General features: G+C 43.2%; 8 protein-coding genes across 22 annotated transcripts in view; 6 read left to right on the plus strand and 2 right to left on the minus strand.

The window, feature by feature from the left end:
• Nucleotides 1-727: 727 nt before the first annotated feature.
• mecp2 (methyl CpG binding protein 2) lies at nucleotides 728-14,238 on the minus strand. The gene is made up of 3 exons (XM_062541371.1): nucleotides 14,137-14,238; nucleotides 8,327-8,707; nucleotides 728-7,207 (listed from the first exon to the last, which is right to left on the minus strand). The coding sequence occupies exons 1-3, from the start codon at nucleotides 14,166-14,168 to the stop codon at nucleotides 5,875-5,877; spliced, it is 1,746 nt and encodes a 581-aa protein (XP_062397355.1). The 5' UTR covers nucleotides 14,169-14,238; the 3' UTR covers nucleotides 728-5,874.
• Nucleotides 14,239-14,802: 564 nt separating this feature from the next.
• Nucleotides 14,803-19,189, plus strand: LOC134086892 (uncharacterized). 2 transcript variants are annotated; one of them, XM_062540082.1, is made up of 9 exons: nucleotides 14,803-15,307; nucleotides 15,676-15,849; nucleotides 16,114-16,271; nucleotides 16,390-16,588; nucleotides 16,782-16,878; nucleotides 16,993-17,164; nucleotides 17,253-17,324; nucleotides 18,690-18,829; nucleotides 19,030-19,189. In XM_062540082.1, exons 1-9 carry the CDS (start codon nucleotides 15,060-15,062, stop codon nucleotides 19,093-19,095), a joined length of 1,326 nt encoding a protein of 441 aa, XP_062396066.1. In that variant the 5' UTR covers nucleotides 14,803-15,059; the 3' UTR covers nucleotides 19,096-19,189. The 2 variants fall into 2 exon arrangements, with proteins under 2 accessions (XP_062396066.1, XP_062396065.1); XM_062540081.1 differs by having other exon boundaries at nucleotides 14,808-15,307; nucleotides 17,253-17,393.
• A 1,030-nt stretch (nucleotides 19,190-20,219) lies between these two features.
• On the plus strand, nucleotides 20,220-52,656 carry fgd1 (FYVE, RhoGEF and PH domain containing 1). Its single transcript, XM_062541372.1, has 17 exons — nucleotides 20,220-21,650; nucleotides 37,953-38,171; nucleotides 38,643-38,829; nucleotides 39,080-39,785; nucleotides 40,189-40,427; nucleotides 40,907-41,063; nucleotides 43,017-43,155; nucleotides 43,626-43,684; nucleotides 44,177-44,323; nucleotides 44,629-44,721; nucleotides 45,996-46,075; nucleotides 46,372-46,402; nucleotides 46,524-46,625; nucleotides 46,708-46,836; nucleotides 47,015-47,173; nucleotides 47,435-47,581; nucleotides 47,953-52,656. Exons 1-17 carry the CDS (start codon nucleotides 21,491-21,493, stop codon nucleotides 48,220-48,222), a joined length of 3,024 nt encoding a protein of 1,007 aa, XP_062397356.1. The 5' UTR covers nucleotides 20,220-21,490; the 3' UTR covers nucleotides 48,223-52,656.
• A 446-nt stretch (nucleotides 52,657-53,102) lies between these two features.
• Nucleotides 53,103-72,899, plus strand: tfe3a (transcription factor binding to IGHM enhancer 3a). 7 transcript variants are annotated; one of them, XM_062541378.1, is made up of 12 exons: nucleotides 53,158-53,207; nucleotides 53,743-53,821; nucleotides 57,011-57,124; nucleotides 59,104-59,344; nucleotides 60,516-60,740; nucleotides 62,093-62,191; nucleotides 64,613-64,730; nucleotides 65,642-65,698; nucleotides 66,109-66,184; nucleotides 67,005-67,034; nucleotides 67,200-67,356; nucleotides 68,135-72,899. In XM_062541378.1, exons 2-12 carry the CDS (start codon nucleotides 53,808-53,810, stop codon nucleotides 68,645-68,647), a joined length of 1,644 nt encoding a protein of 547 aa, XP_062397362.1. In that variant the 5' UTR covers nucleotides 53,158-53,207; nucleotides 53,743-53,807; the 3' UTR covers nucleotides 68,648-72,899. The 7 variants fall into 7 exon arrangements, with proteins under 7 accessions (XP_062397357.1, XP_062397359.1, XP_062397358.1 ...); XM_062541373.1 differs by having other exon boundaries at nucleotides 53,103-53,821; XM_062541375.1 differs by having other exon boundaries at nucleotides 53,103-53,821; nucleotides 67,209-67,356.
• Nucleotides 72,900-78,671: 5,772 nt separating this feature from the next.
• zgc:113363 (uncharacterized protein LOC791449 homolog) lies at nucleotides 78,672-89,975 on the minus strand. Of its 3 annotated transcripts, none has more exons than XM_062541382.1 (5): nucleotides 89,792-89,975; nucleotides 88,529-88,684; nucleotides 87,641-87,763; nucleotides 86,997-87,263; nucleotides 78,672-79,391 (listed from the first exon to the last, which is right to left on the minus strand). In XM_062541382.1, the coding sequence occupies exons 2-5, from the start codon at nucleotides 88,647-88,649 to the stop codon at nucleotides 79,126-79,128; spliced, it is 777 nt and encodes a 258-aa protein (XP_062397366.1). In that variant the 5' UTR covers nucleotides 88,650-88,684; nucleotides 89,792-89,975; the 3' UTR covers nucleotides 78,672-79,125. The 3 variants fall into 3 exon arrangements, with proteins under 3 accessions (XP_062397366.1, XP_062397365.1, XP_062397367.1); XM_062541381.1 differs by having other exon boundaries at nucleotides 87,641-87,766; XM_062541383.1 differs by lacking the exon at nucleotides 87,641-87,763.
• Nucleotides 89,976-90,848: 873 nt separating this feature from the next.
• On the plus strand, nucleotides 90,849-103,593 carry cxxc1a (CXXC finger protein 1a). Its single transcript, XM_062541384.1, is given in 15 exon segments — nucleotides 90,849-91,052; nucleotides 91,243-91,355; nucleotides 91,671-91,771; nucleotides 91,905-92,044; nucleotides 92,147-92,302; nucleotides 92,568-92,717; nucleotides 92,901-93,017; nucleotides 93,503-93,690; nucleotides 95,619-95,826; nucleotides 96,717-96,824; nucleotides 97,395-97,444; nucleotides 97,840-97,936; nucleotides 98,512-98,664; nucleotides 103,060-103,212; nucleotides 103,310-103,593. Coding segments are annotated over 14 exon segments (1,731 nt in total). The 5' UTR covers nucleotides 90,849-91,049; the 3' UTR covers nucleotides 103,207-103,212; nucleotides 103,310-103,593.
• Nucleotides 103,594-104,862: 1,269 nt separating this feature from the next.
• On the plus strand, nucleotides 104,863-118,451 carry mbd1a (methyl-CpG binding domain protein 1a). 6 transcript variants are annotated; one of them, XM_062541385.1, is made up of 17 exons: nucleotides 104,863-104,984; nucleotides 108,847-108,909; nucleotides 109,045-109,616; nucleotides 109,977-110,114; nucleotides 110,228-110,336; nucleotides 110,889-111,373; nucleotides 111,813-111,880; nucleotides 112,045-112,091; nucleotides 112,476-112,526; nucleotides 113,093-113,128; nucleotides 113,362-113,409; nucleotides 113,852-114,019; nucleotides 114,223-114,504; nucleotides 114,757-114,837; nucleotides 115,509-115,565; nucleotides 116,052-116,195; nucleotides 116,445-118,451. In XM_062541385.1, the coding sequence occupies exons 3-17, from the start codon at nucleotides 109,384-109,386 to the stop codon at nucleotides 116,919-116,921; spliced, it is 2,424 nt and encodes an 807-aa protein (XP_062397369.1). In that variant the 5' UTR covers nucleotides 104,863-104,984; nucleotides 108,847-108,909; nucleotides 109,045-109,383; the 3' UTR covers nucleotides 116,922-118,451. The 6 variants fall into 6 exon arrangements, with proteins under 6 accessions (XP_062397369.1, XP_062397372.1, XP_062397373.1 ...); XM_062541388.1 differs by having other exon boundaries at nucleotides 114,223-114,495; XM_062541387.1 differs by lacking the exon at nucleotides 104,863-104,984 and adding an exon at nucleotides 106,667-106,709.
• An 18,192-nt stretch (nucleotides 118,452-136,643) lies between these two features.
• ccdc120a (coiled-coil domain containing 120a) overlaps nucleotides 136,644-142,486 on the plus strand; it is a 23,117-nt gene continuing 17,274 nt past the window's right edge. Inside the window, exon 1 of the mRNA XM_062541391.1 lies at nucleotides 136,644-136,860. The gene's annotated coding sequence lies outside the window, so the exon portion shown is untranslated. The remainder of the gene's footprint in view (nucleotides 136,861-142,486) is intronic.

Raw genomic sequence — 142,486 nt, forward strand, 5'->3', positions numbered from 1 at the left:
ACAGTCTGGATGACAGTCTTTGCTCAAAACCTGTGTCTAGAACATCCAGAATTGATTGTGCCTTGCCAGATGTGCGAAATGCCCATACCACTAATGCTGGGGTCTCATCATCTCTAACAATGTTGATATTGTCTTCTTGAAGGAAGTGGAGAAGCTGACTGCCGGGTGCCTGGCAATCTGTCTCCAGCTGAATGTCAACAAAACCAAGGACCTAATTGTGAACTTCAGATTGAGGCAAAAACAGCAGACTAACATCAGTCCTGATCAGAATTGGCTTCTAAAGTAGGCCTATATGAAATTGTATAAGATAAGATTGAATCAAAACTGTATAAGATTGAAGCAGGTCACAGGCAAATGGGTATTTTTTTGTTCATGTAATAAAGGCTTGTAGAGAAACAGTTCCTGACCAGCTGTCTAACGTAACACAATTAATGAAAACGGTTAGGCCCACAGATTAGAAAAAAAGACAAAATCCAGACAAATAGAGAAACACAATCAATGTGTTGACATGCTGGGCTGCCAAATGCAATGTAATTTTGTTAACAAGACAGAAAACCAATCAAAATAAGAGCAAAATAAGATACTTTGAGTAAAAGCCTACATTTACTTGGAAGTGGTTCAACTCAGTCCATAATTGACACTCATATGTTTCATGGTCAGATAAATATGTCAAGCTCAATCTTTATTTCGTATGTATATGTGAATGAAATAAACATTTTAGACCAGAGGCAGGTAAATGTTGTTTACTATTTTGTTTCAGTTACATACGGCAAACAAATAATACAGTAACACAGTACTATAAAAGTAGACACAAACTATACTTTTCACTTTCAGGAAGGCAAGGACTTAGCTTGGCAAATGGTGAGTAACCACTGACACCTACAATAGGATTGTTTTGTTAAAATAAATTTGTTGATATAGAACTTTTCATCCCTTTTACCTCTAAATTAAAAATACGAAAATAAAACAACAACTTTGGACAAAGGTAAAAAATACATACAAAAGGGTAATGGATGTCCTGCCACGCAACATACTTTATAAAGTGCAGATATTAAACTCATTGTCAGAATGGTCATGGCTGGAGAACTCATTTCTGTCATTCTCTCCTATTTTGAAGTCAAGAGTTGGAAGATACCATGTAAGCCAAGCTGTGGGCCAATTTCTTGATGGTTTTCTAAGATGGAGACATCTCACTACACCCAAATATTGTCCAGTGGCTTAAATATACAACCTTAAATGATTACCAAGTAGATGTCTTTTGTTTTGTGACACTGTCATTATTGCCCCAATACTTTCACCTTAATTATGCCATTGTGAAACAATAGTAGGCAAACATATGGTTGATCTCTACAAATCCCTAGAACACCCAAAGCATTGAAGACCAACAAGAGGCAAACACAGGACTCAGAATAAAAATACAACTACAGTATAAAGATAAGTTCTATTACTTAAACTTCAAGGCACAAGACTATGTTAAATCCACCATAAACCTCTCACTCCTGAACATCTGGAGTCAACAGCTTCAGGTTAATTTGTGTTCTACTTGATCCCAAATGGGCATTCCTTACATTAGTTTTGATGTCAAGTAGTTTACTTCAGTTAAGTTGGTTAGTCTCAATTAATCAGGCAATATAACATAAAATGTTTTTGCACTTTTCATACAACACATACCATACAACAGCCTATTAAATCTCAGCATGTATAAAGTAATGGGTAAATCAAAAACAGATCTACTCAGTACACTATTGCTTGGAAGGGGGAAATAATTGAATAATTTCATATCCCCAATATGAGTATATGATTTATATCTAAAAGAAAAACATGAAAATCGACAAACAAAAGCTTACTTATACCTAATCCTTGAAACAATCTACTGTGGTGGGCAGAGAAAAAAAAAAGAACTCAAATAGGACTGTTTTAATTTTTTTGTAATATTCCATCAAGTGTTGATCATAAATTGTATGTTTACCTTCAATACAAATGATCAAATTCATCTGTATAACTACACGTCAGCACACATGCTCATAGCCTTTTGTTTACAACTGCTGAATGTAAAAATTCCTACTTCTATAATAAGCTAAATACCAGTCCATTTTGGTGAGACCAGAGCTTTTGAATGGGGTATGGTTCCTCAATGAATTAGAACATCATAGGGCAAGCAATGTCCTATTTGCTAGTGGTACTCATGCATACAGATACATGTGCACATACATTATATATCATGTATTTGGAGTGAAGGGAAACACAATGACATTCCATAGATAGCATATCTCATGGCCAGAGGCTCATGAAACAGTCTCATGAGTGTGGTTCTTACTTGCTGCCCTGTGTATGACAAAGGGCCTCAAGCATACAAAAGTATCACAAGGAAAATAAAAGGATATCAGGTTATATAATTCACAAACCATTCACAAACAACCTGTTACTGACCAAAATTATATTTTTCAGTAGTTGGCAATGCAAGATCCCACATTTAAAAATGATCAATCAGTACACTACAGATTTTTTTGTCTTTATTGGGTTGAAAGATAAGTATTTTCATCGAAGGCCACTTCTAATCACATAAGTCAATCTCTTAAGCAAGGCACTACCCTTTCTGTTGCAGCCAGGCTGCCCACTGATTTCATATGGATGCAGCGTTTGTTGGTTTCCTAAAGTCAACAGTGCAGTTTGTAGACTTTTTTTCCGGAACTCATAACACTTGCAGTTCATGTCTGGAGGTTTTGCAAGGCTATGTTCTTTTGCTTTAATATTTTTTCATGACATACTTTCCCTAACTGAACGTCATGTTGCACAAATCTGACAGTATTGTTATTAGTCACCTTTGTGACTAACTTGTTGTTGTTTGCTTCATCGAGTGAAAACAAGTAGCTACCCACATCCTCCCCTGGCTTCCCCCTCCAGGTCAGTCAGTCGTACGAGACGACACCCAACACTTCAGTCAGGATGTCTGCCTCAGGTACTAAAATGTTGAATTCAGATGCGGAATACAAAAGTGAGACAAAAGCGTTCAAGTTCCCCTTCCCCTTTCAAAGTCATTTGCAATGGTGTGATACCATAAAATGTTCTCAGCTGTTTCTCAGATCTTTCTTACTTAGTTGTATTTTTTTTTTTTGCTACCACTACCATTTTGCCAGGTTGAAAATATGACGTAGCCCTTGTTTTATTAAGCATTGATGCTCAATTTTTCTCCATGTCCCGTCCCGCTTGTAGGGGTCGAGGAAGAGGGGAAAGCAAGTGGAGGATGAGGCAATCTATTTTGTTTTACCTTCCAAGCCTTTTTTCATTACAACAGTGAGATCTTATTAAAACAGAAGCAAAAAAAAAAAGGCAACATTTTCGTTTCGCCAAATTAAATTCTTAGTGATTGTCACTAGTCATAAGATCTACATGTGTAGATGTAGATGTAAATGTTTTGGTATGACACGAGTGAGAAAATTGTATATATTTTACATACAACCTAACACTTACGATAGAAAAGATCAAGAGACCTGTGTATTCACATGCGAGTGTGAAAAATGTTGCATCTGCAGCACTGAATCAGCACATCTTGTGCGGTTATAACAGGTCTGTTGTAACTTGTAAGGGGTTTTGGTGTTCAGTCTGTACTGAATGACTATGTATTTTCTATTTGATGGAGTGTGCATATAATCACTATGTCCAAAACAGAACAGTCAGTGTGATGTATTTAGGCCGAATTATCTTTAATATATAATATACTGTATATATACCTTGATGAATGTCTTCAGGCAACTGTGCATTTTCATTACTTCAAACAATTACACAACCAGTGTGCAATAACCCACGATAATATGGATTTTTAAAAAGAGGGAAAGGCTTTTAGAGACTGTAAGCCAGTCTATGAAAAAAAGGGTTGAGATGCTCTATGAGCCTTCTTACTACAATCAAATTTAAATCTTCATTTTGGACAGAAACAATTCTACAATAAGTTCATAGTAGTATGCTAGCCCAGTGCAAGATAGTCTGTGTTGCACCGTGCGGAACACATATTTTGGAATAACTGTTAACCTGTTTCCAAATTCCTCGGGTTTTGTTACAGTCTCAACCTCCGGACATGAAAGGGAAATCAGAGCAATGTCACGTTAGGTAAACCAACAGATTGTCTGCTTACGGTGGGGGAGGGCCTCAGCTCTGCTTGGTCTTGATAGAACCCATTTGTTTTTCACAACAAGTTGAACCAAGTTTAACCATCATAAAAATAAGGTGCATTTCTTCTGAAATGAAATCAGGTTTAATTTACATATGCTGTCTAGGGTTATGACGTTCTTCAATAAACAAACTCCCTTGGCTAAACAAATAGCTTCCTTGAACTGTATTCCTCTACTGATGTTCATTTTGTGGAAGAAATCATCTTCACAGCTTGAAATTCTGAGCAGGAATCAGTCAATCTCTCTCAATTTGAACCAGAGTTCAATGTTGATTTTCTGTCAAGGAACATCCCATGGTACCAGCGTACTGGATTAATAGTCATAAGCACTACATTGGCTTGAAAAAGTTAGGCAATCATTTAGGTATAAATTATTTGAAAATAGATACACATTCTACTCTATATTATGGTTGAAATGGACCTGGCATAAAGCCATTAGAGAAAGTCTTCACAAAGAGCCAACTATCTACCGAGTCTATCCCATCCCATACATTAATGACACAGCACTCTAATTTGTGACATGCTGGCAAAAGCTTTGGATAGAGCTTTGTTTACATCTTCTGAAGTTCCCACAACATTGTTCCATAATGCAAAGTGCTGCTGATTTTTTTTCTTTTTTTTTCAAACCAGGATGACTGATAATAGACCAAAAAAAAAAAGTGTGTCAGGGGGTTTATGGTTCAGGGTTAAATTTGTGGGCAAGCTCATGTTTAGCCTACTGCTCATTTCCAAGGGGGGTGGGGGGGGGGGGGAGGGTCCTAGACTGTGCTTCCAAACATTTTCTCTTGTTTGTGCTTTAGCCTCCTATGCATCAGACAATGAGGAAAACAAGAGAGAAAAGTACCATGCTCTTATGCCACCCTGAACATGACCATCTTCTGATACTTTAAAAAGAAAAGCCTCTCCTGTCCACTGCAAATGCACTCAAGTGAAGGAATGATACGGTTAGACCTTCATGGCGAAAACAGAAATACCTGCCAGCCATCAGATATCTCTAAACAGCACTTCAACTTAAGTTCTTATCCGTCATCTTTCAACCACCTCTCTCAGTTAAAACCTATAGGTGAGGATCAACATTTACTGTAATGTCTAGATAAAAAGCAGCTAGGCCTATAGCTCTCTAAGTAAAGTGGAACACCTACAGTTCACGTTTTACATACCCACTGACTGCAGTAAAACAAGAAAAAAGTGATTACAGTTGATTAAGCCAAGAGGGGCGTGTAGTATTAAAATATGGCCAGATACTGATGTGAACGCTTGTCATTACCTTGAAGCCTTGAGAAGAGCTTTGATAATGGTTTAGACGTGGGATGATACGTGACTGTACAAAAAAAAAACAACTACAAAAAAACCAACACAGGAGCCATTTCTTAAAAGTTGGAATTTCTAACCAGGAAGCAATGTTTTTTTTTTTTTTTGTTATATCAAACTGCTCAACCCACAGAGAGAACATGTCATATCAGCTGCCTTTTAGTTTAAGTATGTATACATTTTGTGTTTGTGTGGGTTGTGTGGGTTATGTGTGTGTATGTGTGTGTGTGTGTGTGTGTGTGTGTGTGTGTGTGTGTGCGTGTATTTTTTGTTTAGATTTTTGTTGCCATCCTGTTTGTTTCTTTTTTCTTTTTTTGAAAAACGAAATCGAAAAAGAAATCCTCCTTTCTCATCTGCCATCCACTCTTTCCCCAGACCCAGTGCTGCTCAGTCAGTCAGCTTACTCTCTCACTCACTGGTGTCCTGGATTCCACTGTCTCCTCCCTGCTCGGTCTGGGCACTGCGGAGGGGGGCACAATGTCTTTCAGCTCCCTCCCCTCCCCGGCTTCGCTGGCCTGGTGCTTGCCTTTTAGGTCGGACGTGACCACCTGCGTCGTTTTGGAGGCACAACTTCCCGTTCGGGTCTCCGCTTGACAGGTCATTACTTCCTGCCTCAGCCGCGTGGTCGTGCTCAGGTCCTGAGGCTCGCTCTCCAGGTAGGCCGGAGGGCCCCCTTGCGTGCTGTGGCCAAGGGACAGCTGGTGCGCCTGCGGAGAGAAGGAGGCGATCTGCGGCTCCAGTAGCGGGTCCTGTTGGTGCGGGTGTTGATGGTGGAGATGGTGATGCTTCAGCTGCTGGCCTCCGCGGTCTTTCTTTTTCAGGGTCAATTTGCCGCTGCCAGATCCGGAGCCAGACCCGGTGCCGCCGCCGCTGCTGCTCCCACTGGCTCCGTTACCGGTGTCCTGAGGGACGTCCTTGTGCTTCCTCCCCGGACTCTTGGGTAGTCGTCCGTGCTCTGTCTCCTCTCCTCCCTCTGCTGTTGCCGTCGCTGACGTCGGACCGATGCTCTTCTTCGTCACCCCGGTCCCGGTCCCGGTCCCGGTCCCGGTCCCGGTCCCGGTCCCGGTCCCGGTCCCAGCCCCAGTCCCAGCCCCAGCCCCAGCCCCAGCCCCTGTGCCAGTCTCTGAGGTGGCAGGGCCAGGGCTCTCGGCCCCCTCGATGGTTTCTCTCGTCTTGCGCTTCTTAATGGGCAGTGCCCGCTCCTGCACCGGCTTCATGGAAGACTCCTTCTGGGCTTTTTTCTTTGCCTCGGCCGAGAGGATGGCGGCCGCCGCGTACGACATGGCTGAGCTCGTCCCGCCCGCTGTCGCCGACGCAGGCTTGCGGCCGCGTTTTTTCGGCGCGCTCTGTGGCTCCGTTTCGGACTTGCGTTTCCGCCCCGGCCGCATTTTGGTGACGGCGACGAGCCCTGAGGTAGTGGCCGCCTCTGCTTTGGGTGCTCCAAAGGGCATCTTGACTAACAGTTTTCCAGGACTCTTTTCCACAACGCGCTTGACGGCCACCCCTTCTGTGACTTGTCGCAGCTTGCCGCTACCTTTGGGGCGACCCCGTCCCCTTCCCGATGGCTTCACCACCTTGGGTTTCTTTGGAGGCTTTTTTTCACGTCGGGAGGGGCTCCCTCGACCGGTGACAGTAAAGTCAAAGTCATTGGGGTCTGTGGTAGTATCCCCAACTTTTTGGAAGTACGCCATTAACTCCACTTTGGAACGGAATGCCTTACCCTCCGGGCTGAAAAAGAAATGAGACATCAATGGTACATCAGCGTGTTCCGAAACATTTTTATCCACAATCTTTCCATTCGGACACAAAATCATTTTATCACATCAATTGTTGTCACGCTTTTGGCGTTCAGAAAAACCTTCACACCCACAAGGAAAGCCACACAAAAACAAGAGCGTGTCAACAGGGCCCTGTCTAACAAATGCAGTGTATAAGCATGACAAATTGTCAAACTGATACACCATATAACTGATACCCCATACCCTCTAATATAACTTAACACGCAAGTGTGCCTAAATCGATCAACTATTTAGAAGATCCCACTATACAGACTATTGTACCTTCATTTTGCTCTTCTTGCATGCTCAGAATCATTGTTACCTCCGCCAAGGAGTTTTCATCGGGGTTTTGTTAGTCTGTCTGTATGTCTGTCTCTTTGTCTGTCTGTCTGTTAGCAAGATAACTCAAAGAGTTAAGGATGGATTTCGATGAAATTGTCAGGAATTGTCATTGGGTCTGAAATGACCCAAGGAAGAAATGATTACATTTTGGGAGTGATCTGGATCACCGTCTGGATCCAGGAGGCGCTTGACGAAGGTCTGCGCTCTCGGCATGCTTTTCTAGTATTCAGTATGCTGACAACATTTCGTTCATATAACGCCTTTAACTTCTACACAGTCTATTCCCCATCTCATAAGCGGAGAGATTGTAATAGTTGCTTATCAACTCCAATGAGGCAGCAGAGGCAAACGGGAGCTCCATCAGCGTGTGACACCTCCATCCTCTGATCATTCTGCTACGACATCACAGCTTACCAGTAAACACGTGTCAGGCTCACATTGCTCAGTGAGCTGGTAAACTAAATAGACCTCCCTGTAGTAATATCACATGAGGTGCAGATCCAAGCACAAATAATCCAATTCTTACCACTGTCAGAAAATACGGTTACAAAAAGACACACTGGTCCACAGAACACAGAACAAGCCCTTGACTATGCAACTCGATGTGTATGTGTGCCTAAGGCTAAGGCTAAGACTTCAGAGAGTGCAAATTGGTGGATTTCTTCAAAATAACAACACCTATTACACCATTCAGTGACAAAAGTTGCATTTCCACTGACTAACTCACTTGATTAGGTAGACGTCATACTTGCCGGCGGACCGGCCTGATTTGCGCTGTTTCAGTTTACGCGTCCAGCCCTGTGGTAGCGAGGGGTCGTCGTACAGTGGCCCGCGATCCCGGATGATGGACCGCCGTTGCTTCGCGGAGGGTTCCGGGACTTCGGAGCTGGCTCTGGCGGAAGGGTCCATTGGCTCCGATTTCCCAGGAAGCACCCCACCCGCTGACTCCTCTAACGGAGGAGGAGGAGGAGGCGGCGGCAGACCTGACACGGCGGTAGACTCCACCTTTTTCTCAACCTCATGGCGTTCCCTCCGGCCTTTCTTCACTTTCTGCGTCTGTGGTGATGTCTTTTCAGCAGAGCCCTCCTGATCCTCACTCTTCTCCTCACTGTCAAATGTGACACAAAGAGTTACAGACAGGTCAGCAAAGGCAGGAGCAGGACAGCAGAGGTGGAAAACTCCAGCTTCAGTGAGGAAAAGTCCAATCATGTATTGGTTCTACTCTTGCACTTAACACAGGTGATCTCATCAATTAGCTGCTCTACCTGGCTGAGGATGCCCATTAGAATCAGCTGGTTTAAGTGAATGGTTGGCTCAGAAATATGGTAGGACTTTTACATTTAATTAATATTTATTATATTTATTAAATGTATATTTATTATATTTTAATTAATTCTGAAGCTGGAGTTTTCCACCTCTGCAGGACAGTGGCCATATGAGTGAATCTCCATCAAGCAGGCCACGAGTTCCATTATTTGAGGAGCAAATAGGGATGGGTATTGATAAGTTTTTATCAATATCGATGGCATTATCGATTCTGCCTATCAATCCAATTCCTTATCAATTCTCTTATCGATTCCCAAAAAATTTACCCACATTTTTCATTGCATCGCCTTTAACGCCAAAAGGTCACCTTTTATCGCTCTCCTTTCATATAATGTGAATGATTTTTTAACAATAAGGCGTAGAAAAAGCTTGTCTTTATTTAAAACACAATAAGGAATATACATATTCTTTATAAAGAATTATAAACATGTATATATAGCCTACAGTGTATATATATAATATAATATTAAATTAAATTAAATTTAAATCTCTCACTCTGGCCTATAGGACACTGACTGGATCTGCTCCCAGCTACTTCAGTTCTTTAATCACGATGTACATTCCCAACCGCCCATTGCGATCTTCTGAGGAGCGTCTGTTATGTCGACCAACCATACATGCTAGGTCAAATTGTAGATCCTATTCTTCAGTGGTTCTGTGTTGGTGGAATGAGTTGCCCAGTGCTCTCCGTTCCAGCAACAGCTTTGGATCTTTTAAGAGGGGTCTTAAGGCATATTTATTTAATATGCACTTAGTCCTTTGAGTTTGTGATGTGTTATGGTTTGTATAATGTATTGTTTTGTTATAATTTGTCTATTGATAGAATTTGAAATTTATTTTGCTATTGTCCTTAAATTTAGCCATACCATGCTTTAGTTATTATTATTATATATAATTAACTGAGTGACTTATTTGATTGCTATTCTCATTTCACTGTTTTATTTCTCATTAGGTTAGTGCTTAAAATTATTGTTTTACTGATAATATTACTATTCTCCCTAGTTTGTAATTGTTCACTGTTAATTTAATTTGTATTGTTATTTATTTGTATGTCGCTTTGGACAAAGGCGTCTGCTAAATAACCATAACCATAGCCATAGCCATAGCCATAATATAATTCTTTATATATTCTAATCTATAGCCTACTACTGACATTTCTGATATTCATGACATTCATTACTATTCATATTACAACTCTGCCTCTTTAATTCAGCTGTCGGCTTGAAGCCTCAAATTGTAAACAAAGTAGCATAGTTGGCTAGCTTATTATAGTCTACTGGTTGGACTGTTCAGTTTCCCCACGTGTGTTTAAGTTGCAAGGTAGGCTAATACTTTGTCTCCTTGGGACAGGCCCTTTTGAGTCTTAGAGTTGGAAAACATTGAGATGATCAGTCAACTTGAATGCAAGAGTTTGAATCAAATTTGTGCAGTAGCCTACGCTATGATGCTAACCGAAATTAATTATAATGTCGCTAGTTGTCTTCTATGCGTCATTGCTTTCACGATTGTGAATGTGCATGTCGAGGGGCGGGTGTCGCACGAGAGAGGGAGAGGGAGAGAGAGCGGGTCAAGGGGGTTACTTATATACAGTTTGGCAAAGTTGCACGCATAGTCTACAATTAAAACTTGTGAAGGAAACGTATGCTTTCACCCGAGCAGCGTCAGGTGCACCTAGAATTATTTTCAGGCACACTCTTAAACATTTTGGGCGCATATGCACTCTGGAGCCCTGGACCGGGCAACGTTAGCACCCCTCCGTAGTCTGTCAAACACATGACACTCTTGGAGCTTAATCCCATGCTTCACGGACAAATGTTTTAACATATTGCTGGTATTACTACCCTTACACGATTTGACTTGTAGTATGAGTCGTCGCAGAGGGCGTGTAGTAACACAAAATTTCAGGAAAACCGGAAAAGGTCCGACGTCATGCAGGCTGAGGGAATCGTTAAGGGAATCGATAACAAAAAAGACGTACGATGTCGATGGAATTGATAAGTTAAACCCGGTTCCAAGACGGAACCGGTTATCGATGCCCAACCCTAGGAGCAAACATCCTAAAAAGTCTCACCTCGACTGAACTCGGGAGGTCAGTGACAGGCAGCTGAAGCAGCACATCTCAACTAATACTGACAATAAGTTTAAAAGACTTTGCGAGGTTCTCTCAAAGACTTAATAACTCATAACAAAGTAAGACACTGCCACTAACTGCTGAGGCCGTCAAATCTATGACTTGTTAGATGTATTCCTAATCTAGGTCTATACACTGCTTGTAATATGTTCTATCATCTGCCACTGTTACTGAGATTAGTGTAGTTTCAGTTCATGACATAGGCTATGTCCAGGTTTAGCATCATCTCACAGCACAAATACATTGCATCCAACCCATGTGTCACTATGATACTAAGACTACAGTCTAAAAACAGCATTACTATAATTACATTCAGCGAAATGTAATAAATATACACAATACCATTGGGTGCGCAGTGTCATATGTGGTGTCACGTGTCTTTTGAGTTGGTGTTCAACTTACGACTGGCCTTGTTCACCCCTAAGCATTCTCTGATCTCTCAGTGTGGTCAATCTGTGTTATTGCACTACATGAACCACCCAGTTCAAACAGACTAATGAAAAACATGGGATTAATAACAGTGTAAAAATATGTTTTTAGATAAATGTTCAGCCCAGACAATATTAGATGGCAATTAATATTCAGCACTTTATTGCAAAAAGCAGGATATCAACAATATCTTCACATCTTTTGTATTACTCAAATTAGCTGTGCTTGTCCACACACAAGCACTAATTTGCCCAGTGATGGTGATAGATCAATTCTCAGCAGTCTGTACAGACTCTTGTGTTACCATACTCCACCATATATCCTCATCTGAACTCTTAATTTGAAAATGATTGTTAGTTGTAGTCTTAATTTCAGTCAATTAAGATGTCATTTTTCGCAATTTCAATCTAATAGTTGTTTTATCAATGTCAGACAAATGTGAAAAAATGACCGTAAGCATTACCCAAAGCCACAGATTTTGTCCTAAAAGGTCTTGTTCTGTTCTGACCAATAATATTTAGGCTTAGTTAAATATCAGTGGAGTAGGTAAAGCAGAAAATATTAATATTAATATTAATATGCAAGTTAAGGACCAGAGGGCATAGATCTGAACAGACCTAATTCATGGGGTTGTGAGACAGTAAACAGTACGGAGTTCTGAGGAAAATGTAGGGGGTACGCCTATTAGGAAAATAATTTCAAACTGGCTGCTGCGCAGTAAGTCAAACAGACCAACCTGTGAAATCTGTGGTCTTAACACAGTAAAGGGTGTGTGCGACTAATTCTAGACAATCTTGACTGCACTTTTCACACTTATTTTTGCATTATTTTATTAGGATTAGATCATTGGATTAAGTACGCTTTATGACGTCTGTATGAATAACTATGTTAACGCACAGTTCTGAAGATGTCATTCATGCGCAACATTGCACAACACAAAAACAAATTGACAACTTCCTCTGTATAGCACCGTTCTAAAACACTTCCGCCAAGAGGAAGTAAACAGTCAATTCATGTATCCTGTCTTCTCCCTACTGCTACTAATACTGACTAGTAATATTTACTTGACTTGAGCTTTGCATTGTCATGCAACTTCTAAAGCAATTACCCATGCCTCACCACACCAATTGTAGCATTATAGATGTCATGTGTGCTTTCACACAAACAAAAACATTCAAAGCTGGTGGACATAACTGAATTAGGAATTGTTAGTTTACAAATGATTTTTATAAGATGGCAAATAGGAAGCACTTTAATGACAATATGTCCCAGCAACAGTTTTGTATACCTGAGGAATTATTCATGGTGATTTGGCAATCTTAAAAATGAGGTTAGAAAACATAGTTGGTCAGTATCGGCCAGTGCTAATATCATTCGTCTGTGCATACATTTTTTTTTGGGGGGGGGGGGGGGGTGCATATACTATGCATCGAAACCAAACCTGGCCCCATTATCTGCCTCTCTAACCCAGACCCACACTGAAGATGGAAAAAATGGTTCTAAATCGCTTTGCTGAACTTGAAGTTACTGGGAACACATAACGTTAAGGCTTGCAAGTCATCCACGCTAAAGATACATGGCTTTCAGAAACTGCGAGGTATAATGAGGTAGTGTCCTAACCAATAATTGTGTGAATCATATAACAAAACGACCTGGTAATTAAACAATTATTGTCTTAATTTACATCATTGATTAACGTCACTTACAACTGGAAGAGTGCATGGGATACGTAAACACGATGGACCCTTATCTCAGCGTTGCCCGTACGCACACAGAAAGATACAACCAGCATAAAGCAATTGGAGTCGACATTAAATAGACAAATGACCACAACTTCAAGTTCATGCGTAGATGTAGCCTCACTCTAATAAACTGATAAGCTTTGAAGCGTATAGTAGTATCATTACTTGGCAAGCTAGTTAGCTAATCGATGTATCTTAACTCAGCCAGGGCAAACGACAGCTAACGTTTAGTCACTTGGTACCAATCCCCTGACTAAAGGAAACCCAATGTACACTGGGGCTGGCATGGCCACACATTAGATCAGTTTGTCTTTTCGAGTATTAAGTTTAGACACTGTCAGCGAACAGCAGCTCAACTAGATAAAGGCGGTGCTAGCTAATAACATTACCTTGCCTGCAGCTAGCTCGCTAGCAAACTGGCTAGCAACTTCTGAACAAACATTTTAAAACAAGTTAGCAGCTTTAACCGACACATCAGCCATTAATTGTCAGTAGGATGTCAGTGGTGTATACACGGAGGGTAATGTTATGCATTCGAGGCTCTGAAGAGATGAACACATGCATTGTCATTAAAACTAATTAATGTTAGCTAGCTAGTTGATTTGAAAGAGTTCTAAGAAACGTCAGAAAATGACACGAACACACCTCCTCCTACTAACGTTAGTAGCTAGCTAATCGCTAACTGCAGTACAAAGTATAGCTATGATCATGCATGAGCAGGGAGAGCGGGGGAAATACAAGTGACGTATTCTCAACGCCTTTGCTAGCTAGCCAGCTAACTTGCTAGCTGGCTAACATTTTAACACCATACAATATTGAAACAACGAACACGCAACTACAAATTGAAACTACTGTCTTGCTATATTCTCTGCGATTTTGAAATGGTGAACATATGCAATTCACACTTACAGTCTCTCTTCTCCGCTCTCTGCGGCGGCCATTTTTATTTAAATAAATAATTTTCCAAAAAATCACGCAACATCTTTGTGGGTACCCCTCACCCTCTCCCACTCCCTCCACTCCATCACTTTCGCACGTATGATCTCGCGAGATTTAATTTAAGAAGAAGAAATGTAGAAGTTCCCGCGAGGTCTGCCTAGTAGCCTCTTAAAAACACAATGTTTTGATATGTGGCATTTCATGTTTGAAGTCAAAATAATTTAGTTTGGTTTAATTCTGTTTTAGATGCTTTCATAGATGCTCTCTATCTAAGGTGCTATCAGCGATTACACAAGACGTCACGTATGTTTATATTTAGATTTATTAAAAGTATTTTTTTTGGTCCTAAACAACATAGGCTTACATGATATATTTTAACCAACGACCAAATTAAATGAGGTAGCTATAAGTGTCTCTGGCTATACCTTCCCTTTGAGTATTCCCAGAGAAACTGAATACTTTTTGTTTGGGGGACAGGGTTAGGATTAGGATTAGGCCTATATTACATCGGCCCGATGTGCTGAAAATTCAGTTCTTCAAGGATGATTTGGAGCTTTAAATTGAGGAAGCCTACCAATAGGCTAACTAGCTATACATAATTATTCAATTAACCAATTGAGATAGAAATAGAACAGCATCACCCATGCCTCTCCCTAAAGCAATTGCATCGAACAAACTGGACGACTGTTTGAGCAACACTTAATTTAATTGGAGACGTAAACGCATGATGAACCGCAGATTTGAAGGCCTGTTTGCTCTGTCCTAGCAGAAAGCTAATGTTTTAGAATAGCTCATTGAGGCCTACCGATAGGCTAGTGTTGCAGTCTGTTTATTAAAGTTGACCCTGGCCTACTCGCAGGGCATAGGGCTATCATTGATATTTTTCTCTCACGATGTGGCATATTTGGTTGTTCAAAGTAGCAGTTTATTGTGGATATGTGGTTGCATCTGCGGAGACAGACAGAAGTATGGAGGAAAAGGGCCAACTTCAACTCCAGAGAATGCAACAGCTTGCAAGTCAACCACGATACGGTGAATGCTGGTCACGAGCCTTGGAGAGAATCCATACAAGATGTCGGGAATTTACGGATGAGACTCAAAGCCAAATAGCCTTGGCTTTCACGCATTGTCACCTTAGAAGGTCTGTTAGTTACTACATTAAGTTTCTCTGTGTTAGTTTTCATGCAGGGAATATATTTGCCAATGACCTTGTTTATGCCTCTGTTTGTATCTCGTGCCAAGGCCTACAGAGGACTTGACAGTAGCCTAATAGGCCCATAACCTATTTCAGCCTTTATAAAAATCAGAGCATTTCACTTAACCCATTCTAACCCTAATCCTAATTTGCTGGTTTGTGCTAAGAAAATATATTAATGACTGGTCAGGGCAGTTTACCAGCATTTGACTCTTTGGATGGGATTTGTCAATAACTATTAACTATTCCTTTGCCATGTTAAAATGACCAATTTAGAGGACTGCTGTGAGTAAATTTGAAATGTTATTTTGTAGATCAGACCGACCTTTTCCAGAATGTCCAGAGGGCAGTGAAATCCACTTCTGCACCCGTGACATGGATGCTGTTGCTTTCAATACGTACACTGAATTTTTCACTCATGCACATAGTATCTGCCACTACTTGCAAAGTGAGCGTTGGCAACATCGGGCTGAGAATACAATTCACAGGTAACTATGACCTCCATTTTATCACACTGAGAGGTTTACAATATCCAGAAGTACAACTTTTGATATTATGAGCCTCCTGTTGTGTAACAAATCGGTTCAAATCCTCTCATGTGACACAGAAAAACAGCAGATTGCAAGTTACCGTAACTGGCATCTTCTCAGTCATTTGTCATTTATTACTTTACTTTTAATAGGCTTGGGCAAGCAAGAAAGTGAAGTGAGAAAGATGAAGAAATTGCTCTGTACTGACTTGTCTTACTTTAGGCTGACTGAAAGCTCAGCAGGAGTGGCTGAAAGGTTGGTGTCCACACAACGCATGGCAGAGGACCTTATGAAGTCTCAGAATGCTGCCATCAAGTCCCAGGAGACTATCCTGCGCAACGGAGAAGATCTGAAGGCCACATTACTCAGCTCCACTCAAGGTAATCTGTTCAGGGGTCGAAGTAATGTACTTGTAAATGGTTACTAGTACTGATCTGTAATGCTTTCACAGTGATCATACAGCATACATCGCAATCCTTTCCATTCTTGGTTTTGTAGGAATGAGAAACATTTTTGAAGAGATGAGTTCTTCGGTGCGTGAACAGCAGGTGGCCTTTGCTGAAATCTTCAACCGAGTGGCCTTCCTGCAGAGCTTCATCATGTCTGAGTCGCACACTCTGAGTTGTGTGCTCTATAACAGTCTGGCGTTCATCGCTGCTTTCCTCCTCACATCTGCACAGCGCATTTCGAGAGCCAGGTGGAGCACAGTCTGCTTTCCAAGTTTGTCAACCAAACATCCCTAAGATTTATTGTAGACTTGAGAAGTGCCATCACAAATATGATCTAATCCAGTCTACTTACAGTTGTGTATGAGTGTATATTCATGATGATGGCTCTTTAAATTGACTGAATATAGGTTTTAATCTTTATAGTTTTGTTAACTGTCCTAGGTTTGTCCTTTTTGGACTGGTGGCTCTAAATGTATACCTAGAAAGATGGATATGTAAGACTGTACTTGATGGTGACAATCCTGGATACCAACAGATGGTGAGTGTTTTAAAAAGGTAAAAACTGCTGTTAATATATGATGTATGATATGATGTATGAATAACATGATTGTGTTATCTGATATAATTTCATGCTGTTTTCATTCCTTGGCAGGAGCAAATCAGCTATTTAGTCGCCATCCTTAGAAGAACCATGGTTCTCATTGGACTGCTGGTTCTGGTGTATGTTGCTGTGCGGTACCGTAATGTAAATAAAGAAAGCTTGGAGATATTGAATCAGCTGAAGGAAACCCATTCAAATCTCCAGCAGGCCTTACTTAAAGCGGGTAGGATACTTTCTTGGGTGTCTTCAGTGTACTCATCAGACATTGATGTCAAAATGAATAATTCTGTGTCTGTATTTGCGTTTTTTAGAGTGTCTTTCAGAAGCAGTAGGTGGGCAAAGGCATATTTGGAAAGACAACGTGGGCAGTCCAGTCCATTCATGTAAGAGCTCTTTTCAAAATACTGCATTGACCTTCATGGAGAGCCCGTCCTTGTCTGATTCCCATGAAGGTGAGTCATCTGTAAAACCTTTTTCGGTGTTTCTCAAAGTCAAGAGCACATCCTTTTTTTGTCTGTGTCTGTTAAACCTGTAGCCTACAAACTTTGCATTGGGCGAAGTTCACAGATAAATTAATAACAAAAGTCTATCAAAACACAACTAAATAGCCTACACATTGACATGCATTTATGATAAAATATGCACAATAACTTGATATAAATGCCTGAGCAAATCAAAAATGACATTAACAAAACACTTCAGAAATTGTATTTAGCCTACATTAACACTCACTGCTTCTTTTCATCTTCCATTACATTCTATATCTCTATTTTTAATCACACCGTCAGAGAATTTCTAAACATCCATATGCAAAGGATTGTGGGTTATTTCTTCACGCCGAGGATCCATCGATTCATCCTCCGAAATTCTCAGAACGAAGGACTCAGTACTTGATAGAATTTTAAAGCATCCTTTACTTTGGAACAGTGCTTGACGAGATTTGATGACGTAGCGTCCTTGAAAAAAAATTTACCCATCCTTGACTTTGAGAAACACCCTGTATCCGCTCATGGGTTGGTAGCCTGGAATAGCCCTCTGTAAGCTTCCGCTCAATTTTCATTTCCCTTCACCATTACGTCTGGGTTTGATCCCACTGAACTCATAGAATGCATTCCATCCGGACCAATCAGTGGACGGGGGGGATGGGGGGGAGGCGGGTGTTAATGATGACGTCGAGCATATGCATGTTGCAGTCGCTATACTGTAGCTGTCACGACCAAACGTTAGCGATTGGGTAAAATCAGGCCCAATCGTTTCAAATTTTCAGGCCTCCTGCCTGAAATCGATTCTGAATGGAGTAGGTCCAGGTGATCTGTACGGTATTAGTACGAGGGTTTGGTATGACCAGGCTAATGGGTTGGATGAAATGATCAAAATGTCACGCTAAAACATGGGTGATCACTAATGACTTCAGTAGTGTTTCAAATGTGGTGGTTTCCGGATCTAATGAAATACTGATGGTTTTGTGAGGAGAATGAGACAAGTGATACATATTTTCATTTATTCACTGCTTAACACAAGAATTTGCCTTGTGCAGTTCTACTTGGATGCATTGCATTGAATTGGTCATTGGAAACCTCCCAAGTTTAGAGGTCTAAATTGCATCCTGATGAAGGCACTGCACCTCTTGATCATTTTATCCGTTTTATCTATCTATCTATCTTTTACAGTTTTAACATTTTGCACAGCTGTACTCGGCTGTTGACGGTGGTCATTTCAGAACAGCCATTCCTCGTTTTGCTCCCTAGGCTGGCTGCATGAGAGTATTGATCAGCCAGGTGAGGCCTCTGCCTCCCTCGACTCCAGACGGAGGTCTAGGAGATCCTCTGGCTCACGCGTCAAACAATCGTCTGCTCTCGTCTATAGTGTGATGGTGGAGGACCAACAGGTAGGATTTCCCATAATTCATTGCCATGACTGCCATAACACCATATGCTCTCTGTGTAGACCTATACTGTATACAACATCCACTAGACTGCATGTCCTTTACATCTATCCATTTAGTTGGTTTCATCTTCAGAGCCAATGTGCTATGTATTCTAATGCATGTGTTTATTTGTATGTTTCTGTACCCTGTTTGCTTTTCAGCAAAGGTATAGTCTACGCAGTCGAAAGTCCCTCTCCACTTCTAATATGACCAAAGAAAATGACTGAGATTTGTGTAAAAAATGTTTTCTTTTATCAGTGTTCATTTTATACCTTGGACATTTTTTTTAAAGTCTGAATAAATACTCATTTTAACAATGAATGAAGTGAACTTTTCCAACTGACACCAGAATTCTCCTCGTGTAACAGCTCATGTTTAGGCAAAGGGAGAATCCTGACCTTTATCAGTACTGCCACCCTCTGGCCACCCTCTGGCAAAGTCGTACGCCCTCTAAAGGTTTCAACGGTGTTGGTCTCTGGCTGTTTTGCAGACGTAGTTGGTTGTCAGACATAAGTGGTTGTCACAAGGCCAAGTAGACTTCAGCTCCGGAAACAAGGTTGATGTACACGGCTGGTTTCTTGGCATATCATAGGTGTATTGTGTTGTGAAATTCTAGTAATATGTTGGCCTATACAGGCCCCTCGTTACTCCAGATATCAGGGCGATTGTTAAGTTTCCAAGAATTGTGCTCCCTGTTGTGACATTGTATGCAGCTGGTAAGCTCAGTGACTCAACCAGCTCACTCAGAGGAATACAAACATGAACAGGAAATCAGGAAATTCCGAAGCATGGAATATTTCTGGTAAACTTTAGTTATTGTCACCTCTTCACTGACATGTTTATATCGTACATTTATTATGCATGTCTTTATTTGTAAGCGTAAAGCTGCCGGTGCTCTGGTCATACTCTTTGATACAACTTTTTGAGGGCTGGTATTATGTGTCTTAATTGTCTTTACATATTTGTAGAGACACAGCAAACTGAAATACTTTTACTTGAGTCATTTATACAGCAAAGTACCCGGCATGCTTCCGGATGGCTTTGAGAAGGTCGATAAAATATTCCCAGTGTATACCAGAATGACTGTTATCCCTATTTGGGCTTCTGGAGCAATCTGGGTCAAAAGGGATGAGTCATGACCTTCTAAGTGCGCATAGTTCTTCCTACGTCTTGGTACATCCTTAGACATTTTAATGTAAAACGTGGAGTCTATGATATTTTATTAGAAGGCGCTCAATAATAGCTGGTCACGTTGGGCGAAAAAACTATTTGTTTTTATGAATAGGAAATAAGACATTTTTCTACGTTTTTCTTAGCATCAAGTTTCAAGCACAAACCCTTGGAAAAAAAACAAAATGAAAAACAGACTTTGGGAAGAAGAGAGATGGCGGAGGAGGGGGTTGAGACTTGGTTTCATATGTCGACGCACACGGGAGCAGGGAAAATGAGAGAGGGAAGGAGGAGGGGGATACGCTTGGAATTGCAGTTTGACGGCGTCGTCGAAAAGTTCCACACAAAGAATGGACCAGCAGCCGGTAGGGACTGGAGGACAAACTTTCATGGATTTGATGGAGGGCAGTTTCTTTCAAGGCAGTCGATATATGGAGCATTAAATGTGGACTTCTCTGGAGAGACACACGAGAAGGATTCATTTTTTTCCTCCATACGGATTTGGATCTAGCTTGAAGGAGCTGAGTGAGCACATTTTGGGGTAACATCTCGAGAGGAAATGGGGAGAAAAGTAAAAATAAGTGAGGAGTAGGCTAGACGGCTTCATCCTCGCTTTAATGAACTCGTCTATGTTCGAATATGCAAGGTTACTGAGTGGTTTTATTTTCACATAGCGTTGCATGGTTTAAAACGATGACATTATTTACCTACTGTTAGATGAATGAATTAAGGCACAATAATCAGAGAGCTGTCAGGGCTTTGTTTCGGCATGACAACTGTTGAGCGAGTGCAGGGTAACATTTCTGTTGGTGTAATTTGAGTATGAAACAGTTTAAATGTTGGTTCAAAGGGGTAGGCTACTTTGTAGCACTGGCGATGTAACTCTTAAGTGAAGTTAAGTCTTTTCGTTCCATTCGTTGGGAATCTACAACCCCTCCCCAGAATTTGTTTTAATTGTAGGCTACTATAGGCTACAGTGATAGGCCTATCGATAAAACATATGGCTAAGAACAGCTGTCTTTTGACCATTGAAACGGATCAGAGATGATGTGGCTATGATCCATTATAACTGGAGACTTAGACCGAACAATTGCTATATTTGACCTACATGTGACGTGAATCACCCTGTCTTTGATGGCGTTTTTTGTCGTTCGAGGAGATTCTGATCGTAATTACACTTTCACAGCACAGATTCGGTGCACACAAGCTGGACACTGCTTTTCGGTGCGAAGATTGTTTTTCAGTTTAGTTTGTAGTCCACAACTGGACAACGACGATATTCCAGCGGCCACTACCGGGACAGGCATCTTGACTGAGAGCCTGGTGGTCGACCAAGACCACTCTGCAGATTCATTTTTTTGCCGGATTTGATGCTGAACCTGGAATCTACCTTAATTCGCTTTTAAACGGAGAACGCCACATCCTGTGTTTTATGCCTGACTGTGACCAGGCATGCAGCTGAATCGACCAAAGAGCGCTCTAATCAGCTTCACTCCACCGCTGTTGCCCTCAGAGACACCACATTCCTTTTCCAGTCAGTTCAAAACAATGCGGTTTTCATACCACATCAGCAGCGGCTTGCCGAGTCCTCAGCCGGTCCTGCGAAGGATAGGTAAGTCGCACAGATGTTCATACTTTGCGTTCATCTGTCTGATGGCATGCGGCAATTCAAAGTGACATTGTGATCTGGATGTATTTGCGGTCACTCGAGCCACGGTTCTGCCACAACAAATGTGTTGTCTGTCCTTGTGAAGTCCGAGCATGCAGCATCTGGAAATAGCTCTCGAGTCGAATAGTGAGTTGCACCTGGTGTCTTATTTTACAAAATAAAGAAGTAGATAGACGCCTTCAGGCATCAAGGCTGAGATTTCGTGAAATAATGTATCCAAACTTTCAACTACACTGTATTGTCAAGAGCAGCTTAGGGAACTCGGGGTCATGGTTTCCTTATGGCATATAGTGACTTCTTCTGATTCATGACCATGCTTAATGTTTCAGGCTTCAAAGGGGCATAAAAGTTGCATTGAAACGGTCTTGAAGAAAATCTAGGATATAGGCTTTATTGGTGGGGGTTGTGCTGTAGGCTATAGCAAGCCCATGGAGAAAACCTACACATGATGGAAAAGTCATCTTGATGCTGATGAGGGCTGCACTCAGGCGATAAGCCAGTAACAAAGGCCCCAGCAGTGGTGTGGTATTGTGGCTGTTCCTTCTATGCTTCATGCTGACATTACACTGCCATGTTTGCCATTCAAGTGTGTGTGAGTGTGTATTCCCTTGTGTGTCAGTCAGTTTTTCCCCCCTGTTTGCTCAAGCACCATAGTGTGAAATCCAATTAAGGATTGCCGTGAGATGCATCTGCGCTGACCAGTGGATATGACGGTTTATGTGAATGGCAGTTAAGCCAATGGAAGCTGAAGATGGAACACTTGGAGCTCAAATGGAACACTTTAAGCTCATTACTATAGATAGAAATACCACAGGTGTACAATAAGAAGGTTGGTAAAATGCATTCAAGAGATGTGGTGCAAAAGCTGTGATGGAGCAATACAGTGGCATGGCAGTGGAATGGATCAGATCAGAGAAGGGAGATTGTAATGCTCAGTTGACATTGGTTTGCCACTTACTGGGGGCTTATGGAAAGGAAGATGTTTGGTATAGCTTAGTGACAAGCCTATCACTATGACTTTTTATGACCATTAAGGACAAGAGGATTACACTTTGTGTTTGTTCTCATAAGAACAGTAAAGCTGCCCCCCAAGACTTTGTATGATTTTTTTTTTGGATCAGTCCTCTTAACCACTAATCATGTAAAGTGATTTTAATCTTTTGTTTTTTAAAACATTTACACTATCAACTGCAATCTGAAGGGGGAGGGAGCGATTTAAGAGGGCAGATGGAGAGTTTAGCGTTTCTGTCAAAGTTCTAGGAGGCTTTTCTGTATCGTCCTGAATAGATCCCTTTCTCCTGCCTATATTTGCTCATACTTGCTCCTACATTAATGGCCACTTTTCTTTGCAGCTTAGTCTCGCATAAGTTTAACTAGACACCACAGTGACCAACATTTTCTGTGTTTTCAAAAGCTGGACTAAACAATGACCTATTTGACCACATGAATGTTATTCATGTTGTCTCCTTGTCAATTAACATTTACAATAGCAATACGAAAAGACTTCAAATGGGATGCTGGGAAAATGCTTTACACTTTCAAATCTAATGGACCAGTGGAATCTGCATCACGATTTAGTGTTGGACTCCCCATTCTTCAGAGAAACAGTCACTGTTGAATTGAAGTTATTTTCTATTAATAAACTAGAAAGTTTCCCTCTAGTAATTGGCCTGTCCTATAACATATAAGCCATAATAGAACTTCCATAGCCGATGGGTAGCTTTATTTACCTTAAAGGGGAGGTCACATGATCTCAAGGCCATACCATTCTTGTCCCATTCAGCGAACATCTCACGATCCGTCAACTACCCATCTTGTGATATGCTGTAAAAACAAAAAAATCCTGGTCTTTGTAAGCAATCCAGGCTGCGGAAACAGACAAAGAATTGGGGGGCAGCCTGTCCCCTAAACAAAAACAAAACAGTTTTTGGAGTTTTTCTGGGGACTGAAGGGACTGGTGAGCTACCTCTCTGATGTGTTTTGTTTGGTCCTTGATTCAAATATAATCTATGTTTTGGACAAAAGTGTCTGCCAAGAAATTTTAAATAATAAACAAACAAGCACATCATGTACAATCGTTGACTGCACATTTTAAAGATGAATTGCATCGGTCATTAGAGTTGTCCAGCTAGATATTTCCCAGTGTGTTCTCCTTATGCAATGTCCAGGACAAAGACCAGAGGAACTACATGCATCATATCGAGTAAGCTGTCGACATTCATGAACAGTCTATCTCACATTTCCTTTGAACACTGCATGAAGTAGAGGGTAACTTGTCGGAATGATTCAACCTCTCAGTGTGGGGTGAGTGTCTTGATTGTACTGTGTATTTGGGTCAAGAATGGGAGAGGCAGTCTCTGGTGGAGGGTTGTATACATGGCTACCTAAATAGTTTAGATGACCGCGCCGACTACATGGCCTGTCTTGGAAGTCTCGCCAAGTCGGGTCGAGCCACTCGGCTGACCTCTAACCCTTTCTGTAAATATGCCACAACAGATGTGCTCCACCGTAACCTGTGAAGCATTTGAGCTTGCCTCTGAATTTACCCAGAACAGCACACGGTAATCCACGGTATCCTTCAGTGTTAGCGTTAGCACTCTGGGCTTTACAGAGTAGCAGATGGGATGATTGGCTGAGTCAGTTAGGCTATTTTATGTTGCATTGGTAATGACAACCCCTAGCGCTATATAGTCCTGAGATACATTGAGGATGTGGTTTTTATTTATTAGCATTTCAAGCTGGTTCTGTTTTCAGTTATCAACTGTTGAAGTTAAGGTTGTCTGGCTCTTATCTGTAATTTGGCACCGTCCCTGACAAACTGGAATCCTGTAACAGCAGTCCCTGTCTCTGTAATACTGACCTCACTCTGCTGAACAATGAGACCGGCGCTATGCCTTTAAATCGCCTGTCATACCCTTTAAGACGTTTTATAAACGCCCCCAGTCTTGTATAAAGACCATCTGGTAGATAGATTAGATTACATAGAGATGGCTGTTTCCATTCTGTTGGTGTGCATATCTGCATTTCTGATATCTTGCCTCAATATTGTGTGTCTGTGTGTTTAAGAGAGAAGTGAGCCTGCCTACGTTCGTGTCACTGCATTCTGCTACTGCAAATGCAAACAGCTAAATTGATTCTCAACCGTTACATTTTCTCGCTCCACACAGTTCTCTCAAGTTCCGCGCTTGATTACTTGTGTCGACAGCGGGTCTTATGTCTTGACATTTTCCTGTCAAATCGTCTTTCCTTTCAAAAAAGTTTGAAATCACACAATTTGTCACAACATAGGCCTACCATAGGTTTTTACTGTGACATGTATTCATTGTTTGTTTTAATTGCAAATGTTTGTGCTTTAGACGTACATACAATGTAATGCATGGTCATAACACAATAAAGAGGACTAGTTACTGTTGCATTGAACCAATAAACATGTGAGTATTACCCTGCACTGTATTCGTATCCCTGTGTGATTGGTATGTTTCTATCCTCTCTGGTGTTCATTTGTTCGCTGTAATGCTACACCATCAAATCCCTATGATGATGGACTCCCAGTTAAAGCTGGTTAAGAGAAGACTGCTCTCAGAGAGAGGTGTCAAGAGCTCCTGTCTCACTCCATAGTGGTATAAATAGCAACTTAAGCAGCCAGTTTGGCAGCAAACTCTCTTGTCCTGAGTTCCACGCGGCCTTGGCACTGTCCAGGGTTACGGCTCCGCTTCCCTCAGACTGACTCATGGGCTTTCCAGCCTGGCCTTGTGACCCACATCCCTGCAACCCCCCGGAGAGTTGCTGTACCAGTGGTCCTCCAAGCTGGCCAGGGATGTAAAATCCACTCGTCCCCTCCAGCCCCTCTACCTACTCACCCACCCACCCCCAAAACTGTAAATGGGAACACGGATGTCGGGTCGTTTGCCAATGAATATATTATCACCTTGAGTTGCCGTGTGAGGAATGACAGTGTGTCTTGGGAGAGGGCTTTCACAGGTACTGAGGGAGGGTGTCGGAGAGCGATGATTGTGACAGAGTGGGAGGAGAAGGTGCTTTGACATCACATTTCTATCTCCCTTGCTCTCTCTCCCCTCCCTCGCACTCACTCTTTATCTTTCTCTCTCTCTCTCTCTCTTGCTCCCTCTCAACTGCTTTACTTTCACTCATGTGAGAAACACTACCTCCATGTTCCCTGGCCCTACCTTCTATTAGATTTGTGTTAAATGCAGCAGCTAACTCAATCAGGAGGAAATGTGGTTGCTGCACAGTCACTGTCCTCCAGTGCGAGGCGAGACAGCAGAGGACAAAAAGCAGCTTTGTGAATCCTCTTCTCTTACAAACCCAGCTTTGCATTAAGTAGGACTGAGCGAGTCTTTTCTAAAAATCTGTGGTTTGAAACCAGAGGCTGCAGCCACTGGGTATGCACTTTGTATGAGTGTGTGTGCGCGAGTGAGCGTCTGCAATGTGTGTATAATCAAGCTGGCAGCATGTGTGGGTAAGTGGTCTTAGCGTGGTCTTGTGTCTGTGTGTGTGTGTGTGTGTGTGCACGCATGCTTGGAAACGCTATCTCAAGCAGCAGCTGCAGAAGGAGCCGCTTGGAAAGAGAGAGAAGGAGGGAGAGAGAGAGGGAAGAGGAGGAAGGGAGGGTGAGTGTGTCACTGTGTCAGTGTGTGGGAATGCCATGCCATAGGGAACCACAGACAACGTGGCAGGACGGGGAAGGAAGGAAGGAGCGAGGGAGAGCGAGCAAGTCAACGAGGGAGGGAGGGAGACAGAAAAAAGGGAAACAGGCGTAGAAATCAACAGAGACGGAATGGCAAGAGGCAGTAAAAGCCTGCGACACTTTGAGGGCTGTAGGAGAGAGATTGTTATTCTTGGAGAACTCGTAGGGGGCTCTACCATGGGATGGAGATGGGTAGTACTGGGAATTGTCACAGGGGTGGTTCATTTACTCTAATCTTAACAGACAATGTCTGAAGCTGAGACGTTGTGAATGAGACGGGCACAAAAGACTGTTGTACAGAAATAAAACCCACACCAACTCTCCTCGGGCTCTGCATTTCCTTTGCTGATGTGTTATGGGAGCAGGCAGGCTGAAGGCAAAGTGTGATTCACCATCGAGCATCACTGCATCTCCGCTAGGGGCTGAGGGGGGGTGGGATGTGTGTGTGTGTGTGGGTGGGGGGGGGGGGGGGGGGGGGGGGGGTCATCTCTCTGAGCTGAAGCTGCTCTTTCCCCTGTGTGTGTGTGTGTGTGTGTGTGTGTGCGTGATCGCGCCTCTCTGGATAACATTAAAAAGTAGTTTGTCCAGCAGCTTGTTTTTTTTTTCATGTGGGGGTCAGCATAATAGTACTGTGAGACAATAATAAGCTGTTTTCAAGGAGGCTTAAAGGCTTTTCTGTTCCCTGTGATAAGACCGGGGGCAGCTTCACACGCATGGTCAATAGATTCCCTATAAACAGATATTAGGCTCAAGGGAGGGGCATTTTTTCCCAGAAATGTAGGACTATGTTGATGGGTGCATGGGAATACAATTATTTTTCCACTACAGTTACCACATGGTCTGCTGAGAGCATGATTGAGGCTAAATGTCCAAATAGTAAATGGGTATTTAAAGCTCTATTTTGCCACCCCACAATTCCAGGGGACACTATTATGTATACCATTTTGGTCTGTAAAAGGCCAAGTCAAAGATCAGTGAACTGGCATTCCAATCTTGTCCTTAGTACACAAAGCACTCACATTCCAGAACACACACACTCACTCACTCACTCACGTTCCCCATGGAACAGAAATAGAAGGATGCCACAATGACGGCATCAAAATAGGACCACCAAATGGTTGGTGAGCCAAAAGCATCTCTCTCTCTCTCTCTCTCTCTCTCTCTCTCTCTCTCTCTCTCCCTCTCCATCTAATCCATCACTTTTGAATATCAGTATTAGCAATAATTGGTCTGATAAGCTCTCTAACAAAGTTTGATTTATTTTAGTTTGCACATTCCATGCATAACCAGTCATGAGGGTTCCTGCACCACACCAGTGGGGAGAAGGAGATTTCAGACACATGACCACATTCAGACTACAGTATATGAGTCATGCTACAGTCAGACATCAGTCTATTACAGAAAAGAACAATGTTATGGCATTTACATTTCATTTCATATCAGTTATCCATGTTTTATAACATTTTGGGTCTGATCTCCCTCTCTGCCTAGTTATTTTTACATGAGTGTGTTTTTCTTCTTCTCCTTGTGGCCTGTGTGGTGTTTGAAGCTGCTCAGGCATGTGGGATGGAAACAGTCTCCATTTTCTCAGGCTCCTCACAAAAGGAGCCCCACCAGCAATCCTGCAGAGGAAACTCTGATAAAGGCCTCTATTGTAGCTACACTATCTGGCCTTTGATGTCTATCACGGCACTTAGTGTAAACAGCTTTGTTTATACACGTTAGGCTTTACTAGTTGCCTTTTGTGCTAAAGCCTCTAACCCAAATTGCCACACATTATAGAAGTTAATATGGTTATATATCATCTCACTTAAGTGATGTTATCATTAACTGCATCAGCTGGGAGGTTTTTGAGTATTCAGGCTAGTCTGAGTGAATGCTTTCGATAGCAGCTTGGAAAAAGAAAGAAGGGGAAAAAATGGGAAAAATGCCCCTGCCTGTGGCTTTTTTTTATGAGTGCCTGTAGACAGCTGGAAACGGGAGAAACAGCTCTTCCCCACTGGGAATGTTTTCACCATGACGGTGTCCAAACAGCTGAAACTGTCAAGGTTGCCGCGGCATCTCCCATGCCCAACCACACCACTCCTACTGTAACTGGCCCATGTCCAAACTCCAACTGGCCTACGTCCAACAGTACGTTTACCTTTTCTCAAACAGACAATGGAGTTGAGAAAGAATTATTGTGGGCGGGTTGATGTGGTGATTGGATTTTGATGACAACTGATAAGTGAGACAATGTGGATTTAAGGTCACACTCTCCTTTACTCAGGCTGCTGTAGATAGGAATAAAACCCAAAACATGCAAATCCTCACTAAAAGGTGGGATTTATACCTGAAGTACAAATTGTGGCAGGGCTATATGAGGCAATTGAAAGTAAATACCATGTCCCTTTACCATTTAAATATATACATATATTGTAATTATTATTATCTCTACTTTGCAAGTCAAAACAACCACCAGAAAGTGTTATACCTCATCGTTTAACAACTGCATCTGCAATGCAATAGGATTGATTACTCAGGGATAAAGTGTATTCCTTTGTGGGATCTGAGGACCAATAAAATTCTAATATATGCACTCGGACTAAAGGTCAAGCCAGTTGACCTTCATCCGAATAGCACCCGCGTCACAAAGGATCAATGGCCTGTCAAGGTGGTTCTTGTTGTACATTAAGCGGATCTGTGCTGACAGTGTAGGCTGTGTTATATGCCATATGTCCCTATGAACAGTCGCCAAGAGGATGCTAAAGAGTGATATTGTAACAAGGCAGCATTTTATTCCGTTACATCCTGTGGTGGACTGTCACACACGGTGTGTAAAAAGATGGAGAAGGTCATTTGTACAGTCTTGAGGGCTTTTTATTTAGGTAATAAATATGACCATGCTTCCCCTCAGGCTCGTGTGTATTTAATAAATCTGTTTATGCTTCGGCCCAGCATGTGCATGTAAGGGCCATATCCTTACCAGGAAGTGTTATGCCGCCTCCCACTCCACGCATGCGCAAATAGCCTGTAATAATGGGACTGGTGACAGTGGGCAGATGGCCCTGTCTCTTGGGAAATCAGGGGGGTAAATCTCTCCATTTAAAGCAGACAACCTGCGCCAGGGCCGGGGAGAGGAATGGCTCAGAGCCCCCAGCAGGGGTGACAGAACCAGAGCGGCAGCGAGAGTGAAGCAAGGGCAAAAAAAGTCTCAGTAGTCTCTAATCCCAATTCACTCTCGCCGGGAGATTATGAAGCTGTCTGACAATTAAGGCGCAGGGAAATATTCTGGCACCAATGGATGACATAGTGCTAATTTTTTGTGTAGCCTATTTGTGGGTCTATTTGAAATTATATTTATTCATATTTGGCCCATGGCTTAGTGTCAGTAATGCTGGACTTAGGAGATGTGGGGTTGCGGTGACACACTTGTTTTCTGTGTCGCTGAAGGTTTTCTCTTTCAATGCTTTGCCTCTGTTTTAACCCCAGTGTTAATCCGGTCTGAATACCCATCTGGTTAGTTGAGGTAGCTACACTGTAGAATGATGTCAACATGCCACAACTCAGTCACGTTTGAGGGTGTAGCCTAGCGTAGCACATGACATCCTAATGCTCAGTGGTTTGTAAGTGAAGTGGCTCACTGTCATTTACTGAAATGACATTTTTATAAAAAAAAAAAAGAAAGAAAAGTAGGACACTTACTATATTGTGACAAAATTGACATAGGCTAGAATTTTTTTTATTAATGGGAGGACTTCCCTTTTCCCTTTGAACACTGTAAATACATTATCGGCTACCACTGAATACAAATATTATAACGTTCATATAAGTCAGTGGATCAGAAAATCCATTGTAGGTTGAGCATATAGAGCTATATAGGCCAGACAGGGAGGAAAATAATATTTATTATAGGCCCTTGATATTGTGAGTTTACCCTGTTGGTATAGGCTACAGTATGTTGCCATGTTGCCATGTTTTTCAAACGCATGCATCAGAAAATGGTTGTAAGGGGCAGACCTGTTGGCTTGAAAAGAGAACCGTTTTATAAAATAAAACTGGCAGTGCATGCCCAAATAGTAGGCTACTCTGGGCACCGACATAGTCACAGTGAATTTGTTGTCAAGGAAACTGAAATAGAGGGAAAGATGCGCGATAGAGAATGAGAGGGGCGATACGGAAGAAGTAGGCCTATGTGTGTGTGAGGAAAAGGGGGAGGGTTGGGGGTCATATTATATGCGAGTCCCTCAGTAGTCGGTTCTGCTGCTGCTGCTGCTGCTGCTGCTGTGGAGCTCGATATCAGGGCAGCCGGAGAGGGGTGGGGGGCTGTGAAGGAGGCTTTTCATTTTTATTTCTACTCGATATTTTGCAGCGCCACAATGATCCGTCGTTGGGTGCAATCTTTTCCAATCACATTTCGTTAATGTGTATCTTAAATTAGCGTTAGACGACGGTAAAATAGGAGAACATTCGTTTTTGACCTACTGAGGATGCTCGTAGTCCGCCCGACTCTTTGATGAGGGCTTTCTCCCTCGCGCTTAGCTTGTTTAACCTACATATTTGATTATAGGCTACCGGTGAAGGAGTGACCGGTTTTCATTTGCATACGCCTTAACTGTGCTAGTTAATTTGTTATTATTTCGTTATTTGGGCGATTGGGGGGTTGCGTCTCCCGTTCGGTTTTTTAATGACTGGTTTCGTGTTTTGCTGCGCTATGTACATGGATAAAACCAGTGTGCTCCGGGGTAAGACAATTCACCTAATTTCCAAAATGATTTCATTCAATCTTGTTTCTTATTAATAGCTGGCTTTTAAATTGAATCTTGTGCAGCAGATGTTTAGCTGCAGTGTAGCCCACACCGAATGTCCAGTCAATGCGTCTGTAGCATGTCGGCATTATCCATCCATGTGATATGGACCATAGTTCAGTGTGTCAGTATGCAATTGCAAGGGGCTATTAGTTTGCCACGTCTGGGAAATGAGAGCATGTCGATAGTACATAAATCTTTATAATTTGTGAAAACATTGTCAAAAATGTGCCATTGTGCAATGGGTAATGTATTTGTATAGTCAATGAGCTTCACCTAGGGGATGTGATTCAAGGCACAAATCTCTGACGCTGCAGGTTTGTGAAATTATATGCCTGTATTGACAAATGGCTGTTGAGACATCCAGCCTCAACCACAGTGCAATGCCATTTTATCTTCATTTTCAGTTTGGACTGTAGGCTTTTTGAGCAATTCCTTTTTTTACGTGATACACACCTACCTGTCATTCCCTTCTACATGCAACGCGCAATGCAACCGCACTAACATGTATGCTACATGTAGGTTGCAAGGCAGTGCCTTCAGGTGATCCACATGAGCTTGGAGCTGCTGTCTTCATGCACTGCAGAGCTGCTGCATGAGGGCTGTGAAATGTTAACCAGTCAGTTCTGTGTATAGCCTACATTATACAGTGTATATTAACCGTGTGTGTCTGTGTGTGTCAGCCAATGTGTGCATAGGAAGCAGGAAAAAAAAAGATGGAGGGATGGATGTTTCATTAATAAGGCTTTTTTGAAGAACTTATGCACGTTACGTATGGATGCGAATAATAATTTCCCTGCATGATATTTTAGGAGTCTAGGTATCTTTGTACTGACCACTGAGTGGGGTGCACAGCATTGGCGTCAGTGTTACTGTTATGTTGTCAACTCATGTGCATTTCCAGACATGCTTTATCAATTTGTCAACAGAAAATATGAATATAAATATGGTGGTTATGTGTCATGTCAAGATACATTGCCACATACACGGTTCAAGGGTGTTCTTCCACCGAGTTTGGGTATTATTGCCTTATTTATGAGATGTGACACCGCCAGCAGACGCTTGTGTGTCTCAAATGAATTCAGAGCAGCCTGCTACTGTTTAATAGTCATAGGTGCAAGTACATCATCAGCACATCACTGTGCGCATCTGTAGGAAATAATCAGCAAACCACCACCAAGTTGGAGGTCACTTGTAGTTGTCAAGCACTATAGGCTCAGACATGATGGCAGTATGTTTCTCAATTTTTTCTGTCTGTGTTTAATTATAGCTTAGGTAAGACATATGTATCTTAGTCACTTTCCTTCACTGTTCCTGCAGCACTGGTATTTTCATGAATCTCACTGGCTTGAAATGGCAGAGACACAGATAAAACATCTAGTCATATTACAATGCAATTGTTGCCCTTGTTCCAAAGCCTGTCTAAAAGTAGACTGTGCTTTTGTTTCTGTCGAGTACCTGCAAAACATGGCTTTGAGGAGAAGTGATCACAAAACATCTGTCAGTGGCTCCGACTTGTGTGCTGGCCTGCTGTTGACTCTCCTGTCAGTCGACGCTACTGACGGGGATAAAAATAGGCCCTGTAGCTCGGAGCCTTCAACACATCCTTCGCCCGTGTCACGGTGGAATGGAACGTAATCATATCTCAGTGCTTTCCGTACACTCATTATTATATTTCTCACTGGAAATAGACCATAGAGTGCAGTCATGATACCGAGGTCCGGTCCCCTCTGTCAGGTCAATCTTTGTAATGTCTGTGGTTTATTGACACGAAACAGCATGAATATTTAATGGTTTCTGAAATCTAGTGGACGGTCAGCGAAACAGTGTGTTTTCGAGTAGGCTATTGATTTGTCGGGGATTGACAGTTGAGGATTGTTGTCTTGGTGCGTCCCCTACCTCCCCTCAGTAAGGCCTAGGCCATAGCGGATCGAGTTTCCGTGAATTACTAGAGATAAAGTTCAGCTCTTACCAAGTCACAAGACCACAAGGTGTTGCAGTGCTGCTGCACTCCAGTGAATGGAATAAGATAGCCTCTTTGTGAGTGAGGTTGTTGGCCTAGATGTGGCTATTATGGAAATAAAATTGCAGATGTTTTGTTTTTCTGTGAGTGCAGAAGGAGTGTTTTATCATAGCCAGCATGCTTTATATCTTGTAATGTATGGTGGCCAAAGCCTCCAGTATACTCAAGGTAGTAGTGAAATGGTCAGATTTTGTCCCCATCTATTTATTTGCATCCGGTTTTCAATGAAACATTTAGATATTGTTTTAACCCTGCTTAATTCAAAGACATTTTCGGCCATTGTTGAGAGTTATTTGGGCCATATTTCATAGGGAATTATGGGGGTCATTAATGTTGCCCTCTATTTGATGTCTGAATTTCGCTTGATACACTCTGCGTACCAACAAATATGTTTTCCACCTACTAGCGGCAGACATGCAACAAATTGTATGTATCATTGTAGCCTGGCACATTTCCTAAGTCCCTGAAAACAGCTGTCGTAAAGCCCCTACTCAAAAAGAATAATCTGGATGTTTCCATATGAAACTACAGGCCCATAACCAATCTACCATTTATTGGTATAATTGTTGAGAAAATAGTCTTTAATCAACCAACTGTTTTCTTAACATAAAATGGTTGTCTCGACCTCTTTTAGTCAGGTTTCCATGTTTATCACAGCACTAAAACAGCTATTATTAAAGTTTAAATGACATAAGCCTTAATGCAGAGAAGAACATGCAGGCAAAATATCAATCCTGCTATTGGTCTTTAGTGCAGCTATTTGTTGGTCACAGCATATTACTCCACAGGCTATAACAGTAAGTTGGATTCTCAGCTATAGGCAGAGACACGCTTAAATCATACCTACAGGAAAGGAGCTTCTGTGTTGCCATCAGCAGCTGTACCTTTACGCCAGCATCTTTAACCGGTTTCGTCCCTCAGGGATTGATCTTGGGGCTGCTGTTATTCAACCTTGATATGCTCCCACTCGGACAAATCATCAAGATCAAATTGATTTCATATCATAGTTATGTTGAGGGCATCAGCATTTAGCTAGCCCTGTCACCTAATGACAATGGACCTGTCGAATCTTTTTGTTTCTATATTGACCGAATTAGCAACTCGTTGTCTGAAAACATTCTTTACCGGGACAAGTGAAGTACTAATATAAATATACTTAGTTAAAGGGAGGAAAGACACTCTTCTTTGGACAAAATGGCTTAAATCAAAGGATACTGTTAAAAAATCTTGCTATCTTAATTGATAGAAATCTTAACTTCAACAGTCACACGAAAGCAATAGCTAAATTAACTTTTACCACCTGAAAAACATTGGCAAACTAGACCCTTATGTTATGACATAATGTAGGAAAACTCATTCATGCTTGTATTTTCAGTAGGGGTGATTATTGCAATGGGCTTTTCATTGGACTTCCTAAAAGACCATTAGACAACTTCAACTAATACAAAATGTAGCAGTTACAGTTTTCACACAAAAACAAACAAACGATGGAACTGACCACACCAACCCAATACTTAAGTCCCTGCGTTGCCTTCCAGTAAGTTTATTTTAAAGTACTGCTGCTTGTCTTTTGCTTGAATTATTAAATGGGATGGGATAAAGCTACCTATCAGATATCTTTCAACAATACACACTGTTTACAGGAAAACACTCCATTGTGAATCCCCTTGGGGATCAATAAAGTATCTATCTATCTCATTAGCTGCTTTGCAGCTCTGGAACCAACTTTTCCGCTACAAATGAATTTAACCAGATGCACTTTGTGTTGTATGACTTTTAATTATGTATTTTTGTATAATGTCTTCGCCTTTTATTGGTCATTGTATGCTTTTATTTGTTATTGCATTGCAATTCCCAGCTTTTGTTTGCGTAAAGCACATTGAATTGCAAAATAACTAAAACTGCCTTGCCTTGCCTTGCCACATGATAAGCAAAGATTGGACTTAGTTGGCTGGAAGGGATTTCGGCTCAAGAGTGGCCTGTGGTACAGTATAGTGCTTGAATAGCAGTATTTCATGAGCTTGCGCTGTACCTACTGTAAGCACTTATTTCCCACCGACCTTTCAAATCAGGCAAGATGTTTTCTCAAGAAACAATGGCTGCTGTTGAATGGAAAGCTAAAACACACATTTCCTTGCAGTGCAGGTGCAGGATATGTGTGTTTGTTCATTCTGGGCAGGTCGGGGAGCCACTAAATCGAGCCGTTTCACACACTCTCCTCGCCAGAAATCTGCACTGCTGCCCATCGCTACCCAGACAAAATCCTAAAGCGCCACGTGATTTAATGATATAATGATCTCTACAGGACACTTTAAAAAAGAAAAAACCCCTCTCTCGCTTTGTCTATCCATGGACATATTGAGTACAACACAAACACTTTAGTGCAACATCTGTAAACACAAATGCTGGATGGATGGCTTCTAGAGGCAGAGGGTACTCTGTTCACTCTGCACAGTAGTGACCTATGTGGCTGTGTGTGTGTGTGTGTGTGGGCGGGGAATGAGTGAGTGGGTGAGTGAGTGTCTCTGTCTGCCCTCTTTATGGGAAATGGAGCATGAAAATGCCAGTCAGTCATAAGTAAAGTTTAGAGAAAAGAATCGGGAGGGGGAAGCCTTTTAAAAGCATATTGAATATTGTCAGGGCACATTTATGTCCAGCTCTAGTTAGACATACAACTGACCAGCACTAAACAAGCCTCTTCCTGAATTCATTAAAGTGCTTGCATGTCTGTGCTTACTGACAGACAAAAAGAGACAGCATGAGAGAGACAGAGAGAGAGATACACAGAGATACAGAGAAAGTGAGAGAGAAGGAAAACTGCCCATCTGTCTAGTTGCCTGGACGGCTTAGCATTGTAACTGCAAAGAAAGAAATGGAAGGAATTTCCCCCTCTGTCTACCATTTGACGACCATGGAAAATAGTGATTGTGCCGAATAGTAGCATACCTTTAAAAAAAAAGCTGTGTGAAAAGGGGTCAGCTGTTGCACTAAGGTTAGAGGGAGAGTACACTAGAGTTTGTGCACTAAAGTTTGTGTGTTGCATTATGTTTCCAGGGGCTTTCTAAGATGGGTTGTCCGTAGCTCTACAAACCTCAGCTGTATCACATCTGATTTGCTGACTAACATGTGTGCAAAGACATACATCAGCATGCATTGAATACAAAACATCTTTTCATATGAAAACCACTGTGTTCAACCCATAACATGAAAAACACTTATTTTGGTCTATTCAGCTTAAAAATATTCTGGGTATTTCACCAGAAATGTGCTTGTAGGTCAGTGGGGAAGATCAGAGAAAGGCCTCCATTTTTCCCTGTCTAAACATTTGAATGGTACGAAGCACTGATTGATGGGATTGTCTGAATGGGCCATTTCAGGAATACTTTAAGAGGTAAAAAAAAAGCATTAAATAAATAAGAAAACAGTCAAGCGAGTCTCGGGCCAAGATAGCGTGGGTTTCTTTCTGTTGCTCAGTCTGTCTCTCTCTCTCTCTCTCCCTCTCCCTCTCTCCCTTAAGCAATTTCAGAGGAACATGTGGAAGTAATTTTAGCCCCCTGCCTGAGCAAATGGGTACGAATGTCATCATATGGAACCAATTAGGTCTGTGCAGGGGACAGGCGGGCTTTTTGAGATGGCAACATTGTCTGAACGTCTGTGCTTTTCGACAGCTAATCTGACTACTGTCTCTTTAAGAGACTGCACTCACTTTAGGTTCAAGGAGGGGAAAATGACTATGCATCTTTGTCTTTGGTCATCTTCTTGAAACATTAACTTCCCTTAAAAGTGCCGCTAGCTACCCGTGGACCCTGCGGTCTTGGGAGAGAGAACAGATTCTATATCAGCACTTCTTTCTTCGGTGTGTGTTTTTTGGTCACTCGGGTCACGCTTCGCCTCAGCGGATTGACGGGTTCTCCAGAATCCAAATTCAGCGCAGGAAAACAATGACCTGCCGAGCACTCTCGTTGCCCCTCCGCGTAGCACACTGACCTACTTACAAAGCACTGCAGCTGGTCAGCCAGCCAGCCAGCCACTAGAGAAATGTTTCCGAGCCAACTCGGAACCACTGCAGGTGTTCTAGAATCATCATGGCGCACTGCCGTACCGTCTGACAGAGGACAGGACAAGACAGTGACCTACCCAAGCACTTACACGCTCAGTCCAACACACCCAGGCTTCACTAAATTACCAGTCAGTGTGTGTTAATGAAGGCTTGGAGGTCAACTGTATGGTGGTGTCTGTGGTGAGTGAGTGAGAGAGGTGAAGAGAGTGTTTTGTTTAAGTGGGAGCTTACAGTCTAATTTGCTCCCTATTAGCTTTTATTTAAGACTTCTCTCTCTCTCCAACCGGTCACTAATCTACGGCCGGTCTTGCAGACCTTACGTGGCAAATATCACTTTTACTGGCTGGACAAAGCCAGTTTTCCCCCCTCTCTTTCCCTTAGGCCTATACTCTTTGGAAAGTTCAGTCTGGTTCCAACAAATGCTCTTCCAGTTGTGTCTGGTAGAGACATTTTATGGGTTCTTCGGTAGTAGTTTCTGTAGCAATTTGCCGTGGTGCAGAAGTTTTTATAGCTCTGAAACAGTCAGTTTGAGTGTGAAACACTTGATGTAAAATAGCAGATGTAAAATGTGCTTTTTGGAGCCCCTTTTTTAGTTTGAACTAAACAAAACAAAAAACAAAAAAAAACACATCCGTTGCTAATTCTGTCACTCCCCCCTCTTTCACAGGCCCCTCGTCCTCTAGTCCTCGGCTCCTAACAAAGAGCCTCTCCCTGGAGCCTGGAACTGGTCCTTGCCTTGAGGCGCACGAGACCCCCCAACGTCTCTGCTCCGACCCCGGTCCTCTAGGGCCTCCGCACTGCAATGGCACCAGTGAGAACGGAGCACAGGACACGCCCCCCATGGCCCCAAAGACACGGCCGCCTTTGCCTGGTCCAAAACCACAAGGTAACCCATTGTTGTCTAATGCCCAGGTCATTTCTGGTGTGATTGCATCAGTGGCAGGCAGCCACGTAAAGAGTTTCCATTATTCACCAAACAGTCATCAACACCTCATTAATAATAGGTGTAAACAAGGAAACGGGACATTTGCAAAGAAAATGTTAACAATATAAATTGAAAAAAAGAATATGGAGAGTATCCCAAATTTGTTGGAAAATAACCCCAAAACCATACTCTTATTCCAAATAAAAATACTAAATTAAACTGCAAAATGTCTTATGACATCTGTATATGTATACATTTTCTGTTGTTCTTATGGTCCTTATAGATCTATGGAATATGTGTATTTTTACACATGTATTTTATTTGGATTTGGATAAATGTGTTTATACAACATTTGCAAGTGTATGTGTCTGTGTCAAATGCTGCTCAAGGTCAAATGTGGTGTCATAAATCTCTGTCATGTGCCTCCCGAAGTGCCCCCGAAGCCACCTCATCTACAGCAGAGTGCACGGCGACCCCGGCCCCCAGACAAGCCTCTGCCCCCACCACCGCCCTGCAGGCCTCTCCCGGCGGACCCCCGCGCACCCCGGCCTGCAGCCCCCCGGGCCGAGGGGACGTCGTCCCCCACCTGCGTCCACTCCCTCATCGAGAAATTTGAGAGGTGAGAGATGTCAGCTCTGCCTCAGACGGCCCTCTGAGATTACCATAAAATGTGACACTTGATTTGTGGGGACTGTCAAAAAAAGTGCAGCGTGTTTTTGTTGTTTTATTTATATCAGAAAAAGTGATTGATTTATTTCCTTCTTCTCTACAATATATTATGCATTTACTGATGTACTGTTTTCATGTTTTTACACTTTTATTGTTTTCTGTTGAGTGGCAAACTTTTTTTTTTTTTTTTTCATTCACAGAGAGCAAATCATTGTGGTGCCAGATATCACAGGAGGGGTGATGTGTGTCCCAAGAGTCCCTGACCAATCAGGAAGTGGTGCTAGTACCCCCCCAATGTCAGACACCCCCCTGCCCTGCCCCCTCCCTCAGGATGCGCTGGAGATGCCGCTGTCTTCCGCTGAGAGGGAGAAAGAGGACATGGAGGAGGAACTGGATGACAACGAGGAGGAGAGCGAGGAACTGGGTGCCTCTTGCTCGGAAAAACGCCTGTCTATGGAGTCAGGCTATAGTGCCTCCGATAAACTATTGGATGCAGTGGAGATGAGAGATCTGATGGCGAGCCAATCAGATGTCCCGTCTGACCGGCTGTCCCTCCCACCTCAGCAGACGGACGGGAAGCTGGCCAATAGGGACAGTGGCATCGACAGCATCAGCTCCCCATCTCACAGTGAGGAGTTGTGCTTTGCCGTCGACGACGACAGGGTTGGCCCCGAACGCGAGATCTACCCCTGCAGCCCTCTGCCGACTCTTCCTCGCCTCTCCTCCTCATCCTCGTGCGGCTATGCAGACGGGCAGGGAGAGGAAGGTGGGGCGTCCGGTGGAGGAGCGCGAGACTCGGAAGGAGACAGCGACCTTGAGGAGGGGAGTGGAGATGAAAGCGAGGTCAATCCCATGGCCCTGCAGCCTCTCACCCTTCCCAAAACAGAGAGGCAAGACTCCGCTGAGGTAAGTGAGGGAACTTCCAATGGACTGACTGACAACACTTTTCTCAAGTAGTTCGCCTACAGAGAATTTACAGATGGTTTGTTTCCGTTTGTCTGATGGAATTCAAGTTCGGATTTTGATATTGAAAACAATCCCTGAATATTGTCTCAAACAAACCAAATCCCTAACCCTAACCTTAATCATAAATTGTTGTTAACAGAGTGTCAAAGTTGTTATAATTTGAGTAGTCCGTAAGAGATCGTCCAAGTAAAATTCTATGAAAAAACATCAGTATTCTAGTATCACACCGATGCTAACAACATAGACACATCATGCAAATCGCTAACCAACCCATTCCCCCAAAAACAAGAGAAACATTTGGGCTTCCCACTCACATCCCCATCTGTCGTGCACTTTGCCACAGCTCTCGATTCAGCAGAGGGTGTTCAACATCGCCAACGAGCTGCTGCACACAGAGAAGGCCTATGTGACGCGGCTACACCTCTTGGACCAGGTGTTTTGCGCCCAGCTGATGGAGGAGGCGCGATCGCGGGGCTCCTTTCCCTGCGAGGTGGTCATGGGCATCTTCTCCAACATCTGCTCCATCTACTGCTTCCACCAGCAGTTCCTGCTGCCAGCGCTGGAGAAGCGAATGGAGGAGTGGTAAGGAAGAACCGGATCGGGGCGCCTCAGGGTCATTGTGTATCTTTTAAGAATGCCAGTGTGTTAGTCACCTGGTTTGTTTTGGTGAGGGTGTAAACAGGAGGCTGAAAAAGTAGACAGACCATTTTCATCAGTGAGACATTTATTCTCTATGAAGCAATACACACTCACACACACACACACACACACACACACACACACACACACACTCAACAAACATGTTCAAAACAGTTCCTAGCAAGCTGAAGAAGTCCTCATGTTCCCGTAAATGTTATTTAGACTTCAGGCATGAGGTTGTTGGAGAGGAGCAGAAGTGTTACACATATTTAAACACTCTTAGTCAAATATCCACAACAAGGGCCGGCAGGAAACAGAATCTAGAATTCAGACCCAGACACTGTGGGATGGAATTCCAGAATGTTGCAGTCCTTGACCTTTGCGGCATCTTTTTTTCCCTCTCTGTCCTCTCTCTCCCTCAGGGAGCAGAATCCTCGTATTGGGGACATCCTGCAGAAGCTCGCTCCCTTTCTGAAGATGTACGGGGAGTATGTGAAGAATTTCGACCGAGCCATGGAGCTGGTGAACACCTGGATGGAGCGCTCATCCCAGTTTAAAGCCATCATTCACGACATCCAGGTGGGACTCTCAATAGGCATGCTGAAGTGTAAACACAGAGTAACCTCCCCGCGCAGCAGAAGGGTTCTATAAAAACCAGGAAGTGGGGCTAGTGAAGGGACTGGCAGAACCGTAAGACAGGGACAGTCCCTCCATTTTCTTTAGCCTCTGAAGATAGGAGCCTTTTTGCTTGTAGTCACAGTTGGTAAAATGACACAGCTGTGGCTGTTGTGGTGAGCGAGATAAAAAAAAAAAAGGATTTGTAAAAATCAAAAATTTTTTTAAAAATCCTTGTACTGGTCCCTCGGTGCAAAATGTAAGCACTCATTGCTTTGTTTCTGTTTTACCTCCATGACAGGAGCATAACTCATTTTTACTAAGCTGCACATTGTCAAAACATGCAGTCACACAGGCAGTATTTTGGTGGACATTACTACAAGAGTATAAGCAGCAGATTATCTTAGATCTAGTGTACTGTACCAGTACTCCATTACACTAGGAACGCAGCTGCTGTTGTCACCTACAGTACCTGGAAGGTAGCAGAGTCGAATTTTGAATTGGATATCAAAGCACGTTCAGTAGGTGTAAAGCATTTACGGAATGTGTATGGTTTTGATGTGTTCTTGAGAGGGCCAGGAATAGTTAATGGATACAGGTCTTGCCAAAGACCAAAGATCTTCAAATAAAAATGTGCACATGCTCATGCCTTTACAACGCCACCATGTTCTGATGAATGAGCAGGATCAATATGGCGTGTTCTCACCTTCAAATCCCCCAAAACTCACACGACATTTCAAAACATTTCAAAGAAAGACAAACATTTGATGAAAAATAATGAGACCACTGCGCTTCCGCTGTCAGGAGTAATCTAGCAGATGAAAGCGGGGGCGATTCTCCGCGGCCCCGGAGTCGTTGGAAGGAGAAGTGTAAGCAGAGGGAATACAAATGGAGGGCCGAACGGGGGCCTTCTGCACCACTTCAAAAGTCTACCTTTCACCTTGTGAGCAGAATACTAACATGGCTGGTCCCTCTTGTGCACATCTGTGTGTGTGTGTGTGTGTGTGTGTGTGTGTGTGTGTTAGTGTCTGGGGAGTGGGGGATGGAGAAGTGGGTAAGAATGGTAGTGCTGGGAGTAGTGTAGGAGGAGGAAGGGGGGTTTACGCTGCGGAGAGAGCCAGGCGAGTTGCACACCCACGGGGGCAAAAGCACCGGGGCTTCCCCTTATAAGGCCATGGAGCTGTGAGTCGTGTGGTCTGCAACAATATAGTGGCTGCCTCCTCTGGAGCCGGCGCTGGTGAATAAGTATCTGACATTGCATTATCTTTACCACATGGAGTGGCGCACTGAAATTCCTGTTTGTCTACTAGTGTGTGTGTTTGTGTGTGTGTGTGTGTGTGTGTGTGTGTGTGTGTGTGTGTGTGTGTGTGTGTGTTTCTACTGTGGATGTTTGGGCATGTTTGTGTGTGCGATTATGGATTTGTGTGTGTGTGTGTGTGGTGGGGGTGGGGATGGGGGATATCTTTCCCAGCATATCAAGTTAAGTGTTGTATGGCTTATTTGGTTTAGTTGGTCATGTGTAAATGAGGTGATGTCTGTGTCATTTACAATGTCTGTAAGCTGGTATCGTTGAGTCATAATGTATTTCCCAACGGCTGTACTTGTATGGTTGCATGGTGGTGTAATGGTGTATGGGGGTGAGTTTCGTCTCAGCTATTTAATGCCAAGGTCAAGGGTTCAGTTCCCAAGGAGAGTCATTTAGAAGATATAATCATTGCTCCGGATACCCATAAATCACTCAGCATCTTAGCAGAGCAAATGACAAAATACTAGTTACTGAATGTCTGATTTTGTGTTTGTTTGTTTGTTTGTTTGCTTGCTTGCTTGTGTGTGTGTGTGTGTGTGTGTGTGTGTGTGTGTGTGTGTGTGTGTGTGTGTGTGTGTGTGTGCATGTGCGTGTGTGTGGGTGTGTTGCAGAAAGAGGAGCGGTGTGGAAACCTGACCCTGCAGCACCACATGCTGGAGCCGGTGCAGAGGATCCCGCGCTACGAGCTCCTGCTCAAAGACTACCTGCACAGGCTCCCTGAGGACGCCGACGACTTCAAGGATGCACAAAGTAAGAAGCACCCCAACCCTCCACCCCCCAGGCCAGCTTGTCACACTGCCCCTGATACTGGGAGAAACAGTCCATTCTCGCCTGTGGGCCTCAGCACTGTGTCATTGTCAAGGGCGTAGTTTACATAAATGTGTAACAGCAATGATCCTGTCAAAGTGATACTTGCGTGCTGAATTCAGCTTGACAAGGGCAGGGACAAAAGTCTTTGAAAAAGTTAAATGTGTGTGTACAGTATATACTGTATATATAAGGATTTATACAAGCTCTGGAAAAGCAACGTTCCTACTCAGTAGTGACTGTTGTTATGGAAATAGGCATTGTTAATTGTTTATCTGGTTTTGTATAAATCCATGATAAGTGAAGTGCTTGTGTCGTCTAGCAAAGGCTGCAACAAAAGCGGAAGTAGCCAAAACAAATCGGAGACAAATGTTGTTTATCTAACCCCGAGATGTACTGTATCTGCCTCTCAGAATCTCTGGAGCTGATCGCCACAGCTGCCGAGCACTCCAACGCAGCCATCAGGAAGATGGTGAGTTTTCAGTTTTCTCTCACCGTGCCAAATGTGTGACCACATCAGCTCTCATGCCCCCCCTCCAACTAAACCTTAGCCTGCAGTACCCAGCTTCAGGGAGCAGCTGGGGGGAAACAGACACTGCCATTTAAGCAAGAGTTTGTAATTAGGGGACGACTGTCTCTTTCATGTGAAGTTGTTTTTGAAAGTCTTTCATTTGGAACTGTTAATTGGCCTGGCTTCAAGTTACAGCAGTGCTACGATGCAGCAAGCAGCAAGGTCATCTATTTTTTTCCTGAACCCTAAGAGACAGCTTTGTCGAGTTTGCATTAATTATTGCTTTGAGGTCATAACCATGGCTCAGTGGTTCAATGGCTCGATACCCCCAGTTTCTCCAGTGATTTTTAATGTGGCTGAAATATGTGCCTCTGTGCAAATTTTGTGGGACGTAAAACAGTGGCAGTAAAAGCTCTGGCATCCGTGTTTTGTGTGTGTGTGTGTGTATCCTAGGAGCGCATGCGAAAGCTGTTGAAGGTGTACGAGTTGCTCGGAGGAGAAGAGGATATCGTTAACCCTACTAATGAGCTCATTAAGGAGGGGCACATCCTCAAACTCTCAGCCAAAAATGGAACCTCGCAGGATAGATACCTCATACTGGTGAGTGTGGAGTTGTGGCAATGCTGGGCGGTCATTGTTTTTGCAGGATTTCATAGCTATTATTCATATTTTTGGCTGCAGATTCTTGGACACATCCCTTTGTTTATAGGTCGCATAAGTTTAAGTTCTTGAGTTATTTTACACTCTCCTCGGCTGAACTGTGCAACTTAAACACTTAACATTCTGGCATAAGTGCTTGAAAGCTTACATGTATTGTTATCTCATTAATTTCTGTCTACGTCCTCTGGTTGCTTTCTCCATCCATATCTCTTTCTCTCTCTCTCCCTCTCTCCCTCTCTCCACAGTTCAATGACAGGTTACTGTACTGTGTTCCAAAGTTGCGGCTCATAGGGCAGAAATATGGAGTCAGAGCCCGGATAGATGTAGACGGCATGGAGGTTTGTCGTTTTTCTGCTATACACTCTCATGTCCACAAAATGTATTTCAGACACATCCTGTGCAAGTATAATAAATAATAAATAGTTCACATGTGGCTTGATGAAGTGAAGTGATCTGGGAAGGGAACTCCCACTGACTCAGTACTATGTAGGGGTGTAACCATGGACTGTGTCTCAACAGTTCTCAGTTCAGAGGCATGACAATACGCAGGGGTTTAAGAATGCACTGTGGCCCAACAAAAAATGGGTGACAAAAAGACTTAACATTTTTAAGTTTTTTATTTTATTATCAAGTTACCTGACAAAGGAAAATGGGCTCTCTGATCTTTATTGATGATGAGACAAATTCGCCTGAAGAGCTTAATCTTGATGGTGGATGCGGGCACTTACAGGCTCCATCGAGATGTTTTAATATGAGTTACATTCTACAAAAACAAATAATCTGAGGCTTAGGGCGTAGTTAGCTTTACCTTGCTGTCAACAATGAGGGCAGGATAGGGACACCGGTATGGTAGATGCTGTTCCTCAGGGCAGTAGATTTGCATGTGTTAACTGTGGGTGCTGTGGAAAGGGAAGTCAAAGGGGGAGGCCCTCTCTGTGGAATCTTAACTGAATTAACTCAAATGCAGTTGTTATATATAGCATGGTTTTCATAGAAAACCCCAAGTTAAAAAAAGTCTAGATTTGCTTATTAGTAATTGCCGAATTTGTAATTGTGTGCATCATTACACCCTCACCCCAATACCTAGTAGCCTCTGTGCAATCTAACAGAATGAACTCAGACGCAGTTGTTGGCCATATAGCAAGCTTTTCATGAAAAAAAAACCAGAGCCAAATTAAAATAAAATAAAGGAAAAAATGCTTGGCATAAACAAATGGTTTGAAAGCAATTTTGTTTTTGTATCAAATTTGGGCTTATTACACTTGAATATTAATTCACCAATGTGAATGTAACGGTAAAAACAGCAACGTTGTACCTAAGACAGCGGCAATATAAACGAAAATGATAGTAGCAGTAGTATAAGCGGGATAATCAACTCCACGCCGTGCGTTTCTAGGAAAATAATGCACTTATCGAAGTGTAAAGTCCCCTCCGCCTGCGGTGTCGGGTCCTTATTACCACTTCGAACGTGCATTATTTTCCTAGAAACGCACGCCGCGTCGTTGATTATCCCTTACTTATTGCCCTCTTTGTGAGCAATGTACATCTACAGACTGTAGTCTCTTTCATGACCTGTAACGTCTCCTTCTCCTCGTGTCTTGGTGATTCTCAGCTGAAAGAGACCAGCAGCATGAACGTCCCAAGGACATTCCTTGTGTCAGGGAAGCAGCGTTCGCTGGAGCTTCAGGCCAGGTTGGTTGAATACAGAGTCCCAGCAAGCAATGTCTTTCTCTGCATGTTCCCCTCTGCCAGGCAACAGCACTGTTTGTTTAACAGAAGCACAATGAAGCAACTGTCTAGGTCCCCATGAGATTTCCCAAAAGATGGTTGGAAATCTATAGAAACCTTTTCTATGGTGACTCTTGCTAGGAAGACAATAGATGATTCAGAGAATTCTGAATGGCAATCCCCACAGCAAATGACATGTGTAAACACTGATTTAATGGATTAGGGAAGTAAAACCCCAATGCTTGTTTTGTTTTATGCAGGACTGAGGAGGAAAAGAAGGACTGGATTCAGGTACCATTTTGTAAAAATCACTTTCAGCATCCCTAGTCCCTATTCTGGATGTGTGCAGCAGTGCTTCCAAATCTAGTCTACTGTTTATATCTCTTTCTCTTTCCTCTGCTACCCTTTCCAGGCTATCCAGGCTACTATCCAGAGGCATGAACAGACTATGGAGACGTTCAGGATGCTGAATTGTTCCTTCCGCGAAGAGGACTACACTCCTCCCAACTCTCCTGTAAGACATTGGGTGATTCCTGGTTTTCTGATGTTGGTTTTTAACAGTATGATAACAATCCTTTTCTACTTTTCTCCCTCAGAACTGCACAGAACTAGGGAAGCGTGCCCCAACACCTATCCGAGAGAAGGAGGTGACTCTGTGTATGAAGTGTCAAGAGCCGTTCAACTCCATCACCAAGAGACGCCACCACTGCAAAGCCTGTGGCCATGTAAGGGTCCTAACATCAAGGCTACAGTTTCCTTGCCCCCTTTGCCACGGAAGGCCTATTGCTTATTCCTTGGATTGCACCCATATTGAATATGATTACTATGCATTGCATATATGAGTCTTGATTTGATGTTTTCCTGTTAGCTTCAGAGAAGTGACTCTTGGACTCTTTCGTTCAGGTGGTGTGCGGAAAATGCTCAGAGTTCCGCGCTCGCCTGTTGTACGACAACAACCGGGCGAACCGTGTGTGCGTGGACTGCTACACCACGCTTGTGGGAGTGCCTCCTTCTCCTGCCAACTTGATCAGCAGTACCCAGAGACGTCGCTCCATCCTGGAGGTAAGCTAGTGCCATGCCACTCAATGAGCATGAACAGAGTGCAGGGTACAGCGACAGACATCACTGTCTTGAGGGTCCGACCCTTTATGCTGTAATGCTCATATTAGAGATGGGCTGCTATCAGTTAAAATGGTGGTGTTGAAATGAACAAAGGACATAGCTAACCCTTACTCTGTGTGTCTGTGTCTGTACCTGTGTCTGTGTCAATGTGTGTGTGTGTGTGTGTGTGTGTGTGTGTGTGTGTGCGTGTGTGCCCGACAGAAACAAGCCTCCGTGGCAGCAGAAAACAGCATCCTCTGCAGTTTCCTGCACCACATGGAGAAGGGAGGGGGGCGTGGCTGGCAGAAAGCCTGGTTTGTCATTCCAGAGAATGAGCCTTTGGTGCTCTACATCTATGGTGCACCACAGGTGAGACATTCCTGTGGTGGTGTTCTCCCCTTATTCTTGTGCAATGTAACCTCCGTCTACAGACATCTATAAATGATTATGTTTCGATGTACTGCAGCGCAGTGTTAATATGTAAGCAGTAGCAAACCAATACCGTATATACAACTTGCACTTGTAAACTTAATAACCTCATGCCTTTTATTGCCTCCATGGCATTGTGCAATACAGTTTAACTCAGGCCACATATGAAAGTTGTATTCCTCTTTTTTCATGTGCATTCACGAAGGTCAACAAACTTAAGAAACAAGAGACATGTTTCATTATGCACGCCTGCTTGAGGCATCAGCTGATTCCGCTTGTTTTCTTCTTGTGTCGTGCTCCCCGGGGGTCAGGATGTGAAAGCGCAGCGCAGTATTCCGCTCATCGGGTTCGAAGTCTCCCTCCCGGAGCCATGTGACCGGCTGGAGCGCCGCCATGCCTTCAAGATGAGCCAGAGTCACCTGACGGTCTTCTTCAGCGCCGACAGCGAGGAGCTACAGCGGCGCTGGATGGAGGTCCTATCACGAGCCGGCAGGGGAGAGGAGCTACAGTCCCACGGGCCAATCTCGGAGGCCCTGGAGGAAGAGGGGGAGGAGCTAGCCCCCGTGGGAGAAAGCACATGATTTGTCTATAAACAAAAAAATGTTACAGATATCATCCCCTTTTTGCACACACTCGAAAAAACTTTACAAAAACACGAGCGTACATGAACAGTTACAAACCACAGACACACCCTCTCCGATACAAACACACGCTAAAACACAGACACACAGACACAGACAGACACACACAAACACACACATACACACGCTCACTTCTCTGTACTAAGTGTCAGTTGTCAGTTGCATGCAATATCTACAAGGTACGTTTCTCCGTGTATTGCTCATCTTGTGAGTGACCAGTGTTTGCAATCCTGCCAAAGTGTACACACCCTCAAAGAAGACGCATCAGAGACAAAACACCATATACGCTCTTACTGAATAGAAAACCCCCTTTCCCTCTGGCTAGTGATACTTCTTCTGTTGTTCAGTTGCATAGCACCCCACTCTTTCTGCCAAACTTTGCTGTGTTGTTTATTAATGAGTGAGGTCTGTTTGGGGTGGAGTGTTTGTAACTTTGTTCTTGCTGGCAGAAGGATCGTGATATTTCTTACTTCGCTGTGACAGTTCTGTTAATGTCATTGAGTGTATTTACATGGAAAGGAGCGGTCAAGTTCAGTTGTGGGAAATGGTGAGCTTACGGACGGAGAAGAGAGAAGAGGACAGGAGAGGATATGCCACTGTTAGCCTCCATGCTGATGACACTCCAGCTTGCACAATTAGAGAGACTGCAGTGTGTCACTGATGGGTGATGGCGCAAAGGGTTTTAGAGACTTTGTATTTTTTAGAGAGATGTATGTACGTACGTATAATCTGGCAATAGGTCCCTGTCCTGTTATGGTTCCCATAGTGGTGCTTGTACAAGCATATACATAGACACTTTAAAGAACACCTAGAAGGGGTCAAATGGCTCTGAGTTATTCAGCAAAATCTCCCATAGACAGGGCAACCCCCAAGGGTGCTATATTATGATTATTAAAGACCAATCAAGCAATTCAGCCACTTTTAACAATCTTATTAGGGTTAGTGTCTAGTGCCTGTCCAGTGTGCTAGACGCAGGCTTGAGAGGGCTAATGCCCCTCAGCACTGTAGAGGGGATTGGCTTTTTATGATGACTAAGTCCTATTTTACTAAACAGCCCCTCCGCCATCCAGTGGAGTGTGGCTGTATTACAGCATCTTTTTAAGGCTGTCTAACGTTTTTCCCCTCAATCAATTGTACAGAAAGAAGATTAAAAACTTCCAAATAAGAAAACAATTTTTCACTGAACATCTATTGTTCCATATATATACATACATATATATGGAATATATATATATATACTTAATTGTGACAGAAAGTTTAGCTTTTGAAATATACACCCTAAAGCTCATGTTTTTAACTTGAGTATGCCATTTTGTGAATTTGTGCATGGAAGTCAGGTCAGAGACAGTAAGGCTTTTTTTCTGGTATTTGATAAGACTGTAGATAATGGGAGCGAATTTGTAGCAAGATGATTTAAAAAAAAGTCTGAAACTGGGGCAGATTGTTCATCATAACATCAGTGGTAATGCCTTATGAAGCATTTTGATAAATAATAGAGAGAGAAAGTATATATGAAGAAATACATGGCAGATGTTATGATTGAAATATTGAGTGTTTTGAATAGCAGTGTTTTTTGTGTATACAAAATTACAAAAGGGTATTGGCACCTGCATTTGTAAATATAATTTATTCTCCTCAAAGCCCAGTTTTGTGGGTCTGGTATCGTTGAGAAGCTTGGTGTTTTCTGTCATTTGTGATCTGATTTGGACTTCTGGTAAATGTGATGGATCATACTAATGGGAATAGCTATAGGTCTTATGTCTACTCCCTATCCGGTGTACTCAAGAAAAGAAACCTTTGATTTTTGCTTTGATTTGATTTCTAAAACACTACTCAAAATACCTGTAAAAACGAATTTGTTGTTTTTTGGTACTGTTTGATCTTGCTCTATCTTGTCAAACAATCTATCTATTCTAAAGCCAGACCCAACCAGTCAGAATGCTAAGGGTTGTATATAAAAAGTCATATTGTGTCAGTTTTTCTTTTCTTCCACGTGTGCTGTCCAGCAAGAAAATTCAGAGTATGCGTACTTTAAGTCGTGAGATGAGTATATGGGACAACGTCAACCAGTTCCAGATGTTATTAACATCATATAGTGCTGATTAATGTCCAGTATTTGTTGTGAGAGAAAAACAGAGAAGCCTGCCATTTAGTCTTTCAGTTATGAAATGAGAATGACCATTGATACACCTGCTGTATGATTATTTCCCTGCCCCCTCAGCATTATAGTTTTCTGAATCATGCCTTACAGTAGAATACTTAGTGTTATCATCATTTTATTTTACCTCTGCTTTTGCCAAAGTATACTGCAGGAACACGACTGAGTCATTGAATGAGTCATTCAGTACATTTCTGTTTAATTGTGTTTAATCTATATGTGTGTGTGTTTTTTTATTTTTATTTTTATACCTTGTATTTATTGTAATTTTCTTTTTTTTTTATTCCGGTTGCATCAGGCCAACACACAATTCAAGCGTTTTAACATGTAAAGGTGGTTTGATGAAAGCAAGTAGAATCTGTTCATGTTCAGATTAAATATTCTGTACCTCTAATTTAATTTAGTGCATGAATTTCTGTTTTTATTGTTTATTTTCACTATTACCAAGGCTTAGTCAGATTATGCACACTCTAGCAAGTAAACTTGAGTAGACTGCCGCCTTGGTTACATCATGTTCATGTTATCCTAAAGCAGTAATCTTGCCTCATTTTCGCCGTATTTATCCTGGTGACAGATATCAGATTTTTTCTTTGTTGAGTTGCAGTTCAGTGCATGATCATCTTGAGTACAAACGCATGTATCGACTTAGGACGCTTCAGCCTACGCCCCCTTTGAAGAGATATGTGCGATATCTTGAACATCCAAGCTCCTTTTTTTTTAATATTATACCCTTCTTTGAATTCAGCAAGGGCTCTGTGCCTCCCTCTTTCAGGAGGCTACTCCTACAGCCAACATGACCAGATTATTGTCGTGTCCAGGGAACAGCTGAGCTAGCGTGGTGCTTTTAGTTACTGTAATTTAGTTTCAAGACGGGCCCAATCTGCCATCACTGCAGATGTGAATAGCTTTCACAGAGTTACAACCTAGATATGGGAGGGGGGCTGTGTTTCTGGTTATACTGTTACAACCCTGTGAAGTGGATGGTCACCACAGTCCATGACACCTAAGAGTGCTCCTTCTTATGGGAACGTCTGGCAAGATTGAAATGGTAAATTATTTGATTCTTCACAGTGACACTCGTATGGCTACATGCTAGCCAATCTGTGAGAGTGATAGTCTGTCACCTAGTGACAAGTTTGTAGTGGTCCTCATTAGCTACATTTTAAATCAGGGATATCTACAGTTGGCCATCGGTGGCCTTGTATCAGTTCACCATTGGAACCCACCTCAGGAGATGTTCCTTCACCTAGCTGTGTGTGAGTCTAAAAATGTCTTTGTGGCCAAACTCAAATGTGAACCACTCCAACAGTGTGAACTGAAATGCTGTTGGAATAAAAAATAGCTAATGTATCTAATTTAAAAACATGTTGGTTATGTAACAATAAATCAACCCTAGACCTATTTAGATGTTCATAGCAGACTTTTTAAACTTGCTATGAACAATCTTCACTTCATTTATTCAAAATTGAAAAAAAAAGAACAAATTCTATCAGCTCGTTGCTTTATCTCAGAGTTGCCTAACAATAGGCCACACATGCTACACGCACAAAACATGGCTCCCAGGGTGACTGGAGAAAAGTGCTTGACAGCAGAGGCAAAAAAAACAATCAAAAAGCCGGGGCAGCAAAAGTATGACAAGGTGCTCGGGTGCTGATGTTTCTCTATATCACTATAGCTGGAACAGTGATTGATTTGTGCCTTTACCTTTTTATTTCCGGGCTTCATCCATTACATGCCATACTCCCAGAGAGAGAGAGAGAGAGAGAGAGCAAGTGCCTCAATCCATTTGTGCTAGCAGACTCATACAGCAGCAGTTGATGCATCTATGCACTGTGAGTGAGTAGACTGTGAGTTGGGAGGAGAGAATAGACTTGCCTGTTATATCTTGCCAGACAACCCAAGGAGGAACATTGGAGGATGCACAGGGACTGTGATTGCCTAAAGTGAAATATGTTGTATGTGATGACAGACATGAGCAAAGTTCAACGGATTAATTAAGGAGCCTTGCTAAACCAAACCTACTATATGGCACAGTTTTTCATGGTAAACTGTTTAGGTTATTGTAGACATGACATGAGTATTACAACAATTGCTATTATTATTGTTATTACTATTATTTTAGTGGCAGGCCACTGGGTACCATTGTATGTTGACATCCCGATAAAATCTGTGCAAGATCATGACAATGTTTATGAATTTAAAAAGAATAAAATAAACGGTCAGTGTCAATCAATTTGACAACATTCTTCATTGTTTGTGAGTAGGACTAGACAACACAATCTTCAAGTGAACCCTTTAAAATCAACCTTTTAAAGCAACCTTTTTGACCAAATACGTTGAACCTCACTCAATTATGCAGGGCAAACAGAATAAATTGCTGAATGTTTGGGCCTACATGTTATATAGCCTAGCCTAGGCCTACTAGGGCCTTTACAAGTTTGGATATGGAATGTTGTGGTCCAGTTGTTTGTCGCTGTAGAGGTGATGAAATATTTGGTAACGTAAACAAACCCCCGCTGTAACCGCATTGGATAAAGAGAAACACAGTACCATTACGCAAGCTCCTCTATTGGCTCTCCGTCTTGTCCATCCAACGTCGGCTGATCTGTTGTTTTGAAGGTTGAGTCATCGTGGATTTTCCCCTCCCGTTTTTGTACAGGAACGATACAGTGGACTACTTTCACTGGTCGATACAAGCTACTGCGAGCTAAGTTATTCGGCTCGGTTAGACACAGCCAGCGTAGCCTGCTCATTCATTCCAGGAAAGGTGAGAACGGCCAGACAGTTAGCTTGGCTTTCTTGATCACTACTTTAACGTTACTGTCAACTGAATGGATCTATCAGTTATAGCGTTTCAGGATAGATTTTTTTGCTATTAACGTTTTCATTTGACGTCAAAAAGTTATCGCTCGCGGTACAAAGGTGTTCAGCATTAGCTAACGCTGCCGTTAGTTTGTTAGCAAGACGTCTCACGATTCACATAATTTCACTTTCGGTTGCTAACAGCCTTTCATCTTTCATTTTGTGTATTGCCGATATCGTTTATTTCAGCTCACGTTCGTTTGGTAAGAACATAATAGTTGCAAAGAAGTTCGTCATCCTAACAGCTTAGTAGGCGTAATATTAGCATCAAAACAGTAACCACAAGCTAGCTGTACCACGTCGACTTGTTCTCCTCCAAAGTCATCCTAGGATCAAAGTTTCCGGCGGAGACATGTCTGCCTTCTCTGCCTCAGAACAGAAGGGGAGTGAAAATGGAAAAGTGGAATTTTATCAAAACGCTAATCAACTCATGTTACCAGGACACCGGGTGCCCCATGAGCAACCCCAGACAGTGTTCCTGATTCTTGACTCAGAGGCAGAACCCATGAACTTGATCAGGTGAGCTGATGCGCAATATTTGGGTACCACCAGCTGAAATGTAACATTTGGAGTAGACTAGCTGTTGTAAATGTGCCAGTGGTTTTGTTGTCTGAGCTACAGCATAGCCTACCATTGATTTGATCAAGATGACATCTCATGTATTGCCTGGAAATTAGAGCCACCCAAAAAGTCCAAGAATGTTGCCTACAAAGTCAATATGGGTATATAGAATAACATTCATTTATGGTTATTATAGTTGTCATATGTGTTGAGCTTGTTGATAAGAAAGCAATGACTGTGTTGTACTACAGTTTAGGCAGGAGTCTTTGTCAACTTCAAACACATATTCAAGAAAACTGCTTGGTACCTTAAAAAAAAAGAAGTAGCTTTAGGTCCACCTGAGAGATATGTCTGGTCTTTTGTGTGAACTGGCCTGGAACATCTCCTAAATGTTTTTGACATTTCACAATGGCATGCATTTTCTGCTGAAATAGCCTGAAGGAGACTTGTGGTGTAACATTAGGTCAGGTCAGCACATTTTCTAACCAAAAGTGTTCTGTAAATAGGCGAGTTTGAGATAAAATCAGCAAAGGACAAACTAGGTGCTGAAAATGGTTTTGAAGAACAGCACTTGTTACCGTGTAATGAATGCTGGTCAAATGAATGCCAGTCTTCTCTGCCCCATGGCCACAATTACAGTTATTAGATTTGGAGGAGATGTCAAATTGTTGGTGCTAGATTAGATATCACAAGAGAATTGTTATCTGTTGTCATTAAGATTTTCACAAACAGGCTGTTGTTGTCCATTGCAATGAATAACTTGAGAGGGAGCAGATGTACTGGCCAAACAGACGGAAAAAAAAACATCCTGTAAAATGCGTAAAACATGAGAGCAACTGATTTCTGTCTTTGTTTTCTATTGCCATGGCCTAGTAGACAAATCACCTCAGAGCACCCCAGTGACCGTAGGTTGTAGTTAATGTTCTACAGTCAAATGTCTGAGATTATGCTACGGGAGTGGCTGAGATGTTTTTAAACTTGTGAGAATGACTTCATGGCTTTATTACAATCACAGCCAATCACTCTGTAGAGAAAAGATCACAGTGACAAGGTTACTCACTTGAATATACAACAAGCACTACGTAATCCCATAAAATGTCATCATGTGTATTATTATGGCATAGATGTGTATCTCTGGCTCAATGACGGGCTATAGTAATGGTTTGAATGCAAGTGTAAGACAACCAAGTAGACTGGGCTGCCATCAAGGGATTTCAGAGGGCTGGGATCATTCTGTGTGTTGTTAAAAGAATAGTCCCCAAAATGTTTGTGACTATAAAATCAAAGAATGCTTTGAAAATGTTAAGCTGAAACCCCCTCATCCTGTAGCCTAATGGCCAGTTTTTACAACCTCTGGTTTGGACCTTGGATTCAAGAGGATGTGACTCAGCAAATTCTCCCACGCTCTTTCTTTTTCTTTTTTTCCACTCCTCTCTGCTCCACTCAGATGTTTGAAGGATTTAATTTAGTTGACTTATGCAGTTTTGATTCTGTTTTTTGTCTGCAACATAGTATAGGCCTAGTTTTGGAAAAGCTTAACACTTTAATAAGACAATTGTGTGATGTATGTATCCCCTTACTTTTATATTATTGTAGTTATCTCTGTCAGAGTTTTCCAGGAGTTCCTTTACTGGCGAGATGTCAGTCAGATGGAACGTTTCAACGTTAGATGATTGACAAATTCAACCAGTAATACCAAAGATCCTGCATTAGGCCTAACCCACTCTCTCTGGTCATTCAATGCAAAATGTGTGTTTTCAAGGAGCAGTAGTCTGAATAACGAATTCAGTTAGAGTTTGTCGCCCTCTCGTGGTCATGGAAATGAAGGATTTAGTTTAGTAACCTCCTATTTTTAGAAACTCAGTCGATATGTGTTTTGGTCTCTAGGACCGTAGTTAACTCGAGCAACTGAGCAGGCTTATTTAACAGTGCGTGAGAGTGTCCGGTGCAACGATTTTTCACTGTCGCTGCTCGTAACCTTGATGTCTGGAATTTGAAACAGGCTGCCGATGAGACGTATTCCCGCGATGGTTTTCCCGGAAACCGGTCAGAAAAAGAGTGCGTCGGCTCGAACGCAGAAACATGGCTACTCAGTCTAATCATGTACTGCGAGTAGTATTTAATAAATCGTTGGATTTTTTCTTACCCATGTCTTTCTGACGTGTCACTTTCGACCGTCCACAAATTATAGATTTAGAAGTTGTTTGGATATAGGTCTGCTTTGCTGTTCTTCGTACGTTTGCCCATTCATGTAACGGAGGCAGCAAACCATCGCTCTCGTAAGGTAACGTTATGGGTGTTAATTTTTCCCACGACACTTTAATCTTTCATTGAGGTAGCCCTACCTTTCCTAATTTACGAGTCAGACGCGTCGGGAAGTTTCTTCTTATGTCACATTCCGTATTGTGTAACTTGAATTGTGAACATGCTGGCAGGACATTAGTGTTTACATTCGTGTGGATCACGCACAGGATGTCGTCCACGTCTGTCAAGAATCCAGAGAACACCTGCTGTGTGTTAAAGAGGATGAGCTACAACCGATTTGCGTTGCGTGCAAGAGTTTTTACCCTGTGTAGTCAGTCAGGAATGATCATTATGATTCGTAGTGATGTGCTCAGGTTTTTACGTCTTTATGCAATGATACATGATGCTGAAATCTCCACGTTATGATACTAGCCTACGTCCCCATATACTTTAGTGGATCTGTCAATTCAGGCGTTTTACTGTTGTGGCCATCTTGTTTTACAAGTGTGGATAGTTGATTATATTAGATCAGCCGTGTTGGATCGCCTTACTTTGTGCTTGAAGCTCTCACGGCATTTCCTCTGTTGTTGCTAGATCATACCTTTGCTAGTTTTCTACCACTGTAACTTGAAAACATCATAGTGGATGTTGGTATGGGTGTGAAGTCACCTGAAAAATGTTAAGTGGCGTTTTGTTGACAGCATGTTGAGTGGGCAGAACCAATACATAGCACAGCACTTAGTCATACTCCTCCCAGGTTTTTTTGTACATCACACTGTCAGTCTGAATTATTGCCGAACAATCACATTCAAACTTCCTGAGGCGTTCAGGTTTATATTTGTCCTAATGTAGTTTGAATGTTGGTACTACTACCTAATGCACTGTGGTGTTTCCATTTCACAGTTTGGAGCCTGTCCTTCCTGAATCTGGCATAGTCGCTGACATAGAAGTCGAAGGCATTCTAACGTCTGATTCGGACACGTTCTATCAGCTGAAGAGTCAGCCCATCTCTCTCAGGTGAGTCACTACCTGCAGCGTGCGACTGGTCAGCCCAGCGAGTAGCGGCCTTATGTCAACTGCTAAACCCCTAAAGCACGGTAATCCCACCCGATTTAAAACCTGTGAGCTGCCACCCCCTCACTACACATTTATGAGCGTAGTTGTGTTTTAGAGGAAACCAAAGCTTGGTATCCTCCATTTCCTGTTCTCATGCACATTGTGAAGGGGATTTTATATGAGGAACTTGAAGGTACCACATGGTCCAGATACTTTATCTGTCTGTTAGTAACAGTTATAAGTGGATTAAGAAAGTGAAACAATAATGGGTTTCTATTCATTGTTTGTATACACTATCTTGTATTGTAAATGTATGCAATATGGAAATGTTTTGTTAGTTGTATTAAGTAGATTTCAAATCTTATAGTTTCCTGATTCAATTTCTCACAGTAGCGTATCCAGACGAACCACTCAACTTACTCAAAGCCTCTCAGCTGTTGGCGTTATGAGATTATGAGGGCTGTTTTCGGCAAGCCTTTTTAAAACGTTCTGGGTTTTGTTTTCTGCCCTCTGTCTGCCCCGACGACCTGGATTGTGGTCCAGTGACAGGTTTGCACATGCTGTGCAGGAGGCAGAGCAGAGAGGTGTTGGGTTCTTGTTTACAGAACATCCCCTCCGTCTCCATCCAGGGACTTCCCCAGTGACTCAGCTATAACCAGATTGAATGCTGTGAGAGAGAAAATAGAGAGAAGGAGAGAGGGAGGGAGAGAGAGAGAGAGAGAGAGAGGATAGAGAGAGGGAGGGGGGGTAGAGAGAGAGAGATAGAGAGAGAGAGGGAGGGAGGGAGAAAGAGAGAGAGAGAGAGAGAGAGAGAGAGAGAGAGCTTTAACACTCCGTTATTATACCATTGTTTAACCTTCTCACAAAAGTGCACATGAAAACCACCAACCAGTAAGGTTTACTCCATTACATGAGAGAGAGAGAGAGAGAGAGAAAGGGAGAGAGAGAGAGAGAGAGAAAGAAAGAGATGGAGGCCGAGAGAGAAGGCGGGTGTTCTCATAACCCAAACAGATTCACAGTCCCTGCCATCTTTTGACGCTGTGACCTTTTCCTTTTGTGGTGTTGATAACTCAGACCATGATAAGCCGTCTGAGAGAGATTGCAACGCCAGTATTGAGTTCCTCATTTTGCCCCAGACTGTTTTGAATACCAGCAACATCCCAATGATTCAGCAGAAATGCTCCCTGTACAGAGTCTGCCTCTGAAAAATATCCTTTCCCTCCCCTTTAAGGAGACCACCTTCATGACTTTTGATTGAGTGTTAAAAAGAGAAGTGTAGAAGAAGGCCCCAGGTTGAAAAAAAGTAGAATCTCTCTTTTAAGACTAGATGAATAGATCAGACTAATGCTGAGCATTGCTGTTTTAAGAGGCCCATTTCCTCTGGGGAGGTTTGCCATCTGTTTAGCTTTCAAACACACACACACACACACAAAATCACTTCATATCTTAATTAGCTTACAAGTCTTAAAATAGCCTAGACAATTGTAAAACAACACTCCAAATCTCTGAAATGCCCTGTTAGTAAAGTGGTTATTATTATAGACATGGTCTGCTAGGTGGCAACCTTGAGTTGGCCAGACCATATAACCCCAGTAGAGTAGGAGTACTGTGAGTATACAGTAGCGGCTATTGTTTGAGCTAATGCTGTGCACTTTTTGTGATCAGGCTTGTGGGGGTGAGCAGCGTTATGCCACAAGCCTTAAACCCTCAAACCTCATACCCCTTGCATCATTCATTTAGCATGAGCATACAGTTTATCATGCCAGACACAGACAGACACACACACACACACACACACACACACACACACACACACACACATACAGACACACACAGACACACACACAAATGCACAAACACATAGAGACATCTGTGCTGGCTAACAGTACCCTGAAGTAAACTAAGTGAACTGATTTGAACTTTGACCCCCCGCCCCCCAGTGCCTCTGTGACCCCGGCGGACCCGGCGCCGTCCCTCAGCACCACCATGACGTCGCGGGTGCTGATGCGGCAGGAGCTGATGCGGCAGCAGGCGCGGGACCAGGAGCGGCGCGAGGCCCAGCAGCAGGCCACCAGCGCCCAGCTCCGCGCCGCCAGCGACGCCACGCCCGCCATCTCCGTGGCGACCATGCTCCCCGCCGCCAGAGCCGGCCCGGCGCAGGTGCCCGTGGAGGTGCTGAAGGTAAGAGCGAGAGGCCGGCCACACACAGACAGGACTTGGTAGACACACCCCAGTTTTGGACACGCCGCTGTCGATCAGAGTGGGATGATAAAATAAACAGCGCATTGTTGGGCAATCGCATAATGGCAAGTAATAGGCCTACACAATGGGGTTTAAAGAAACAGCACATTGTTTGTAAAGGGCAACCTCATGATGAATAATATACAGCACTGCTGTCTACTCTGAGAAGCAGTGTCAACAATGCCTGATTTGGTTATTTAGTTAGTTTGTGTTGCTGCCATCCATTTGTCATTCATCATAGTTTTCTGAAGATGTGTTTTTATTTCATGTAAAAAAAAAACACATTGAATTGCAAACACCTAATCCACACATGGTCTGTGATGATGGCTCCCCCTGATGTTTAAGGACTGACATCCACTGAATAATCTGTTCTGTCGCCATTATTTTTATGTTTTGTTTTGTTTTGCTTTGCTAAAGATCTCGGATTTATTGCTGCAGATATTTTTTTTTTCTATCGTGTTATTTTCTGCTGTTGTAGATACAACCAATTTGTTTGCACATATGAGTGTGATTGGGGTAGCTCTCTGTGCGCTCTCTAGTGTGTTTAATTAGCTTTATCCCAGCAGATTTCTCTGCTATGTGCCATCCATGGTAATTACAGAACCACTTGTCACACAGTCCTACTGCAAGCTATTTCAAAAGAGATGGAGCTGCTGTGACAAGAGCTCTCGTTTCTTTTCTTATGCAAAATGGAGAAAAACTGTTAATGTTATGGAGGATAAAGTCAACTTGTAGCTGCACCATAATGGTGTGTAATGACAAAGCACCATCTGGTGGCTTCCTGTAAATCTAGGGCAGAAAAAGGGCAATCATGAAGCTGTATTGTGTAAGTGCCGCGCCTCCGCTGGGTCTGGTCTGTCACATCAAATCAAATCAGTCTTTAGTTATGTAGCACCTTTTGTGCAGACTTGCAATACAAGGTGCTTACCAGTAACCAAAGGCACAGGATCATCTTTTGAATGTTAGCATATTAAAGAAAATGTAGTAGATGATATGGCAGAATAAATAGACCACTGAGGCACAGCAAGGTAGGAGGATTGTGTTTAATGCATGAAACTAAGCTTATTCTCTCTGCTGATTTTTAACCTCCTGATTGTGTGATCTTTTACAGGTGCAGACTCACCTGGAGAACCCCACCAGGTACCACATCCAGCAGGCCCAGCGTCAGCAGGTGAAGGAGTACCTGTCCCACACACTGGGCAACAACGGCGCCAGTCAGCAGCTGGGCAACTCCCCCTCGGCCCTCTCAGGCTCCGCCCCGGAACTGGCCCCGGCAGCCAATAGCACGCCCAGCAGCCCCATGGCTGTGCTCAGTCTCAGCTCCAACAAGGAAGAGGTGTGTGACCTGTCCACTGTAACTTTACCTCAGGCGTCGTGTGGGTGAATGGGGTGTGTAAGGGTGTGGGAAAGATAATGGCAACCTCACACATCTACTGTACAGTTCTGATGTTCATCTTTGGAATTAAATGAATGAAGAACTAAAAAAGATTATGAAAGAATGGACTTCTCTTCGCCTCTCATGACAGCCTGTGCCATTTCCTTTATATGGAGTAGATTGCATTAGATCGCTTGGAAAGGTCACATTATTTCTGCAAATGGATGAATGTTACATCAGCCTACCATGGCTTTTACCCCATACCACTAACGCCCAATACGCTGCCTTTTTTTCAATATAGATACAAAGCAAATGTTTAACTCAATAGACAAATACACAGCCAGCAACAGAAACGGGTTACAGAGCATCTAATGACCCGTGTGCTCTACATCTCATTTGGCTGAATAGCCGCCAGCATATATTTTATATATATTTAAGTTAAATAACAAGTGAATGAGGGAAATGTGCCTGCCTACATTAGCACCGTAAGTCCATTAATATGTTACACTGTTGTCGAAGACCTTCTAAATAGCTCAACTGTTTGCTTCGCTTATTTGGCCTCCGACTCCGACGTTGTAGTTCTCTTTTGAAGTGAGCTCAGTTCCCCCCTATGGGCCAGCACACAATAGCATGCTTTGTCACCAGCGTGTGAAGCCGGTCGAGTTCCCCCTTCGCCAGGGGCCCTGTGTGCGCTTGCTGCCACACGGTGCTGGGAAATGCCACACACACAACCCACTGACCTCTGCACACTTTGCACCGGGAGGCCACGCAGCCGGCCTGAGCTGCCGTAGAGGTGTGTCTGTCCACGCACCGCACGGGGACCTGCTGCAGCTCAGCCTGAAACCACAGAATGGAGGTGGGGAGGTGGGGGGGGGGGGGGGTCCAGAAGAGGCAGCTCAATGCTAAATGCTAAGAGGCCATACTGTGCATACTGTGTGTGGGGGGGTGGAGGGGGGGAGCTGAGTCATCTGGTTGCTCATCTCTGTCAAGCTGAACAGAATTATTTGTAAGCCAGGTGGGGTTGGCAAAAGCTGGGGGGGGGCTGTTGGCCATCCCCCGTCACTGTGTGGAAAGAATGAATGGGTGCTGAGTTTTAGTGGCTATCATTTGTGTGCGGTCCATGTGTCATCCACAAAAGCACTAGGCGGTGTGTTTTTAGCAGCGTCTGCTGAGTGACTCAGATGGGGAAGTGATGGCCCCTCCAACAGATGGCTTGTTGAGATGTTGAGATGTGTCAAATGGCTACCACTGTGGCTACTTGGCTTCATACTGATCCATTAAAGTCTTTCTTGTTTGTTTGCTCCGCGCCGTAGATTGAAGACGTCATCGAGGACATCATCAGCTTGGAGTCCAGTCTGAACGATGACTCCTTCATCACGCTGATCGATTCCAACTTGCAGCTCGCCAACACGGTACGTTGCTGAATACGGAAAAAGTTCTTTGCATGAGTCGGTGTCACCTTTCTTGTGCGAGTGTGTGTGTGTGTTTGTGTACACATTGTGTAAGTGTGTAAGTGTGTGTGTTTGTGTTTGTGTGTGTGAGTGAGGGACTTTTGTGTACTGTGAAATGTGCTCAATCAATGATTTGTTGGGAATGTGCCTTGCACTGTAGGCAGGTTTCCTGGTGTCCTCAGCCTTAATCATTGATTTGGCCTGATCCTTGCCTTTGTCTGAAAGAATAGACCGACTTGCCCTCTACACCCATCCTGCTCAACCACATACTTGTCTGATAAGGTTTGCCCACAACATTCTGAGGAAAAGCTACACAAGCACATAGTTCACCCATTTCTTTTGCTATCGTATCAAACGTACAGTATGTGTATTTATTGAGTCAAGGCTATGCTCACTCACTGGCACTCACTGTTTTCTTTCTACCGAAAACAACTCGAGGCTTGTACATAGCAGATAGCCACTGTAGGCCAATGACAATTAGCAGCAAAGTTTCCCCCTGATCAGATATCTATTAAGTACTTCATTTGGTTGATAGTCGTCACACAGCATTGACAGGTTGCTACTGTACACCTCTGTTCGTCACTCACTGTTTTCTTTCTACCGAAAACAACTCGAGGCTTATACATAGCAGATAGCCACTGTAGGCCAATGACAATTAGCAGCAAAGTTTCCCCCTGATCAGATATCTATTAAGACCTTCATTTGGTTGATAGTCGTCACACAGCATTGACAGGTTGCTCCACCTCTGTTCCAGCATGTCGAGGCTGGCTGGCTGGCTGGCGGGCTGGTTGTCACTGGTGGGCTAATTGGCCTGTGGAGTTTGTTTGCCAGAGCCTTAGGAATCCAGTAATATGGCAGTGGGAGTAAACATTCACTTCTTACACTTGGCTATTAGTGGCCAGACCCGAGGTGGCATGGGGTCAATTTAGGAGGGGGGGAGGCGGGCAGGAGAGAGAGAAGAGGGGAGGAGGAGAGAAAGACAAGACAGAGAGAGACCGGGAGAGGGAGGAGACAGAGTGAGAGAGATTCTGCAGTGACAGCGGGCCTGAACGAGTGTTAAAGCAGATAGCGGATTTTTTTCTTCTTCTTTTTTTTTTTTTTTTTTTGTTGGCTGTGGTCTCCTCCCGAAAGACATTTCTCCATTTTACAACAGTCCTCTCTTTTTTTGTGTGTCGAGCGAGTCGGAGAGGAAAGAGGAAGCGCTGTTGTGTGTTGAGTGGGAGAAGATGATTTTGGTTTTACTGCAAGAGCATGAAAAGAAAAGAAATAAGACTGAGGTAAATTAACTTTTTTTTTTCATTCATTCATTCGACTTGAATGGGTGTGAGTGTGCCTTGACCACATGCACTTGTGATCGACACGTGGAACTGGAAACTTGGTTAAAGTTAACGCGTCTCTGAGCTGATTGTCCGGCGCTTGGTGTTTTCATGTTACAGGTACTTTTAAACTTAATTGGCCTATGTGAGCCAAAGTACACACTGTGTGTGTGTGTGTGTGTGTGTGTGTGTGTGTGTGTGTGTGTGTGTGTGTGTGTGTGTGTGTGTGTGTGTGTGTGTGTGTGTGTGTGTGTGTGTGTGTGTGTGTGTGTGTGTGTGTGTGTGTGTGTGTGTGTGTCATGTCAGCACCTTAGCTATATGTCAGTCGTGTTGGAGTACAGTGTAGCACAGCGTGCTAAGGGAATGTGTCAAAGCAGCATTACTGGTTTATGAGTGCATCAGTTCGGTTTGCCGGCCGCCTTCACTTGTTATTACTTGTGGTCAGTCATCTGCTGTGATTTAGTATGTTTAACTCTGCCGACGCAGTTGCGTTAAATACAAGTGGACTATTAGTCCGTAGTAGAGATCTATAGTTCTTCATTGTCTTGTAGCCATGTCCTTGGTCATTGCTCAATCCAAATGTTGTGCTGGATTTGCAATGTCTAACTGCTGCCTGATGCACTGCCATACATGCAGTTGGAGGGGATTTCTCAATGTCCCTGCTGACAGAAGGAACATTTTAAACCACAGGTGCATTTCAGCAGGTTTGGTGCAGCACCCCGTAGTTTCATATCACTTTTTAAACATGGGTTTTAATGTAACAATGACTAGCTTTTTTTCTTTTGATCTTTTACTCCCATCGTATGGGATGTTTGGCCATTTCCAGGAGAATAGAGGAGCAAGTTTAACTGAAGCCGCGTGGCTAACGTGAAATGTTTGTGCGAGATTAGCACCCGATAACCCCGTGCATGCTGTAGTTCCTCCCTGACCGGGCTATCAGCCCCTGGCATATCCTCGTGCCGCGGAACGCCGTCTGGAAGGGCCGCTTATCTGAGGCTCGCCATGGAGATAGCAGAGTGGGTGGTGCCTTCGTGTTAACCGGACGCTCTGATTGGCTGTGTTGCAGCTGCCAGTCTCGGGGAACCTCCTGGATGTGTACAGCAGCGCCGGGATGGCCGCTCAGACCATCGCCGTTAGCAACTCCTGCCCCGCCAACCTGCACAACGTCAAGAGGGAGATTACCGGTAAGGACCGGTTCCACACACACACACACACACACACACACACACACACACACACACAGGATACACATCTTTCATTTCTTTCTTTCTTTGTTTCCTCACGGCCCAAGCCATGAAAACTGTAACATAATCCATAGAAAGTGATCTAACCCGACCCACAATATGTAAAAAGTATATGTAAAGATGTAAACATAGGTAAGTACAATAGTACAGTATAGACGTTCTCCAGACACAGTCCTGTCAGCTCTCCGAGGCCTGAGGTCCAGGGGTGGCGAGGGCCCTAGTCTCATTTCCACATCCCACTACCCACTTCCCATTTCACTCTCAACGGTCCCGCTGAGACACAATCCAATGTGTGCTCTCGATAGATCATTATGTGTACAGTGTATAAACCAAAGATTCTAGAACAGAGCAAGATGGATCAGTTGCGTCAAAAGAATGAAGTACGGTACAGGGCGCCATTTTGGTAAGCTCAGCAACATTTCTGACACAGTTCCAATCATATAAACCCACCTCAACAGCTGTTTTTGCCGTTGCCAGCTGTTTTTTGTTTTGTTTTGTTACTCGGTAATGATCTGGCCGTGTGAAAGGCACGATTTATTACTTTTCGGCTTACCAAAATGGCGCCCATGGAGTGTTAGAATGTACTTCAAAAAATCCAACGTATTCTCCGGCCAGTGATCCATCTTGCTCTGTTCTAGAATCTTTGATATAAACTGACCACTGACCAGTCACAGTGCTGTCTACAGATAGAGATCGGAGAGCATGTGTTATGTGCTTATGTGTTTATGCTGTTTATTGAACTTGACAAATGAAAAATAATTAAAGTTATCTTTCTTTCTTTCTTTCTTTTCTTTCTCTATCTTTCTTTCTCTCTATCTCTCTCTCTCCCTCTCTCTCTCTCTTTCTTCAAGATGTAGAGGCCAAGGCACTTATGAAGGAAAGGCAGAAAAAGGACAACCATAACCTCAGTAAGTTCCTCATCACTCAGTGTTCAAATCTCTGTCTCGGGCATCCACAGGAAGTCCTTATCGTCCTAGATTTACGTTCTAGACTTCTAGCTTCTCCCTCCCTAGTTCTCATTGACCTGCATCCCCCTAGACGTGCACAGCCACAGACATTTTAAGAGGGGACTCAGTCCCAAGCATGCCGGATTAGACTATGGCCAAGTCTGGACTATGCCTTGCTGCTGAACCTTGGCACTCGTAGTTAAATCAAGGGAGAAATGTTCCCTCTGAGAACGGACTGTGCGCTAGCCCCCCCCCCCCCCCCCCCCACACCTGGCTTTCAGAGGAATTTGCATCAAAGAAAACACTGCGTTGACCTCCTGACCGTTTCATGCCCTGTGTGTCTCTCTTCTCTCTCTCTCTCTCTCTTGTAGTTGAGCGGCGGAGACGGTTCAACATCAACGACCGCATCAAGGAGCTGGGCGCGCTCATCCCCAAGACGAGCGACCCGTGAGTTTTAACGATGTTACAATATTGCCCACGTCTTAATACATACCAGTTGTGCACAGTGCACTAGTGCTACAGTTCAGTGTACCGCAGTTCAACTCTAGTGGAACAGGGCCAGTGTCTGTGTAGTTCCTCCTCCTGCAGCAGTGCCCTGAGCCAGCACATCAGAGTCATTTGTTCTCTTCTGCTCTGGGCTTGAAGAAGTGATGACTAGTAGTACAGGAAGTAGTGCCGAAGATTTGCACTTCCTCAAACGGGAATGTCCACCCCAGTGATTGCTAAAGACTAACTGTAGAGGCTGTAGAGGCGCTCGTTTGTATTAATTCCTAGAGAGCTCCAGATACAACACTTTATATAAGCTGTTCTCTGGCACAAGCTTACGTCAAAGACCACTCAAAAGTCGCCATGCTGTAGGAGGTGCAAATGATATCGGAGGTGCCTTGAGAGCTGTGTAAAATCCACCTAGGATATGAGTTGATATGCTGTGCTTTACCACTATGTTTTAGGATATCAGTCATCCAGTTATGCTCTGCCCTCCAGCCAAGTTCTATAGCAGGTTCTAGAATTTTGTCTCTCAACATAGATTCAGTTCTCAACATTAGGCACCTCCGATATATTTAGTGCTCTAAAGATGTCAGATAGCTTGTTATAGTTACCATTGTGGTAGGTGCCAGAAGTGAACACATGTGGATAGTTAAAAAAAAGCTAAAAATGTTTTATCATTATACAAATGAACATGACAAAATGTTTTTATTAACTCTTGAGCCAGTTCCTATCTATGTGATCTCAATCGTGATGCCCCTTTTGTTTGCACCTCCAACAGCATGACGAACCTGTTGCCGCCCACATCCCTGTATGTTTGTATGAAAGAACAACATAAATGCAGATGTTTTTTTCACTCAAATGTTTTTAACTAAAGGAATCTAAAGGTGTTTTTCTCTCCTTTCTTTCTCTGTCCTCTCTCTCTGTCTCTGTGGTTGTTTTGGACCATGTGCTGGTCTTGCTTGCGCCACTGCGGGGGGGACAGGGACATGCGCTGGAACAAGGGCACCATCCTGAAGGCGTCGGTGGACTACATCCGCAAGCTGCAGAAGGACCAGCAGCGGGCCAAGGAGATGGAGATGAGGCAGAAGAAGCTGGAGCACGCCAACCGCAGCCTGCTGCTCCGCATCCAGGTCAGGGCACAGGCCAGAGACGCCACACAGATGGAGATGAGGAGACAGGCGCGCACACACACACACACATACACACATACGCATGCCCACACACACACACACACACACACACACACACACACACACACATACACATACACATACAGTATACGCATGCCCGCACACACACACACACACACACACACACACACACACATACGCATGCCCACACACACACACACACATACACATACAGTATACGCATGCCCGCACACACACACACACACACACACACACACACACAAACACACTCTTTTGCTTTGCATTTGCTATTTTTTGTTACCATTATGTTTGTTTAAATATTTTGCTTGGGCAGTGCCAAAGTTATGCCAAGTCACGCCAACATAACTTACTGAATGGAAATAGGGAGGGTGTTTGTGTGTGTGTGTGTGTGTGCGCATGTGAGATTGCATGTGTACGTGCGCATGTGAGATTGCGTGTGTGTGTGTGTGTGTGTGTGTGTGCGGTTTAGGGTTAAGGGTGTAGGGCAGAGGAAGGAAGAGCGAGATGAACGGGGCAAAAAAGAAGGATCTAGAGAGAAGGAAGCCTCAGGCACGGCCACTCATTTCCTTTCTGCTGTGATTGCACCCGGCCTCACACACACGCTCTTCCTGTGCTGAGGTGTCAGCAAAGACACCAACAGGAGGCGGCGGCGGCACCGCGGTCAAACTTCCCAAGTTCTCCTCTTGCATCACACTTACGGTCAGCCTGTCCCCTCCCCCTCTCTCTGTTCCCACAGGAACTGGAGATGCAGGCTCGTCTCCACGGCCTCGCTGCCTCAGCGGTCCAGAGCTCCGAGCTGCTGCTGACTCAGCATCATCATCAGCAGCAGCAGCAACATCAGCAGCAGACAGCGACTCCTCTGGAGGCGGCGGGGGCCGACTGCCTCTCCAAGAGCCTGCTGAGCCTGGGCGGGGGGTCGGCGCTGGGCCAGTCGGCCGCCTCCTCCTTCCTGTCGGAGGCCTCGGCGTCGGTGGCGTCGCCGGGGGCGCTGGGCGGCACGCTGGACCTGGGCACGCTCACCTTCGCCGAGCTCGGCGGCGATGACGACGACTCGGCCGTCTCCATCTTCAGCACGGCGCTCATGGCCGAGATGGGCCTGGGCGACATCCTGATGGACGACGGCAGCGCGCTCGGCGGCTGCGCCCTGTCCCCAGTAGGGGGCGCCGACCCGCTCCTCTCCTCTGTCTCGCCGGGCGCCTCCAAGACCAGCAGCCGCCGCAGCAGCTTCAGCATGGAAGAGGACTTGTGACGGACCTCCAGGACGCGCCAGTGAGACGTCAAGAGGGTCGAGACTCAAACGCCGAACTCCGCGAGGCTCTCGAAAGCCACATCGTCCCTTTCCTCCCACCGGGGATGTCGCCGTGGAGACACCATGACGTCAGACGTCCACTTTCATATTGAGTTGTTTTCGGGCCAACTGTAGCGTAGCGCTTTGGCAATGTGGACCTTCTGGCATCTTCTGATAGTGCTGTGTTTTAGCAGAGCTGTCCCCGCTCCCGCTCCCCCTCAGCCCCCCCCCTCTTCTGCTCCACACATCGCCCTCTCTCTCCGGCCCCTGGCGTGGCCCCTGGAGGTGTCCGTCGGCCCCTTCAGCCTCGCTGTTCTAGCCACGCGCGCACAAGTCGGTTTTAGTGGGAACAGGTTCAGACCGTTCATGGACAATGCAATGCAGAGGATCTTTTTTTTTTTTTTTTTTTAAACCTCTTAGGCTTCCCCGTCATCGACATGAACTATATGTGATATAGATTTGATGTACATACACCACAGACTTAGGGACAAACCGTTTAAACTTCCCCTTTATCATGCCCATCTAATGTCACTGTACAGCTTTAAAAATAGGCCTGAGCTCCCTATTCACTGTATACACAAGCCAATGATTTTGTCAGGATACCCGCTGTCTCAATTATGTTTTAGCAAACAAGGAGACGGAGCAGAATAGCTGATATGATGTGGGTTCTGTCAGACCATCAGGCATTGCATTTATATCATCTATCATTTTTTTTAACTCATCATGATGAACATAGAGCTGCTTTCTTTTGCTGGGAAAGCCATCTTACATGAAAGGGATAGATCAGCATTGGAGATTTATAGCACACATACACACATACATCAGTCTTTTCAAAACAAGCCTTTTTTTTAAAAGCCATCCGTGAATGAGGTAAATGATGGTCTGCTCTAGGTCAGAAGGAGAGGTATGTGTAGAATGCTCAGGAAAAAAAGAGCAGAAAATATGAACTTCCTGTTCAGCTGTTTTTTCCCCCATTTTCTCTCTTTTTTTAGTCTGCTGGGATTTTTTTTTTGCGTGTCTGTCTTTCCTGTGGATTTTGCTGGAGCCGAGAGGTGGTGATAGCAAAGCAGAGAAGCCAGTTTCGTGTGTGTGTGTGTGTGTGTGTGTGTGTGTGTGTGTGTGTGTGTGTGTGTGTGTGTGTGTGTGTGTGTGTGTGTGTGTGTGTGTGTGTGTGTGTGTGTGTGTGTGTGTGTGTGTGTGTGTGTGTGTGTGTGTGTGTGTGTGTGTGTGTGTGTGTGTGTGTGTGTGTGTGTGTGTGTGTGTGTGTGTGTGTGTGTGATAGAGAGAGAGAGGTTTACACTTGAGGGAGGATGTGAGTGAAAAGAGATCGGTAGAACATCTTGCTCAACAGTCCCTCAGAGTTTGTCATTTCTAGTTGAGATGGCCTTTGTATTATACTTTGTCTTTGTAATATTCTCTGTGTTGTTTTTACATAGTATATTTTCTTAACCCTTCCACCTGTAAATGGAGGTCATGCATGAATTCACTCATTGATGGCATAGGCGAGATTAGGTGCAGGATTTTCCTCTTTGATTGCGAGTAATCTCGGCATGGCCCGTTGGCGTGTGTGTAGAGCCCCCCCCCCATTGATCAGATGGCAACAAAGACTTAATTTCCTGTCTGGCACCATGCGCACATTTTGATTCAGGTCATGCGAAGCGTCCAAATTCCTATCGGACACAGCAGCACATAAATGAAAAACCTGTTTAGTGTAGCGGTGCCCCTTTTGTGAGTCTCAATCATGCCCCTGTGCATAATCCTGTCTTATAATGTCTGCGTCAGAGCTGAGTTCCTGTCAAACGCGTCAAATTCCAGTCGGCAAAGCTGCTGTAAGCAGTTCCTGGTAACTTCAGCCAGATGGGAGGGTCCACCCTTTGCTCTCTGTGTGCTGTGCTCACGTTAAATAATTGGCAGGCAAGTCTTCTGTGTTCTTTCCAGAGCTGCCCAGATTTCTTCATTGCTGAGCGAGTTCAGGAGAGTCCCCCTGTTCCGTTTCAAGTTGGCTCTCTCAATGTAAGGATATCTAGCAAGATGAGGTTGCTGTAAAAAAAAAAAAAGCTGTGGTTTACGGTAGTTTTACTCGCTGCGTATCCAGTTCAATCATTCCTCTTTTCTTTCTCTTGTACAGATCTCGCCCCTCCATGCATGTTTTCTGCGTAGCAGCGCTAACAGAAATAGTCATGTAACATAACACTGGTTTTGCATGGCCCTGACTAAGTGAGCATCTGGAGAGTTGTGCCCAATTTTGTCCAACTCTCATGATGCCTGCGTAGTCATGTTCGGACACAGTGATCGTTTATATTTGGCCTTAACAAAGGGATAATAGACTTTACTGGTTAGTGGTGTAAATGGTGCTGAATTTTGTGTTTGTCACTCTTTGAGTCGGACAATTGTTTTATCGTTCCGTTCTGTATTTCTGCATCATGGTTTTTTTTTAGGCAGAAAGAAAATTCCAATGAGTTTTTCCAAGTGGGCTTTTTAGAACGGCCAATAGGTTCCTCTTGAGAGAGAGAGAAAAGTTTTGTACTTTTGTTCGTGGATGCCACAACAGCAACGCACAGATCATGTAGGGGACACTGACAGCATGGCCCACGCCAAAGCCCCAGGACCTGGTTTTGCAGAAATCAGTCAGCTAAATGAAGGAGAAACCTTCATTGTTCAGTCTTCACTGTCAAAAAGTCCAATGTTACCTTGTCAACACATTAGGACAGCTAGATGTTCTGTTCTCGGCTGTTCGTTCATACTGTACATGGCTTGTTTCTGGTTGTGTGTCAAGCAATATGATTGGAGGACGAGAGTAGCCAACACTTTTATGTGTCGTTGTGACAGCACTTGTAAAGACAATTACATTTTTTTTAAATCCTCCCAATAATATTTACAAAGAAGAGTATTTTTATTCAATTTTTAGTTTATCACAAAATGCCATTATCTACTGAAAGTGAATTATACAAGTCAATAATTAATTGTGAACCATATACATATCTATCTACATATATATGAATATAATAATCATAGTTTGTTAGAAAGTTTATTTTCTTTAATACTGTTTCATTGTGTAGACAAAAGTCTATCAAAACTTGTGGAGAGAGATTTTTTAATAATAGTTTTATGAGCAGTGAGGTTCTAATGGATTAAATGCAGGACATTTCAGTGGAACCCATGTAGCATAAGGGAATGCCTTGTGTGTGGGTCGCATGTGTGTGTGTGCAGCCGTGAGTGAGTCCTGTCCCGTGGTTGAGTTCTGACCGTGTCCAGTGTCTGTGCTGTAGGCCGACTTCACCCACTCCAACGCAAACATGATGATGTCATTGGCACAGCCTCTTGTGTTGTGGCCGCCCTGCCTGCCTGCCTGTCTGCCTTGCCTAACCCTGCACATTCAGCATGGTGGTTAACATGGTATACTTGGTCTCCAAAAAGATAAAAAGACATGTGTGCAAGTTCCTATCCAATTGTTGTGAACTGTGATGTGTGAAGTGTTTGTGCAGTCGCGATCAAGTCACCACATTTGCTGCAGACACGCGTATCTTAGTTTGCTGGTTGCGGAACCACCATAAATGGTGTCTTTTTTTTTTCATGGCACATAATGTGGACACCCTGACAGAATATTCAGTGTCGTTACGAATACCCTTAAGTGAGGCATTTACAATGAAGTGTGAGCTTTCATGAATTGTTCTTCAACCATGTTTTTTTTGAGAGAAAAGTATAAGAATCAATTGAAAACAAACATTTTGTGGCATTTCCCCCCCATGAGACATTTAAAAAATGTTCGAGACACCTTATATGTGTAAAATATTTTGTATGTCCTGGCTGTAATGTGCAATTAATGTGTACTACAACGAGAAAAAAAAGAAAATAAATTACAATACCTTCATCATATACACTAGACATGTGATCAGGACTGTAGTGGAGCCATATGATACATGGTAATGTTTACTTTACATCTCTTTTGAGTTGTATTTTATGATAATCATATGCAGTGCACAAGTGAGACCTCGCTGAGACATGAAAGGGAATTTTTGATGTCTTCTGTCTGTCGTGTTGTCGTTCCTCTCACTTCTGCTTAGGGCTGAGGAGTGTGGGTGCTGTCATAGGCTGTTAGCACCACAGCTATACGTGACAGCGGTTTTCAATTCCCTTTGTTTTAGTCACTGACTGGGTATGTTATTTTTTACCTTTTATGTAAAAGATCTATTAAAAGTGATTAAAAACTTTCTATCTTTGTCTTTGCTGTTCTTTGTCTTAGAATTAAGCCAGGTTATAGTTAAACCATATGAATTTAGTATTGAAATGACTATAAATTGAATATACATTTCAATTTCTGAACATGGCAAATGTTTTATACTCACAAAGATAACCCTGCTAACCAATTTTCCTCTAGAATGGGGGGTTTGAAGCAAATGTGGAAATCAAATATGTACCACTAGATGGCACTCTTGATCATGAGTTTATGTTCTTGTGTTCAGACTAGCAGCAACGGATCATTGATGAGCACTGCAGTATACTGTATGTTCAGTTGATTTGACTGACAATAAGGCATATGCATATCATTTTGAAATCATATAATTTTCAGTCAGGCGAATCTTTTTTTGTTTTTATTTTTTAACGAAGGCATGTAAAGGGATTCGGGCATGGGGATTTATGTGCAGATGTACAAAGACACTAGCCTGGAGTCACTGCTCATATTTCAAAGGTGCGCCCCCACTGACTTAACTTGAGCGATTCTGGTCATGCTAATTTTAACCATGTTTTTAAGAGTATGCCCTTATGGAATTACTCAACCTCACACATTTTAAACCTCTGACCACACCACAATAGAATAATCACATTTTCTCTCTCTCTCTCTCTCTCTCTCTTTCTCTCTCTCTCACACATACACACACACACACTGTTGTTTAATTGGGTGCTATTTCTCCACAAAGCTATTTCCCCAGGCTGGCTGCACTGTTAGTTTTGGACATGTGTCGTGCCACCTGTTGAGCAATGTTGGTTTAACCCAGTGCTTTCGTGGGCTCTTGGAATGGGTGGGCATGCTGTTTTGGTAAATGAATACTGGATGAATTTCCTGGCTGGTGTGTTTTAATAGCATATAACACTGTCTGTAACGGGAGGGTGTTGCATTTTATCTCTGGGTGTTCTAGGCAAAGAATGGGGCCCTGTCTTGTTATTCGAGGCATGAACTCTTTAAAGGAGTGGACCGGGCCAGTGGGATGGGTTGTTATTAGTTTTGGCAGACACTGGCACGCTAGCTTTGCTTTGGGCCCAAATGTCCATTTTAAACATGAAATGGGCTTGGTGCGAAACTTGACTGTTGGGACATTTAGACATAGTAGAAAATGTAAAATATGTATTTAAGTTGACATTTAATTTTTGTTTTATAATTATATTCCTCCAGTTCAGTCCAGAACAGTGCTGGCCACTGATCAGTATGACGCTGCTCAGACTAGGATGATATTATTCAGTGGCAGGTGTGGACACACAGGTTGTGTTAACTTGTAAAGACTCAACATGGCCAGGAACGAGAACCTGACTCCTTAAAATATGAATTCTATTTTTGTTCTGACATGAAGGTCATGCCTCCAACTGGCCAATAAAAAGAAAAGATTCAGCTGCAAAAGAGCACAGACAGTGGACAGGAAGACTGGAAAAGAATGTTGAATGAGCAGACAAATAGAAGGTGTTAAAGTCACAGATAAAAGAAGAAAAGCTGAAGGAGTGCTTGACTCCATCTCTCAAGGATGGCGAAGGCAATACAATGGTCTGGGGTAGCATGGATGATGGTGAAGTCTTTTTGTACAGCATAAAAGGATTATTGAAGGGATTTCTTGGATTCTTGAATGAGGATTCTTCCAAGTTTTTCCATTTTGCAATACCCCATGCCATATACTGTGAATGGCGCTTAATTGAAGCCAGTATTCAAGAGGACAATCACCCAAAGCAGCTATATGCAAGAACTGTAGAGGAAGCATTTATTGAGTTTAATTGAATATGAACACTGGCATCAATGCTTAAATCTAATATGTATTCATAATAAATACAGTAACAAAGAAGGAGACAGAGAAGAAAAAAGGGGGGAAAGAAATAAACAGATATATTTGACCTGGCATCATTTTTTATACAAAAACATCTTTCAAAATTATATGACGATCAGAACATTTTTGTAAACAATTCACTCAGCATGCATTGGACATTTAAAATGATCCCAAACTTTTGAATGGCTTCATCAAAGTAACATTTTGAAATCCAAAGCAGTTAATTGCAGACATACATAGGAAAGGTGTTCAATTCCTTGCACTATAGGTGGGGGAGTCACACATGTGCTGCATGATATACTGTACATGGACTCTAGTCTGGCTATCACCATACTAAGCTCAATCTTTTAAGATTGAACATTAGTATGGGGAGGCTGCACTTTGTTTCTACTGCACAAGAGGCTTGATCAGTGGGCATTGTTCAAATGACTCCGTACGCTTGGATAGTCCTTCAACCTATTAGACCAACGATTCGGTGCGTCTTTTGGATAAGCTATTTCTGATTGGAGCCAAAGGTTCTGGCATGGTTCTGGCAGAGGAGATAGATGTGCAGGTTTCCAGCCTGAGCTGCCTGGTGAAATCCAAATTCACCCAGCCTACCTGGACTCCATAAAGGCCCTTCACGGTACAACATTCGTTGCCACAGAGGCCAATCAACAACAAAAACAAAAAAAGTTACAACAACAAAACAACTACAACAATTACAACAACAATGCACAAATGACTAGTGCAGTTGCAAATGCGCCACATGTTATACCTGGGATCTGAAATGGCCCTCCTTTACTGCACAACATGCAGTCCCAGTAGCCTGAGAGCCTAACCCAAGAACTGAAACAGACAAAATCACCAACAGTGCAGCCTTCTTGAGCATTAACAGGCAACTTCCTTCATCTGTGTTTCATTGAATTAGGCCCACGACTCCTTCTGGACCCTCCACCCTCATGATGGGTAGGGACACGTTACAGACTCATCAATTACTACTCAGGGAACACAGCAACAAAATGTCCCATATCTGAGTCAATTCAGGTCATAACACGACCCCCTGTGAGCGCATTGCTTAATTGCCCATTGGCTTGCCTTTTTAGCAGCCTCAGACAACTCCTTTCCAGCTTTTCTCAAGGATCGTTCTCAAAAACCCAAATCTATCAGAATTGTGTTGCTACGAGGCCTCTAACACCCATCTCGACTGGTCTTGTGTGTGCTTGCCAGCCTTGTTCCCTTGCTTCTGACATCAGTTTAACATACTTTAACTTCTTCCTTTCAAAGGCTTCCTCCATCGCATCTTCAAAGGAATAGTTAGCTCAATAAAGTAGGCAATGCGCTCATTCTCAGAATACATCATGTCTGGTCGCAAAGAAGTTAGAACAATACACTGTGAAACTTGCAGTTGCCTTCTGACAGGTTAAAAGATACCAAAATGTTGAAACTATTTCAGTTAAAGATGGAATTGGACTAGAAGACTTCACAATATATCAACATTTTTCATAATCTGACTTTAGCAGTCAGTATGTAATGTTGGACAACTTAGCTCTGAATTTGACACAGACAGCTTTTTTCACACATCAAAACAAGCATTCTTTTACAAGACAATAGCTTGTGTCCATTCCAGATGTCAATTGTTCTCTGGCTAGGTTTATGGGGTGTCATTTACGTTTTGAAAAATGCTCCATCAAAGAATGGCATTTTTTCCCCCCCCTATAACCGCAATCTCCTCCATACAAGATGTTCATGGTTTCGTGGTCTTCGCTCACTGTACGGAATGTGCAGAACAGTTGTTTTCATCTACTGTAGGGGTGAGGCCTTGTGTTTTTTTTTTCTTTCGCAGTGTCAGCACTCTCTCTTCTGGAATCCTGGTCAAGAGAGACTGAGAGCCAGAGAGAAATCAAGCAGAGCCCTGCCAGCGAAGTGAGAAAGCTCTGCAGTGCGTGCGTGACTTAAGAATGGAAAATGGTCGCTGTGGGGTAGCAGTGTCGTGAGTGTGGCTTTTCTTTGTGTCGGGCCATAATTGTGTGCCCGCCGGGTGTGTGTCTTCCGTGTGAAGGACTATCAAAGGAGTGTCTGTGTGTGTGGGTGAGTGTGGGCATGTCCTTTGAGTGTGTGTGGTGCCCCACTGTGCATGCATACGTTTTTTTATGTCTGTGTGTGTGTGTGTGTGTGTGTGTGTGTGTGTGTGTGTGTGTGTATGCGTGTGTGCGTGTATGTGTGTGTGTGTGTGTGTGTGTGTGTGTGTGTGTGTGTGTATGTGTGTGTGTGAGAGAGAGTGAACATGTGTGTGTGTGTGTGTGTGTGTGTGTGTGTGTGTCTGTGTGTGTGTGTGTGTGTGTGTGTGTGTGTGAGAGCCGTGAAAGCTGTTTCCTGGCTGCTTGGCCGGCGTGGGCCGACGGCTCCTTTGATGCGCGGTGCCCAGAGGTCAGGCGTCAGAGGCGAGCGGGCCGGGCCGGGCGGGGTGAGGTGGGGCTGGACTGGGCCGCTCCCCCGCAGGCCGCCCCCCCCTCTCCTCCAGCACTGTCATTTCAGTCACTTCCTCCACTTCCTGTTGATGCCACTTGGCATGTTTCTACAATAAACAAGCCCTTCCTGCTCCTCTCGCTGCCCACTCCGCCGCCTGGTCCTATATGAGAAAAACACTCGTGTCTACCAACAAGTCGGGCAGAAGAGCCACCAATGGCAGCGGCGGCGCTACAATACTGCGTGATAATTGGACAAAGACCAAGTCAAAAGTCGCTGTAGGCTACCCGTCAACTCTGATGCCTTCAGACGAAGCAGTATGCGTCAGAAAAATCTGAACGTGTGGCTCTTTCGCTCTTTCAAATGTGTGCCGCGATTATCTAGCCGTGGTGAGAAATTGGTTGTTGTGTGGGCGGATTTTTCCATTGCAGTAGGTAAGCGGTAAGATGAGAATTGAGACCGAGCCATCCTGTCTTCCTCTGGGGCTGAAATGTTTGCCAAGTCTGTGAAAGGTCACAAACCTCACACTGCATTTCAAGTTTTTGGGCCTGATGGACCTTTGAAAAACAGGTGGTGATGGCCTTGAATCAAATGCTGTGTGAGTGAAGGTGTGTGTGTGTGTGTGTGTGTGTGTGTGTGTGCGTGTGTGTGTGTGTGTGTGTGTGTGTGTGTGTGTCAGTCCCACTTCCTGAGAGCGGAGAGTTCACTTGAATCAGGGATTTACTGAGGGAGGTCAGGTTTCTTTTTCCATCCGCTTTTTTGTACATTTCCTATTATATTCTGCAGATTTTTTTTGTGTGTAAATGTACTTAAGCCTAAGCTTTCCACAAATGACTAAATTAACTTCAGTCTCACAGTGCTGTGGTTTCACCCTATCCACTGTTCACTGCTAAACGCTTTTAACACAATATCCGCTGCAGAGAGGCTGTACAAACAAAACCTAAACTGAACTGAATTAAAATGGAATTAAGGCCCATCTTGGCTTGGACGACAGTATTTAAAAAGCCATTTTGAGGCTTTGTCTGCCTGACTAGGTTAATAGGCCAAACCGACCCACCACGCTTTTTTTGTTGAGCACTCTCTTTGTCACCCCAGCAGACGAGGCCAACAGTGGTCTCTCTGAAGTGATGTCCACTGACACTCCATTAGCCAGTACGTTTGGCAGAGTCATCTTGAGGATGGCTGTGAAATTCAACAGGCACAGGGGAGTATGCAAAAAGGCTTTATGATTTATCCAGGCCGGCTATTTTTGCATTGCTTATAGAGACGGAGAGAGAACATTCATTACCACAGGCAGAGATTAAAAGGGCTCTCTGTTGTAAGAGAAACAAAGAAAATAGAATCGAAATACACTCAGTGAGTGCTGGATTACACTACTGCTGTACTGGGAACATTCAGAGGAGTTATATACTGTATGTGTGAAAGATGCCATAAAATTAAACAAAAACATAAAGCAATTCATGTTCTGTAAAAATAAAGTAAATAAGTATGAATGGGAATACGAAAAGTACAAAAAGACATTTTTACTACTTTCAGCAAGCGATAAATATTCACAGGGCATATGCAACAGCCACATAACTGTTTAAGTTGATGGGAGAATTTGAGCAATCACATGTGATGCCATTACTTTTTGGTTCATTTTCACGTGACTAATTCTCAACAGCCCAGTTGGGCATCTGTGCGCTTCTGAGCGTTGGCATGACGTTTTCTAAAGCATACCCCATACACATGTCTGTGGGATCACGGGTTCATCAAATGAACCTCTGCGCCATTTAGGGCTTAGTTCAGACAAAAAGAGTCTCTGTCTAACATTACTTTTGAATCAACCCTGTTTTTCAACTACATTCAAACAAATCAAAATAAATAAGAGAGCCAGGCCAAAGAACATTTTTCCCCCCCACAATACTCAGTTACTCTTAGTACTCAGCCCTTTGGAATGAATTCCACCATGTAACACTGAGTTCAGGCAGGGAAGCAGATCGCACAGCATTCCAAACAGATCTCTAGACAGTCCGAGGATTGGCAGCAGTCCTCCAGTATCCCACAATCCAACAGGGCTGAGCAGGCGTCCTCGCCGCAGCAGGCCAGGCCTCCGGTGGCGGCCTCCCCGCAGCAGCCCAGCGCCTCGCAGCAGGCCAGGCCGCCGCACGTCAGGCACTGGGCGCACACCGAGCACAGGGACGCCAGCTCGCAGAACAGGCACGCCAGCACGCAGTGGACACAGCAGTCTGCAACATGAACCAAAAAGTTCAAAGTTCAAAGATCAAAGTTTATTGTCATGTACTCATATTTGTTTTTATAAAGTAATGAAATTCCTTGTGCTCAAGTGTCCATTCAACTACAGAAATAAATTAAAAAGAAAAATAAGTAAATAGATACTATATTAAAAGAAAGAGGGGTTGGGGAGCACCAAGGGACACCCAGCAGCAACAGGGGCAAGGAAAAACTCCCTTGTTCAGGAAGAAACCTTGGGCAGATCCACGGCTCAAGGGGCCAACCCAACCAACACACACACACACACACATCAATACAGAGCAGCGGCCATATGAACACAGACCAAACTAGACCTGAACTCACACCAACACACACATGATGAGCACAGACCAGTTAGGCATGTGAACACACTAACACACACAAGGAAACACACCAGCATACTCATGAGCACAGACCAGTATAGATATTAAACATGGCAACTATGTTTGCACTTGAGGCACTGTGCACTGTCCTAAGAAACACCAACACATGCCAAGAAACAACAACAGTTGGGTCAACGTGTACCGTCAGTCTGTGTTTTGGTGCTTGTTGGATGAAGCTGTTCAATTTTGACATGTCCAAAAAATGATCAATTACTGTCTAGACAGTGTGGAGCTGGAAGTTGGTTTTCTGAACAACAGCTGGCAACTTTAGAATGTTTGAGTTTGCTGGTCAGTGTTTGAAACTTGAGTATAGTGTACACAAGCGCCTTGAAACAGAGACATGGAGCTCACAGAATGAATACAAACCATACACAATACAGACCATAATAATCCAAAATACAGGACACACAAACACATACCATTACATGCAGTACATGTAGACAGGCCAACACACATGAATGTGACATGAATGAACCACAACATATATGACTGAAAACCTGTACACACATGAAACAACAGACAACAGCTGAAATCACTGAAAAGGTCTGTCAGTAAAGTTCCATTAATAGAGGAAATTAACATATTTTGAGAAGGCTCTAATGCACATACAGCTGTGTAGTGCTTGGCCCACTGCAATGACATGAAATTTAATTTAGGCATGGTGGGGATAATTCAATTCAATCAATTCAATTCAATTCAATTCAGTTTATTTGCCAGACCCATGTCCAAATTTACACAAGACAGACAGACTTATTTCATAAGTAACAGTTTGAAAAGTAGAAGATTTAAGTTAAGCCGTGCACATGTTGGTACTAAAGCTGACAAAGCACTTAAAGTAGAACGTCAAAGTGACATGACACCAAGCTTAAGAGTCAAGTGGAGTAATTTAAGAATTAGTAAAGAATGTGATCTTAATGGGTGCGACTTCTAAAAGTCATCAAAGAAAAAAATATCACTTGCACTTGCTACACTGTAAAAAAATTACTGTAAAATTTACAGTAACTTACTGGCAACAATTGGCCAGTAAGTTACTGTGAATACCTTTTACAGTAAAGGTACTGTATTTCCATTTACAGTATTTATATATTCACTGTAAAATGAAAAACAATTAAATACTGTGATTTCAGTCGTATTTACAGTAACTTACTGGCCAATTGTTGCCAGTAAGTTACTGTGAAAACCTTTTACAGTAAAGCTGCTGTATTTCCATTTACAGTAACTTACTGGCCAATTGTTGCCAGTAAGTTACTGTGAATACCTTTTACAGTTAAGGCACTGTATTTCCATTTACAGTAACTTACTGGCCAATTGTTGCCAGTAAGTTACTGTGAAAACCTTTTACAGTAAAGGTGCTGTATTTCCATTTACGGTAACTTACTGGCCAATTGTTGCCAGTAAGTTACTGTGAATACTTTTTACAGTAAAGGTACCGCATTTTCATTTACAGTATTTTATGTATTCGCTGTAAAGTGAAAAACAATTGATTTTAAATTAAGATTTTTTTTTTTTTGTTGTTGTATTTACAGTATTGGTTGTTTCCCTGTAAAAGCTATGTCAGTTAAATACTGTGAATTCAATTGAACTTACATGAGCAATCATTAATAGAATAACTCATATTCCAAAATATTTCAGTTAACTGCAGACAATAAAACAATTTTAACTTTTGTTATTTATTTAAGACATTTCAAATGTATGACTGAAGTGGATGTTGACAGACAACAGTAGACATGGTTTGAACACAACCACAACCTTATCTGATTTGACACAGATAAGGGGGTTAAAAGCGCAGTGTGTGTAAGTGCAGTATGGCAACTGGCAAGTCTATGTAATGTAGTATAAGGAGTTGTGTGTGTACAGGATGCGGAGTAAAGAAACTCATCCCCAGTCTGTTTTGTGGGTGTTCCCTCAGTCTGCCACGTGGGAACAGAGACGTCTGCTTGACCTCAGTGGTTTAAACAGTCCGTGGTCAGAGCGTGAAATGTCTTGAAATATTTTTGGCCCGTTGTTGTACTCTTCTGGTATAGGTATCCTGCAGGGTAGGGAGAGGTGCTCTGATGGTACCTTTCGCAGTAAATGTCAAGTGTCTGAAAAAGAGAAAGAAAGCATACATTACAATTGACCCCGTTCATGAATATACAGTAATTAATGCAAACTACTCCGGTTGTGTGACAAATAAAAGCAAACCCACACTAGTCAGGTGCAATAGATAGAAGTAATGCAGATGTGTACAATACACCACCATAGCAAAGTTTGGGAGTTCACTTTGATATGTCCAGTGTTTTTTTTTTTGGAAAGGGGACATTTCGAAGTGACCCTACACTTCTGAACAGAAGTATGTCTATGTGATATCATACCTAATCTCATAATTGCCTGCGGCAACTCTGCCTTCATGCGAACACCACTTTTCTGATGCCTAACATACTGTAGGCCATCTCCCATCTGACTTGCAATAGCAGCCTCTGGCTCCAGGCTGGGACTTCTGGATGGCTCCTAAAAAGAATAAACAGCAATTGCCATATAATTTGTTAATAAACAGCAATTGCCATACAAAACAAATCATAGCTTTAAAAAATAAGCAAGGCAATCAGATGTAGAAATAGAAATGATAATTACCTTGCCATGAGGCACCCTTGCCACCCTTGTCACCATCTATGTTACTTCTTGATATCAGTTTATTTATGAACATAAATAAAACACAAACACTTACACCATGTTGAGGGCAGCAGCCATGGCTAACAGACATCATCAGGGTAGTGCCATCAGGGTAGACCGACTTCGCCCTGGACAGTTGTTGACAGTTGAGCCCACAAAGTCATAACAGACACATGAAAGGAGGGGATAAACTAAACAGTTACAGACACAAATACAGTACATGCACACATATTAAATGCTATATGCGTGTCTCTCTATTTGGTGAGTGAACTCACTTGCAGGCTTGGAACTTCTTCCTTATGGAAGTGACACACATTTGGAACATTCCAAAATGCACACAGCCTAAGTGTCTCTGACACAGCGTTCTCAGGGCAGCAGTCCTCACACCACCTACTAACAGAGGGAACAGAAAGAGGCTTACATTAATTAATACATTGCAAAACACACAGAACATGAAAAGACCATCACTGAAGCACTACTACACTCACATGCATCTTAAATAAACACATGCCTCAATTTAAGTCACCAAACATTGGGCAAATGAAGGCTATAAAATGAATACCATTTAGCCAAACACTACCCTTCACAAACTAAAGATCCCTTTACTTATCGGCATGATATTTCTGGTAATTGAAATTCCCCAAATGCTCCCCTTTCACATCCACTATATGACGGATCTATGAGCATGACTATGCAAAACTACAGTTCCTAAACTAGAAAATGTAATTCCATGGAAGGAATTACCATTGCATGTAATTGTAAAAAGGTTGCTGTGTAAAACATTGTATTAGTTAAAAAGAGAACATAGGCTAGAATAGATGAATAACAATAATTACAGTTCACTGAAATTACTTGGAAACCCACATTTAAAAAGTGATTCATGAAAATGCATTAAAATTGTGGATAGTATTTTGGAAAACAACTCTTCATTTTTAAAAATAATAGACTGAAATAAAGTTGCCAAATTCAAACGAGTTGCAAGCGCTGACACTTTGTTTAGTAGGCCTAGGCTACAGGAACTGTTCACCTACAGTGAAACGAATGATGCTATGCAGCAACAGGTAGGCTGAGGAAATTATACGAGCAAATATAACGTTAGCTAGCTTGCTAACAACAAACATGATGGCAATGATGAGAATGATAACAATGTAGCTTGTACTGTACAAACGACTGTGAGAAGGCTTAAACCTAAATGGTAGCCTTACTGGCATGTCTATCAGGTTGGACGCTGAGTTAAGACTGGCGTGGAAGCTAACGTTACATTTGATTGTTGTTAGCTAAATATAGTGCTTACGTTAGGGTTTGACTGTCTAACTATGGTCCCAACGTCACCTAGAGCTAACCGGTTACTGTAACGAAGCAAGATAGGAGTGGGCTACTGCAGGAGAGAAGACGAAGACGATAACGTTCCGTGGCATGGTATCAACGTTAGATTGCTTCTTCTAGTCACTAGTGTTTACAGCCAGAGAGGGTTAAGGCGGAGCAGATGGCTAATGAAGAGGATTCTTTGACAGCTGTAGCTTAATGAGCACTACGTAACAGTCAATTTCTGCCGCCAAAGCGTCTCAACGTTAAGTCTATGGGATTTTGAAACTCTTTTATCGTAAATATCTCAAAAAGTGTAAAGTTCGCAAATGTGAAAAATCATAGAACAAATCTCCGTTTCTAGACCTTTGTAGGAGTGCTTGAATGACGTCAAACGGTTCAGTGGTTCTAGAGCCTTTGATCGTTGATTTTGGTCGGAAGAAGAATAAAAACTATAAGAAGAACAGGGATAACAGTACATTGCATTTACATGCAATGTAATTAGGGGTGAGATAACTTACACATCAGCCTACTTCATTAATTTGTTTTACTGGTCCTCTTTCCAGTTATAGCAACACTACATATTATGCATCAACACTACATGTATTAAGTTTAATGTTAACTACCCATGCCCCATGGAGTTCGCAAAGTAATGTTACTAACTAGCTGCTAACGTTAACAACTTTCACCTGTGTCTGTCTGCTAGCTAACTTCAGCCTTCAGCCTGCATGGTAACAGCCACTTTAAGCTAAGCTACTTGCGTCTGATATTTCATTCAAACTAAAACTCTACATTCATAACGACATATCAGACTGAATTATTGCTAGATATGATATTGACTATCATTCGAAAAATCCCACATGATGGTTAAGTTAGTTACTGGAAAAGTTAACATTAACAGCTAACATCGCTAACGCTAGCGACGTTAGCTCGCTAGTTCTAGCTATCGATATGTGCTATGCTGATTCTAACATGGCAATAATGGCTTTGGTTAACATTTCATTGTGAAAACAATACATTTCTAATAAATTCCCGTTTTCAATTGGCATAAAAAAGTACTGTAATTCTTACCTTGAATATGATGTTTGTACAGAGTTGAAAAATGCAGTCAGATTCATGATTGAAAAGTGACGGTTGAAGTGAAGTCACTCTGGCTGGAGTTGAAAAGTCAGGGGTGGGGGATGGGAATTACTGCGTGTGCGCATGCGCTTATCAAGAGGCGATAAGCAGCCGTTAAAAACAATCGTGGAAAATTATTAGGCTGAAATGTGTTATGCTTGCTCAATAGTGTGATCAAAGCCTTAATTCTTGACATCAAATTGACTTTCTCAACCGTCTCTGGTATGTCATTATGAGTTAAAAGAAAGATAAGATTAAAAAAGGGAAAACACAGTAGGCTAGTTTACTTAACTATTTACAGTAGCCTAGGCTACTAGTGGCTATATTGTGATTGGTTTACAGTAGTGTTTTGACTACTGTAATTTCTACGGTAACACTTACTACTGTAATTGTAGTTTACAGTAGAGGTACCGCATTTCCATTTACAGTATTTTATGTATTCACTGTGAAATGAAAACCAATTAAATACTGTGATTTCAGTAGTTTTACAGTAACTTACTGCCCAATTGTTGCCAGCAAGTTACTGTGAATACTTTTTACAGTAAAGGTACCGCATTTCCATTTACAGTATTTTATGCATTCACTGTAAAATGAAAACCAATTAAATACTGTGATTTCAGTTGTATTTACAGTAACTTACTGGCCAATTGTTGAAAAGAAAAAATACAGTAGTTTACTTTACTATTTACAGTACTATAGTGGCTATACTGTGTTTGTTTTAAAGTAGTGCTTTGACTACTGTAATGTTTACAGTAACACTTGGACTACTGTAATTGTAGGGGCGTTACTGTAAATTTTACAACATTCTACTGTAAAAAGCATATACAGTAGTGCTACTGTGAAATTTCCTGTAAATAACTGTGAATTTCACAGCCATTTTTTACAGTGTATGCACACGAATCCAAGGTCTACTTATTGGTGATCATATTGTATTAAGATTAGGGGGTGATATTTCTTAGGGGGTGATTTTGTTCTGCAAAGACACAATGTAAGAGAGCTTGGAAATCATCCTAGTAGCATTGCTGAGGTTTGCTGCTGGTTTGTTGTCTGAAGGAATAGTGTGGTACCACATTTTTTTAAATAATATATGCTAGCTATATACCATAATTCACTAGTCACCGATCCCAATCAATGTTCCTATTGCTGTTACTAATACTACAATTGCAAGGTTCTCTGCAGGGTCTTTCCCAGGTAATTTCCTGTGTATTAGCCACATTGTGTATGAGCTGTCCCCGTGTATCAACCTCATAGCAGAAGAAATTTTGCTAAATCAATGTATCAAGCCGCGGCTAATAGTCGGGAAATTACGGCATTTGGTCCCATAAGCTCTATAAAGCTCATTGTAAACAACATAAATATAATGATAGATGGTAAATCAGAGGAGGTCGATTTTAAAATATGTAGCTAAGCTGAATATTTTAATGGGTGTGGTATACAGATGGGTGCTATAATCCAATACTATTTTTTTGTGTCATACAGTATGTTGCTCATTTTCACAATGAGAGGAAAGTGTAACATACTGAAAACTAGCTTGTTTCCGATCCAGGCCAAAGCCTCTGCTGTCACAACTCTGATTGGCTCTGGTGAGTCAGAGACTGAGTAAGAGTAGTCAGTCAGTCCACACAGCCGTGCCACCTACACAGCACTTTATCAGACGCTGACAGAGGGACAGCAACTGACACACGAGAGATAAACAGCGCTGCCGGAATGTCTCAGCAGGACCGTGAGATAAGGCTGGGTCCCGAACGCATGGCTATCCAACTCAGGGGCGTAGGGGGGGCTACAGAGGATCTCTGATCCCTGGTGTGTGTGTGTGTGGGGGGGGGGGGGGGGGGTCAAGGACTGTATCTGTACTTATAATAGCAAGTGAAACACTACACAAAACAGAGATCTATAAATTAAGCAAAACAAATAGCTGAAGGAATGAAAACAACCAAGCCTCTACTGGCCAAGTTTCATACTGTAGGTTCTATAGGTTTTGTTTAGGTCAACAAAAAAAATGTGATCCTGGATGTGATTTTTCTTTGCCATCATATAAGGTAATGTGTGTGAGAGATTATGGCACATGCTGACATTTCACTATAACTATGTTCAATGATAACGGGCCCCTCTGCAGCCTACCGTCTCCAGCCACCTCCTGGATCTGGGCAGCATTCGTCTTGAAGCTCTGCTGGCTCTTGGTGGTGGACGGAAGGCGCTTCTTGTGCGGGTGATGGTGGTGATGGCTGTGCCCGTTGCATTTCTGTGGTGACGCTGCACCAGGCCTCACCGGCGTGACGGAGGCCGCTGGAGGGCTACAGATAGGTGGGACTCCGTTGGCCACACCCTCCTGGAATGGTTGAGCGACTGGTTGATTGGATACCACAGGGTTCTGTAAGTGCGTATCATCTGAAAATGAAGGAGCATCAATATGAACTGAAGTTACATAATTTCTTTAAGGATTGTTTTTTAATGCTGTCACTGTGGTTTTGGTATGGCTGGTAACACTGAGTTTTTTCACTACCATATGGTCTTAAGAAACTGACTACTCTGACCTCAACCCAGAGATAACTTCTGATTATTGACTGTAAAAAAAGAACAAATCATCTTTTACTCACTTAGTCACAACAGACACATCCAGCGATACATTTCTTCAATGAAAGTGACTGATAACGTATGTGCTTGAAATGTGCCTTTACTTCATGTAATGCTGATGAACAAATTCTGAAACAATGTGAATAAAAATAATGAATCTACATATGAAGACGTACGATTCAGGGAATTACCTTTGTCTGTCTGTGAGATTATGGGTTTATGATTGGGAAGGAGGAGAGTGTCTTCATTTGTACAGCCCACATCTGTTATAGACTCATTGCTGCTGCTCTGGTCTAGTCTGCCTGAGAGAGGAGCTTCTGCACAGAGAGTGAGAGAGATGTCCGTTTAAACTACAAAATTCAAGCAGTCAGAACCAGAACACAGTCACAAGTCATAGTCTCCTGGTCTGATGCTAAATAGCAGAAACAACATGAAAGCACTTGCACGAGAGAGCGAGACAAAGAGAGGGAAATAGAGCAATTTCCTAATACTTCGGACAGAATCAAGTGACCTGATGCCTGAATTGAAAACAATTGTGGTATGTCTTTGATTAAGGAACCAAGACTTGAAAGAAGCCTTCAGAGTATAGTGGTCAGAAACTGCTCTTTCCACAGAGGACCTGGCTCTAAGAAAATTGTTTACACACTTATTCTGCCAGATCAACATACACTGTGTAAACACTTTTTACTGGATACTGCAGAATTGGGCCTACTATTCTAACGTGTTTAACCTGTAATTGAACATTTTCTCCCTTCGGCTCACACTATGAACAGATTAATCCTGATCTAATGTGAGGAACGCCCAACGCCCTGGGCATGACATGCAAACACATGACCACAAGTCCATCACGGAAAAGAGCTAAAACGAGCAAATCCTTTTAAAAATGTGACCAGATATATATTAAACATTTATACATTTGTAATATATACCTGGTCACACGTATCCAGTATTTCCCTTTATATAAAGGAAAATACTGGATATGCAAGATGTTTCTATCCTTGGTCTCTGAATCGACTAAATATCTGTCAAAAAAGGTATGCTTTCACCAACACCACCAGTGACACAAAGGTGTCATTTACCTTTGCGCTCATCCTCTGGTTCCTTTGTGGCATGCTGGAGACAGTGGTTCTGAGGATCGTCCACACTCTTGGGCCGATCCCATCCAACCTCAGCCCCCTCTGCCTGTGGATGCACATCCATGGCTTCTGTCTCCCCCTGAGACTAGACAACAACCCCTAACCAGAGAGGCGAGTATAAGAGAAACAAACACAATCCATATTCTTGGATGGGTTGGATGTGCTGGGTGACACTAATGTGATATGTATTGTGTAATGTAATACTATGGGGAGAAATTAATTATCAATATAAACAATACCTGTGATATGTAGACATGGGGTTATCACATTATGACATAGTAAAACGTGTATATCACAATACAATGTTGCTTGAATGTCATTTTGGATAAAAGCGTCCGCTAAATTAATAAATGTAAATTGGGATGATCTATTCTTTTCAGTTATTTCAGCTTCAAACAGTTTAACCTCCCTTGTAAGGTCATATGCCATCAATTCCTTGAGCATTTGCAACAGGTGTGAAGAGATGTGCCTTAAAGTTGAGGTGTTAGATTACCACATATGTTGTGGGAAATAAATCAATCTGAAAACATAACAGATTTGAGTACCTCCAGTGACATGTTGTCTGTGATATGCTGTCATAACAAGCATGGTGTGCATATTATATTGGGTGATATTTCATAACTCAAATCTGACTTCATAACTAAAATCTGAAGAGAGTGATAATTTGTAAAGGTCTAACCCTGATTTGGATTAAAGAGAACACAATTAGCCTAGATCCTATAGCCTACAGCTGATCCTCAGCTAGAGTCCCTCAACAACATTTGTCAGTTTAGCTGTTCATAATCTGATGGTATAGTCACTACTGTCTTAAATGACATATATTGTTTCAGATTAATTTAGAACCATTTCTTTCACCAATTATTTTTCATTTAGCCTACCACGGAGCGAGCGTAAATGACATGAATGTTTATGACATGCCCTGTTAATCCACATAACCTGCGTAGGCTACGTTATTGTAAGGCGTTGATATGTCTATCAATTAATGATTGCTTGTTGTATTGTTTAAATCATTACATTCATTAGACCGCAATTTGCCCCGCCAAAGTCGGTGGATGAGAGTGCGCAGTCTAAACGATTTTACAGCCTCATTGAACATATAGCCTACAGTAGTCTGAGAGCAAAGGTCTTGAAATTCACAAACTAAACGCTGAGAATTAGGCTGCTTTCGATATGGTACCTCATTACACCAATAAACGGATCACCTACCTTGACTTCTTTAGCTCCAGTCTTAGACCACGGTAGATTAAATCATATGAATAAGAAGAGGCATGCAAGTCTGAGAATTCCCCTTAATCCTGTTGGCGGATTCGGAAACAGGTCCGTGAAGTTCCACAGAGGAAGCCGACCTAGACCACATCTGCGCTGTCAGGCTACAGGCTCTACTGGTGGATCTGAGGATATGTTGCAAGTTATAGCCTACTGTAGGCTACCTCCTCCCTATGAACGTGACCGTTATCAGTTTAACCCATTTTGCAACGTCAATTTCAGACCTCTGCTGCAACTGAGAAGACATGTTGAACTAAACTAAATTAAGTAAACTAATAGTTCATTGTTAAATACCCTAGTCATAATCAGTCGTGTTTCATAGGCGACATTTTCTTTTGTTAATCAGGCTGGGCCTGCACAATATAGGCCTAGAGGTCATTTAGGAAATTAATTAGGACTAGGACAAATAAAAGTAGCCCGATGAGCAAGAGTGCATGGAGGTCCCCGTAAAAATCTTCTCCTTTAATATGATAAACTAATCGATAGGCAGGCCAACTTATATCAATATTATGAGTTTAATTGAATTAGGCCATATAGGCTATTTGTAGCCACAGCCTAGGCCTATATTCATTTCTTACATTTCTTTAATGTGTTCTGCCATCTGCAATTATGACTTTGAATAGTGTACTTTTTATGTTGGACAGGCTAATTATTAAATTATAAAGATGTCTAGTCATCTATGAAACAGGCCAAACTCTGATGGACGTCTCATGCGCTTTTTTGGGTCTCAGATGCATAAATGGTAGGCTTATAATGTGGAATAAAGATGAATGTAAATAGTCCTAGCATTGATAGCCTAGATATGATTATTGTTAAGCAATACAATAGGCATATTAGCCTATAGGAGTTTTTAAAGGCCTTGCCAGACAGTGATGTTATGAGGTTGCCTACTCGCTATCGGGCGAGTCAGTTGCGGTGACAATACATGCAAGCCTACAGTAGGTGGCACTATAAAGATCATTTTTCCAAGTTACCCAAAACTGAAATAGCAGAAGAAAAGCTAAGCGGAAGTTCATCGAAACATTTGTTTCGATAGCATTCGAGGAAAGGTTGTAAACAAACCTTGAGTTTGAGCAATGACTTACAGATAGGTCCTTATGGTCTGGGTTTTATTATACATTTGGACGATTACACACTTTTGAAATCTTGTCTAGTTTAACGTAACAAAGCAGCTCGACATAACCATTGGCCAGTTGACATGGTAGGTAACATTTCAGAAAATATCGACAACGAAATCTGTCTTTCTAGAAATAGGATAGTTAGCTAGTCAGCTAGCCGACTCAAACTAATGAATTTACAGTTTTGAGCGCCTATTACAATCATGGGCCGGTAGGCTTACAATTACACGAATAACAGTTGTTACTGACACATTATGTTTGGTGTTTTAACAGGACAGTGAGGTATCAGATTTTGACCAGGGACCTGGAGGTGAGGTAGGAATGGGCAGGCAAAATGCCCCCGTCTACTGTGTCTGCCGCAAGCCAGATATCAACTGTTTCATGATGTAAGTAGGCCCACTCTTCTGCCCTCGTGAATGTTTTTGTTTGACCACTCTGCAACGTTCGTGTTTTGCACTGTAACGTCGTTAATCTGGTAACGGTACTGCTGGTTCTTTTGTGTTGGTTAATTGCTCTAAACTCAGTTTATAAAGTTAATTTACCCAACATCATTACCAACCTAACCCATATCTGAACTTGAAGTGTGATCAGTGTTTTTGATTACATCAGAGACGGTTCTGTTCCAGAGGAATACAGTCAAGGGTGAATACATTGATCTCTTCTGCTGAGTTTTCTGTCATGTCTTTTCTGCTTCATAACAGAGGCTGTGACAATTGCAATGAATGGTTTCATGGGAATTGCATCGGTATATCCGAGAAGATGGCTAAGGCCATAAGGGAATGGTATTGTGAAAAATGCCGCAGTGAGTAACATTATGATGGTTAAGATAACCAAAACATTATTTACAGTTAAAGTTGATGTCATAAATTAGCAGGCACACAGATCATCCTAGTTATCTTGAGGTTGTGTCCCTGATGGATCTTTGTGTGTTACAGGCAAAAACGGTTCATTAGAGGTCAAATTTCGGCAAAAGAAAAGCAAAGACAAAGACGGAGAAGACGACAGAATGGTTAGACAACGTGGCGGTGGTGGCAGCACACCTGACTTCAAAATGGATCGTCGACGTGGATCCAAAGTAGGCTAATTTTACTCACCCTGTCCCCTCACCTTGACTTCAGCATCCCCTCTTGCCTGATTTAGAGTCTGGCTCATCATGCTTCTCTCCTCTTTGCCGTAGGTGAAACGATCTGCCCGCATGTGTGGGGAGTGCGAGCCATGCCGACGCACCGAGGACTGTGCCCAGTGTGACTTCTGCAAGGACATGAAGAAGTTTGGGGGGCCCAACAAGATCAGGCAAAAGTGCCGACTGAGGCAGTGTGACGTGCGGGCCAGGGTAAGCTTCAGAGCTACACAACCAGTCTATTCTGAGCTCTATGTCAAATAAATTCATCCCCAACATTTAGGCTAGTGAGCACGTACCGGTATTGTGCTGCTTCACAACTTCATTGGTCAGTATATGCACAGTTTGCTGAATGCAGCGTGTTTTGTAAAGCTCAAAATATTGTTCAAAGAAATGAAATAATAGAATTTTGCTGAGGTAAAGGTAATAAGATGTTGGCTTCCTGGTGTTCTTATCATATTTATTTTTTGTCTGGCAGAAAATGCTTCGAGTGAAGGATGAGGAGTGTTACATGTCAAGGGACCAGGATTACTACTCACAAGACGGACAGCTGTCTGACGACTTCAGTGATAACGAGATGGAGCTCTACAAGCAGTACAGGGCTGGAACATACGATGAGCTTAACCAGGTAAGCAACCTCAGCTCCCAACACATAGCCAATGGTGTACATCACTGTACATCCCACTGTACACTGAGTGGTCTGTCGGTTACAAATTGAACTTCATAATGACATTTGTATGCTCCATAAAACATGAAACACTTCATGTTTTGACACTCTCTCACACACGTTGCCTGTGTGTCTGATGTGTAGGGCTGGGGGTCCGATGAGGAGGAGGGTCAGTACGACCCAACCCTCCACAAGAGAGCTGTCAAGGTGAAACACGTGAAGAGACGGGAGAAGAGGTCTGAGCGGAAGGCAAGTTGAACAGTACAAGTAAGGGATAATCAACGACGCGCCGTGCGTTTCTAGGAAAATAATGCACGTTCGAAGTGGTAATAAGGACCCGACGCCGCAGGCGGAGGGGACTTTACACCTTCGATAAGTGCATTATTTTCCTAGAAACGCACGGCGCGGAGTTGATTATCCCGCTTATACCACTGCTACTATCATTTTCGTTTATATTGCCGCTGTCTTAGATACAACGTTGATGTTTTTACCGTTGACGAATTAATATTCAAGTGTAATAAGCCCAGAAGAAGGGAACCACTTCATAGTATATCGAAAAATAATGCACGTTCCAAATAGCGCATCACAATAGGAAATTTGACCAAACAGTGGTATAACTAAAGATAATGCTTTAGTTTGTATGTCCATAATGAACTTTCTCTAGTGGCTTTGTGCCTCGGTGTAGTGTATGTTTCTTGCTGTTTCTCACATTCCTTCCCCTCTGTTGTTGTGTGTTGTTCGTTCAGAAAGAGGAGACGAAAGTGCGGCGGCATAAACAGAAACAGAAGCACCGCGACAAGGTGCGGCACCCCGAGCGAGCGGAGGTGAAGGATAACGGCGGCTTGCGGCAGTGCCTGGGCCCTGGCTGTGTGGAGGTGGCGCGTGTCGGCTCCAAATACTGCTCCGACGACTGTGGCATGAAGCTGGCAGCAAAGTAAGATTAGCTAGTAGAGGATATCGAAAGAGAGAACACATATGGCTGACAATTTCATATCAGATTTTGAGTAACATAAGCATTCAGAGGGTTTTTGTGTTAAATGTATTGGAATTGGATCACCTCGAACCAACAGCAGAAGGAAACAAAAGTGCACCAACACACCTTATTTTATTATGACACACGATACTCTTCTGGCCTTTGTTCATATTAATATAGCAATTACGTTTGGATGTGTGTTGTGTGTTCACTAATGCGGTTAAATTGGGTTATCTCCCTCAACAATGGAATTCTCTTCTCTGATTGGCTGATGGGGTGGCCATTAACTTCGTATAACCAAAGATCCGCTTTAACCCTCTCTGGTATAACCTGCTACCTTTGAAGTAGTTCCTGTATCACACTTGAATATTAATTCGCCAAACTCGTTGCGAAGTTTAAAGGGATATTCCGCCATTTTTGGAAATACGCTCATTTTCCACCTCCCCTCGAGCAAAACAATCGATATTTACCTTGTTCTCGTTCATCCAGCCATTCTGTGAGTCTGGCGATACAACTTTTAGCTTCAGCCTAGCATAGATCATTGAATCGGATTAGACCATTAGCTTCTCGCCTGCTAGCTTCATATTTAAAAGTGACTAAGATTGCTGGTAATTTTCCCATTTAAAACGTGTCTCCTCTCAAGTTGGAAAGTGCAAAAAGACCAACTGAAAATGAAACCTGCCGTTTTTCTAGGCTGATTTGACATGGAACTACACTCTCATCTGGCGTAATAATCGAGGCAACTTGCAAACGTACCATAGGCGCAGTGATATCGTACGCAGCATCTGAAAATAGTCCCCATAGACAACAAGCAGTAGTAGTGCCAGTAGTGTGCAAGTTGCCTTGATTATTACGCCAGATGAGAATGTAGTTCCATGTGAAATCAGCCTAGAAAAACGCCAGGTTTCATTTTCAGTTGGTCTTATTGCACTTTTTAACTTGAGAGAAGACACGTTTTAAATGAGAAAATTACCAGAAATCTCAGTCACTTTTAAACATGAAGCTAGCAGGCGAGAAGCTAATGGTCTAATCCAATTCAATGATCTATGCTAGGCTGAAGCTAAAAGTTGTATCGCCAGACTCACAGAATGGCTGGATGAACGGGAACAAGGTAAATATCGATTGTTTTGCTCGAGGGGAGGTGGAAAATGAGCGTATTTCCAAAAATGGCGGAATATCCCTTTAAATGAACTGTCACGTTGCATCCAAGCTGAAATACAGACGTCCAGAACCATAGTAACATTGTAGCATATGACGGAGGTGGATTGTAGCTAGTTTGATGCCATTTAGGCTACAAAAGTAGCGATCTTTCAAAGTTAAAGTTAATCAGAATCCTGGGATATGCCCGCTTGACAACGGGAGAGATAGAACTAACGACTGGCTTTTGGCCGTAGCAACCAGCCATTTAGAACTAACGACTGGCCTTTGGCCATAGCAACCATCCATTTAGAACTAGTAACGGCAGTTTTGTCCTGCAAGTAGAAAGTTGATATGTGGCGGAAAGTAGTCCCACAGTCAAGACAGTTTTAGCGATGTTAACGGACGCAACGGTGGAATAAAACTATGTTCTAAATATACAGGTTATGAATACAAACGGGAGATAAGCGGGATAACGGCCTTCGAGGTCGACCGGTTCGATGGAAATAATGGCACGGCGGAGGTAACTCCGTCTCCGTGCTTCGCACGTCGCCGGAGTTCTAGACCTCCACCTAGCCATTATTTCCATCGAACCGGTCACCTCGTCGGCCGTTATCCCTTACTTAAATGCAGAGAACTGAATTTCCCTCACAGGATCAAAAAAGTATATATTCTATTCTATTCTATTCTATAAAATTGATAGTGCGCAGTTAGCCTGTTCCTAAACGGCCCTTTTCTCCCTGCATGGTCAGCCGCATCTACGAGATCCTCCCTCAGCGCATCCAGCAATGGCAGGGGAGCCCCTGTATTGCTGAGGAGCAGGGCAAGAAGCTTCTGGAACGCATCCGACGCGACCAGCAGCAAGCTCGGATGCGACTCACCGACATGGAGCGCCGCTTCCACGAACTGGAGGGCATCATCGCCAAAGCCAAGCAGCAGACAGTGCATGAGGACCAAGAGGTGAGGAGCCGGGCTGCGGGGACAGGAGGGGAATGCTTTCACATTGTGTGTGTACCTGTGTGTGTGTACTGTATGTATGTATTAGGGCTGTTGGAACGAATTTCGGTATTCGAATATAATTCGAATTTGTAAAAAAATAATACTATTCGAATGTTAAGATTATAATTCGAATGTGTTTTTTTTATTATTATTTTTTTTTTTTAAAGTTTTGACTATATTTAACTCTTAAGTAGGGTTCAGACCAAAGCGTCCCGACGAGACGAGCCGCGACGTTCTAAAACCTTGCGACTGCGACTCAACGTGTTTAATGCTCTGCGACGGCTTGCGACTGCTCGCAACTACGTGCAACTTCTAATTCACACCGCTGCAACTCAGTCTCGTCGCGTCGGGAATCTTTGGTGTGAATTGGGCTTTACAGTATGGCTATGAGTAGTAAGTTATGAATACATGTTTTTGCATGTGCTATGCAAATAAACTAAAAGCGAACTGATCTATAGTAAAAGCGAACTAATCTATAGTCTTCTGGCTCAGAGCACACCAAATATTTAATGTCGCCAGTAGCTGTGAAGTACTCCACTCAGGTCTTTTCTTGCTTACGCGATCTTGTCTTGGAATTTAAAGCAAAAACATTCGGTCTTGACTCAGTCTTGGCCTACATAGGAAGTAATTTCTGTAATTTTAGAGCGAAACCACAAGACCATTTCCCCTCCATTTTCTGTGTATATTTCATGCCGTATTCTAAAATATCCACCATTTCAAATATTCTTATTTGACTAAAAATGATAATATTGATGCTGTTAAAACATATCGCATGGTGCTATGCTGGGCAGCACAAAGGTTTTGAAAGACACAATTAAGTATCTAATGTATGCCTTCTTCTAACATTCTAGATCACTGAGGGGGATGAAGACACAGATTTCCAAATCTTCTGTGTGTCTTGCAGTCACCCCATCAACCCAAAGGTGGCGCTAAGACACATGGAGAGGTGCTATGCAAAGGTGAGTAATTTCTACTGTCATCAGCCTCAATGCACAGCTGTTGCACATCGCAATGTTGTACACAGAGTCAAACAAACAAAAATATGTAATGGTTGGTTGTTTCAGTACGCCTGGTGCTGTGGACTGATTTGGGTAAAATGTATGATTAACTCCCATGTATAAACAAAATGCACAGAGCTGAAATTTATGTTGGTTCTGAATCTGAAGGTATCTGTGAAGAGTGGGGATAATGTGTGCTGTTGCTTTAATAGTATGTTATTGCTCTGTTATTGCTCAGATCTCTTGCCTTGTAGAAGAGTGGGAGTTGACAGCGTGTTTCATCATTAGAACATGAAACCCAACAAAAGAATATGCCTGAAATGTCCCAAGGATCTTGAAAATGTTTGTGTGGAAATTGGAAAATGATTCAGTCCCCCTAAAAGTCAATACCATTTTCAGTTTGAATGTGCAGTAGTTAAATGCCAGGCTATGTTAAAGTCATAACCTACTGCACATTTTGGTTTGCATGTGGCTACATGTTAATGTTTCTGAAAGCCCAAAAACTCATATAAAATCTTCTTCTATTCACAGTATGAGAGCCAAACGTCATTTGGGTCAATGTATCCCACACGCATCGAAGGGTATGTTTGTCCAGTTTTAATAATTTGCCGAACATGCAGATATTTTATTACCAGTTAGGGGTTTCATCAACTAGTAGACTATTATAACTAGTCAGCGCTGTAGGAAGCGTTCAACTAAACAGGCCATACATTTCTATGTATGAACTTGTGACACAGTGGCTACAGTGATACGTGAGTTGTGTTTAGCTGTACTGAAGTACAATATGACCGTGTTTGCTATGGATGAATTTATAGGACAGCTCGCGCTAGCAGTAATGTTAACATCAGCACTGTACCACATCATAAATAGTTGTAATTTATGAAAAACTTGGTAACTCGTAAAAATCAGTAGTTGTGAAAACCTTACCACCAATAACTTATTAAAATATTCACTTTGATTTGTTTCGCTTCTCCAGAGCCACACGGCTTTTCTGCGACGTGTACAACCCACAGAGTAAAACCTACTGTAAGAGGCTGCAGGTCCTGTGTCCAGAACACTCAAGGGACCCCAAGGTGATATATTTTAATTAACTTGTGCAATGTAATAATAAATGTTGAAGGGGCTGTGTGTATATTGTTTTTAGTTTAAAACATTTAAATTACCTAAATATAACAAATTTGTATTTATACTGTGAAGAAACAACAGGTTTCATGAAATGTCAAAAATGCCTAGATTGTCAGTGTTGTCCAGATATTCACTATGGTTACCATACCAACCAGCGAGTTCCAGGCTGGCTCTTGTAATGCGACATGAGTGACGCTGTACGAAATATAATGCAAGTCTATGAAGGAGTTCTATATGGCTATATTGAGCCATATAGGGGGGGGTGTACCATACTTGGGTCTGCGTGCCCTCGGAGACCCAAGTTTGAGTCCGACCCGGGTCATTTCCCGGTCCCACCCCGTCTCTCCCTCCCACTCGCTTTCTGTCACTCTCTTCACTGGCCTTCATCAGATTAAAGGCATAAAAGCAGAGCATTTTTTTTTCTTTTTATGAATGATGATGAATAAGCTAATTCCCCAAAATGTTGCCACGTTCCTTAAAATGAAACATTTGTATTAAACAAGAAGAAATGTCTCTTCTGCAGGTTCCTGCTGATGAAGTCTGTGGATGCCCCCTTGTGCGTGATGTGTTTGATCCAACTGGAGAATACTGCAGGGTGTCCAAGCGCAAGTGCAACAGGCACTACTGCTGGGAAAAGCTCAGAAGAGCAGAGGTTGATTTGGAGCGGGTGCGAGTGGTAAGTGCATAGAACACTGGTGTTGCGTAAGACAGACATGCACAGGAAAGGTGTTAAAGTCCTTGTATTAGGGGATTTCCAACGGTGCCTGATCAGCAACCAAGCCTATTTCACATTACACAGCATTACAGTTGGCTTGTGGTGAACACGCCACTTGTTGTACCGGGGATCTGTAAAGGCCCTCCTTCATGACACAACATGCACTGCCACAGATGTCAATCAACTTCGAATCCTATCTAACATTACACAACAGGATGTCAGATTCAACAACCATACACAACTGGCTTGTGGCATTTGCAAACACGTTACTTGTTGTACCCGGGATCTGTAAAGGCCCCCCCTCCATGGTATAATATTCACTTCCAGTAGCCTGAATGCCTTACCAAAGAATCACCAACAAAGCAACCTTTGTGAGCATTTCACGTGGGTTATCAAGCAATTGTTGAATTAAGCCCTCAAAACCTCCAAAAGGCTACACAGTTGTGTCTGGCGTGCTTAACTCATCCCCGTCTACTCTCATGATGGGTTGGGGCACACAAACAGAGACATCAAGTATCACTCCCGAAACACAGTGACAAAATTTCACATATCTCTGAAACAGTTTAGGTGAAAGCATGATCCCAAGTAGGGTGTGGTCGCATCAGTGCTGTTCCCTCCTGAAGAGGTTTTTTTTTTTATCTTAAAGTAATGTTTTCAAAATAATGTCGTAAGCGTCGTAAAGTTGTAAGCAGCACGCTGATGTTGTTTATTGCGTTGTCACTACAGGGTTTAAAATAGCCATCCCCCACTTGCCTGGCTAAATGCTATTAAAGTATGTTTTGCAATTATTTTAATGATCCTCTCTGTTTACTGTCGCTTTAGCTTCAAGCAAATTCTGATGCTGCACAAGTTTTGTTATTTTTTGCTGTGGAAAACAGCTGTGAATAACTAGTAGAGCTAGCAAGCATGCTAGATAACAGTAACGTTAGTCATCAGATCAACGCAATACCATTTGGCACATGGATTTATTCAGGAGAGCTCATCGTTGTTTGATTTTAATGTCACTGAAGTAATAAATAACATCTAGTATTTTAGTATTTTCTTTTTCACTTGAATCACAAGACACTCATTTCTAAAGGAAGTTTAAAAAGAAGCACAGTGCAAGTTTTGCCACAAGTTGACGTCTGGAACAACAAGCGTGTGCTAGACTGATCCTATAGTCAACAATCCCCACTCTATCCTTTGGAAATGTAACTGTTGAATATTATACTTGGATGATGTTCAATGTAAGTGAACCTACTACTGGTCGGTCTCAATTCAAACTCGACACTTCTGATACTGATTTCAATGTTGGACTTCCTGCTTTCAATGATCACCATGATGAAAAATCATAATTTTACATCATTGAAAGCAGGAAGTCCTATTCATGGTTTTCATTGAAATCAGTATTTCTCCCATCTCAAGGCAAACTGAGGGAATGATGCACGACCATTCAAAAACATGACTGGTTTTCTAAAGATACAAAGCTTAATGCTAATCGGTGAAGTGTCCCTTTGAAGACTCTGTTTTATAGGAGGAAGAAGTATTGTACTAAATTGGAGAAAAGAGGGGCTAAACCAGGGGTAGGCAACCTGCATCCCGAGGGCCACATGTGGCTCTATAGCCAAATTTCAAGTCCCTCAATTTGGTGGCTATATTGCAACACACTTTGGGCACTTATTGGACATATATTTCGTGCAGAACTGTGCGTGCGCAGGGCTTCACGACACCGACCTCGCTCCAGTGGCGAGATCAAAACACATGACTGGCACGATATATTCACATGTCCTACTTTTGGCCACGGAAGGGGCGGGATATGTGCAGACAACTGCCGGTACGAACAAATCCCATGACTCTCTATGGAGGATTTTTTTTGAGAGCCGTTTCTCCTCTTTAGAAAGTCTGTGTTTTAGCTCCTCTCTCATGGCTCCCTGGCTTTCTCTAAAAATAGAAGTTCATATGGTCATTAAGCTTCAAGCTGATTCAACACATTAACAGTGAGTGAAAATATTATACTGTACAATACAGCATATACTATATTGCCAAAAGTATTGGGTTACCTGCCTTGACTCGCATATGAACTTAAAGGTGCAACTATGCACGTTTTTTTGCTTAATTTGCCTTAACTGATCAGCTTCGGAGTCATTGGAATGGTTATTTGACTTATTTCGTGTTGAATGGTGGCTGTCTCGCTTCCCCCTAGCGCCTGTGAGCGGAAAAAACACGCTTGCAAGTTTGTGCCACCGGGTCGACGTAAAATGAGAAAACAGCAAAGAAATCGCCAAACCTGCATAGTTCCTCTTTAAGTGACATCCCATTTTTAATCCATACGAGTTTAATATGACGTCGGTCCACTCATTGCAGCTACAACAGCTTCAACTGTTCTGGGAAGGCTTTCCACCAGGTTTAAAGGGCCGTTCACACCAAGAACGATAACGATAACTATAGATAAATATCGCTCTCATTAATATGAATGACCACGTTCACACATAAACTATAACGATAACGAAATGAAGAACGATATCGTTGTTGATCACTTTCAGAGCGATTTTGAGAACGATAAAAAGCTAACAGCCAATCAGAACCCATAATATTCTAGCCATCACATTCATTAACATGAGGAGAGACTTTTCTTATCGTTGGCCAGTGTGGACGCTTTTATCGTTATGGTTATAGTTATCGTTATCGTTTTGACCACTCTTCCTGATGTTGGATGAGGAGACTCTCAGTCTCTGGCTCTCAGTCTCTGCTCTAATTCATCCCAAAGGTGTTCTATTGGGTTGAGGTCAGGACTCTGAGTAGGCCAGTCTAGTTCATCCACACAAAACTCTGTCATCCATGGCTTTATGGACCTTGCTTTGAGCACTGGTGCACAGTCATTTTGGAACAGGAGGGAGCCACCCCCAAACTGGGCTTGGCCCATTAGGTGCTGTGTCCACCAAACGCGTTTTTTGCGCCGACGGCGATAATTTTCAATGTAAAGTCTATGTAGCTCAGTGCTCACAGCGCTGAGCGCCCTCGGCGGAAAAAAAAGTCGGCGCCGACCGTTTTTTTGTCGCAGCGCTCAGAGCGCTCAAAGTTGAAATCTGTTCAACTTTTAGAACAGCGCCGGGCTCGTCAATGGCACTTCTCGTTATAAACCGTCTCTGGTTTTGGTAACTTAGCAACAATAAACACTTATCGAAGCGCCGAGAGGAGGAGGTTATGGGCGTTCTGGCTGTAAAAAACGCGTTTGGTGGACACAGCACCTTACAGTAGCTACACCAGACGCGTAACTGCGTTCCGTTCTCGACGCGTATGTTGCAGCAGTTAATAATCACTATAATCAATGGAAGTAGCTACACCAGACACGACAGTGGCGCGTACATTTGAAAAAAATAGACCCATCTTCTAAAATGGATTTTACGCGTCGCGAACGGAACGCTTCAGTTACGCGTCTGGTGTAGCTCCCCTGTTAGTTCCAGTGAAAGGAACTCTGAATTCTTCAGCACTAACCAAGAGATTTTGGACAATTCCATGCTCCCAACTTTGTGGGAACAGCTTGGGGATGGCCAATTCCTGTTCCTCTGGCGCTACCGATATGGTTGACAATTAGGTCCCACACCTTCCTCTATTTGAATTGACCAGCAGTAAAGGAGTAACATCGACTACTCCAGTGTTGTTATAAAAAGTTGAACAGGGTACAGGGGGAGAACAGCCTACACCAAGGGTGCTTTTCCTCTGTGGGTGCTGAGCACTTTGAATGCTGGACTTCATAGGATTTATAGAAAATAGATGCTTCCGCAAAAAAAGACTACATTGATTAGAAAGACTACATGAATTGACTAGGCACTCAAAGTTCTAGTTCAAAGGTCAAGGTTACAATAATTCGCACAAGTAATATATCCTCTGCATGATATGTCCCAAGTGGCTTGAAGGATTCTCATCCAACCAGCCACAGTTAGTCGCTAGATTCACTGTGTTGAGTACTCAGGGTGTAAGCCCTAGATCACTTGAGATCCTTCATGTCATTACAGGAACACCTTGTAGAAAATGATCTTATTTGCCATCTACTCCAGAGTTACATAAGGGAAACATACCCTCCTCTTATCTACACCTGCAATTACCTAGTCTGAGACTGTGAGCCTATCTTACCATAATTCACTGTAGTTGGCCCATAGGTACCCTATAGCTCTTTTTTAGCTATAGCCTAGCTATGGGTTAACTTCTCTAACCCACTTCCAGGTAGCTTGAAGATTTTCCCAGCATTTTTCATCGCTATAATAAACATTACATGAACTGATTTAATGTTAAAGGTCATTGTTCATTTTCATTAGGTCTGAGATTGGATACTATTTCACCTGTGTTTTCTCTTCTTTCTGTGCTCAACACTCGCAGTGGTACAAACTGGATGAGCTGTTTGAACAAGAACGGAACGTTCGCACAGCGATGACAAATCGAGCCGGACTGCTAGCTCTGATGCTGCACCAGACCATTCAGCACGACCCCCTAACCACAGACCTTCGGACCAACAAGGAGAGATAATCTCAGGTCTCAATCCATGGCTTCCTGTGCATATCAGAATAAAATATCGGAATTATAGTATACCTGTTTTGGATGTGTTTTGACATAATTCTATTTTCAATAGGTTGTAACCCTGTGGAAGAAGATCAGAGAACTTGGAATGGATTACTGTACTTTGTGGAATGGATTACTCTACTTTTTAAAAGAATAAGTCAAATATAAAATGGACTTGATTTACAAACTAGTTTTTCTTTTTTGTTTACTGTGTTTACATCAAGTTTTTAAAAATGTTTACCTGCTAATCATGTGTGGCCTTATAACAACAGCTAAGTAGGCTGCAAGGTGCTGGAAATGATTGTGTAAGAATTATGTATTAGACAATCTTCCAAAATAAAATAATTAAATGTGTGACATGACATTGTAGTAGTGCTTAAGACTCTCTTTTTTTGTTGCCATAAATGTGAAGGGCACAAATGTTATGGCTCATGATGTGCAATATGTGTGTCCGAATCATGAGTAGGTCGATAGATATTTTAAGTGACATTGCCGGCTTTGCAGTTTATCCAGTTGCTTTCCTTCATCAATTTTGTTCAAAGAAACGGTGACTGCTGAACGGTGACACTTGAGTGCTGAATAACCAGTGTTAGACACACTGATTTGACAGCATATCTCTTGGAGCTATGAAGAAATTTTAAGACGTTGATCTACACCCAAGCTACACCTGGGAGAGAAGTTAGAAAACATAGTTTAAACAGTTTTGTTAAAAAGTATATAGGCTACATGTATATGCAATTGACAGTATTTAAGATGTAATTCCAGTACTCAAAAACATGCTCACAGGTCATACATAAACCATTAAAATGAAATGCCCCACTATACATAGCAATGTATGCAAGAAATGTTTGGGTTATACCGGTACAATGTCCATCAGTAAGACACTTGTCAATGTGACCGGTGACAGTGGCCACAAATGCATAGACAGACGTACTGTTCCATTAGTTTATCCCACTTGTCAATGGCAATTTGTCACACTAGTAAGTTTTAAGTTTTCATCCCAGGCCAGTTGTAGTTAAGCCTAGGCCTACTTAAAAATGTTAGGAGTGTTAAACACTCAATTGATACCCTATCTAAAAGCTATAGCCTACTTGGTGTTAGAATGTTGTTTTGGTCTTGACTAATCTGCTACCAAATCAAGTCGCGTTTTAGCCTACTTGACTAGGCCTACAGTAGAGTAACTCAATATCAGACTTTAGTATTTTCCAAAATATTGTTAATTGGCGTAGCCTACCCTCCCCCCGGCGACAACCCTGCCTTAGCGATGAATTCGTTTAACGAAGCCTATTATCTCATTTAACTCTAAATCACGATCCAGTTTGGTCAGACTACATGGGCCATATTGCTGTAAATTGGCCTAAAACAAATCAGACCCGAATCAGAATTGGTAATACAAATCTAGACTTGAGAGTCGTAGCGTTTCTTTGTTTCAAACAATCTTCGTAGACAACAATTAAGACTTGCTGACTTGATGTTGTTATAGTAACTTTTCTGTGTATTGTTTTAGTAAACTGAAAGTGTATTTCACATCTTACAAAAAGATTTTCGATTTCTAAAAACGTCTCTGGCTTACATCTATCGGAGCGAACTTTGCATTGTGAACTACTCGCTGTCGAGTAGCGCCGAATTTCGTGAGTAGCGCCATAGCGCTACAAAGTCACGCTATCCAGCCTTTTGCACATGCTCAGTGTTTCGCACTGCAGGACCCATACACCAAAGACGGGGTTTCTCGAGGCGACGTTGTAGTAAGTAAATCGACTTATTTTCTTTTATTACACACTGTATGTGGTTTAATGCAACGCGTGTTTGTCATCACACTCGAATGTCTATTCAGCTGGATGACGTCGTGGTGTTTTAAATTAGGACTTTTAGTACATGAAATCGCTGAACTATGGAGCGTTTCGTGTCCGTAGTGTACCGATGTTTTCCTGTCTCGTCGAAAACCTTGAGGAAGCGTTCGCAGTCGTGGAAAGGAGCTGGAGCTGAACCTGTTGGATGACCACAAGGGCTAGCACCACTAACGAAATATAGCCTACAATATTAGAACGAGCATGCTGGATTTATTAAATATGTCCTGTTTTGCAACCAACCACTGTTATATCACAACAAGGTAACCCTTTTTTGCATAAGCACAAGCATTACCTTCCCACATGGGGTGTTTTGTTTTCATACTCAACTCCAAGCAACTAAGATCTATTTAACATTTCAAGGTGGGATAACCCAATATTGGAGGGATCTAGCTCTTGATACCCTATAATTTACCTTTCTGACAGGTAAAAAAGTTACTTTTAGTAGACCTAGGCTACTCTTACCGTCAGAATATCTTGCAACTGTCAGAACTGTGAGTTGCAAACTGAATTGACATATCAATAAGTCATGTAAGATTTGAGGGCTAACACTAAAATTGTGGTATGATGACATATTTTGACAAAAGTAGACATAGGCCAATGTAGCCTACCTTCGTTGGATTGAGGGGGGGGGGGGGGGGGGGGGGGCAGTATAGCCTAGGCTACTACATTAAAGTAAACTAATGTGAATGTGTTTCAGATGAGCAAAATAGTCGGCCAACACAGTAGCCATCTACTTCCCAAGTCAAGAATTCTTCTTCAAAAGCTCCACATTGAGTAGGCCAGGCTTTAGGCCCAATTGTGGACACTTAGACATTGATCATTTTTGTGCAACTCCTTACCTTAATCAGTGCAGGTCTCCGGCCCACCAAAGATAAGCCAGAAACTACGAATCACTGTCCTATGTTTTTTTTTTTTTTTTTTTGGGGGGGGGGTGTAGTAGTTTCTTTTGAACCTTGTAGGGCTGTTATTCAGGCATTCACCATGCCTTTAATTCAAATGGCAACCTAAGGAACCAACTGGAGTTTTGTAGCCTAGGCCATAGGATAATCTAGAGTGGACGACGTATGTTCCATGCCAAACCATGGCCAGTGAACAATGATAGATAGATACTTTATTGATCCCCAGGGGGAAATTCAAGAAATTGCAACATTCACCTTTTTATTTCACCATGATGACATTAAAGAATTAATGGGATATATTCGTAAATGTAACATATTATCAGTTGTTTGGTTCAGTGTGAGAGGAAGCACTGCATGACTGACACAGCAACATCAGTCCGCATAGAGTGGTATCTCAGACCACGACAAATGGGGGAATAGGGGAGGTTGGATGGCGCGGCCGTGTTTGGATAAAAGTATACGTAGCCACGGCTTTACATAAGCGGACAAGCTACAATGAAAAACAGCGCGTTTTTCAGTCACACCCCTGCAAAGTAGTTCCAACCAATACGCGATTCTGAAGTGAATTTTCGATCGCAACACAGCGCGTATTTTCGCTATTTACTCCCCCTTTGCAGTTTCGCCTTCCATAGAAGGGGGCGGGGGTTCTTACACATTTCGAGGCCACTCGTGCGTCCTCGCTGTGACAGATCCAGTGCACGTGTGGTGTAGCCTACATTTGGTGAGATTCATTTTCTTTTATTTAGTGTTTGTAGTAATGTAGACCATTGTAAGGTGGCTGTAGTGGCAGACTTCCTCACTAGATTGGGCCTATTCAACAACTGGAGCAGAATTCTGAACATCCAGGGGGCGCTCGAATGTTAGTGACAGCCATATTTGTTACATCCGGTACGACGTGAGCCCCGAACATTCGCTGAAATTAATGTCATGGATATTCTTGGCTTAATTGGTATCTTAGCAGTGCTGGTAACTTTGTCTTACTAACACATGAAAGTGTGACATTTTGATTTAAAAAGGCCCAATCCTTTGAATGGCGTGAGGCACCCACTCAGATTTTGCATCACACCAGAGGCTTTTGAGAGCCTCTCTGGACACGGCAAATTGGCTACTTAAATCATTCTTGCCGAATACTTCACTACATCAATATAACATTTTCGAATCTCAGTTTCAAGATCTATATACTTGCAGATTCAGATAGCAAACACTGGACGGTAGTTAATGCAGGAGATACCACAGATTCCTATTGTGTGTGTCTGTGTGGGGGAATTCTCACCCCACTACACCCTCTTAGGCCTAGGCCTACTTAGAGGAACATTTGGGGGAATATTTAGCCTGCCACTGAAGGTGCTCTCCTTCAGTTCAAGAATAGCCTATCATTCTGGATGCTCATTAGCTTCTGAAGAATCCTCCTCTCAGCCACCACCTCCAACTGAGTTGTTGTTATTGATATAATGATAGTGGCATATTGTTGTAAATATATGATAATATGATATAATGTAGGCCTAGTAGTTATAGACTATTAATCAGTTGGTTGATTAATGACAATTTGGTAATCCGTGTGTCTGGCTACTGTGCAACAATGTTTATACTTCCAAGGTGCCAAATTCATTCTTGGGTTCATAAAATCCCACTCTGGAGCGTTGGAGAGTTGGTGCAAAGTTTCGTTTCAGGGCCGTTTTCAGAAAAGCAGTTTTTGGCCATGTGGGCATCACCGTAGTCATGTCCTCACGATCTGCTAGGTGCCCATTCTGGGTGTCACTGTGAGAAAAAAAAAGAAACAGTCTCTGTAGGCAGCCCAGACTCAGGTGGGAGCAGCCTGTCCCCTAATCAAAAATTATACCCTGTGCGAGGTTTCTCTGGGAATACTGAGTGAAGGGGTGAGATACCCTTCTAATGTCTTTCATTTGGACATTGGTCTAAATATAATGTATATTGTTTTGGACAAAAACGTCTACTAATAATTTTAAATATTAACATAAATAGAAACAAATGTGACTTCCTGTAGAATCGCTGACTGCACCTTAACATGTATTTATTTATATGTAATAAAGTCACGTTTCTAGCCTTGAATTGAAAGATTCATTTATAGCATAGGGAGAAAATCTAAATTCATCTAGGTGGGATTATTCTCAACCAGTGTATATGGTTACTTAAGAAAATTTAGTCTAACGTATCAAACACTGTGCTTTCAGTGAAGTTAAAGAGAGATTGCAGTTTGGGCATGAAGATCATAAATAGGAATTACGTTTCTGTTAGCCTTGGATGCTTTGTAATTAAACAAAGCCTATTACTGATAAAAAAAAAATCAGATGTACCATGAGAATAGTGAAGAAAATTATATATTATTTGTTATTTTCATCCATCTAATTTTATGCAGATCAATGGAAATTATTCTAAAGTTATTATATCAGTTTATAGTTATTATTATTATTATAGTTATTATTCAGTATTATTGCAGTCAGCTCATAGCCTGGCTAACGCCTCCCACTTCTCAAATGAGACGTGGTCTGGCAACCAGACGTTCATTTTCTCGTATTTGAAAAAATGCCCAGATCCGTTCATTGGGCGCCATGGATGTCAATCAAATGCGTCTCTGCATAGCTCATCATGGTCTTGCTTTCTCCCCTGTTCTGTGTTCTGTGATTGGCCTCCAACATCAGGGAAAATGGGGGCGTTAGTTTCCAGACTGCCTTAGCAGCGTGAAAGAAATCACCGCGCAAGGCAGTATGGGAAACCCAGGCTAGTCAGCTCAGATAATCGCAAACAGAGAATATGTAGCCTAATAATTATGACACGCCAGTTTCTGTATTATAACATACAGGGTAGATTGATAACACTCTGTACATCCTATGTTTCAGGATGAAGAAGGTAAACCTTTCCTAATCCAATAGTGAGCAAGTTGATCTGGACTTGGAATAAGGGTAAGATTTTGCTCTCCCCCACACATGATCATATGCAGTCATGTTTTCTTCATTTCTTAGTTCTCATGTCTTTATTTTCCTACCCATCCTTTTCTGTTCCTCACCTGCCACTCAATCTGTGCATTTCCTCAACAGTTCTTTTCTGTTTGAACACTGAAGAAGTGGATTAATCACATCCAATTACTGCTTATAACAACTGAAATTCATGTATGTCTTTCAACTGGATTTTGTCATTGAAAAAGACAGCCCAATTTACACGAGGCTTTTGTGACAGAAGAGGGCAGGGAATTGCTTAGCTTCCAGGTGTTTAGCCTCGTAGCCTCCATCTGATTAATTGATGTAAATGACCAAGGAGCCTGCTGAGTGAAGTGAAACCAGAGCAGACAGGGCTGCCATTGATGGTGTTTCATGGAGCCAAGCGGCCATGACAACTGGAACAGAAGCGGCTAAATCTGAGGTGAGCCTGAAAGGTCCATGCCTCGCTTAAAGGGCTGGCCTCAATCCGAGCATATGATGGAAGCACAAGTGATTCCCCCTGGGATTGAGGCTGGGGATCTCCCCAATGGGCCCCCTCCTGCTGGCTGGCTGGAACCCCTGGATGACTTTGAGGAGGACGAATATGACGGTGATCAGGGGTTCCACACGGGTGGTCACGAGAAAGCTGGCACAGAGAGAGACGTGTTGCAGAGGACTCATCGGGATGGCTTGTACGTTGCTTTGATAAGACCTTTTTTGAGACCTCCTTTAGTATTTAAACCTCTTCCACTGGGTGTTTTTTTAGGTATGAGTTGCATTTCACCCCTGCCGTAATGGCAACTCTGGAGATTTTCTCTCATCTCTGCCACCATAGAGTTGCACTGGGCACTGGGGTCTCAGGAAGCCCTCTTTAGCTGCCCTTTGAACTCTGTCTAAACAGCAGCTCCACTAATAATGACGAACAACCTATTGAAACCCTGTAGAAATTATGCAAGATGAGGCTATCACTTCTGTTGGGTGTTAATCATTTAAAACAGCTCTTTTAAACAATTCTCACACATGCTTTGCATATTACATTTCTTTTTCTTCAGCTGGACTGTCTCCAAGCGAAAGAGGACTTCCAAGGAGCGGGATGAGTTGTGGATTGACTGTCCAAATCTGGGAAAAGGATGGAAGAGAAAAGAGGTCTACCGACACTCAGGGACTAGATCAGACACCTACTATATGAGGTATAAACAGGTTCTTGTGTAAAGCGGCAACTGTAGATTTATGAGAAAAAATATTATTATTTTTGTTTTTGTAGTTTTGAAAAAAATCTTCCCTTTCTGTCGTTCTGTTTTAGTCCAGATGGTGTCCAACTGAGGAGTAAAGTTGCGATTGCCAATTACTTCCCCTCCACTGACCTCCGCAGCTTTGACTTCAAGAAAGGATTGTTCAGGACAAAATCAAAGGTGCATAATTATTATACATAGTATGTACATTTTATCATGACACAAGAATATGTAAGGGTATTATCACTAAGATTTGCCCTCGATTACTACAATTACAAGGTTGCCTGAAGTTCACAAACAACCATTATACTCTGATTAGACCCAGTCGATTTGGTGATAGTATGATTTACACAATTATAATTTGCTTACATCGTCTTTGTTGATTTATGTGTCTCTTTAGTTGATTAGATGTTGTTGATTTGTGTTTCCAAAATTGCACAATTAACAAAATGCTTCTAAGATGGTCTTGTTTCATCCACACCTTAATTGTATTCCGTTTACTGTCAAAGGGGAATACAGGAATCAGAAAATATTCAAATATATTGGAATTTAAACTAAATTGGGTGATTTTGTTAAAAACATATGCATAATAAAACAAAATGCTGTATTAACAATCAAAACTGTAATTGGTGAATTGAATAATTGGCAACTGATCAATTTGCTTTTATAAGTTATACTAGGCTCAACAAAAGTATTACATTAAGTGGATATGTCCTGTTGATATCCTTTCAGCGGAAACAATTCAACAACTCAGAGTACGGGATCTCCTCTGGACAGACCACCTCATCTGAGAGGTCCTCCACCCCGACTGCTCTGCCTGGAACACCCCAAAGTGTCATCACACCCCAACGTCCAAATTCAAAACTCACCTCTAAGCCATCCCGACCCTCCAGCGACTTCGGCAGCCCCCCGCACCTCACCCCGATCTCCCCGCTGGTGCAACAGGCCACTCGTTCACCCTTGCTCTACCCTAGAGACCTCAGCCCTGCTACCAGCCCCAGTAAAATCGCCAGAAATGCTCTGCTCCCCCAGACGTGGCTGCACCCTGCGCTGGAACCAGTGAGCCCCGAGAGACCCAAAAATGAACGGCATTCTGTTGCATCGCACAGACATGGCTCTGTGAAGGTTCATCCCACATTCCCCTCACCTCCACTGACACGGCACGTCATGGATCCAAAAATGGTGCTGACTGCAAACCGGCAACGTCCTGTGGTCAGGTGAGCTCTTAAATCGATCGTTACAACTTCTGAAATAGGGTGATATGATATTTGTGTGAGATTGTAAGCCTGTGCAATTGATTGAAAACATTTCAATTTCAATTATGACTTTAAATGATTATAAAAATAGCATAGCATGTTCTATTTTTCAACAGTTTTTTGGTTTGGTCTCAAATTATAGATCCAATTCACCCCTTAACCATACAGTGGTAACTTTCTCTTTCATATTTTTTTTAGTATTGAGTAATCGTGCTAATTAATCATGAACTCAATATTGATCAAAATAATTGATATTTCAGACCTCAGTTTCATGGCCTTTTTTGTGTGTTTGTGATTTATAGCCATACTTCTGGCACAGTATAGTCCCTCATCAAACATTAGCCATAGGAAGTTTAGTGATCATGCTGAGATGTAGTTGTTTGTCTCTGTCGTCCTCCAGGAATTGTGCCAAGTGCCGACGTACCTTTTCTTCAGTGGAGGATAGGGAGCTCTGTATCTCGTGCACTCGTACGTCACCAGGCTTTTCCAAGCATTACAGTTTACAGATGTTTTCTGACAAGCAGTCACATACATACTGACATGATGTTGTCCATGTGGATTATTTGCCGTTCTTGAAGCCTGTGTGTCACTTAACCAAATGAATAACTAAAAACGTTTGTTGTTTTCTTCAGCTTTGAAGAAGCTTACAAGACCCAGTCGGAATATTGTTGTCAGGAAGGTATGGTATGGTTACTCAGTGTTTTTTTAGTTGCCCTAGAAGGTAGACTTTAACCAGAGACGGTTGAAAAAAGGTTCTTAAGGATCTTTGACTACTAAAATAGTGTGTGAATTAACTTACCTGTGATACTAAAAAAAAGATGGAAAAACACTCACCTCCTGTCACTCTCTTCACTGTGCTATCACATTAAAAGCATACAAAGTACGGAATATATACATATATACATCAGGCTTGTGCAAAATTCAGTATACATATGTATATGTATACATATTATGTATACATGTACAGTATATATGTCTGAAATGTTGATATGCCATGCTTGTGTTAATTTGTGCTTTGTCTAGTGGTGTTTTGATTTGTGTTGTTTGTGTTGATGTGTTGTAGATCGCTCATGGCAAGTGGGTCCTTGCCAATCCTACAAAACTGAAAACAGAGGTGAGTCTAGAGTCTAAAAGGTTGCTTAATTAATCATGTAATTCATGTTTTGAAGCTTCATGTAGAGTATTTTTTACCATCACTTCCTATTTGAGACACATGATCTTCTTCTATGAACCTCCATGGCAGTTTGACTAATGAGACTGATGTTCACTTCCTATTTGAGACACATGGTCTTCTTCTAGGAACCTCCATGGCAGTTTGACTAATGAGACTGATGTTGGTCCAAAATTATTAAGTAAATGACACTTGTCTTGTCGTAAAATGTCAGGAGCTCAGAGCATGTGATTAAAATTCCTTCCTGGGTGAGTGAAAAGATTAGATCTGAAAGACTGAAAGTTAGGAATAAGGAGCGAGTATGTCATAAAGAAAATCAGTGACAATGTTGTTTGGTGTGAAAACAAAAAGCACTGGTAAAGACTAAGGGAGTCAGGAAGGATTCATTTACTTTAAACTCCATGTCAAAGTAGATTAATTCTGCGGTAAACATATTGGAGTTTACTCAAGCATTGCAATCTACCTCTTGGCACAAACACATTGACTGTGTCTGTCTTTTTTTTTTTCAGAAATCCCAGAGACAGTCGGAGCTCAAATCTAAAAAGGTAAAAAGGCAAAGTGGTGAGAGTATATATCTGCTATTACTGCACTAATGGCTCATGTGAGACATTGCAGTGTTTCCTTTATGATTTGACATTGATTGTTTTGTGTGTGTGTGTGTGTGTGTGTGTGTGTGTGTGTGTGAGTCGTAATGTATTTAGTTGGTTGTACCTGTGCTCAGCACAATGACAATTAGGTTGAATCTAATTGAATATGATCTAATCTAATTTTATGGTAGCATCCTCAGAACAGTGACTCTGAAGACTATGAAGACAAAGGAGCTGAAGTAAGTCTTCCTGAGAGTAATAATAAGCCTTCAGTGTTACTAGGTGGGCTTACACAGACACTTTTAATCCGTTTAGAATTGGAATAAGAATGACACATTGATCGGAATATAACTGCTGATTCGAAAACCATATAATGGTTTAGGGGTGTTTCCCGTCTTATTTTACGGAATGGTTGCCTGCTGTAGCTTCACAAGGAAAATCAAAGCTGCAATGGCTATTCTGATCAGGTGGTCACAAGTTTGATCAGAATGTACCCCATGTTGACAAAAAATCTGTAATAGTTCAATCGGAATGACAAAAAAAAACTGTCCATGTCAACCTCACTCATTTTATCGTGATTGATGCTTGAAAAGCTATTTATGTAAAGAACCTGGTAACTTTCTTATTCTGTTTAGTCTTTTTTGGGAATTTTGTGTCAGTCACCTGATCTCACTCTGTTAGTCTCAGGCTATTAAGAAGCGAAAACGTCGAGCGTGTCTCAAGTGTGAGGCCTGCCGTCGGGAAGACTGTGGGAAATGTGACCACTGCCAGGACAAGCCCAAGTTCGGGGGCCGCAACACAAAGAAGCAGAAGTGCAGATTTCGACTGTGTGTTTATGAGACTTCTAAGGTGAGAAAGCTTGATAGTGCATCGATCAGTCAACACAAGATAACAAGACACAACATCCTGAGTTCATAAGACCATAAGCCAGTCCATAAGCCAATCCATGATTTGTCTACTTTGCAGGAGATGTTAAAATAGTATATATTTAGAGATGGCTATAGTATAAATATGTCTTTCATGCCTCTGATATTTGTGATTTCCTTTTCCAGAAATATAGGAGCAAGAAAGCAAGGCAGGAGATGAAACAGGAGACCAAACAGGAGACCAAACAGGAGACCAAACAATATGATTTGGGGTACATCCCCACCAGGCCACGGTCTAAAAGGAAGCACAAGAGACCAGTCTGGAAGGATGACTACACCGACTCAGAAGACGAGGAGGAGAAGAAACAGAGGAAGCAAAGTGAAAGTGTGGACAGGGACTGGGAGGAGGAGGCCAATGAAGATGAAGATGAAGACTATGGCATGTTTGAGTTAGAACAGGTAGCTGTGGTAACTGTCACTGTATTCATTTCTTTTCATAATCATTTCTTCATCAGCGTAAATTGTCACTGCCTGAGATCCTGCCTCAGTTCACTCTATACTATTCCTAAATTACTCTTTTATTTGGACATAAAGGTGCTACCAGATATAAACAAAGACAAAGATGTGGTTGGTTGGTTGGTTGGTTGGTTGGTTTTGTGTATGGGTGCAATGAGCAATTTGCATTTTTTCCAGTTATTATATCTTGTCTCCCTGTCTCAGAATGATGACATCAGCAATGACTATGTCAGAGGCGCAGTGAACACTGAGGAGTCTTCGCACACATTCCCCTTAGTCTTTCAGGTGAGTCCATGCTGGTCCACCACATCTGCCCATGAGAAAGAGCTGCCTCCACTGCACTGGGCAGGAGTGGATTCCTTTGGTGGAGGGACTGTTCATAAAGAGTGTGCCCCAAGGTCTGGAACGTATTTGCTCATTATAATACAATGCCTATAAAAGGTATCCCCCCCCCCCCCCCCCGGATAATTCCCCTTTTATTACTTTAATAAATTGAATATTTGTCAATTTAATTTGGCCTTTTTTAACAATAATTTGAATTCAATTCCCTGGTAATGTCAAAGTGAAAGCACCTTGACGTTAACCTTTTAGTTCACTTTGACATTAATTACTTATTTTGCATTTTACATTTTTTATTAATTACAGTATCATTACTTAGAAATTTGCTTTCACTTTGAATATTTGTACATTTTGTACAAAAAAAATTCACATTGAATTGATTCCAAAAGATTCCATTTATAAAAGCAGCAGAAGTGGACGTATGCAAGAGGGGTGAATACCTTTTATAGGCACTGCATATGAAGACATAATAATAGGGGGTAAGGGCAAGCACCTTGATTAATTAATTGACACCACCTTACTCTGGCCAACCCTTGGTTGTTACTGTTTTGTTATACAAATAGCAACTCCGGTTTCCACTCAAATGTAAACAAACCCGTCATGCTTCCTCTCCCCAGAACGGAAATCTGCAGATGGAGATGCAGCGCAGCTATCTACACACCAATGGATCAGAGGTGAGCAGAACACACAAAACAGATAAGGTGGACATACAGAACTCTGCCTTATTAAATAAACCTTATTTCTGAAAACAAATCTAGTGTGGTACAAGAAACATTAAGGCTGTACACACGAGAGAAAAATGCATATCTCACGGCGCATGTTATGATGGAATGTGTATTTTGTTCCATTACCCGTAAGCATGGGTCACTGTGCTGTGGCAGAGCTGTATATATAGAGAGAGTTTGGCCAACTCTCGCCATGTTGGATAACAACGTCAGATGACTCTATAGCGTAACCCTATGAAATGAATATGCGAATATGCTATGTTGAAATAAATCACTTATTTCCACCAGTTTAACAGACATCTAAAAGTTATATCTTAGCCACATTTGTTAATATGTTTAAGGCCCTTACAGAAATATTGGTCTCCAACATGGCGTCCATTAGATTCCTTATATGGCCAAACTCTTTCTATATGCATCTATGCTCTGTGCTTCCAGGTGCCCATGATTGTGTACAGTTTTGTAGCTCCACCAGCAGGAGGTACTGTGGGGCTCAGTGAAGACGTGCAGATGATGAGCATGGACATGGGTGCACCCGTCGAAGAGGAGGAGCCAGTTGAACCAGAAGACTCACCACCTGTTGTGAGTGATTAAATGTTTATTTTCTCTCTCTTATTTTTGTTCTTAACCTCCTCAGAGCTATTTCTAGCTGACTCATTCTGTTTGTGACTAAAGTGTGTTACATGTTACATGAAGTGTGCTTTAAAAAAAATAACGTTAACCTCTAATTCTCTCACTGTCTCACTTGTCTTTTCCCCATTCTCTTTTTCCTTACACTCTCTCCTGCACCTCCCTTCTGCCTCTTGCCGTTTTCTCATTCTCTTCTTCCAGACGTCTGGAATCTTCCGTCTTGCCGACGGCTCGGAGCCTCTGAAGGGCTCGGGCGAGTCTGAGCTGCTGGACCTGCTGGAGGCGCTGCGCGGCACTGTTCTGCCGGCCCACTGGCTGGCCGTGCTGGCCAAGGGTCCGGCGCTGCAGCTGCTCCAGTGCTCGCGCCGCTCGGCCATGGCCGACACGCTGCTCCAGATCGAGCCGGGCTTCCGCTTCGGCCTGAGACTGCACGGCCTGCCGCTGCCGTCGGCGCACCCGGTCTACGGGCGCCATCCGACGCGCCTCGCCACCGTCAGCGTGGTGGTGGAGCTGCTGCTGGACCTGGAGGGCCTGGCCGTGTGCCAGGGCTACCCGTGGGGCTCCGCTCTGGCCAACCAGGGCGTGCTCCACGGGCGAGCGGCTGGCTGCCACCTGTTGGTGGATCCCGAGGAGGAGGGTGAGAGCTGCGACAGGTGCCACCCGCCTTTGTCTGACTGACCCATGTAGGAAGAGGGGCAGGGTACCACTCCCTGCTGGACTGAGGTTCTGGCTAGTTCAGAAACCAGACAAGTCTTTGAAGGCCACTGACAGTTTGGTGCTCTTCCTGGTTGAGTTATTGAAGCGTTGGCGAAAGCCTCTGGAAAAAAAAAAATCCTACACCTGCTTTCAGGAAAACCCCCATAGCAATATGTCTGTACGCACTCCTTTACCTTTTGATCTGTCCATCAACACTGCATGGTGGAGGACTTGAAGCCAGGCGCAGCTGAGATGGCACATTTTTGGTGTTCTTCCTCTCTATTCAGATACCTCCCCATCAACACTGAGGATGCATGGGGGAGGAAATAAGCTGAGCACATTGGATTAGTCCAGGGGGAAAAAGGACATGCCTCCTTGCCTTGCTATTGCAGGTCGATAAGCACAGTGATGCAAAAAAGACAGGTGGTCTGTGTAGCAGAGGAAGTCCCCACAGAGAGAGGTCACCCAGGGGAAGTGGCACCAGCCTGTTGGATCAGACCTGAAGAGCTGACCGAGTTTGCCACTTTGTATTACCACTCTGAAATTGGGTCCGTTGGGGTTTCTATTGTTGTTAAAAGAGGTAAGACGGTGTTGTTTTTAATGACTCATATAACCTCTGAAACCATCTCTGTGGTTAAAAAGAGGTCAACGGCCTCTCCAGGTGCTACTAGACGAACAGTCTACTCTACTACTCTATAACATGGGCTGGAAGTGTTGTTTAACACTTTAACACTGTTTTTTTTTTGTCGTCCCCCCCACACACACATTTTGGCATTTTATCACCCACAGTTGTCATATGGGCAATAGGACCGATTGGACCTTTTTGAGTTTGTCTTGATAGAGATTTGCCTTTCATTGATTGCCAATAAATCATTGTAAGACATTAAGAATGACCTAATTTTCCTTGTTTATCTTCTCAGTGGAAGTAAAATCTATTGGATTTTTAAAAAAGTCTAAGTTCAAAGTATTATTTAGCTTTACACTTGTTGAAGTAAATCTGATAGAAATGATTGAGCTTTTTTGTAGATCTACAACTTTTCAAGATGCTGTTTAAACTTGAGCTAAACCACTTATGACGGTGGTCACGTGACCTATTGTTGGTTTCCTTCTTCATAAACCTCAGAGAATGTTTTTACATCAAAACAAACAATACCAAAATATATCCATCAATGTAAGTCCATTTTTATTGGCTTGCTCTGTAAAATTGAGACATGGAATGGAACACTGGAATTGTTACAACAATTTTCCCTTCTTGTAAAGTTACTATGTTGAAAATATTTCCCCCTAACTTTTGCTTTAGGATGTCAAACATTATTCTGTGTAACCACATTCAGAATCTGAATGAGTAGATTACGTTTGGATTATGTGACTTGAAGTAGGATTGTGTTCTGTAAAATACAACGTTTGGGTAATGAATGTTGAAATATGTTCTTATTCTACTGACATTTTTTCACAGATAGCGCTATAGCACAGACAGCAAGTTTTATTAAAGTGTGTGTGTTTCTTAAACAATGGATTTCCCTGCTTATTCATGATCGAAAAGAACACAATTCATCAAGACTTATCAGCACTCAGGAAAGTACTCAGACAAAAAGTATTGCACACTATAATAATATAACACAACTCTGCCGTAGTCCCTTTTGGTTCAGTCAGTCCCAAACGCGTAAAAGGGTTGGCATGGTAACAATGTGGCTTGTAGTGTGTCATTCCTACAAATCCTTGGGCTGCGTTGAACACCTCAGGGAAATGTCTATGGGCGCTTCTAGGGGCTAAGTCAGGTTTCTGGAGTTAAGACTCAAAGTTGTAGTAACAAAGTTGTCCAGAGGATGGCAGACCGTCTCTAAAAACATGTGGAAGGCCTACTTGTAGGAGCTCCTCAACACAGTATTTCAGATACACCTACAGGTAGATGTGTCACCTCTTGAGTGGGCCAGAGAATGTTTTTTCCCTGTTGGAATGGCCCGAGTCATGGGTGGCAGAGTAGGCGGAATGGTGGAGCTAAGTGGGGTCCTTACCTGCATCCAAATGCACACAGGTGAAGCCTGCGCTGGGAAGAGCTGTTGGAAAGAGGGCTGTGCTCTGGGCCCACATTTAGCTGTTGTAGGCCTACCTTTGGGTACTGGACTAGCAGAAAGTAAGGAATATAATAGTAATGTATGTTGATTATTAGCAGAACAAACAATTGAAACACTGAAAGGAAGCATCTTGTTTTATTCATTCACTTATATATTTGTGTGTTGGTTCGTTAGGAAAAACAAACAACTGGGAATCCTTCCTTTTTAGCATAATTATTAATATTCATGGTGGCCCATGTAGCAGAGGCGTACATGTCAATCAGCACTCTGAGCCACCTGCGCTTGAGCTCCATCCTCAGTGGCAGCTCAAAGAGAGGCGCTCAGTGCATGGATGCACCGTGGTGGCTATAGCGTGGCCTGCTCTTGAAAGAGCTCCTTTGTCTCATTTTAATATGAAGAGGAACTTGACTGAAAAGAAGCCTTTAAGAAGCCTTTTATGTGCCTCTACAGGAGCGGTGACTTAGGCAGATCTAGGAGATGGGTGATATCTTCCCATTACACTCACACACACACATGCACACACACACACACACACACACACACACACACACACACACACACACACACACACACACACACACACACACACACACACACACTCTGCATTCATTTAGTGTGCCAGCTGGATGAAGTTCTGGGCAATTGCTGACTTAGAAACCATTCCTGTTGAATTGGCTAAAAACTGGCCATGAACTGTAGTCATCGTCGAGTACAAGGTTACTAGAGTAGAGTGAACACACTGTTCATATGAGGTTTTCAGACCCTTTTAACCTCTCTTTCGTCTCACAATGGTTCAGTCTTATTTTTAATACATTTTTATTTTTTAAAAAAACTACTCCAAACCCCTGTTTGCTTTCTGATTGTAGAGTATTGCAGATCGATGAGAGATTGATGTTAAACCAATATGGATATTTAAACTAATATGGAGAGTATAAAACAGAAACTGCAAAAGTGAGTCTGAAATAGTCTTAAACTTGCCATAATGCACTGATACACTTTAGTTTGAGTTGTTGAGTATTGCTTGTCATAGTTTTACTGGAAGAGCAAAAGGTATGGGGCCTACACTTGCGCTGATGTTGTCCTGTAGATGCTTAAATATCATATAGCCTAAATGATTAGGCTACTGGATTTACACTCCAAGCCAAACAGGCGACAATTTCGCCCCATGCGTTGTTCACACCTTTTTCGCACCACGCGCCTTTCCTGCACTGGTGTGCCTATATTTTTCAGATGTGCATGGAATGTATTCATAGTAGGCTACAGGTCCTCGTTGGGCTACCTATAGCAAATCTGTTGTGGCAAACACAATGATATATGCCCCCCCCCCCCCCACCCCCATCTCTTTCAAGGCTGATGTGGATTATTGCATTAACCCTTTACAGCCCTGTCAACAAATTACTCAATATGCTCAGCAGCAGATCCGCAGATTAAAAACACTGCATTAATAATGCAAGCACCATACATTTGTTATTTGATTCATGCATTTACTCTGCAACGCCTAGACCCACCACAATTAATGTGCTCTTAGGTATTTTCATGTGTTCCACTGAAAGGGTTAAATGAGAGCATATATGTTGTAGAATCGGACCAATAGAAGGCTATGTGATTGGCGTGAGCGACGGAGTGTACCTGAAGCTATGATAACAAACCCTTGTCTGTGAAGCGGTACAAGCGATGTGAGAGGGGTGGGGATAATAGAAAGCATGCCAGTCTCCAAGTAAACAGAGGCACACAATGAGCACGAGGGAATGTGGACATTCGGTCCAGTTAACTCGAGGTGAGCAGAGCATCTCTCATCCGCTGAAGATGCGCTAAATAGCCTTACTTCTGAGTCTACATGAAAGCGAAGATTTTAAGAGAAACGCGTGTCAGTTGGACATCACATGGATTTGTTATGGCGGATTTGTCAACGATAAAGATTCCTCTATGATAACAACCAAAACCTGGAATTGTGCACCGAAACACTGGAACAACATCCTACCTCAGGTAAATATGGATTGGGAATGTATTAACCTCTCCCTTTAGTTACTTATGTAAGGTAATATGTAATGTTGTTACATGTGTCAGTAGCCTAGCTGTCATTCATACACACAGCTGACGCCTTTGGTCCTGATGTGTCGTTTGGGGACCTACTTGACAGACAACAATGTAGGTCAGAATTTTTTTTAATGTAGGCTAGTTCAATAATGACAGTTTGATGACCAACTTGTGGATGATTGCCCTAGCTGCACAGTTGGTTTAGTCTGTAGGCTACCAAAACAAGGCAATGTTAACTGCCTTAGCCTAAGTGCAATTAGCCCATTTAAAAAAACATTCATTCATTCTGTCTTACAGCCAGTGATAAATCACGGGATCTTAATGTGTTTTATTCAGTATACTTGTTTGTTTTTTGATGATCATTTATTTATCCTCAAATGGCATCTTTGATCCAGGGAGTTGTCTGTGCGCAGCGAAGGTGTTCTCATGTACATATCCAGGTAGGAAGGATAGCGTGTTGGAGATGTAGACCATCAAAAACGTCAATATGTGTGATTTCTTTTTCTCTGGCCTCTTTTCGGTTTCATTTATGTAAATACAATATTCAGTTCGCTATGTGGGGGAGGGTGGCATCGGCTCTGAGATGCTTGGTAGCGCGCTTTGCAACAATGCCACGTGCGTGTGCCATTTGGGAGCGAGGTAGCGAGCGGGAACAGGTCCACTGGTTGCAAATGAAACAGACTGTTAACAAGAAGCAGCTGGCAAGACGACCGTTTAATTACCTTGAAATGTAGAGACGTCCACTTGCCATTCGTTTGGCACAGGTCAGCAACTGGTTTCCTTCTAGTCAAACTGTGGAAAAAAACCCAGATGTCATTTATAATGCCTACAACTTCCGCTTAAGATTGACAGCTATTGTTAAGTTGTTGTAAGGCTATTTGGATCTGCCTAAGGGTAGACTACAACAGACAGAAGAGAGGTTTATTCATCCTGTGTCTGATCATTGCAACAGCTCCCTCAGTCCTCTCATTCTAAACCCAGTAACCCTGTGTCCAGTGAATGTACCACCCTCAGCATCATGCTGATGTTTTCTCTTTCTCTCTCTCTCCCTCACACTTCATTAATTTTAAACAGAGGACTGTCCTTCCGGCCTCCGGTCTGTTTTCACTTGTTCTCATTTCCCAGTGCAAGTGTGTCTCTCTTCCCACCATCCATTCTCTCTCACATAAATGTAATCATATCAATGGGACATGCAAAGCGTTTAAGACTCGGCCCAAACTCTGGTGCGAGTTGGGCCTGAGCTGGGCTTAAGAAAGAGACTTAAGCTATTATCCTCTTTTTGCAGATCATTATATGCAGTGTAATCATGGGATTACTTCTTGAGTTTTCTTTCAAGCTCTTGCATGTGTGAATTGGGTCGGCCCTGGGGCCGAGGTGGAAAGGGCTCCACGGGCATAATTCTCTTAACCTATATTACAGAGGAGACCTCTCCACTAATCCACCCCACCCTTTCCACTCCTCCTCCTCTCTCTCGCTCGCTCACTCGCTCTCTGTCTCTCTCTCTCTCTCCCCCTCCATTCATGGGCGGAAAGCGCATATGGAATCACTGATGGTTTTTTATGTGGTGGGGCTAAATTATTAGGATCAAACAGGAGGAGGCGGGAGGTCTTTGAACTCCGTGTTTCCACTTTTAGCCCCCCTCTATCTCGGAGGCACTGCTGCCGTGCACTGTGCCTTGCTATGCTGATTACAACTTTGCTGTTTTTCTTTTTTTTTCACCTCCTCAAGATTCACCCACAAGTGTCACTGGGACATTTTTAGAATCGATCAAAAGAGGGTGGTGTTGTTGCCAGGCTCCGTCTGAGTCGATTGGAACACGGAGAGGGCGTAGTTAGTGGCGTTCCATGTTCCATGTAATATTCAGTCAGCAGTAGCCCGTCCACTAAACAGTGCAGGTGCACAGAAGCTCGCATGCAGGATAAGGGAGGGGTAGGATGTAGGGGTGATGCCAGAAAATGGAGCATTTTGATGTATTAGGTGATTTGTGGTTGAAGGTGGAGATATAAAACCAGAGAGAGAAGGAGGAAGAAGAGAAGAGAGGCAGGAAAAGAGAGAGAGAATCCTGCGCGGAGCATAATTAGGACAGCCTTTGCTTCGAGTTTCTAATTAGACATTCAGGGCAGCACACACACTTGTGCCACTGGAGGCTGGGTGAATATTTTAAACAGAGCCTAAATCAAAGTCTTTTTCTCTCCCTCTCCCATCCTTCACCCTCGCCGTCTCTCCCTCTGCCGCTCTCCTCCTCTCCGCCTCTCTCTCTCTCTCTCTCTCTCTCTCTCAGTCTCTCTGCCTGCGCCTCGCACCCCCACCAGCTGGGACAGCCAGAGCTGGGGAGAAATGTGGGTTGCTGCACTCTCGACGCAGTCCCTGCTTAGTGTGCCAAAGCCAAGGTGTGAAGCCCTGCAGATGGAGAGGAAGAGAGAGAGAGAGGGAGATAAAGAGAGAGAGAGAGAGAGATAGAGAGGGGGATGAGAGACAAAGAAAGACGATGAGGGGTGGATAGAGAGACAGAGTGAGAAAGGAGAGTGTGATAAAGGAAGAGAGAGAAGAGAGGCAGAGAGAAAAAGGAGAGAGCGGAGAGAGGGATAGGGACAGAAAGGGGGAGAGATGTAGGCAGGGAGAAAGAGAGAAAAGGAAGAGAGAGGGTGTGTGTCAGGGTGGGGGGGGGGGGGGGGGTAGGGCTGCATGGTGCTGTGCTATGTGGGCCCTAGAGAGTTGAGCAGCAAGGGCACATGCTGATAGAGACTAGAGGCACTCTAAAAACCCAACCTCTGCTGTTGCTGGGCTGAGAGGGGAGGAGGAGAGGTAGAGGAGACAAGAGGATTCGAGGGAGGGAGAGCAGAAGGAGAGATAGGAGGAGTGAGGCAAAAAAGGAGATGTGTGAAGAGGGAAGGGTAGAGCAGGAGAACTGCCAGAGAGAGAGAGAGAGAGAGAGATGGAGGGAGAAGAGAAGGCAACGGAAGAGAGGCAGATTATATATAGGCTACCGGTGATAGCTGAGTGTGAGACCGCGTCTGTGACATAGCTAGGTCAGCCATCAGAAGGAGGGAGGCTGAGGACAAAGAGGAGACTCTGACCTCGGCCAGAGACACTTGATGCGCGACTGTAGCTGCACGCTTCAGCTGCCACACTGTACCCAGCACTCACAGGGGAAGGCGGGGGGGGGGGGGCGTGCAGGGTATTGAGGCCACTATGTCAGAAAATCAGCATTATGTCACAACTGGACAACTGGACATGTCTCAGTATTTATTAACTGGTACATTCAGTTAAAGATAATGTACTTCTGGTGTGGCCTAAAGACTTTTGTATGGTACTTGATATGAGTAAATTATACGACCTGCGGTATTTATTTAAATGTTACTCAGTCTGTATGAGCTAAATATGTTTTGTTCAGTGTTGAGACCTGGACTTGTAGAGTGGAATGATAGTTATTGTGCTGTGTTACAGTAGTCCAAATAGGTCAGCACATCTGTAAAGCCGCAGACATATGGCTCCTGCTCCAGAGTCAAATATTACACATTAGTTACAGCAGTACAGCAAGACCATTACTAAGCCGGCCCTTACAACCCGTGCTTGAGAATGAAAGGTGGATATGGTTTGCGGTATGGTCAACATCTCCACGTAATTGAAATAAGAAACCCCAGGGGATCATCTGGCCTGAAGATGAAAAAACAGAGAGAGCATCTCAAATGATATGAAAGCAAATAACACAGGTATTTCCCATAGCTTACAAAGACCAATAAATACACATTTGGAGTTACATGCAGGACAAGCATGAGAATGAGAAACAGGTCCAGATTCTGAGTGCTATCAGAAGAGGTTGAATACTTACAGCCAAAATAAGAAACCATATCAGACCAAGTTACAGAGGCTAAAATGATGTTGCTGCTTAAAGGATACAGTGCAACTAAACAGACTACAAGCATGGGTAAAGCTGTGATTGATGTTAAGGACAGGGAGTCAGTTAAAGATAGACAGTAAGTTAAAGAGGAGTGCGAGAGAGGGAGTGAGTTAGTCAGACATTGATGAATAGTGTCGAGTAGCAAAGAGGGAACGCTCAAAAGCGAGAAGTTGGATGGAGAATGAGAAACAGGTGGGAGAGAGGAGTGAAAGGTAGAGTGTTGTGACAGAGTGAAGGTAGGCAGAGGCAGGAGACAGAGAGACAGAGTCTCTCATCCGACTGAAGAGCAGCTTACGCTCATGTTTTCAAACACAGAGAGTACATCTGCCAACTCTCTCCCTGAGCCTTTTGAGTCCGCTCCGTGGGTTTGGCACTTCTGTTCTCTGAAAATCTGACAGAGCTCTGGCTGCGTGCTTACCCTTAAAAAGATGTGAATAATAATCACTTTTAATTACGGTGCCATAACCTTTAGCACAGCCTGCTATTAACCTTTAATTACATAGCCATTAACCTTTTCATATGACACAATATAGATGGATGGAATTAGGAAGAAATACATAACTATTTCAAATGATTTGACTAGTCTCAGAGATCAGAGCAGTGCAGGCAGGACAGTTTCTGGTATAGTGTGCAAAGACAAACAAAGCTGCAGTCAGGTAATGCTATCCATATGATGCAGGCTCGAGACTGTTTGCCTTGTCAGATATTATCATAAGGGAAACACTGTGAGGGCTTTAATTCGGTCAGTGCGCTTTGATGTAAAAGAGATTAAAATAGTTTCCTCAAAGCCCTGCCTAAAACCCAGTAAATTATTACACTAGTCATACCAAATCACACTCTCTCTGGTAGGTTTTGTCGATAGTGCTTTACAATATGGGCTAAATTAAACGGGATAGGCTGTGGCTAAGCAGATTAGTGGCTTTTAGTGGCTTTTCCCACATACTAGAAAGCATTAACTCCTGCACGGACTGGCCATTCCTCAAAGAGCAGCGGGGCTTCCACTTCGCTGGCCACGTTTTAATTACGAGGCATTTCTGGGTCTGATGTCAGATGGCTCCTTCAAAGGGTCTCATTCAAGTTCACTGTGAAGTTCAGCAGGGACTTAGCTTCACCTTGTAACCTCTGTAAATGTTTTATTGTCTAAATAATTCTGTTGTCGTGGTCTGTTGAATTAATGGCTTTTGCCCAAATGCACCAACTAACCCCGACTAAAACGGAAGAGCCTCACTTTGTTTAAAAGTCAGTGTGATTTTAAACAAACTGCTTTGCCCAGTTTTCTGCTCATATACTCTCTTGTGGAGAAGAATGATGGTAGAAACTGAGCACTAGTCGCCACACCTTGCAGTAAAACGGGTCCCACTTCAACTTGGTTTCCATTATTCAGAGCCCCTCTCCACACGTCCACCTGAATAATCCCCCATCTTAAAGAGGGGGGCCTGCCATTTACATGCTGATTTGGCGGCGTCCCTGCCAGGAGTGACATGAAGGATGAGGCTATCGAGGATCTTCAAAAGACATCAACTGTCTGAGGCAAATCGACCTGACCAGTGGGACAGCCGCTGTACTGGGGTGTGACCAATGCTGCTGGAATGTCTGTCTGTATAGCGCAACACACCAAGAGTGTTTGAAGGACGACCCCCTTACACACAACCCCCCCCCCCCCCCCCCCCCTCCATCCCCACCTCCTCACTCAATAAAAGTAAACAGCCGAGTACCCTTCTGGACGTCACCACGGAGGTGCTTTTGGCTGCCACAGCAACATCTGTGCACACAATGGCTTAAAAGCGCTCGGCGGCAGCTGCAGCAGCCACTGCAGCCATTGCACATCACATGCCCGCATTTGTCTCACAGACGCCATCGCCCCGTCGCAGAGCGATCAGAGTGAGCGGGGTTGAACGTGAACGTGACCCTGTCAGCTCAGTCCAGACATCTGGATCTGAGTCACTCACGCAAATGTGCTCTGACGGACCGACCCCACCCCCCGCACCCACCCCCCCCATGCCAGCGCCCCGGGGGTGAAAGGTTATTGGCTGCACTGTCAGAGCAGCTAGCCTCGCGATATGCCGCTATTTTTAGTAAGGGATTTTCCACATTGTTGCCATGCAGTGGTTGCCTTTGCCGTTGACTGTCTCCTCATTTTTTTCTCCCTCTCCCGATGTCTATTTCTATGTCTCTCTGTCTCTCTACCCCCCTCCCCCCCCTCCCGACACACATTTGTTTCCCCCACGTCGTACAGTTTAGCTCATTGAGTGTTGTGGCTCTGTGGAGAAGTCGAACTGTGACAGATCTGTGCGCTTCGCTCAGGCAGAAAAATGTAGGTCATGTTGTGAAGCAAACACTGAGAGAGCGAGTGATAGAGAGAGATGGAGAGTGCTAAAGAGAGAAAGAGAGAGAGTGGTTGTGTGAAAGACAGACAGAGAGAGAGAGAGAGATGAAGAGAGAGAGAGAGAGAGAGACTTGACTACAGGGCATTAAAGGATATTCCATCATGAACAGAGCCACTCCTTTGGAAGCTGGAGATCTTCATTCATTTGCTGTTCTTCCTTCCAGAGAGAAGCATTTAAGGCGAGCCAGTGAGAGTGATTGGTGTGAGACTGCGAGCTATAGAGTGGGTGTGACTGTAGTAGGGGAAGAAAAGAGTTGCGCTGGGAAGCGCTCACTGCAGTGTCAAGGACGAGCTGCTTGGCAGAGAGGAGGCGAGGGTGCATGGAGACAGCAGCAACAGCAATGAAAGAGAAAGAAGAGAAAAGAGGGGGAAAGCAAGATGAGAGAGAGAGAAAGAGATGGAGAGAGGGAGGGAGACTTAACTTCTTTATTTTTGGAGGTGGGAACAGAACAGGCTGAACTGGAGCAGAGATTCTAAACAGCCTGTTGAGGAGCTAGACGGAGAGACGTAGCGGTGCAGCCGTGGTGATATAGTATCTCCCCCATCTCTCTTGTCTCTGTCGCTCCTGTCACCGCACACTGGGCGTCCCATAAGTCACCTTCATCTGCCCATCTCTCTGCTGATTCCCAGTAAAAAAAAAAAATCCCCCAAGATTGCATTTCAGCCACATAAATTGACCCGGCCTTGAACTCCTCGGGGAACAAATTGTTTTTTTTTTACCATCAGTATCCCATCTTTTAAAGCTTAGTCTTTTAGCTTAGGCAGCTTATGGTGCATGAGACAATGGGTGTGGAGGGAAAATATCATCCAGCATTTGCCTGCTTGCATCATCCTAAAAACACACGGAATCCCTCACCCTGGAGTGTTCTTGTAGGAGCGGCAAACATTTCACAGTCAGTTAAAGACCCCATTTGCCACAGTACGCTGCGTTTGTTGCCCTCGGATAGTTCATATTTTATCAGCCTAAACACAACGCGGAGAAGACGGAATTATTTCTGTGTTCTGCATTTGACTTTAATGAATTCAGGACAATATTCCTACCAAATTACTCCCATCTTTTATATGTAATGTAACTAGAAAGCGTCCACGATTTTCCAGGGATTTTGAATTGTAGCTTGAGTATTTTCTGACACTTATTTTGATCTTAATTTCAGGCTATTCAGTTATGAAAATGTTTTCAATATTTGACTGCTTGCAGTGAGATTCTCATTAACGGCAGGAGTGTTTACGGATCAACATAGTCGTTAAATGAACCAAATGTTAACAAGACAAGTAAATTCACTACTGAATTAACAGCTGATCAGAACCTCTGATGTTTTGCTTTTTGCTGTGTCTGTGCAGCTCCTGGTCAGTGCCAGTGGGGGCGCTCTTGCTCTTCCCCGTTCCCTGTTCCCCGTGGTGCTCTGTGGCCAGCGGTCTAGTCCTCTTTCCAGTCTGAGTGCCTCCCTAATCAGCATGCAGTGAAGTGCTCTGCCAAACAGGATAGTCTGACTTTACACTGTGTATATGATAGCAATTACTGCTTATTTCAGGGTTGACTGTGATGGATGAACCTGAACTGCACTGAAGTGTTTCTTGCCCCAGACACTGCCCTGTTCTTTCCAACCACTTTTTGCTGCACTGCACCAACCTACACACTAAAGTTAGTGCATGTGAGCTCTTACCTCCTGGGTTCTACACTGCCCTGTAGCTCTTAATTACCTGTTGAATACCTCATCAAGTTAAAACTCTGTAGACACAATAGTTAATACATGGGTTGATGTTAAATAAGTGTTTGCAGTTAATGTTAGAAATCCTCAGCGCCGGTAAGCAGTCGGTGTCTGATTGCACACGTCTCGCTGGCTGTGCACAATGCATTCGTTTGTACCGATGGCTTGTAGTATCATTCCGCGCTTCACATGAGCAGTGATATCCACAGAGGGCGTTCACGCTGCGATAGCGCAGCGCTATCTGTCTGCTCCCAGCCCCCTAACTCACGGTCTCATCGCTACCCAACGTGATGTTGTTGCTCCCTAATCCTCCCGCGCGTAAAGGTTGTTGTGCTAAACCTGCCGTGAGGCACGTCTTGTCTGTCTGCTAATACCTCAGCGCTTGTTTGCGTGTAGCACGGTGATAGCGTGGAATGGCAGCCCCAGGCCCCTCAGGTGTTATGCCGGGAATGTTGCGCAGAGCTGATGAAAGGCAGGTAGGGCACGGAGCAAGTGGGAGAGGCACGTGGGACGTGGAAGGACCAGAGGAGGGGGGGGGGGGGGGGGGGAGGGAAAAGATGACGAAAAAACAGGTGTTGCCTCCCTTCCTGGACGCCGCAAAACAGCCGTCGTCTGCGTGCTTTCAACACAGCCTCTGAGGCCCTCCGATTCAACACACACACACACACACACACTCGCACACACTCATGCACACACATACACACAGATACACAGTACCAACCAGAGAGAAGATGTGATGATGCAAAAGCATGCTACTCTTGGAAGCCTCATTGGTGCTAATGATCTTGGAGCATGCAGCACGTCACCTGCTAACCCCAGGCAGACCAGCCTCCAGCTTCCCAGAGCCCGGACACAGCTCACAGGGAGACCGGGAGTGTGAGAAACGCAGGTCTCAACAAGCCTGAGACCCTGTGGAGTGTTTTGGTTAGTTTGCCAGGGCCGTCACACCTCCCCCCCCCCCACCTCCACAGTGCAGCTGTTCATCCTCCCTGCAGTGGGACACACACACACACACACACACACACACATGCACGCACACTAATATATGCTCCCATACACACCAACAGTATATGTGAAAAGAAATTTACACACACACACACAAGCAGGCACAGAAAAATTCACACAGGCTCCACACGCATGTGGAGTGATCGTCACACACAGTCAGAGAAACAGTCACAGACATTAATGCACTCTTTCATACATCCACCCACTCATACACACTCTGTGAGTTTACACACTTTCATCTCTCTCTCACACACACACACACACACACACACACACACACACACAAACACACCCACACACACTTTGATTAGACTCCAAAAAAGGGGGCTGGCCTGTGCTCACTGCAGCAAAGCTGGAAGATTTGCCTCCACCCCCGGGGGCCACCAGCCTCTTAATTAGAGTGAGATCCCCCATCATCAGATCTTAATCATCGCTCGTCAACTCCGAGGGCAGCGCCTCCGGAGCCCTTGTGTGGCATCTCGTGCGCGCGCCAAATAAACTGTTATCTAACGCGAGGTCGGAGATGCCGAGTTCGGAGACGCCGGGGTAGTGATTTAACAGGTTAGGAGTTCACTGGATCAGGCGAAGGGATGCCCTCTGCTGATTTCCAGGGTGCTTTGTATGGGGCGGTGGTATTTTTTTCTTAGTTGGGCTGCCTGGTTGGTGGTGGTGGGGGTAGGGGCGGGTTGGTGGGGTGAGGGTGACAGGGGGAGGTTGAGACTGGGAGCAAAGTTGCTGGTGCAGCAATACCAGCAGTGCACCGAGGGCTGTGTTTGGGTTTTTCTGCACAGCAACGAGCTGCTCGCGCCCGATATCAAAGCCACTCAAGAAGAGAGATAGAGACAGATAGGGAGAGAGAGAGACAGAGGGAGAGAAACAGAGAGAGAGAGAGAGAGCCGTGGCTGTTTGAAGTTCTTCGCACAGGCCACTGCAGTCTCCCATCAGCCCGAGAGAAAGCAGACTGTCGGGGGGGTGAGGGAGATTGGCAGGGTGGTGGAATGCCACATTAAAAAATCATCCGAATGTCTCGTCTTAACATTCACAGCAAAACCTCTGCATCGGAATACTTCATTAGTGTCTCTTTTTACCCACCCTGTCCCTCTTTCTCCTTCACTGTCATTCTCCCTCCTGCTTTTTTCCCTGGAATTAAATACGCTTGTAATAAATTGAAACCCTCACTTACGCAGAATGAGCACAATTTAAGGAAACGGGTGTGTTTTTCAACAGTAGACATTACACAAGATAAACACGCCTGAGAGAGGGCAATATCATCAACATCATCACAATCACAGACTGACTATCACCACAGCGCCTTCTGCAGCATTCTACACAAGCGTGTACATAGCCAAGAGTGTCAGGGACTGTGGTTTGCTAGGGCTTGTAAATCACACAATAAATCAAAGCAGCAGAACTAAAACAACTCTGAGGATCTTGCTTAATTTAAAGGGACTATTAGGATTGTCCTCTCTCCCACTGCTACCACTGGGGAGTACAGAGAGAGAGAGAGAGAGAGAGAAGGAGAGAGAGAAACCCCTGTGGTCCTCAGTTCTGTAAGTCAAATTAAAGGCACCAACTCCAAAGGGCCTGGACTCTGTAACTCTGTCAAAGAGCATTTTGGTCTCTAAGGAGGCTTAAGATTTCTCTCTCTCTCTCTTTCTCTCCCTCTCTCCATCCCTCTATCTCCTTCTCTCCTTTTCTCTTCTCGCACTGTATTTGTGAAGTCTTCTCTCCTCGCCTTGCAAAAACAAAAGAACTACAAAGTAATGAGCTGGCCTGGATAGCTCATTGTTGTTGGAGAAGGGGAGGGGGTTGCTTTTGTCGGGAGTTCCCCCCTTCCCTTTCCTTAAAGCCCTTTTGTGAGCTCTAAGGACAACACTCAGGTTTCATTACTGGATCACTTTTTCCTGTGGTAGGAAAGCTGTTACATAATGCCACATTGCCTCTCATACCATATGTAATTTAGGCATGTGGTGTGAGTGTACGTTTAAAGGTGTTGTAGCTGATCTCCCTGTGGTTGTCACAGAAATGCCTTTTCAAGGCCAATTGGAGAGCATTGAGTTGTGTCTGCAAAATGAGATCCTGTTGACATGTATTTATGTGTACACTAATGAAATGTCGCACATTCGTCAGGCTCACCTCAGTTTGCGTCCCAACATGCCTGACCGTCAAGGTCAGTCATAAAACAATAAAGTTGCTGGCTTTGAAACAGGTACAGTGATGAATGTGGGCCATGCTTCTGTTGCAGACTGCGTAACGGATGATGCCAGGGCCTTGTACAGAGATACAGTGTGTTACATGACATTGTTGATAGGATAGGTACAGTATATCAACTCCATGCTAAAATATACTGCAGTGATTCATTTATTGGTGGTTGATGTTGTAAAACTCTTCACGTTGACCGCATTTCATTCTATGTTACTGTGGCAGCACAAATTGATTCAAAAGTTGAAGTTGCTGCGTCTCGATGTTGCTAGGCAACCATTCTGATTGAAGAAATATATGTATTGGTGGAAGAATGATTAACCATGAATACATTGTTACATTTGTCATTGCTCTACATTTATTTGATGAAATCTTGCCAGATATATATATATATAGCAACCGTTTTAGAAAAGCAATAAGCCACTCGAGTCTGTAGGTTCCAGTGATTCCACTGAAATGTGACTTTGCTTCGCGTCATGCTTAACAACAACCCTAAGCTGTTTTAAATCACTGTGACCTATGGCCTCTCGGGGCTTATTGCGTAAATATACAATACCTGTTCTGATAGCACAGATCTGATAGCATAGATCTTACTGCTTTTTGGTGAATGTGTGTAGCATATGCTGGGATGTACTGTAGGCCCTCCTGCTATTGTTAGAGTGTGGCTGAAAGTGAAAGGTGAAGGCCCTGTGCTGCGCTGTGCTGTCTGCGGGGCCTGGGAGTGGACTGGAACCCCGGCCTCCTGAGGAAGCAGAGGAAGCGCGGTTCAGGGAGGGGCCTGCCTCGCTGTGTCCTGTGAAGGTGGCGAGGTAGCGTCCTCTCTCTCTTGTTCTCTCTCTCTCTCTCTCTCTCTCTCTCTCAGTGCAGGAAAAAGCCCCAGCTCTCTGACACGTTGATGAGCCTGACCCCACTGTTGTGCTTTCTCTCGCTCCCTCGGCGCACTCATGCGTGTTCACTCAGCAGCCCAGATGTCCACTGACTTTATTACTCATCAGGTAATGTGATAGCATGAGAGAGGCGGCCAGACAGCCACACCTAGTTGGGTCGTGTCCAGTCTGTTAGTGCACTGCTCAGCAGCGCAGGCCTCCCGTAGCTTCTCTTAATATAGACTAATTCATTCTGATGTCATGACTTGCCTCTCAGACTGCCCATTAGGGTTCCCACAAGCGAGCCGAATGGAACTTTGATTAAATGAGCTTGTACAGGGAATGTACGCACACACACGTATGCAGAGTGTGGTCAGTCTTCGTGACGATCGCGCGAACACAGAACAAGAGACAGCTCGAGCGAGCGTGTCTGGAGAATACAGCGGAGAGGCCAGTGAAGTGTGACCACGTCTCGGAGGCTGACGCTTCTCCTCGTGGCGAGTTTGAACAAGCGCTGGATTAGCGAGCAGGAGCTGTGTGAAGGGACTGACTCTGCAGGGAGAGAGTGGGGGGGTTTCTCTGGATTAATCCAGGAGACGGTTTGTTGAGAGAGAGAGAGAGAAAGGACTGCCAACTGACATGAAACGAAAGGAGCTGCATTAAATGTGTCAAGATCAGCTGTTGCGAAGTCGCCCCCACCACCCCCAGTGTACTCACACATACACACAGTGTTTAGACGTTTTACAGTGTTTAGACGTTTCAACACACACTTGGCTGCTATGGCGCCCATTGTCTTTAGACTGCAGTAAATCTCCAGCTCCATTAAGAATCCCATCCCATTCAGCAGAAGACTGTGTGCCTTTGCCTCAGAGAAGATTCAGCAACACCTTCAAGAGGATTGTCCTGGAAACATGGCTGGTTCTCTGCCCCCACATAAAAATGTGGATGGGATTTTTCTTATAAAGCATATATTACTGCCTGTTTAAATCAGCGAGTTGCTTATGTCTATTTGTTCGGTTTGAACTAGGACATGAATCATTTTTAAACAAGACCCGAGAAGATGTGTTGCTCATGATCTCATAGAAATTAGACCCAACGTGTCCCAGTTCCCAACACTCAGGATCATACTATTAATGGAACAGTGGAGCAAAGTTGGCTTTGATAGCCCAGTGACTATAGATAAACTAACGCTTTTCCAATTAAATTACGTTAGCGCAACAAGCCACCACACAAAGGCCAGGAGGTTTGTCGTGTGCCACCGAAGCCTACTCCTCTAATTTGTATGTAGGCCCTTTGACAAGCATTGTTGCCAAACACTCCTGTGTTGTGGTTTTCGGGAACAAGTGTGTTGGAGGAAGAATTCACTGCTGTAAAGTAGCACTTCAGACCTTGGCTAATGGTAAACACCTGTGTGAGGGGGAGGTGGGGGAGCGTTTTATGTCTCGATCTGTTTAACAGATGGCAGAGTCCCAAAACATCCCTAAACAGGCCCCCCATTTGGTGCCGGGATGGCACCAGCTTTCTGCCCCCTCACTCCTCTCACCCAATTTTGGAAGTTTTCTGATGTTGTTGCCTGTTGTGTAAGCTTTTTCAACAAAACACAATTACAACCCTATTGAAATGACAGGGTTTACTTTCTCAAAGAGAGGATAATCAGCATTTTAGTGTTGACACACGGTATAATTATATGATTTAGAGGGGATTTGATATTAAAAACGGTAGAAAAACGTCTTTGTATTTAAGCGCATAGGGCATCATTTTGGGACCATGTTGTTGTGTGTCACACTGGTCTGATTGATGAACCTCCTGCTATAGCTTCTGCGGGAGTTCACCCCAGCACCAGGTCACACACACACACACACACACAGTTAGTCGCCCTCGACCCGTGTGAGAACCCGCCGCCACCACGGCCCTTGGAGAATTCCAGGAAAAGGGGCAGGAGATGCTCTCCGTTCACCAAGCTCCGGTTGAACTTCCCCCCATTCAATCCACATGCTCAAAATTATACAGAGGCTGTCCCGCTCTCCCCAATGCAAATCCCAGATGACAGGGTAGCAGCTGACTGACTGCCGCTTTGTGTTTGGCTCTTGTTCTCGCTCTGCGTATTTATGTTGTGCTGATTCTGTTATGACATAGATTGCTTTAAGTGTTTAATACGACGTTTCATGTATGGAGGAGGCCTGTAAACCTGTGGTTTGTGATGGTGAGCGCATTAGAGCAGTGTGATTCTACACCATATGGAGTGTGGCATATTTTTTGAGTTCAAAAGCTCAGTGTTCACATGGCACTGATTACGAAAGGCGAAAACTGTTTGTGCTCTATGTGATGGATACTCTGTTAGAAGATGTGTGCCCTTGAAAGGGAACACAGGCTTATGCAGACAGGCACACATATGCGCTCTCTCTCTCTCTCTCTCTCTCTCTCTCTCTCTCTCACACACACACACACACACACACACACACACACACACACCAGTATCATTGCCCAACCTTTTGATAAAACTGACTTTTCACCTACATGTGACAAACCATTTTAGTCATAAGACCTTGTGAATTTGTTCTTTGTTTAGTAGTATGTAAGACAAATACAATATTTTTGTTTGATTTTGGCAGGCTACTTAGATATAATTGGAAGACATCGAAAGTGATCAAAATGATCCAAAATAAGAGAAATGATATATAGTCCTTTTTTGTGTTGTAAGCTAAATACACTAACATACAGCATTTGTGCTGAGTGGTAGATCTGCAAGGACAACCCTTGGGTGTGAATGAACATACATTTCAATGAAGCTTCCCATTTGAAGGCAAATTACCAGCTATTGGTTTGCAAATGAGCACACTGGTCATTAACGAATGATGGTAATCTCCTTTTGGTAGGCCTGCTACAGTAACTAGATGCAACATGCATGCTTATTTGTACCAAAGCAGACTGCTGTCTGTTCAAAAGTGTGTGGGTTAAACTATTTCACTCACTGGACAAAACACTAAGGAGTTTATAACTATTTACACGGGATTCAGTCGAATTTTAGAGCTGCGTGTTTGAATGGTCACCATTCACGCTGCCAGCACCAAGTCTTGGTCTTCCTTTGAAGTAACTTGGACGAACTTCAGTGAACTTTTTGTGCCAAGCTCTCGGCACAGTGAGAAGTTTACAGGTGAGAGAGACTTCGGAACTCCAGGAGTAGGAGTATAGGATTGAAGTGAAACGGTTCGGTAATGAGTGACGTGGGCGCGTCGGTCACGAACGGCAGTTCTTTCAATCTGTAATTTCCATGAACATGACAGTCGTAATAATTATTATGCCAGCTGATGTTCTCGCAGAAACGAGCCGTTCGCTTTCCTGTACCCCCCATTCACGGGCGTATTTGGTCTCGCCCCTCTCGGTGCGCAGAGTTCCTCCAACCTGAGAGTAGAAGTCAGTCTGAAACAGTCGCTCTTGTCTCAGGGGGCATCGCACGCGAGCTGTTTTGGAAATCCTTTCGCGTTTTATTTATGTTTCTCAACATTTTTCTCTCTCATGAAAACCCTTCTGCTGCGCTCTTTTGTGAAGGAGGATCTTTCTGTATGAAAGAATCGTCTGCATCTTGACAGTCGCATTTTACAGTGGAATATCTGTTATGGGAATGATGCTTACAAATAATGGTGTTTAAAGGAGGGCTCAACCATGGAGGATGACTGAACTTTAAGGCGATATGGCGACTGTATCTAAAAATCAAATTGTACTCATAACCTTCATTGAAGGTAAGTGTTATTGAAGGCTGCTGTGCAGTATCCTCACATAAATAGACATTTTGCGTTGCGTTGCCAACACTAATAGTAGGCTATACCGTTTAGGTTGTAATGTGAAAATCCTTCTTACACCGAATTTTTCTTGTTATGAATAGGCTACTCTTTCATTTGTATCCTTAATTCACACATAATCAAGTCTGCTTGTATTGAAGTGGTGGTGCACAGTTGTTTGTTGTCTTGTGGACATAGCCTACTTTTCATGGTTGCTCATCATAATAAGTTTCCTCTAACTTTCTGACACAGCCCAAACATTCTGACTGTAGCCTACCCTGTATTCACATGGGAATTGTCAGTGTATCACTTTGTAATCTTTGGTGGAACATCAACGGATGTATAATCAAAAAGTGTCAATTCATTATGTGTAGTTACAGTGTAATCTTCTTTGGTTACATTGTGATGTACAGTATAGCCATCACACATTATGGCATTCAGACATCAAACAGCTTACATTTGCAATCTCAATTTTTAACATCACTCTTAGTCTTCTCTCTGAGATTGATTTGTGGCTAATACACGTGTGGACAATTGCTTGGAACAGGGGTGTATAAGGCACCTGTAACAGCACTTTTTATGACAGCTCACTGTTTGCACTTGGTAATGACAGCCGGATGCATCTGTGCAAAGTCCTTCTTCACGAGGATGGCGACCCACCTCATTTCCAGTCCTCGGGGGGGTCGCGGTGCACTCGGACGGTTCATTGGGTTTAAGTCCAGAGGCCTGGACCAGGTTTGGAGATGAGGCTAATGCAGGGTGAAGCCTCCCCCTGTGCTTGAAAAAAAAAAAAAAGTAGTGTAGTGTGCACAGACTCAGCTGAAATTTGTATGTGCTTACCACAGCCCAGCTTAAAGAGACATGCTTTATTTAAATGGGGGGGCATGGACGTAAAACGTGAAGTGTATAGTTACAGTGTCATGCAGGAATGCATGGAAGGCACTGCAGGAGAAGAACTCCACTCCTGGGTCCTTTTCTAACATGGCAATATGAAGTCTTGGTGTTTTATTAAGATTTATGGTGATTAAAAACAAGCGTGTATGAAACCAGGATGTCAGTATGATTTATCGGTGACTTCCAGGCAACTGTGTGGAGTGTGACAAGTATCTTGCTCTCTAATGTGGCAACAAGGGTCTCACGGCATGGCCTGCGGAGAGCAGTTTATGGGGTGTTTGCTTGGGATGTTGATCTGTGGCGGCGAGCAATGCTGTTGCCTGGCAGGTAGGAGATTAGCAGAGCGTTTGGAGTGCTACCTAGAAACCATTTTGCCGTTATTTGGAGCAGGGTTAAGTCCTCATCAGTTTATTGGAGCCAAGGTCAGATGAATTAGTTTGAGTAGAACATTAAAACAAAATAACATTGTTCTTTAGGATGGCGAAGGCTTTTCCTTTTTATATTATTAACTGACGATGGATGTTGTGTTTGTTTCTTTGTCTTTTTGACTCAACATGATGATTTCTGAATGTGTCTATATTCTCTGGTGGGCGTTTAGTCAGTCATTCGAGGGTGTATTTTAAAACACCGGTCGGTCATCACTGCATTGGTTGCTGTCAGCATAGGCCTCCCTGGCCACCGCTCCTTTTCTTAATCAGCTGTTCCTCTGGAATGTTGGCATATGGGCAAACGTGACAAATGTTATCATTCCAGAGGAGCGTAACATATGTACCAGCATAGATGTGCGATAGCCGCAGCACTGTAGTGACTTGATTTAGAACTTAATGCATACCACAGTCTGCCATCAGCCACTGCACTGTTTGTGGAAGCTAATAGACTTATAGATTTGCACTGTTCATGCATTGACTGAGAGGGTTTGCACTTACTTTGCACTCTGGACTGGAGGAAGCCCTCTGTCTCATGGAAACATGTGACTTTTGCATCCTCTAAGTTCCCATTGTTGCCAAGTTATCGCTTGCTCCTCGGTTACTTTTTATTGATGGACTTGAGTCCTTGTTTTCCCAGAGGACACTGGTATAAGAATAATACCTGGGAGACTTCCTCTACCTAGTAGTGTTGATAGACATTAAAGCTAGTAAATACTCAACTGGACAGCAAGTGGTACGGGTTATATTGAAATCTATCAGAAGGATCTACATTAACCTGAAAGTTTATCCCATTGCGTCATGTGTGATGTCTGGTGATGTGAAGCATTGTATTGATTTCCATATTTTGTTGACACTATAATCAAATAGCATCCTTAATGTGTACTGGGAACATTTTGAGCTGATCTACAATCAGCCACAGACCCCGTAGACTACCCCAGATGGGTGTGTGGATATCATAGAACTGGTTGCCTGCAGAGAGGCTGTCTCTAAATGCTTTATGATGGAGTGTGTCTCTGGATGCCTATAAGCACATCAGAACTAAAAAAAAAAAATTGCGAAACAACGAGCAGATTTTTCTCCCTGTGATGTTTTGTTTGGCTTGTCAAACAGAATAGAGAAAGAGAGCGAGAGCAAAAAAATCTTCTGTGCAGGGGTGTAGTCGCTGAAGTCTGCTCAAAATGTGGCTGATGCATGCAAATCGGACCCACACAGAGACTACGTGCCAAGCTCGGGCCCTTTGTGTTCTGTAGGTCTTTATTTCTCAAATGGAGAACGCGTGCAGATTGGAATATTGGGTTATGTGAGAGTAATTTACAGAAGGTTTAAGAAAGAAAGAAAGAAAAAAAAACCAGCAACACGTTGTGTTTTTTTTTATTTTGGTGATTGCGCATGCACAGAGCACTGATCAGAGAAGCCAGATTGTTATGGTTGTTGGATCTAACCTTCCATAAACACTCATAAAACACACACACACACACACACACACACACACACACACACACACACACACACACACACACACACACACACACATACACACATACACACAAACACATTCATTCACACTCACATGCACAAACAGATATGCACAAACACAGTCACAGTCACATGCACATACACACACACACACACACACACACACACACACACACACACACACACAAATAAATCCTCCCCACTTGGCTTTAAATATTCAAACCAATGTAAATTTTCCATGTAGCCTGTCGCCTCTCTCCCTCTCTCTCTGTCGGCACTGCTCATGTTTAAATTAACTTTGTCTTACAGTGGCCTTGCAGTCTGTAGTCTGTGTGTTATCTCTTTATGGCTTAATGAGTTTAAACCCTTTACATCCTTACATCCAGAGTCTTCCTACCTCTCTCTCTCTCTCTCTCTCTCTGTCCTCCTCCATCTTTTCCCTGTCTTTGTCCCTCTCTCTTTCATCAGCTCTCCATTCATCTCTTCCTCATCATTCTGTAGGTTCTCTGTACCATTTTTATCCCTCACATATGAACTTCTCTCATCTCTGTCCTCTCCTCCCCTTCATCTCCTCTTCTCTTCATCTCTCTCTCTCTCTCTCTCTCTCGCTCTCTTTCTATCTGTCCTTCCCTTTCTCCTCATGTAATCTCTTCCCATAGGGTCTTTTCATCCTTTTCATAGCTTTTGGTTTTTGCAGGGGTTTTGGGAGAATCATTGCAGTGGTTCTCCACAGGTTTAAGGGAGAGAAAAAAACAGGAATACCGAAAGAAAAAAATGAAAAGAAGCCGTAAATCCCCTGTAGCCGGCAGGCTGCTCGAGAGCGAGCCTGTTGCTGACCGGGCGGAGACTTAAGTGGATCTCCTCGGCGGTGGCAACGGCTGTTTTTTCGCCTGATCTCGGGAACACGCTACGAGGCATGTTGTACGTCTCTTGAATCCCTCTCATGCACGTAATCCGCGTCTGTAGTTTTTATAACACACTTCAGACGCACAGGGCTGTGTGGTGGAATGTGGTTCTGTGTTGTGGTTTTGTTAAACATGAAGGCTGGCTGCGTCTTGATGCAGGCACCCTCTTCCCCCCCCCCCCCACCATCCTCCGGCCCCCAGACAAAAAAAGGAGTTTGGGGGTGGAACTGGGGGGGGGGGGGGACATATGCCCACCAGATGTGCAGGTAGCTGCTGTTTGTCCCCCAAGAGGGCAGTTCCCTCAACCCCAGTCACCTGACAGAACAACAGCTACTGCAAGATTTACTTCCACTTCCCATATTTTATATCTCTGCCGCTGGGTGGTTTCTAGAAAGATCTGAATGGGGTTGATATGCAGCGCCGAGAGCCAGGGCAGCCGTGCTGTGAAGCCGAGGCAGCTGACAAGGGCCGCCTCAGTTGATTAAGTCTCTGGTATGACATGTATGCATTTGCTGTCTGGGCGCAGTTGCCTCGTCGCCACTGGAATAACTGAGGGAGGGTGCATGGCATGCCCAAGGTGGCCAAGAGGAAAATAATAAGGCCATGTCCGGTCTGTGGCTTTTCTGTCTTTTTTTTACTGGTTTTACTGGTTGGCATTGGCACCGCATGTTGAGGTCTTTGTTTCTAAAAGTGCTTCGCCTGGTGCAAAGAGTCTGATTAAGTAGGTGAGTTTAAAGGAGAAAACCACATTCAAATGCTGATGCTTCAATAGTATTTTTCTATTCCCCATTTTTGCCATGAATACATCTTGCTTGCTGGTCATGCTTCACCCAACATGCACAGTGATGTCAAATTAACGTAATTGCCCAAAGCATAACGTTTTTTTAGAGTGATTATCTTGGTCATGCTGTTTGGTCATACAGGTTTTTTTTTGCTGTGCTGAGAACACATCTTCACACAGTCAACATTAGCAGCTGAGTCTCTCTCTCCATTGATAACACAGGCACAGGTGGAAGGGATGGCGAGAGCATCAAGCCAGTTCTACCACCTGGCTGCCGTTTCAGTTCAGTTGTCCGTGTGCATGTCCGTAGATTTGTTCCTTACTGTGCAACACTAATGAGTGTCTCCTCACGCCCTTTACTTGTTAGCACAGCTTGGGTCGAGCTCGGTTTGTTTTTTACCTGAGTTCCCACCAGACTGTCTGCGGGCCAGTGAAAACCCCATGTATGTTTAATGTGTTTGAATGTTTAAGGTTTTGCGGGTTGACGCCGAGCAGCTGAGGCGAGTTGGGTCGCATATGCCGAGGCCATCTGTCGTCGCCCACTCCTGCGTCTCCTCCGACCCCCGCAGCTCAGCTGGAGCTGTTGGCCCTGCCAGTCAGAGGAAGTGTGTGTGTGTGTGTGTGAGTGTGTGTGAGTGTCTGTGTGTGCGTGTGTGTGTGTGTGTGTGTGTGTGTGTGTGTGTGTGTGTGTGTGTGTGTGTGTGTGTGTGTTAGTGTGTATCTGTGTGTGTGTTTGTGTGTGTATCTGTGTGTGTGTGTGTGTGTGTGTGTGTGTGTATCTGTGTGTGTGTTTGTGTGTGTATCTGTGTGTGTGTGTGTGTGTGTGTGTGTGTGTGTGTGTGTGTGTGTGTGTGTGTGTGTGTGTGTGTATCTGTGTGTGTGTGAGTGTGAGAGTGCCCTCGGCCTCGCCCAGTGTCAAGCAGGTTGGCTAGTGCTGTGGGTGTGGGTGGAGAAGGTTGTAGAATGGGCAGATTTAGTTTGGCCCCTGCCCAGCGATGAGGCGACTGGTGCTGATCTTCAGTCATCGACAGCAGACGAGCTCAGCTGTTAGCCTCTGACCTGCCCGCTTGGCCACAGCTGCCTGATGGGGTTTTAGGGAGAGT

Source organism: Sardina pilchardus, chromosome 7 (genome assembly GCF_963854185.1).
Source record: "Sardina pilchardus chromosome 7, fSarPil1.1, whole genome shotgun sequence".
Taxonomy (NCBI): domain Eukaryota; kingdom Metazoa; phylum Chordata; class Actinopteri; order Clupeiformes; family Clupeidae; genus Sardina; species Sardina pilchardus.

Coding starts and splice junctions, on each gene's coding strand:
- mecp2 (XM_062541371.1), bottom strand. CDS start 14,168: ATGGCCGCCGCAGAGAGCGGAGAAGAGAGACT. Junction 8,708..14,136: donor GAGAGCGGAGAAGAGAGACT/GTAAGTGTGAAT, acceptor CACATTTGACAG/TGAGGAGAAGAGTGAGGATC. Junction 7,208..8,326: donor TATGACGTCTACCTAATCAA/GTGAGTTAGTCA, acceptor TTTCTTTTTCAG/CCCGGAGGGTAAGGCATTCC.
- LOC134086892 (XM_062540081.1), top strand. CDS start 15,060: ATGTGGCATATTTGGTTGTTCAAAGTAGCAGTTTATTGTGGATATGTG. Junction 16,272..16,389: donor ATTACTCAGCTCCACTCAAG/GTAATCTGTTCA, acceptor TTGGTTTTGTAG/GAATGAGAAACATTTTTGAA. Junction 17,165..17,252: donor GCAGGCCTTACTTAAAGCGG/GTAGGATACTTT, acceptor TGCGTTTTTTAG/AGTGTCTTTCAGAAGCAGTA.
- fgd1 (XM_062541372.1), top strand. CDS start 21,491: ATGCAGCTGAATCGACCAAAGAGCGCTCTAATCAGCTTCACTCCACCG. Junction 44,722..45,995: donor TAGATGTAGACGGCATGGAG/GTTTGTCGTTTT, acceptor GGTGATTCTCAG/CTGAAAGAGACCAGCAGCAT. Junction 47,582..47,952: donor ACATCTATGGTGCACCACAG/GTGAGACATTCC, acceptor CCCGGGGGTCAG/GATGTGAAAGCGCAGCGCAG.
- tfe3a (XM_062541373.1), top strand. CDS start 53,655: ATGTCTGCCTTCTCTGCCTCAGAACAGAAGGGGAGTGAAAATGGAAAA. Junction 64,731..65,641: donor CGTCAAGAGGGAGATTACCG/GTAAGGACCGGT, acceptor TCTTTCTTCAAG/ATGTAGAGGCCAAGGCACTT. Junction 66,185..67,004: donor ATCCCCAAGACGAGCGACCC/GTGAGTTTTAAC, acceptor CACCTCCAACAG/CATGACGAACCTGTTGCCGC.
- zgc:113363 (XM_062541381.1), bottom strand. CDS start 88,649: ATGGATGTGCATCCACAGGCAGAGGGGGCTGAGGTTGGATGGGATCGG. Junction 87,767..88,528: donor ACCAGAGGATGAGCGCAAAG/GTAAATGACACC, acceptor CTCTCTGTGCAG/AAGCTCCTCTCTCAGGCAGA. Junction 87,264..87,640: donor AATCTCACAGACAGACAAAG/GTAATTCCCTGA, acceptor CTTCATTTTCAG/ATGATACGCACTTACAGAAC.
- mbd1a (XM_062541385.1), top strand. CDS start 109,384: ATGCCTCGCTTAAAGGGCTGGCCTCAATCCGAGCATATGATGGAAGCA. Junction 114,020..114,222: donor GTGTTTATGAGACTTCTAAG/GTGAGAAAGCTT, acceptor TTCCTTTTCCAG/AAATATAGGAGCAAGAAAGC. Junction 114,505..114,756: donor AGTTAGAACAGGTAGCTGTG/GTAACTGTCACT, acceptor TCCCTGTCTCAG/AATGATGACATCAGCAATGA.